The sequence below is a fragment of the Pipistrellus kuhlii genome, unplaced genomic scaffold (genome assembly GCF_014108245.1).
Source record: "Pipistrellus kuhlii isolate mPipKuh1 unplaced genomic scaffold, mPipKuh1.p scaffold_m20_p_13, whole genome shotgun sequence".
NCBI classification, from domain to species: domain Eukaryota; kingdom Metazoa; phylum Chordata; class Mammalia; order Chiroptera; family Vespertilionidae; genus Pipistrellus; species Pipistrellus kuhlii.
The window spans coordinates 20,051,250-20,195,428 of NW_023425438.1; the positions used below are offsets into that span (position 1 = coordinate 20,051,250).

The 144,179-nt window shown below is 46.4% G+C and overlaps 2 protein-coding genes across 8 annotated transcripts in view; both read left to right on the plus strand.

Moving 5' to 3' along the window:
- Positions 1 to 3,455: 3,455 nt before the first annotated feature.
- On the plus strand, positions 3,456 to 80,813 carry EPAS1 (endothelial PAS domain protein 1). 7 transcript variants are annotated; one of them, XM_036435214.2, is made up of 16 exons: positions 3,456 to 4,008; positions 49,720 to 49,910; positions 56,565 to 56,716; positions 57,138 to 57,222; positions 60,294 to 60,412; positions 60,503 to 60,708; positions 67,384 to 67,490; positions 70,949 to 71,096; positions 71,691 to 71,905; positions 72,948 to 73,132; positions 73,648 to 73,758; positions 74,896 to 75,386; positions 76,314 to 76,440; positions 76,690 to 76,807; positions 77,008 to 77,169; positions 78,562 to 80,813. In XM_036435214.2, exons 1-16 carry the CDS (start codon positions 3,983 to 3,985, stop codon positions 78,711 to 78,713), a joined length of 2,595 nt encoding a protein of 864 aa, XP_036291107.1. In that variant the 5' UTR covers positions 3,456 to 3,982; the 3' UTR covers positions 78,714 to 80,813. The 7 variants fall into 7 exon arrangements, 5 of the variants coding, with proteins under 5 accessions (XP_036291107.1, XP_036291106.1, XP_036291109.1 ...); XM_036435213.1 differs by lacking the exon at positions 3,456 to 4,008 and adding an exon at positions 35,608 to 35,651; XM_036435215.1 differs by lacking the exon at positions 3,456 to 4,008 and adding an exon at positions 37,142 to 37,164.
- A 61,170-nt stretch (positions 80,814 to 141,983) lies between these two features.
- Positions 141,984 to 144,179, plus strand: part of TMEM247 (transmembrane protein 247) — a 4,969-nt gene continuing 2,773 nt past the window's right edge. The window contains exons 1-2 of the mRNA XM_036434738.1: positions 141,984 to 142,237; positions 143,188 to 143,520. Coding sequence (XP_036290631.1) covers positions 142,121 to 142,237; positions 143,188 to 143,520 — 450 coding nt within the window. The 5' untranslated portion in view covers positions 141,984 to 142,120. The remainder of the gene's footprint in view (positions 142,238 to 143,187; positions 143,521 to 144,179) is intronic.

The following is a 144,179-nucleotide window of genomic DNA, read 5'->3' on the forward strand; positions in this document are numbered from 1 at the left end:
AATTCTGGAGACAACAAATGTTGTAGGACCAGGACTAGTGCAGGGACAGGCATGAGAGCCCTCTTTTTCACCCCAGGAGCCTTCCTTGCTTCAATGCACTGAAAGTTGTAAAACGCTAAAGAAATAGCCAAGATCTATTCTGCAGTTAGATCCAACCCATCCCAACTTGATTTCCAACCACATCCTGGGCCATCCTGTCTATATGTTAAGCGTAGGGGTGTCGAACTCAATCAGAGAAGGGGCCAAAATCTAAAATCCAGCCTAAATCGCGGGCCGAATGGTTTACTGAATAGTCATAAACTGTCATTGTGATGGAAATGCAGCGGAGTGCAGTGATGACAGCGCGGTGCGGGCCACATTGCAAGGCCTGGCGGGACGGATTTGGCCCGCGGGCCTTGTGTTTGACACATGTGTGTTAAGGGATGACCGATGCCCTCTTTCTCCACCTGCCCACTTCATCCCCATTGCTGGCTCTCTATCCAGCTTGTAAACTAAGTCCTTATCTCTACTCATGCTCCCCTTAAGAGTGTGCTCTACAGAGGAGAGAGGAAGCTAGAGACCAAGTCTCGTCCCCTGTTAAAACAAGTGGGTATTTCCCTGCTACCATGGCCTTTGTTTCCAAGCAGTCCAGACTAGAGTTGGGAGACAGGTGGAGAGATTTGCTGGGAGATTAGCAGTGGGTCCCCATTTTAAGCAGCCTGGGAGCTTTGCTTAGCGGTGCCCTCTGCTGCCCTCTATGGCTAAAACATCAATGTCTCTAGAGACAAGAAGTCCTGGGACCCAGCTTTCCCATCATCTTTTAAAATGTTTCTTCTTTAGTTCTCCATAAGCTTTAAAAGTAAAATGGGACACCCTAGCCACAAGCCTTGGTCTTTATACTCCCAGCTCCTTCCTGCAAAGTTGTTGAACTGGATCCTGGAAGAAATCTTAAGAGGTCATTGGGCCCCTCAGCTATGCTCTAAGCAAGGCTGAGTCCACGACTTCTGGGAATTGTACAGGCTTTTGGTGATTCTCCTGACATTGCCAAAATCCCAGACTTCAAAGTCACTCACTGGGATTTCCACAAAATCTGTCCAAGTGTTTATCATAACTTGGGACCTTTTGCTTAGAGGGCACAATCCCAATTAGAAAGATGGGCAGGCTGGCCATGGGGAAGGAGTGATGTTAATATGGCTGTTATGTTCTTCAGGGACCTTTCACCTTTCTTCTTTCTTTCTTTTTTTTCATCTCTAAAAAGCTAATTTCATAAGCGCTACCCTGCTGAAATGTCCTTTTAGGGTTGGAGGTGTGGCTTTGTGGTTGGCAAGCGCAGCCCAGGGCTCAGTGGTTTCTCCTTGCTCTGGCAGGGAATGGCTTTGGGCACCTGGAAAAGAACCTGCTTCTTCTCCCACTCCAGTCCCAAGTGAGATGAGTAAGCTTATTGCTGGTTAAGGGAGAATCTGGTCTTACAATTTGAATTCCTCATTGAGGTAAATGTGTCCATTAGGATCAGCTGGCTGAGAAGCCCACTATGAAGTTACCCCCTTTTTAAAACCCACCTGCCCCAAGAAATGGCTCCTGAGATAAATTTGCAATTTTTGTTTGAATGCCTGGCATTTGGTTTTAAAGCTGCATGCACAGTTCCCGCTGGTTCTAGGAAAATGAGGAAATGTGCCTTTCCAGGTATTTTCCATCTCTCCTTAATTCTGCTTTTCCAAAAGCTGGCGCAAGATATCCCTTTTTCTGTTACCACGTGCAAGGGGAAAAGATAGGTTTTTATTTTGTATTTTGGTGGTGACACAAAACTAGTCTCCCTAAATTCCATTTAGATTATTTTTATTGACATTTATTTTTGTACTGTAAACATACACAGCCTTAGATTTACTATCTTAACCGTTTTTAAGTGTACAGTAGTTAAATATACTCACACTGTTGTGCAACAGATCTCTAGGACTTTTTTATATCTATGTACCTATTGAACACTTCTTCCAACCCTTCACCTGTTCCCCTTCAGCCCCTGATAATCACCTTTCTACTGTGTTTCAACGAATGGCTACTTCAGCCAGCTACTGCAGTACAAATTGTGGTGGTCAAGCTAAGGGGAAAAGGCGCAGCACAGTTTCCAGTCCCAGGGAGGACCACTTCCCTGGTCCTTGCTTTCTCTGCTCCTCAACTCTGATCTGTGAAGCCTTTGGGCCCTTCAGAGATTAAGAGCTTCCCTGAGCCCCTGCTGGATCCCGGTAGTCTAGGCAGGGAATGGGTGTCTAGCTGAGCGCAGGGCCGGGGCTCAGGCGAAGGGTGAAGGCAGCCGTTAAAGCGCAGCTGAAATATCCCTGCGCTCTAACCACTTCCCCTTCAGAGCGTCCATCTCCCCACACCTGACATGCAGCCTTCCATCGGACTCCGCAGACACATCAGGCAGGCCTGCGGTCTCGTGATTGGAGGACATGGTGTCAACTCCTTTCCCATGATCATCCTGGGTGGGAAGCGGGACTCACTGGTCCAATTCTGAGCTGGCCGGGTGTCCGGGAGTTGTGAGTAGGGTTTGACAGGCCAGAGGGCTCAGAGGCCCTCTTCTCCTCCATCCCGCTCAAAGCCCTATACCTCCTAGCCTAGCACAACCCTGCAAGCAAGCAAAGAAGAGGCGCAGCCGCACCACAGTTTCACTATAGTTTCCCCAGACCAGACAGAAGCAGGAGATCGGTTTCCCCGTCTCTTTTCCCAAAAGGCAAAGTCAGGGCGTTCTGCCCCGGGGGGTGGGGTGGGGGTGGGAAAAGCGCAGCGCTCGGGCCCCCAGCGCGACAGCTAGAGCCCCTGGAATTATCCCCACCTGGGCCTAGGGTAAGGTGCCCAGACGTCCCGCTTTTTAACAATTTGTCCCGCATCCCGCGTCGTTTTTTTTTTTTTTAAAAAAAGTCCCGATTTTTTAAAACGCCGCGGGACAAATTGTTCAAAACCGGGACGTCTGGTCACCTTAGCCTAGGGTCTGTGCAGCGGGGCGGGTGACTGCCGACGGGCTCTGCCAAACGCACCCTCGCGCGGTGCCCTCTCCAGGCGCTCGCGTCCTGCCCTCGTCCCAAGGGCACGGCGGCGGGAGCGGGAGGACACCCGCGCAGAGGCGCGCTCCCGGAGACCGACCTGTTGCGGTCGCTTTGGCCCCCATACACACACCCTGCCCCTAAATGGCACGGAGTCCCACCTTGCTACCTGCCAATCTCATAAACAACCACCGCAGCTGCGGGGGGAGGAGGCGGGGCGGGCGGGCCGCGGCGGAGCCGGCGCTGGGGCGGGGAGGGTTGGGTGGGGGCGGGGAGGGGTAGGAGGACGAGCCGTGGCCCCGGACGGCGGCGCCCTGCCATTGGCCCGGCCCAGTGGGCTGCCCGGGCTCCGCGGGCGGGGCCTGCCCGGGCGCCCGCCCCGCCCCGCCCCCCCCCCGTGCCCGCCCGCCCCCCGCGCCTCCCCCGCGCGCGCCGCCGGAGTTTTTAAAGTGGGCAGGCAGCCCGGGGAGCCAGACCTCCGGGAGCGGCCCGCCGCACTGCTCCGGCGCCCGCTGCGCCCCGCCCCGCGCCCCGAGCCGGCCGTACAATCCTCGGCAGTGTCCTGAGACTGTATGGTCCTCTCGGCCTGCGCCCCGGACTCTCCGAACTTGTGGCCGTCGGGGCGACGTCTCTTCTTAAAAAGGGACGCCTCCTCGGAAAGAGGGAACGTCCGTGCCCTCCTCGCTGCCCTCTTTTTTTTTTTTTTTTTTTTTTTTTTGGCGTTTGACAGCCTCCTCCCACTCCTGGCCCTGACCCCGCCTCCCGGGGCAGGTTCCTCCCTGTCACCTTTCTCCACTCCCGGTCCCCGCACCTCGCCAGCCAGCCGCCCGCAAACGTCCACCTGGCTGCGTGCGGCTCCCGGGCCTGCGAGCGCCTAGGACCTTTCCACCGGCCGGACTCCGCGAAGGCAGCGGCGGCTGCAGCTCCCACCGCACTCGGCGGCGTCTGCACGGGCCACGGCGACAATGACAGCTGACAAGGAGAAGAAAAGGTAAGGGGGCGCCGGGCCGGCCCGGGAGCTCGTCCGAATGGGATGGCGCGCTCCGGGGCGCCGGCGCGGCGGGGGGCAGCTGGGGGAGCCGCGCAGAGAGAGGTCTTTGAGGCCCGAGGATAGATTTGGAAGGTTTTTTTTTGGGGGGGGGAGGGGAGCAGGTGCTCCGTCTGGGGACACGGAGCTGCAGCCTCACAGTGGAGGGTTCTGTGGCCGAAGAAATCGGGCATCCGAGCGCGCACCGAGGCGGCCCTGCGGGGTCGGAGGCGCTCCTCGAGCAGTAACTCCCCCGCCGCTGCGCCCAGCTCCCGCGCCCGCAGGTGGAAATGGTTTTCTAGGTTTTGATTTAACTCAGGTCAACTTTCCACTCTTCGCATGCCGGGCAGTATATCCACGTCGGATCCTTTGGGTCCTTCTAAACGAGTCGCTGTCGGATCCTTTTGGGTCCTTCTAAACGAGTCGCTATGTCCTCTCTGCGCCCCAAACTGGCGAGGGGATCGGGGTCGGAGCGCGGGAGCAGCCAAGGGCCCCCACGCCGGGCCTCCAGATCCCACCAAAGCTTGGAGAAACTCCCTTCCCGATATCCTCCATATCCTCCCGCTTCTTGAATCCGTGGAGAGGCGGGCAGTGAACCCGGCTCCCTCGCCGCCGGGGCAGGTGTCTCGGTGCGCGGCGAGGTGAAGGCTGCACCGGGAGCTCCCGACTGGTCCCAGGGTTTCTCTGCGGAGGACAGAGAAGGGCAGCCGCGATCGGTGTGCTGCCGGCCCTCACAGGCCTCTGGGCACTGGGTGAGAGGCCACTCTGGACAGGCCAACTCTCACTGCCCTCCTGCCCCCTCCCGGCCGCTCCCCGCCCGGCCCGCTCCCAGCGAGGCTCAGCGCGCAGTGCGCGGCCCGAACCGGCCCGGGTACCGCTTTGCGTCCCTAACCGCTCGCCACTGGCTGCCCGACTCTCACTTCTGTCTCTGCTGGTGCTGCCTTGGTGGCTGGAACTGTCGGCCCCGCGCTTGGAGGCGGCGGCTTGGCAGACAGAGCTGGGGTTGGGGGAGCGGAATGGAGTGCACCACCTGTTGAAGGGGCTGAGAGCCTCGGAGAAGGGCTGCTGGGTGGGGATGCGGGGCGCAGCGACAAAGGGAGGGGGTGACTGGCCTCGAGCTGGGGGCCCACAGGGCTCAGCGCCTGTGTTGATTTGCGCCTGTTCTGGCTTCCACTTGGAGATCAGAGCCAAAAACCGTGTGGAAAGCTGCGGTTCCCACTCGGCGCAGCGATAAGGATTTGATAAAAAGGGAGCGAAACGCGCCTGTTCTGGACTGGCGCCCTGACCCTTCCTCCCGCTCCCGGATCGCTGGGGGCAGAGGACTGAGCCCAGCTCCCTCTTCCAGACCGCAGCTCTCCCTCCCACATCTCTGTGGCGCCCCCCCGGCCGCCTGGGATGGGAGAGGGAGCTTTGGCCCAGCCACCCCGAGCCCCCAGACCAAGCAGTGAGGCAAGGAGGAGAGTTTAAGTTTCCAGGACATTTTGTAAAACCAATGTATCCTAATTCAAAATACCAATAATAATGACTGAACAATCAGAAAACAAAATTATAATCAGTTCCCATGGGTACACTCTCCAGGCCCCAGAGCAGTGGAAGGAGCTTATTGGACATTTGCAAAGGTGATGCCTCTTGGTGCATGCCAGGATCTGACTGGTTCTCTCTCAGAAGGTGATCTTGACAGATATCCAAGGTGTCAACTTCCCCCATGTGGCTCAGCATGGGTTCTGTGCATTAATTGTGGCAAGAAACTTGGGTAAATTATTTCAACACTGCTGGCCAGAGTGCTTCCTTCATTAAAGATAGAGGCAACCATAAGTGGGGTAGTCAGACTGAATTATTCGTGAAAACCACTGCCAGGATTGCCTTGCCCTTTGCGACCTCCCTTGATTTTTGTGTCGCAGACTGGCAGGGCAAAGGGCATGCCCCTCACCACCCAGAGTACCTTGAAGGGCTGTCTAATTCTTGTTAGGATAATTGTGTAGAGACATATTTACTTTTCATGTCTGGCTCAGTTGGCTGGTGCAGGCTCCTTGCAGGACAAAGGTGTAATTAAAATATGTGAAAACTGATACACTGAAAGTTAGTGTAACATGTAAGCGGCTCTCCAAGTGCAGCCTGCAGATGCCTCGAGGGCTCTCACATGATGATTCTGCAATGAATTCTCAGCAGTTTTGATTCTTATGGTTCAGCAGAGCCATTTCTCCCCCCCCCAAATTCAAGATGCACGGATACTTGCAATGTCCCTTCTAACAGCCCTTCAAGAGGGGGAAGGATCATGCTGTTCCAAAATGTTCATGTGTTGATAGGTACGTTAATGTTTAATAATAAAGAGTTTGCTTTCTAAGAGTTTGGCTGGCCAGCTGGCCTTGATGGAAGGTATCAAAGTGCACTCTTTGGGTGATAGTGGCATTCCCGTTGATATCAGAGATGGTCGGTTGAAGCTAGGTAAAAGGGTGCTGGCCTCACCTCTCTGCACTGAGAGTCAGGAGTGAAATGGAGGCCTCATTAATCAAGGCTCCTGATTCCACGAAGAGCTGGCAAGCATCTAGGTGACTAATGTTCCGATAAGACAATTTCTAAATAATCCCTTCCCTGGGAGGGAAAAGAGTCTGGAGGTTTTTAGGCGCCTAGAAATTGGAAAGTGGTTCCAGTGAATGTAAATGAGGTCCTTAAAGAGTCAGGGATCAAAGTCCACCCCCAAAGCCAGACCCAGCTCAGAACACCTTCTCCAAGGAATGCTTTAGAGCACTTAGTGGTAGAAGGCATCAGAGACATCGTGATCAGAAGTTTTCAAACTATCTCCTCCTCTCCCTGCCAGCTGGACATAGTTGTTCCTCTGTTAAAATAAAACCCAAGTCCAGTTTTTTTCTAGTTTTTTCCATATACTGAAGGCAGAAATATTGGAGGGTAGGCTTTTCTCAATTTACATACATTTTCTATAAATATCCCTGACCTGTCTCTGTTGCATTTCCAGAATTCAGGGATAAAGAATGGATGCAGGTTAGGGCATTTTAACATTTAATTTGTACAGCTCTCATGAAGTTCAAAAGAATGCTGTGGCTAACAGGTTTTTTCAGTGTCACTAATGGAGCTTAGAATTATTTTATCAGGACTGTGGAAATCAGAGAGCCGTGGTTTTCCGACCTCTGGGATAGGGGCTTAATCAGAAGGAACAACAACAGCCTGTAATTATTGGAATAAAGAGTCTAGGTCAGTGGTCGGCAAACTCATTAGTCAACAGATCAGCAAACCGTTGCTCGCAAGCAGCATGTGGCTCAAGAGCCACAGTTTGCTGACCACTGATCTAGTCAAATGTTTTCCTTTCTGGATAGGACACGAAGGCCTAGAGAGATTAAGTGACCTCCAGTCACAAGGAAAGTTAGCTCTGGTAAGAATTAGAACCCTGGTTTATTACTTTCAACTAAGTATGTATTTTCCTATTGTTGGCAAAATAGTACCTCCAGTGCTAAAGTGCCTCTAGACCAGGCGTCTTCAAACTATGGCCCGCGGACCACATGTGGCCCGCAGAGGAGTCTGATCCGGCCCGCCAGGTTTTTTGGGCAGTGAGCGCAGCCGAAGTGTTACAGTAGGAATTAGTAGTTCATATAGTCCGGCCCTCCAGCTCTCTGAGGGACCGTGATCTGGCCCCCACTTTAAAAAGTTTGAGGACGCCTGCTCTAGACCAAGCATGTCACACTCCCATGCCTCGTTTATTTGGCCTGTGTTAGCCTTTGAGTTTGACATGCTTGCACAGTTCCAGAGGATTGCAGTGCCCATGCTTCTCAAACGCTGATCCTTAGACAGTGGAGACTTGCTTTACTAGATTATAAAAGACTTCAGGCTGCACCAGGAGGGATTCTGTTTGTTTTTTGGTGGGAAAAAGGGTGTGGTGAGTAAAGTTGGTGTTGGTCCCAGTGTCTGTAAACTCTGGGAAGTATGAATTCATTGCTTTAGTGCTCTCCTTGTATTTCACTAGAAAAAACTTTATATGTGGAGCTCCTTAAACAAACCAGTGAAAGGGCTCCTCTGCATCTGAGCAGATTGCTCTGTGAAATGGAGAACTTCCTGTCAGAGGAGACATCCCAGCAGCTATTAGATTGATTCCTATATTGAGTTAGGTGGCATTTTCACTAGGAGTGAAAACCATAAGACTAAAACTGTTTAATTCACTTTGAATGTAAATCAGTCAATAGCTCATCCTCTCTGTCTCTTTGACTCTGTCCTGCCTCTGTCTCTCTCTCAGGTGTGTGTGTGTGTGTGTGTGTGTGTGTGTGTGTGTGTATGTATGTGTAGGGTGATCCTAACTTTCTAGGAATCTTTGTATAAAATGTTTACACATAGAAGGGACCAATCAGATAATTTTAGTGCTCCAGGACTTTTTAGCCCAATACATTTGAAAATATTTTCTGTCATTAATTATCTCAAGATTCAGGCTTTTCTACTTCTCAGAAAATCTATCTAGTAATATTCAATGTTCTTTTTTTTTATATTTTTCCCAGTTCTGTTCCATACCAACTTTTCATTTTAGCCTAATGAATCTTCCCTGTTGCTTTTAGTATTGACCATCACTGCTAGTGCGTAACAGGTCGGGTTTTTCCAATCATGTCAAGCTAGCCAAGTTTGCTCACTGGGCCCCTAGTACCCTCCCCTGCCTGTTCTCATGATGAAAACTAGCTCTGCCGTTCACACCATGATATAAATCAATAACACAACAGATATGTATTAAACGCCTACTCTTACTCTGCATAAAAAGATTGTAGAGGAGACTGAGAAATAGGGGATGTGGTCCTTGTTTTCAAATCGCTTAGTTTGGTCGGGGATGGGGAGAAAGACATACCAGGAAGTTTAAGTAAAACTATAGGTAGCTGGCAGCTTACAAGTAACTTCTGTTAAGATCAAATATTTTGAAGCTAAAGATAAGAAGCTCTCAGTAGCATTTCAGGCCGTTGTAACCATCCACACAAGCATACACGATGATTAAAAAGTATTGTGTGTGTTTGCGGGTGGGAGGGTTGGTTCATAGTTTCCCCTGGAATCATGCAGGGTCAGTGCTGACCACCAGCATAAAGACTGGCTCTGAGGGCGGGTCAGATCCGGCAGTCAGTGTCGGGGATAATGAGAGTAAGGAAAAAGGGGGAGGGTTCAAGAGTATTCCTTATCATGTACTTCAACACCATGGTCAGAGAGGCCCCCAATGATGAATGTTTGCTGTTCTCTACACACTTGCTGTGGGCATGGAGGGAACCATCCAATAGGGATGGCTCCAGGAATGAGAGGGCTCGAGGTTCTGGTCCCACTGTGGAGGCAGCCATGATGCCAGGGAGGCCAAGGAAGAGGGAGCTTCTTGAGTTGGACTTTATAAATGGGCTTCAGAGGACCGTCTGTGAGCCTTTGAAATTCCATGCAAGGTATTATGTGTATAAGCGTGTTTTGTATTTTTTCCCTCCTCTGAGGGAAGTCTGTTCAGCTCTCAATAGCCTTTCAAAGGCTCTATGATCTGGGAAAGGCAAGCCCTGGCTCTCAGACTTGGTGACTGCCTTACATTTCAGTGTCTTTCTGTTTGGGTCCCAAACACTTCTGATGTTTCCCTGCCAGTGTCTCTCAGTGTCTTCGAGATGGAAGTGAGGGTTGGTGTGTGCATCTAGTAAAGGTGCTGGGTGCAACTTCACCTTAGCTGTACCCCACGTCTGCCCTCAGCCATGGGAGGAAGGAGAGCTGAGGGCCCTACACAGTTACTGGGAGGTCATTTTATGTGCTAGGAATGCATATGTGTGTCCTAGGGGAAAATCATATATGTGATAGATGAAACAAAAACAAAAACAAAAAACCCTGAACACTTAGTCTTATTTGTGTTGGCACTGTCCTTAGAACTTATATGGATTAACTTTTAATCCTAATAACAACCTTGTGAGATAAGCCCTGTTATTATTCTCATTTTACTGAAGGAAAAACTGAAATATAGCAAAAAAAAGAGAGAACTCATGAACATGGACAGCAGTGTGGTGATTGTGGAGGGAGGGGGAAAGAAGAGGTAGAAGAGAGTATAGAGGGGCTAAATGGAGATGGAAAAAATTAAATTAAATTTGAGACAAAATACGTAAAAGAAAAAAAGAAAGGAGAATTGCCAAAGGTGAAATAGGTAACATGGGCTGAGCTAGGATTTGAACAGGGCAAAATGTTTCCAGAGTCTATACTCGGGACCAATGATGTAAGCCGCCTCACCTCCTTTAAGATATCTATAGAGTATTTATTACCATTCCTGACTCGTGGTAAGTACTCCATAAATGATAACTGCTTTTGTTGTTGGATTTATAGTTATTATAGTTACTTTCCCTTTTATGACTCATCACTTATATTGAACCTTACACTCAGACAGGGATTGAAGATCTGAAGGGTGGAATTGGCAGTCCTGAAAATTTTGTGGGTTTTATTTTTCGTGGGTTTTACTCAACTCTGGCAGGAGGCAGTTCCCTCTTGCCCTTAAGAAGTTCAAAGCTTTCCACCTTCCGCCCTTAGCTGGTGGCAAGACTTCAATAATTACTTTAGCCTTCGGACTCCATTGTGCAAAAGAACCTGTTAGAAGTCTTCCTCTGTGGCTTCTGAAGAACCATCTCCAAATCAAGATGCACAAGACTTCCTCTGGCTCTTTTGATCTTTTGAAATTGCAAGCACAGGAAGGAAAGAATGGATAGGGGAATAAAGAATAGCTTTGGTTGTTGCAATAATAACGTTGCATTTTTATAGAGCCCTTTCTCTCATGAGCCCCGAGCTTTCACAGCCGTCACCCCATTGGCCTCTGCACTGTGAACCCAGAAGTCATCGTGAGTGTTCGCAGAGCTGTAAAACAATCGCACCGAAACATACAGCACCAAGAGAAGCAAGGCATGGTCGCACAGCACCGTAGGTGTGGTAGTCATGCATGGGTGCCTGCCACTCACGGCTCTGTGATTTTCAAGTGGAGGTTGGGAGTAATGTGGTGCCAGTTGTCTGGTCCTGCAATTGGAAGTCAGACAACTGATCTGCAAGCACGAAGTCAAGAAGCGTGGCGAGGCCCTTGAAGATCTCTGGAGCTGAGGAAACAGGTGTGGAATGGACCGGGATGTTATCCACTCCTAAGTGGCCTGGTTGTTTTGTCTGATCCCTCCAGAAATACTGGTTTGCTTCACTGCCTTAGGCTGTTGCTAGAGGCCACTTGTACATCAGCAAAATTCTTATATGGCATGAGCACCAGAAACATCACGTGTTCCCAGGAGGCACTCCCCCTCCCCACCCCTTAACCTTAAATGGAAAAAGTCTTCTGTTTTAAAGTTACAAGTAACTTCTGTGTAAGATAATGACTCTGGGAAACGGTTCCTTTCCTCAAGTGGAAAGATATTTCAGAAAGGGTAGTTTCTCAGTAAGGAAAATGATCCCATTAAAATACCGTATTTTTCGGACCATAAAACGCACTTTTTCCCCCCCCAGAAGTGTGTGGGGGGGAAAAGTCCCTGTGTCTTATGGTCCAAATATAGCCTACACATATACTTTAAAAAAAAAAGTTTTTTTACTTGCCCGGCTCTGTGTGGTCTCTGTGTGCTTGCCCTGCTCTAAAATGGTTCTAAATGCTGCTGTTTACAGGGTTGATTACATGTGTTTATGACTGTGATGTTGGGTTTTAATGCACATAAAATATTTTAGGACACTATTTGTTTCAGAATCTTTTTTTCTTCATTTCCCTTCTCTAAAAACTGGTGCGTCTTATGGTCCGGAGCATCTTATGGTCCGAAAAATACAGAATATATTTATTTGCCATTCATCCACTTGCCATTTTCCTAATTCTACAAAGCCATGAAAGTAGATTGATATAACTCTCTTCTTATAATCCTCCAGTGCACCTCCTTTCCCTGGCACCCTCCAATAAAAAACAAACAAAAAAAAACCTGAGAGGTTAGTGCTAGGAATCCTAACAGATCAGGAATTGTACTGCTCGAGGCTGTGTGAGAACACACAGGAGGGGAAAATGACTCTGTATGCTTCACTCATGATTGTGACGCTGGAGGCTAACCCCACTGCCCACATTGCCGGGGGGGGGGGGGGGAAGGGGGGGTGCAGACAGCCAATAGTGGGATCTTTTTAGCAATTAATCAACTCTATCATGTCTTTAGTTGACTCTCTTGGAATCATGTCAGTCTAAAGTGCCCTGCTCACCTGTGACCCTGTGGGGTGGGTGGTTTGCTATGAGTAAAAAGACATGGGCTCAATTTGAGACAGTTCAGAAACACTTTATAAATCCTTTAAGATATATCAGTGACAGTACAGGATTCTTTTTCGGTAGTAATCATTTCCGTCGGCTGTGCTATATGCTTAGCCAGATGGTGTTCTCTCTGTGTCTCTTATGTTTATACTAACAGATAGGCATGTTTTACCCTTGATAAAGTAATTTTCATATCGCCACCACTTTGCATAAGATTTGTCTGGACTGCCTCTGGGTGAGGGTCAGAGAGGGAAGGAAAGACATCACGTTTGCCTAGTATTTGGGAAGTTGAGCTGCTGAAAGAAACAAGCCACACCATGTGCAATGAGGTGTAGTATTGGCCCCTGGTGTCCCAGGTGAGGCTAAGCCCCCATGGAGCACCCTGGGCTCCTGGGACAAGGCAATGAAGAGGCCAGAGCACAAAGGGGATGACTTGAATTTCAATGCTAACTATTCTCATTACTAATGAGTAATTACAGCAAATATTTACAGGCCTCCTTCCTACCTCTATGACTTCCTGTTGCTGAAGCACTTTGGAGTATTGAGAAAGACTGTGCTGGAAAAATGTGTCACACACAGTTACAGAGAGAGTGGCTCTCAGCACACGCACAAAATAGGTTGCCTGGCCCTGTTTATGAATTTTATGTGCAAACGACAACAAAAAAGTTATGCTTGGGAAACACGATGTCTCGTGATATTTTTAGAGAGTATTCCAGAAATAATCAGGACTGTGCAAGCTAGTAAAGTAAATTTTTGAATTGAAGCACGGGCCATTCGATGAACACTCTTATGAACACATTTTTTTTTTTTTCTGAATGAAAACAGTCTTGCTTAATGGTATCAAATAAGGTGTCTATAATAAGCTATGTGGGGGGGAATCGGGGAGGTAGAAGAGTAGCACTTACAGAGATTCTAGAATTAATGTTGATAATGCTCATTTCCTTTGTATTTGGCTTGAAAAGCACTTCAGTCAAATTGCTGTCTTCAGTAAGTGTCTGGAAACCCCTGTGTTTCCAAGAGTTGTCCGGTGCTATTTTAGAATGGCAGCATTCACTCCAGCACTGGCCGAGGCTGATGATGCTAATTTTGGTGCCCAGGGTAAAGGGAGAGAGAAGGCCTCGGCAGTGCCAAAAGGACTTTCTGGTGCCTGGGCTGGGAGCAGTGTGGTGTTACCGGACACACCACATTTCACCTTTAGAACCTTTATTTGTGTGCTTGCACAACAGATGTTTACCCAGATATTAAGATAAGAAAAGTATGAAGGTCACATTTCACTGGTGACCAGAGAGGCTTCTATAAATGTAACTATATCACTGTGTGGCAGGAGCCTGTCTTTTATTCTATACCAGTTGCTTAGGGGCGTTAATGGTGAGAGGGGCGTGGGAGCCAGCTGGGGTCCTTCCCAGTTTTTGGCTTTCTTGCCTTCATTCTAGATTCCCTGCCTAACCTGGCATGCCCTTTCCATTTGGCGAGGCCCATTGGGGTGGTCAGGAAGTGAGGGGGAAATCCGAGAGTACTCGGTGGCCTCCCCAGGCACTGGGGTTTTCTGGTGCTCTGTGGACTTTAGTGTCCCCTGCACTTCCCTGCTGTCTGACCAACCAGGCAGCATTCAGGCTGCTAAGATAGCTCTCCTGGCCTCTCAGTGAGGTGTGTATGGTGCCGAGGCCGCCCTGTTTTAGGACTATTAGGGATGTCATGTCCTCAGAGCACTGAGTCTTCAGAGTGGCAAAGGGGTGTCTTTTATGGATTTGAGTGTTTCTCTTAAAGATCTTCAAGGATTAGCTAGACACACTCAGACCCGGATGAAGACATGGATCCTTGGTCCAGTTTTCTACCCAAGGGCAGTCTACAAGGCACTGGGAATCCACCTCACTGACAGTAAGAAACCCCCTTTCCCCCCTCCAGCTCTCACCCCATTCACCATCATCCAACGTGCCTCCTGAGCTCCAAATAGGCAGACCTCCTTCCTCTGCTTCAAAGGCCTGTCTGCCCTCTCTCACAGGACTCGCTTCCACCTCTGTTCTTTCACCCTAGTCCCTCCATCCTGGAGGTTCCTTTCCTTAATTTCTACTCAAATATCTCACACTTCCCTAGTGTGAGCCCAAGTCCCCTAGTTCCTGCAAACCCTTCTGTAGTAATTCCCACGCTGGCACCTCCCCCTCCACTTGTTTCTAACACTTGGTTATGTTTGCCAAACAGCCTGCCTGATTATGTTTCCTTGTTATCTAATGACATTTTATGTGTTCTTGTCTTTCCAACAACATCGCATGTTGCTCAAGGGCAAGGATGTCTAATTTCCTGATGTGTCCTATAATACCTTGCATATTTTGAATCCCTAAAATTCTAATTTAAAAAAAAAATGTATAGAATTGTTTGTTGTTGTCCCTTGGGCTTTTGGAAACCCTGCCTCTTGGGCTCTGCTGTTTTCATTCATGTAGATTTGAGTTCTTTACTCATTTTGCTTTAAAAAGAAAGAAGAAGGAAAAGAAAAATGCAGGGGGACCACAGGCAGGTGTTGGAAAATGATTTTACATCAAAGGCAAACATCAGGCTAGTATTATGCCGATGCTTCAATTCGAGAATGCCCAGTACACCTAGGCAAGAAACAGCCCAGCAAAGCACTACAGCTTATTCTCAAAAATTTAAAAAGCCAGGCAGGACAGTGTGCACGGGAGAGTCCCAGCTCTCTGTAAACAAAGTCCTCTTCCCAGGGGAGCCCTCCCTGATTAGCAGCACTGGTTACCCTTTATCTATATGGTCTTCAGTTGCATTTTATTATTTGTATGATGCTTTTGCAACTTTTGTTGTTGTTATTGAGTGTGTGTGTATGTGTAGTATCTGTCCCTGATTACTAAGAGCAGGGGCCTAGTCATCTTTTTCTGTTTCTTCTTTCCAGAGAGGCCTACATTGAGGAGCCCAGTAACTGCATGCAGACTCAGTAGTTCTATGTCAGAAATATTGGGAACTCAGTGCAGAGGATTAGAGGCACAGGTGGAAACCTTCGCTCAGATCACCTTACCCAGTCTCCTTGGTCACCCAGCATGCATGTAGTGAGTTTGTGGGGAAGCAGGCATCATCACTGTGTGTAAATGTTTGTAGACTACCTACCAAATTCAGGCGCCATGCCATGCAGTGAGGTTATAAAGAGGCATTAGATGGACTCCCTGCCCTCAGGAGGCTTATAGTCTCGTTGGAGGGTCAACAAGTTCATAAGATCCTTTTCTTAAAACATTGCAAGATGGTTTTGCTAACAGATGCTCTAGGCCGGTCTTTAAGATGTTGCTGTCTTGGTAGTCAAAGCTATCTCACATAAAACATTAAGCAAACGGAAGACAATGGCAGTAATTAAGTGAGAGTGAATAGGGGTAAATAGATCTTCAGTATATAGATCAGCATAGATTAGAGGGAGGTGTAATGGAGGAGCATTAAGATCTAGGTCTTGAAGATTAGGTGTAATTCTGATAGGCACATGGGCTTGAGTCAACTGAGGAGGCAGAAATACACAGGGTATGCAGGCAAGGGCTGTTGAGCTGCTCCTTCCAGAGTAATTTTGAGCTCTATTAATGGATGAGAGATAAAGACCAGGCCTGGGCTGGTGCCGGGAAGTTTAGGGACAGTCCTCCCTGAGTCACGTTATGATGAAATCTTTGGGCAGCCTTGGGGCCTTGGGAGCAGTGCATGCCTCTCCTAGGAATTAGTGGAACCAGAGGGAGATATCTGATTTTCCCCTTTCTCACTCCAGATTCCAGGTTTTTGAATCTGATCACTGCAGGGAGATAGGACAATCTCTTCTGCACTCCCCTGTTTGTAGGGAGGAGGCCCAATCCAAACAGACCACCCCTTTTGTTATCTTTACCAGTAACTGTCTGTTGCATGCCCTGTGTGGAGCAATACTGCCAAGCTGTTCCCTGGCCTTCTCCTTTCCTGAGATGTATCATGCCGTTCCCTAAAGCCTGAGCTCTGATGTTTGGCCAGATGCTGCCAGAAAAGAAAGAAAAAGGAGCCATATTTCTGGAGTCACCTGGGTAGGGCAGCTGGGGCTTTTTTCTCTCCCAATAGGTCTAACCTTTCCCCTAGAGGTATTTAGAAGCTCTTAAGGTCATGGCTGGACACTTGCAAGCAGGGCCTTGGCCAGAGATCCTAAATCACTGGAGAAGATCCCACAGCAGTAAAGGCCAAGCAAGTCACTTGAGTGTACCCTGTCCAGTGGTGCTTTGAGGGAGGCTGCAGCTCCTGAATGCTTGACTTGGAATTTAATCTCATCATGACAACTGCGTGTCTCATCTCAATCCTTTTCTATCCCCACCATAATCAGTAAATAATTGTAGAATCGAGAAGCTGCTGCCCAGCCCAGGCAGAACTCCTTTACTCAGTGGCATACTTATAACCATTTAAATACTACTCTGTGCAGGATGCTGCACATTGGACCTGAATCCAAGAGGGACCTCTGGAGCCAGGTGGAAGGAGCTCTCCTCCTCTGGACTTCAGGGGGCAGCCGAGCCCAGACATAGGGCTGTCTGGGGCCTTGGTCATTCCCCCGGGAGCTGCTTCAGGGTCATCCTAAGAAACCCATAGATTATAAACTAGTGTTCACTTGAATCTAGCCAAAGCTAGACATCTGAGTCTAGCATCTACCTTCCTATAGCTGCAGACAGACCTCAGGAAGGCAAAGGAAGATGTCTTAACGAAGCTGATCTGTGACTATGCTGTTAAAGTACAAACACCCATGAACTTACCATTTTTTGTTTTGTTTTGTTTTTCTTTTCTCTTTTCCAAAACTAAGGTTCCTTTTGAAACTTTCAACTTCATTTCTGCTGAACTCCTAGAAAACTGTTTTTCCTACCTGGGTGAGAGAGGTGATGGGACCTGGGCACACTTGGGTGTGATGTGGTCACCACAGTGCTGGCTGGCGTCGGGCCTTGGGAGTCTGAGATGACTGTGAATGTTGATTCCTTCTTTTCTGAGCTATTCATTTGAGCACATTAGAAACATTCTCAATATTCAGATCAACATATGATCCTGAGCTACCCATAGCTCCTTCAATGGATCCAAATGTTATGAGGGTAATGATGACAGCTTACCTCTTCTCGAGTTAGGTCTTCTGGGCCAAGGCAGAGTACATGCTTATTTTGGAAAAAGACAAACTTTCACCCACTTGAATTCCTCCAAAATTAGTGTCAGGGGCTGACCACAAGAGTTCCATATTTCTTAGCCTTTGTTTTACTAAACAGATTATAAATGCTCCTGGGGACGCCTTCTTTTGAGTCCCTGGCAAAGACTGCCTGCATGTGCGGTTCAGAGGCGCTCTCAAGGGGGTCTAGGGATCTGTTTGGTAAAGCAAAAGCTAAGAAATATGGAACTCTTGTGTAACCTAGAACAGGTAATGCAACTTCTCTGCATCTTTCCCACTCCTAATTGGGGGTTAGACACACTAACTGCTTTCTAAGAGGACTATTATGAGGTAGAAATGAGCTAGAGTTTCAATAAAACCATGCATTTAAAAAGTATATTACACTTTTAAAATCTTTTTGCAACCATTATATTACTAGAAAGACCTTTGAAAAGTTTAAAGTGCAGGCCATTAAGGCATCATTAATAAGCACAGCAATATAATCACTTGGCACATCATTAGCTGTTGGAGTGATTTGTCTGCAGTTGGGAGTCTTAGGAGAATCTAAAAGGAGATGCTTGTTCCCAGGCCTTTAAGTCCCAATTCCCTCACCCCCAACCCCCTGGCTGGTTTTTTCAGGAGTCTGGGCTCTTTCCAATAGTGATTTCAGGGTATGAGCTATATTTTTTCCCATACTCTGAGATTCAAGGAAACCTAACAACACCAAGAGACTGAAGAAACCCTCCAGGACTCCTGAAAAATAGTCTGACCTTAGATGTGCCCCTTCCATGCCTGGCTGTTCTCCTTCACCTGTGGAGATAGAGGGTCCACTCCAACAGCTGTCCTGTATGAATGAGAATTTGCCCTTTGACTTAGCACCCCGAAATCTGTATATTGAAAGGCTGTATCTACAGTACATCTGCCCAGGTTCCACTTGTTTCTTTCATCTTATATGTAATCTTATATGCAATCTTATATGCAATCATTCAACATGGTGGGCTCTCTACATGCCTGACCCATGGTCTTTAAAAGGTCAGACAGCTTATTGGTGGATCTATACATGAAGGGCATGCATGTCTAGAAGGCACCTGAGCCTGCAGGAGTTACTGGAAGTGGAATGAGGCTTTGGTTGTGAAGGGCCTGGCTCGGCCACATAGTGATTTGAGACTTGGCAGGTCAACTCTAGTTTCAGATCCATCATCTTTAGCACCCCAGACACCTCGTCCTTGATCTTGTCCTTCCCTCTGCCCTACCCTGCATGAGGCCAGCTGCCTTTGGCCTTAGGTCTCAGTTTGAATATAACCTCCTCAAGGAAGCCTTTCTAGACCTCCCTCCATTAACCTTCATCTCTGTTCTTTTTCTTAATAACACTCCACAAATGCTGTAATGTATTTGTCTGCTTATTGTCTGTCACGCCCCTCTAGTTTGTAAGCTCCTTGAGGTAAGCTCCTTGAGTCCAGGGACTGTGCTGAGTTGCTCAACACCAAATGTTTTGTGTCTGGGGCAGCGCTGAGCACATACAAGATGCTCCTTAAGTATAGGTCAAGTGAACTATCAACCCAGGCTTGCAGGTCTTTGTCTTCAACTCTGTATTATCATTTCTTACCTTTCTTCAGTGTTTGTTTTTGCCAAAGCTCAGGATGTAGATTAAAGCACTTATCATTCTCATCACACAGATGAAACAACTGAGGCACAAACATGGGATCCCCAAACCAGAGAGTGGTATAGCCCATGTGAAGAGATCCCCGGCCCCAGCCTCTCTCCACAGCCCGGTGCCATCTCTCCAGGCACCTTCTTTTTCTGTCGTGGCGATGTTATTGTTTGTCTTATTTGGCAACGTGTTTACGCCGGAGGAGTAGGAGCCATTGTGTGTTTGTGGCGTCTGGAAATGCACAGCAGAGTCCCAGGAGAATGCCACTGTCGGTCCTTACCACAATTAGCAATTGTCAGGCCAGGGGTAGTGACTGGGTGGGTGTCATTCCCTATGTGGCTGATTCTTCCTGTTAAAACGCCACTGCCTGCTCCTAAGACTGGCAAAGGGAGTGGGGGTCCTAGGACCACAGCCCCGCTCTGCCTGGTACCATCTAGTCTACCACATAGGCTTAGGCCCTTTCTGCTTGGGAAATGTCTTGATGTGTCTAGTGGAGTTCCTGTGGCCTGATGGGAAGGAAAGAGGAGTGCTAACCAGGCAAGTGTCTGCTGGGCTTCAGTTTCTCCATCATTAAAATAGGCCAATAGGTGGGAAGCAGGCAAGATAAACTCCAACATCCTTCTGGGGTTCCAGTTCCATTGTGACGTCAAGTCTCAGTGGAACCTTGTTCTGACACTCTGTTTCCAGGTGCATCCTTAGGGAAGGGAGATGGGAGATTAAAGGTGATCGGTGAGGGTTTGGAGGAAGCCTCTCCAACTCCCCTGCGATTCCTCTTCTACAAGAGGAGGTTCTATTATGCTGGAGGGGAGCAGAGCCTTGGAAATCACTACTGAGCAGGGAAAGGGTCTGGACCCACTTCCACAGCAGCAGCCGGAGCACCCGTTAGAAGGAAGTGACAGAACGGGCACTGCCCGGTGGTTTCTACAAAACGGAACAGCTGTGTTATCAGGAGGGACAGCACTTGGTCTCCTAATGCCAGGAAAGAAGGAGGCTGGTTGCTCAGGGGTGAGAGTACCCTTCACTAGGAGCCCTGGTTCCCACCTCCAACACGACACCACGCTGCAGCCTGTCACGGACTCCTTCTCAGCCTCAGCTTCCCGTCTGTCAGATGGCTGCACCAATCGCTGCCTTGCCAATTGGTTTGGGCTTGGAAAACATAAACTGCTACAGAAGCGGGGGGGGGGGGGGGGGGGGGTGTTGGTGCTGCCATTTGCGCATATATGTGTGTGTGTGTGTGTGTGTGTGTGTGTGTGTGTGAGAGAGAGAGAGAGAGAGAGAGAGAGAGAGAGAGAGAGAGAGAGAGAGAGAGAGAGAGAGAGAGAGAGAGAATAAGTGAACATACTGGAGTGCTCAGAGTTGAAACTAACATGAGATGATTGACACGATCTTGACACATACCCAAAGGACCATGTCTTTTGACCTGAGGCAGAAGGGAGGAGGAGGGAGAAAGGACTGAGTCAGAAAGCCTGCAGCCTTGAGAGGAACAGGCTTGAAAATTACTGAATGGAGCTACGCTGTATTGGGGAGGCGGGGGAGCACTCCGTGGGACAGAGGTGAGTCACAGTGCATGACTGTTGGGGAGTCACCTTGAAATTGCGCCAAAAAAGTGGAAATATTGGGACTCGGGTTTATCTGCCTTTCATCAGGTACATCAAGTTCTGGATGGCTTCCCACTGGCCAGGGACCTGAGGTGGACGGCTCTCCCCGGCCGCCTGGGAAGGCTTTCTGCTGGCTTTGGCCCCACTGAGCAAAGTCTGCTTGTTCACTGCAGTTCACACAGACTCTTTGCCAGGCCTGCCCAGAATCCTGTCTCCTCTGACTTCCTGAGCTCTTGCATAATATTTCCTTGCTTCTTGAATGCCTGCCCCCAGTGTGGGGGCAGCTCAATGACGCTGCTGAGCGAGGAGCAGGATGTGGAGGGAGGACAGGGATGTGGGAACGTCACCCAGGGGTGCCCTGGGCCCTGTGGATGGAGGGCAGGAAAACAGGGCTCCCCAAATTACTTGGCAGAAGATTTTAGCAGTAGGGTAGTGAGGGAGACTGTGCAAGTGTACACACACAGACGCCAGTCCTCATAACTTATCTTTCCTATATAACTGTTTTTCAAGTAGCTAAATTTTCTTCTGATTATAAAAAACACAGGAAGGCATCCAGATAAAAATAAAAATCATCAAAATGTCACCACCTAGAAGCAACACCTGTTAACACTTTGATGAACTTCTCCTATATAACAAATATGAATATGTAATTACAGAATCCTATATAATAAAAGCCTAATGTGCAAATTATTGCACCAGGAGTTTGACCGCTCACTATGACGTGCACTTGACACCAGGGGGTGGTGTGGAGCATGGCAGGTGTAGGAGATGCTGAACTGGCAGTGGGCAGCAGTGGAAGTGCTGTCTGCCCTTTTGGGCCCCAAAGAGAGAGGACTGTGGCAACAGGATGGTGGAGCAAGTGAGCTAACAGCACTAGGCCAAGGCAGGTGTGAGCAGGGGGCCCAATCACCCCATAGACAGCACCAGCGGTGGCAGCAGGGAAGGTGGTAAATCAGGTGATGGGATGGCACCAGGCCACAGTGGGAAGCCAGGCAGGGCTGTGGGGCTAGGAGGCTGGGGGCATGAGCTGGGGCCTGATCCCCACACACCACCCAAGGGACCCTACTTGTGCATGAATTCATGCACTGGGCCTCTAGTATTATTATATGCTGTTGTGAAAATGCATTTCCTATACAGCAGTATATAAGAATTATCTCTGGCTGTCAAGGCACATAAATGTAATATAGCTGTATTAAGTTCTATGCATGGAAGTATCATATTAATAATACCACCCCTGTTCATTGACATGTCCAGGCTCAGAAAATAAGCTCTAACCAGCCTAAAGAGTACTCTCAAGCCTGAAAACAGTATCTCTTCTATATGCTGGACCAATATGTTTGTTAGTTCTGGTGTCCCAGAAATAACTATTGTACAAATTAAAAGGTCTTGTACCCATGTAGTCCTTTCTCTAGGCTTAGAATAATTCACCTGATTACAGAGAACGGGTTGCGGCCATGAGGCTGTCAGGGCTGGGCTGGGTCTCCCAGGGTAGCCCATGTGTCTACTTTGAGCAAGAAGCCACTAGCTGAGAGAGCACGTTTTCCTTCAGTGGCATTGCTGTGCCTAGGACTTGAAAGCTCCATTTGAAATTTTAATTGGTGATTGTCCTCCTGAAATTTTGTGACATAATCCATACCTTTTAAGAGGTTCTCTTTCTCCTTTGCACAGTCGTGTATTCACTATACTGAAAACATTAATGCATATTTAGTGTCATTCATATTTGTTAGAGTTAGAAGATCTAAAAAAAAACATTTTAAAGCTGAAATAGATGCTATCAATACAGTGTTTCTGTCCTAGCCCTGAAAGATATATATTATAAATAAATATATATTATTAATTTATCTTTATTGTTGAAAGTATTACAGATATCCCTCCTTTTTCTCCCCTTTTCCCCCACGCCCACCCCCTCCCCAGGCCCTCACTGCACTATGTATTTTTAAGGGTTGTGATGAGCTTTATCTCTCTGCTGATCATGGTTGGGAGTGTGGTCTAAATTTACAGTAAAATTCAACGTAAAAGTGACTCGTGTTCATTTGGGAGCCAGGCATCTATAGCATTTGCCCATTTTCTTTGAATCATTTTTAAGTTGGATTGGTCTTTTTTCTTTAATCGGGAGTTTTAATATGAGGCTGGGGCTTGTTGGAAATGGCTTGTTAGGTTTGCTTTTATTTCCTGGAGCTGTTTCAGACCCTTCTTCTAAACCAAAATCATGATCATGCCAAGTCCATTTAAACGCAATTATTTAAAAGTTCTCAGGCATCATTCGACACAAAAACTTGCAACAGAATTTAGCATCAATAGAATCTTAAGTATTTCCCTCATTTTATTTATCTCCAGGGAAATAACTTATTATGACAATTTACACAATGATAGCTGCTCCTTCAATTTATTCACCCAGGACTCCTTTTCCTAGAATTACTGGCCAGACTGTTATTATTACATGAAATTCTTCACTATACTCCTGAGGAGTTAGGAGAGGATCAGGGTTAGGGAAAGGAAATAAATCGCCGTAGCCTGTTTTACAACCTTGTAGGCATGTTGGCCTTTAGCAAGTTGATGCTACACTTGCTCCCCTTCTTGGTCATCACCTGGTGTTGGTGGGGTCTTTGCCCTGTGTGCACATTCGGGGAGTGGGGAGGGACAACAAGACTGAATTGGCCCTCAGAATTATGAAGCAGGACTTCGTTGAAATTGATACTTCTGCACAGTGAACGTGCAGCAGCTGTTGGCATGGCAACCCCTACGTGGAAAAGCGCAGGCTGCTGGCAGATGACTTTTGCAGTCCTCAGTGTTAATCTGATAAATGGCTTTTTTAGTAGTAGTGTGTGGGCTAATGGAAAGGTCGAAGCAAACCTTCATTAAGGGGAAGAAGGATGGGGATTTTGAAGTCACCGAGTGCACCCAGTGGAAAACCACAGCCAACGTGTCTCGTGGTCACATCAGATATGCTTGGAGCGTGGCAAGCAGAAGTGATTGGGAATACTATTTGTCTTAAAAGGGTGTAGCTGCCATTATCATTTTAGATTTCAAGCCTGGAGAGGCTAGGGAGTCCATTTTATTTAAGGCGTGAGAGTTTAGGTTTCTATTGTGTTTTTTTCTTTGATGGCAGTGGTGGGGTGAAGGTGGTTATTTTTTTTTATTGTGGATATATATATATATATATATATATATATATATATATACATATATACATATATACATATATATATATATATAAAATAAAATTTACCTAATTTTAACCATGTTAAGTGTACAGTTTAGTAGCATTCAGCGCATTCACATTGTTACACAGCCATCACCACCATCCATCTCTAGAACTTTTTCATCCTCTTCCCAAACTGAAATGTCTATATCTATTCAACCACAACTCCCTGTAGTAGCCACCATTCTACATTCTCTATGAACTTAACTACTCCAGATATCTCATAAAGTGGAATTGTACAACATTTGACCTTTTGTGTCTGGGTGATTTCACTTAGTCTAATGTTTCCAAGTTTGATTCATTTAGCATTGCCAGAACTTAATTTCTTTTTTTGTTTATTTATTGTTATTGTTTTTGTTAATCCTCACCTTTTTTGTTGTTTTTTAGAGAGGGAGTGAGGGAGAGAGAGAGGGAGAGAGAGAGAAACATTGATGTGAGAGAGTCACTTCGATTGGTTGCCTCCCAACCAGGGTTGGGGTTGAACCTGCAACCTAGGTATGCAGCCTTGACCAGGAATCTAACCCAAGAGCGTTGTGTGCTCTCCCACTGAGCCACACCAGCCAGAGCAGAATTTCATTCTTTTTTAAAGGCTGAGTAATATTCTATTGTATGGATAGACCACATTTTGTTTTATCTATTCTGTAAATGGACATTTGGGTTGTTTCTTCCTTTGGCTATTGTGAATAATGCTGCTAGGAGCATGGGTATTCAAATATCTGTTCTAGTCTCTGTTTTTGGTTGTTTGGGGTATAGAACAAGAAGTGGAAGTGCTGGATCACATGGTAATTCTGTGTTTAATATATTGTCGACACCAGGCAAGGCAGGGTCCTCGGCCAGGAGCCCTTACCCTTGAAAAGTTTAAAATTAAGAGGACATTAATAAGGAGAGGTTGTTTTTAAGCTGCCATAATTGTCTAATTTATACCTGCTATATTTTATTCAAAAGTGATGAGCCATTATTTGGCTCTAAATGGATAGAAAATAGTGCTCAATACTTGTTAACAGAGATAGATATAAAGGTGGTGCCAGAGACAACTGTGCCCCCTGGATGAGGTCTTGTAACAAATGGACAGGGGGAATAAGTAAGATTGAACAGAGATGACATCTTGCATTTCTGTAGCACTTCTGAGTTTCAGAGGCATCCATTGATTTATATCTTCTTTGCAGTTTCATCAAGTGAGAGACTAGTAGAAGATTAGTCGAATGGAGAGATCAAAGGAATGCTTCTTTTTTTTCCCTCTAAAAAATCATGAATTGTATCAGGCATTGCCATTGTTGTCTCTCAGACCCCTTTCCAATGGGAGTTAAAGGAAGCAAACTTTACAAAGGTCAAGGGCCTTCTAAACTATATCCTGAGTGATTAAAAGAAGCATTGTGTCATGTGTGATTCTACCATTTTCTAAAATAACCCACCACAGTCTTTTGCGTGTTTGAGTCAGCAGCCCACATCATCACCAACAACAAATATTTAGTCTGCTTCAGTTGTGGGTACAGGGAGATGTCTAGTATCATTTGTTGTTTGCAAGCAGCTTAAAAGCAAGGGAAGGCTGAATTATGTTTATATATGTCTCAAGTGCCCACCATCCTTAGCAAGGCCTACGTGTAATAGATTCTCAATAAATATTTATTACCTGAAAGTTCAGATCTTCTTTTAAAACACTGGGGAAAAAAAACACTGTAGTGATCATTAGCATATGTGTAAGATCTGCTTATGTGTATACATCTACTCTGTACGTCTGACATGAGAATGAGTCCATGTCTGTTGGTATTTGTGTGTATTCACTTTTTTAAGTGTTGCGTGACTTTGCCTTTCAGATCTGATTTGGGCACCTAATGGGCTTGAGGGAAAGATTGGAGCTGAGGCCATGTGCCAGCATTGAGAAGAGCATGGACAGGGAAGGTATATGTTGCAGGGGGAAGTAACCCTGAGAACAAATCGGTCCAAGGCTGTCTGGCCAAACCAGAATGTAGTTACAGGGAGCATTCGATTCTGACCTTGAAGAGCCTTCCTTGGTTTTGCTTTGTTGGTTGTTTTGAGAGGAATAACTGTGGTGCTTGATGATCCTAACCTTCGAGACCCCTTTTCTGTAGAAAATTTAACTTTCTCTGTACATTTTTAATGCCCATGTTTTTATACAGCACCCTGATAGTCATGCTCTTTTATTTTTATATTTTTTTAATTTTTTTTGTTATAAATATATCTATATTTATCATGGAAGAATGGGGGCGGCATGCTCTTTTATTTTGTTAAATAGGACCTCCTCAGTAGCCTAATCAGCAAAAGGAGGAAGGAAACTTCATCTAATGATATATCCTGAGACAAGAAATCTTTCCAGAATATACAGCCTGGGCTTTCGATGACGCCATTGATGAGGTTGAACGTCAGTTTCATGCAGACTTACAACGGTGACTCAGTTGGCCATTGAAAGCCATTGACCATAGTGATGCAGGTCAAAGGAAATGGATCAATCAGTACAGATTATTGAATGGTTAAAAACTTGAATATAGGACCTCTAAAGAGAGAAAGAAAGAAAAAAAAAGGGGGGGGGGGTCCTTCATGATGTGCCCTGTCCTGGCTGAATCGTACACACACTTGGACAAATCCCTCTTGGTTTGGGAATAGCTTGACATTGGGAGCCCAAGAAAAGGAAGCACATCCCCTCAGCTGCCCACTTTGGCTGTAATGATGCCCCATAGGGTGGGCAATCCTGGGGTCATCTTTGAGTCAATCCTGGGTGCCAGGGTTTTTCCGCATTAAGTTTTAAGGCTGTGTGTTAAAAGCAGCTACGTAAGTGGGAAATTGGCGGCACCTTATAAAAGGCTTTATAGGGGAGGCAGAGTCCTCCTATTGGAGCCTGTTTTGTTCAATGTGAGGAGAGGGAAAGCCAAAACCGATTCATGTTCCTGCTCTGCACTGCAAACGGTTCTCCTGGAGCCACTCTCACAGCCTGCACCAGCCATCCTGCCTTCCTACCATGGGCGCAGACTTGAGCCAAGGGTTGCATTGGGAAGCTCCCCATGGACAGAGAGGCTGTTCACTATTTAGGTATGTTCTGTAGCTCATTTCACATGGAAAGAGAAGAAAAACTACCCAGTTTATTCTCAGGGTGGATTGGACCTTGCCAGATGGAGCAGAGAAATCCCCTAAGGATAACCCCTGCGAGGAGCATAGGTCTACCTGAAGGCATAAGAAAGCGGCTCCTTGGATGTGGATGACCCATTGCTTTTCAGGGGGCAGTGGTTCTGGGTGCTCTAGGTCAGAGTCTTAGATGATAGTCTCAGGGTAAGAATGTCCAGTAAGCAAGGGAAGAATGACCTGATTCACTCTGGTGGTGACCTCTCGGTGGTTCAGCTGAGGTTCAAGGTGAATCAGATCAATCGGGGGTAATTATACGAGAGATGGTCAGCCCTTCTATTGCTCAATGAGAAATCGGGTCTGCAGGCTGTGGTGTCAAGCAGGCGTTGGAGGAAGAGTTGCATCAATGTTTTCTCTGTTCCTGCTGCAGAAAAACTCCACGGAGATGTGCGTCTTCACTTCCAGGAAGTTTTATGTATGTTTAGCTATAGCTCTGCTACGTGGGAGAAAACTTTGGTGAAAACATCAAAATTCAATTGCAATGATGTTTTCCCCAGAATCCACAGCAGGGCTTTTTGTTTTTTTAAAAATAGGACACAAAATGTAGATGAAACAGAAAACAGCTATCTACAAAGTAAGTGAAAGCCCCTCACCTCCACCCCCTTGAAATCCTGAAGAGAAAAAATAGCTGAGCTGTAGCGATTACTTCCTGCAAAGAAACTGTAATTATGGGGCCCAGTTAGTCTTCATAAGAGGCAGCCTTGGAATAGCATGGATGCTATTTTGAATATTTGAGAAAAGGGTGACATTCAATGCGAAATGGAAATGAGTCTGGCATCGGGGCAGTTCCCTCCCGGCACCAGTTGCCCCTGGGGAGAGCCCAGTTCCCTCTCCTGTGTGGAGTCCAGTAGTTGTTGTGGACTCTCCCACTAGCAGGAAATCTACTTGGGCTCCTGTGAGAAGCTAGGGCACATGTGTCAAACACAAGGCCCGCGGGCCAAATCCGTCCCGCCAGGCCTTGCAATGTGGCCCGCACCGCGCTGTCATCACTGCACTCCGCTGCGTTTCCATCACAATGACAGTTTATGACTGTTCAGTAAACCATTTGGCCCGCAATTTAGGCTGGATGTTAGATTTTGGCCCCTTCTCTGATTGAGTTCGACACCCCTAAGCTAGGGGAACGGTGAATCTGCTTTTCACTCAACTTCCAGTGCCAGCTGCCTAATATTAAGGGAAATAAGATTTTTTTTTTTTTTTTAGTGGTTTTACTAGTTAAGTATGGGGGCCAGGATGGAGTCTTCTATACAGAGCGAAAGAATAAGGACATAAAAGCATCCATAGGCTGCAGGAGACAGTAGCTGGATCACCTGCCTGTGGGATGAAACACCCCTGTGACTTCATGGTTGTACAAGAGTTGGGCAATGTTTGGCCAGGGTAGAGAGGCCTTGGCAAAGGCATTTGTGTTCCTAGTAGATTCCCATCTCCACCCCTTTCCTGCCCCCCCAGGGAAAACAAGTACAGGCAAACCTTGTTGCATTGCATCTCACTTTATTGCACTTCCCAGATGTTGCGTTTTTACAAACCAGCAAAAGATTATTGTGATAATTGTGATACCTGCCTTACTGTGGTAGTTTGGAACCAAACCCACAATGGCTCCAAGGTATGCCCGTGCTAAAAGTTGTGCATGGCATTTTAAGAGGGAGAAATTGGCTGCCTTACCTAGCCTGGCATACTTTATTTGTATCTTCCTAGAGTTTTATCCAGGGGAGGCACTTGGCTAGAGCCCCGGGGATTAAAAGAAAATCAGATATCTTTATCCCTGCCAGTAAGAACTACAGTCTAGTGGAGACTGGATAAGGGAAAGACAAGCATGTAGGTGATCACAGTCAAGGCAGGAGATGGTAAATGCCATGATAAGGAAGTGGGGGGAAGTCATCCCGGGGAGGAGAAATGTGATAGAGTGGTAAGATGGTAAGCCTTGGAACCAGATAGCCTGGGTTCAAGCCCTGCTTCAGTTGCTTATTAGCTGACAAGCATCTTGGAAAAGTTACGTAAACACTCTGTACCTCTATGTTTCCTCAACTGCAAAATGGGGCTCATTGTAGCATCTATGTCAGAGGGTGTGTCTTAAGGTCCATAAAGTTGGCCTCAGCTCCAAGACCAGAAAGGAGGTCCTGTGCAGACCTTGAGTCAGTGACTGACAACCTCTAGGCCCCAGTTTTCTCATCTAGACTTTAAAGGGACTGGGTTGGACTAGATAAATGCTAACATTTTGCTTATTCCAAAATGCTATTATTTTGTGATTCGGTATGTATTTAGTGCCTGATATGTGCCCAGGACTGTGCTGAGCCTGATGAAAAAAAGAGAAAGAATACCTAGTCCCGGCTCTCACGAAGCTTTAATCTAAATAAAGAGAGGCCAGTACTCTTCAGGAGACTATTAGAGAATTAAAGAATATTGGAAGTTCAAACTTGGTGGTATGGTGGTAAGAGACTAGGAACAGAGTTTACAGTGGACCAGAGTCATCGGGAGATTTGACAGCAACTATAAGCCCAACATACAGAACCACAAAGACCACAGACTTGTTTACCAAATGCCAGAATTCTGAAACTTAGAACATTGCATTAATACTTAAGTTAAATTGTGGGAAAATGCCTGTTTTTAGAATTTAGATGGGACAAGATCTATAAAACTCCTTGGCCAAAGCAGTAGTGTAGTCTGAAACTATACAGAGGCTTACACTGTTGTTGTTTTTTCATGGATTCCCAGATGATTATCCCAGTAGAACATAGTGTTGGGCACAACACAGGCACAAAACAATTTACCTGTTGAATGACTGGTGGAAAAACCCACTCAGCTTTGAACTGCCCTGAGCATTCTGGTGATGTTCCCAGCACGCCCCCCTCCCCCCCCCCCCCCCCCACTCCCCGCCACTCCTCCACCCCTTCCACGCACCCCTCTAGAGGGCAGCACACAGAGGCACCCTGTAGAGCCCTCAGCTTTTCTTTCTTCTTTTTTTCTTTTTTTTTTTTTTTGAGAGAGAAAAGAAACCTCACATGTTGCCTCCCACACATGCTCTGAATGGAATCACACCTCAACTTGGATATATGTGTCCTGACCAGGAATCAAACACACGACCTTTTGGTGTACAGGATAACACTCCAACTAACTGAGCCACACCAGCCAGGGCAAGCCCCATCTGTATTAGAGCTCAGTGTTGCTACCTCCCGCCCCCTGAGCCCCCCTTATCAGGATGAATTCCCCTGCTCCCGAAGGTTTCCCCACCGTAGGGAGTGCAGGGCCTCTCTTCCCAGCAGGGTTTGAATTTAGGTGTTGAGGAAACTTGGCAACAGCTTCAAACTTTTCCTGCCACCTGGCCATCCCATCGTTCCTCAAGGTCGCTATACAGATTGAGCCATTAGTGAGGGGACAGGAGACTTAACAATGCTTGGCAGAGACTGCTGCTTGTTCAGAGCGATGCAGACAGTGAGGTCACCCCAGCCGGGCAACTGAGGACACTGTGCAAGGGGTGAGCCGAGGCTTGAATGGTCCTTGAAGAGTGAGGAGAAGCCCACTACTCCTCACTAACGAATCACCAGATAGACCTGGTGCCTTATTCTGGGGGAAAGAAAGGAGATGGAAATGACAAATGGGGCACAAGCATGGAATCCCTGGCCTCAGTCAGTGGCTGAGAATTCCCACTCGGGCCCCCACCAGTCAGCAGTGGCATCCTGACTCCAAATGAGCAGACTCCAAATCCTCACAGAGCTCTCTGCTGCTGCTTCACAGTGAAGAGCCCAGAAACCATGGTTACACCTGTCAGTGCATTTTATTGACGTAGCAGCCTCTGTGCAGGCCAAGCACGTATCATATCTGCCATCAGAACACACCTTCACGTAAGAGGCAGGGAGGCCAGATGGGGTCATGCGGGTTCAGAAGGGTGAGAGGCACAGCAACGTGCCGTTCTAACCCTTCACAGAAAACCAGAGACGGAAAACAAGCAGAACTGGAGTCTGCTTGCCAGGCCCTGTTCTAAGCACCTTTCTTCTCTCTCAAATTCTACTCTTGTCTGACTCCTCCTCCCCTCTCTTTTGCTTTCACAAAAAAAGCCCCACCCCTCAAAAAAAAAAAAAAAGCAAGATGGAATCAAACGTTGAAGCCTCCAAATGTATGAAATAAACATTATTCCTAACGAGTCTCTGGGAAAGGGCTCACCTTTGAACTTGGCCAAGGATTATGGAGGAAAGAAAAAGTCTCAAGAACGTGATAGAGTGTTAGAGCTTCCTGGGTTTTTTAAGTCCAGTTACATATGACATTTCTTTTCCTTAATAAGGCCAGTTCTAGAAATCCTTCCTGGCGGATTAGACCATGTCCAAAAGTGGAGACCCAGGGTTGGCTGCTGACGCTAGACATCTGGGTGCTAGGCAACCACCGGGGAGGAGGTGCCGTTTCTAGAATGCTCCTGCTTTCCTTGAGTTCAGCCCCTCGTCTCTCCAGCCTTGCAAGCCAGGAGAGGTGCAAGTAGGCTCTCCTAGTTTGAGGGAAGGGGTGGGGGACCCAGAAAAGATCAGGAAGATGCTCAAGTGAAGCTGGCAGCTAAAAGGTAATAGGACTGAGGAACTCACCCTCTAGGACTGGTCTTTTTCCTGGAGACCTTGCCTGTTCGTGTGCTCATCTCTATTTCTTTTTCTAAGGAATAATAATAGCAAGTTAAAAAAAAAATAAGGAAGAAGAAGAAGAAGAAGAAAAGAAAACTTTTCTAAAGTTAATATACCAGTGGCTCTCTGTATAGCCTCTGCATGCCCGATATATGAAAGAATACACATTTTCATTTCCCTAATTATCTATGCCTCCCAGCCAGGAAGTTTGCCTATAGGCATCAGGGTGAATCATTTCCAGAATGACTTTAGTACAACTAAGAATGTGTAACTGCTGAACGTATTCTGATCGAGGTCCTACAGCATTTGTGGCTGCCCTGTGTTTGTTTTAACACCCAGAAAAACCAGCGTGATGTTGTTTCCCTTTTCTCAAATCTTTTCCTGCAAGTTTCCATCTTAATGCTTTTAATCAAGGCAGAGTCAGACAGATCTGTGCTTCCCACCCTGTGATGGCATGAACTGCACCAGGCACTCCTGTCCCCACAGAGGTCTCCGGGAAAAGGCTCATGGAATCCAGAAACATGCACGATCCTTTCTGAGCTGTTAACTGCTTCAGTGGCTGCCTTTCTCTTCCTTCCAATCCCTGCACACAGAGCCAGGCACATGGAGATGCTTAGCACATGCCCATGTCCGTGCAACTGATCTTTTAAAATAAGCCATCCTGGCCATGGCCTGCCTGGCTCAGTGGTTGAGTGTCGACCTAGGAACCAAGAGGTCACGGTTTGATTCCTGGTCAGGGCTCATGCCCAGGTTGTGAGCTCGATCCTCAGGGTGGGGTGTGCAAGAGGCAGCTGATCAATGATTCTCTCTCGTCACTGGTGTTTCTTTTTCTCTCCCTCCCTCCTTCTCTTTTCCTCCTTCTCTCCCCCTCTCTTTCCTCTCTGAAATCAATAAATTAAAAACAAATAAAAATAAATAAAAAGAGCAGGTTTCCTAGTGGCCTTGGGGTTTGTCGGGGGTTTTCTAGAATTGGCAACTTAGCTGTGACCTCAGAAACCTTGGCTCTGGCAAAGCAAGGTCTTTGCGCTAAAATAGGCTCCGTGCCCATGGAGATAATCACTTCTTGTAATATCCGCACAATCATCTCATTGTCAAAGCACAAGAAACGCAAAAGCAGAAGAAATGCCACAACTGGGTTGCCCGTGGCTCAGCTAACCCAGGATTCTGCTCCTGGCTGAGGGCACCTTGGGACACCTCGGGAGGGAGGGTCCCAGCCGTTGTTCTGGAGGTCAGCCCCAACTGCTGAGGCCGGCGCCCCTTTAGCAGGCCTCACTTGCCTGATTCGGCTCCATCTTCTTGGACCTTTCACTGCCTCTGTCTTGGCCATTCCTATTGTTCTTCAAATCTTACCAGGAAAGTCCGGCATGAGACTTGCTTTCTCCCATTGAAATGTGTACTCTTTCAATGGCTACACTCTGTGCTCCTCAAGCTCTCGTTCCCGATTTCTGCAGCAATAGCTTCCACATGGCTGAGTGCCAGGCAGGTGCTACACGTATACATCAGTTATTCTTCAGGGGTGCTCTAGGAGGCAGGGACTCATAGAGTAATTGTTTGCAGGACCCAGAGGTTTAGAAAGACTGAAGTAACTTGCCCTGGGTCACAGAGGATGAGTGTGAGCCCCCAGCCCAGGCAGTCCACCTGGCCCCAGGCCCTGGTCTGCTTGTCTGTCTCCAGCACTGGCTTTCAGTCAGCTCATTGAGGGCAGCCTAGGATATGTACATCCTAGTTCTGTATTCCCCAGTACCTGCCACGGAGTAGACACTCAATAAACGTTGAATGAATGAAAGCGAAGGCTCACTGAACACAGACACCAAATGGGGCATTAATTCCAGAGAGCCTCATTTCTTGCAAAAATGTTAACCCTTTGCACTCCGAACCATTCTGGACATTGGCTACCAGCTACTCGACGCTACTTTGCGGCGGACACGTGTGTTGAATTAACTCAATTCCCCGTGATCACTAATAAACTGCAATGTCTCCCCTGAGGGGGACATCCGAGTGATGTGCTAGAATTCCGATGTCCCCTGAGAGGGGACAGCGGAGTGCAAAGGGTTAAATTGCAAAGGAGTACTTGCTCTTTTAGCTCAAGCTCAGTTCTTTAGAACCCTGGTGCCACACAGTTGTGGGAGGTGGCCTGCTGCAAGTGGGTAGAGGGCAAATTGGTCCCAGTCTTTGAGGCCATGGGAAATCACTCCGATGAAATGAAAGCTACATCTAGCATTATATAAATACTTAGGAGGGCCCTAGCTGGTTTGGCTCAGTGGGTAGAGCATCAGCCTGCAGACTGAACGGTCCCAGGTTCGATTCTGTAAAGGGCACACACCTAGGTTTCGGGCTTGATCCCCAGTAGGGGGACGTGCAGGAGGCAGCCAATCAATGATGCTCTTTCATCATTGATGTTTCTCTCTCTCTTTCCCTCTCCCTTCCTCTCTGAGGTCAATAAAGATATATTTTAAAAAATATATTTAGGAGAAAGAACTAAGCAGGGACATGGAAAGTGCATCTCTGAGTTGATTCTGGAGGAGTGAACCTTTTCCTTGCACGCACGAGAGGCAGAACTCGGAGAGTCCCCAGCACAGCTGACAGGCAGCTGAGAGAGCCCCTGGAGTTGCACAACCGCTCCGCTCAGGTCTCCCCACACTCGGGCTAATCTGGTAAATCGTCTCATGGAACTCGGGGCAGTCTCGGAGGCTTCAGGGACTTTGGGGCTTTTTTCCTAGGGCTTAAAGTCTTTCTCTGTTGCTGACTCACATGTTAATTATTGCTTTCCTCAAAGTGGAATTAACACTGCGCCCGCCTGCCTGGCCGTCATACAAGTGTTTTATCTGCCCGGTAGACCTGAGTATGCAGGATGGCCGCTGTGTAGCCTCGGTCCCTTCTTGAGCAGTCAGGCCAGGGAGAGGCACAAGCACAGAAACCAACCTTTCTTTGCTTTGAGTCGCTGGGGCAAAGGCTGCTGGGGTGCTCTGCTCGGCCTGGGAAGCAGAGGGCTAACTGCCCGGGGTTAATTGACCAAAATCTTTTGAAAAGTGTGGCCAAGAGTTTTTCAATTTGCTGTCACCCTCAACATTAATGGACAGAGCTGGCGTTTCAAAGAAAAAAGATCCACTTATTTTCCCTTTGACTGCTGGACTGGATAATGAAGTAAAAATGACATTATCTCTAATAAAAGTGATTTGCAGAAATCATTGATAGAATCTCTGTAGCAGAGATCTGCCATTAGCACGTTAGCCAGATAAGAGGAGCAGCTGGACTCGATTAACCCCCTCCCAGTCTGCTGTGTGTATTGGGAAGTTAGGATTGAGGTTTGGGGACTAGATTTTTAAACACTGAACTTTGGGTGAATGAAGAGTGTTTATTCCAAAGTGGGTCATTCTTGAGCCCCACTTGCTGACCTTTATGGTTGTCATTAGGTTTTTAATTTGGTGTTTTTCCTTAGGATTTTTGTGTTTAGTGGTTTTTGGTTTTGATTTGTGTGTTCTTGTGTGTATGTGGGGTTTTGGGGTGTTTTGTTGTTGTTGTTGTTGTTGTTGTTGTTGTTTTGGCTCATGTTCTCACCTCCATGTTACATCATCCAAAGGTACAGCCCTGGCCAAGCCCTGGCATCCTTCCTGACAGAAATCTTGCTGCAAGAAGAGCATCTACACATGTGATATGAGGGGCTTTGGGCGACGGGTGGTTTTGGGCAACAGATTATTCTGTTGTGTCAGGAGGTGGGATCAGAGGCAGAAACCTCCCTGGTCTCCTCAGGGGATGAGGGAGGGGCTGCCCCGTCCAGGCTTGCTCTCCAGTCTCAGTGAAAGCTGATTGGCATTTGGCTCATGGGACACCCCCTGCAATAGGGCAGCGGGCACAGCCAGCAACTTCTGTATAAAAACATCCTTAGGGGATGGGAATCAGCTTTCTGGGGACAGTGCGGAGTCACCGGATGTTAGGTAACCTAGTGATGAGTGAGCCACTACCACTCCTCTTCATGAACCCACTTTGACTCTGCGATCCTAATCCTGCAGCTGGCGGTCACTCCAGCCCTCCCCACTGTGGCTGTATCTGAATGAACTGGATGAAACTGCCCTTGCTGGGGTAAGGCACAGGGCCAGGCTATGAGATACATAGGAAAGTTGGCATTTTGTGCCCTCAGAGAACACCTCAAGGATAAGGAATAATGAACCCTTGCAATTAGCGGTTTAGATAAATTCTCCAGGCAGGTGTCCAGGGCCTGGGTGGGAGGAGAGATCAGCGTGGGCTGTGTAGGGTGATCAGGAAAACCTCTGTGGAGGTGGTGGGTCTATGTTGGTTCTGAAAGCATAGGGTTTGGGATGTAAGAAAAGAAGGGTCACATTTTGGGGGGCAGGGGTCCCTGGGTGGCAAACGGGAGTGTTGAGTGGTGGGTGTCCGTGCAGAGTGTAGGCTGGCTGGAACAGGTAGGGTGCTGCGGGCTTGTTTGAGCTCTGTTTGGAAAGCAGGTTCAGGACTAACAGACCTCAAGGGGCATCTACCGTGTTTCCCCCGAAAATAAGACATCCTCCGAAAATAAGACCTAGCACATGGAAAGATAAGACATCCCCTGAAAATAAGACCTAGTGCAACTTTAGGAGAAAAAAATTAATATAAGACTCTGTCTTATTTGGGAGGAAATAGGGTAGAGGTTGGACTTCAATGTGAGGGCAGTAGGAAGCCACTCCTGTCTTTAAACCCGGGGTGACATGCCAGAATGGTTTGGGGAAAGGGGGTGTAGACTGGTGAGTTAGTCCTCTCCCTGGATTCTGATTGGAATTGTGTTCTGTTTGATCATCGGTCAAGGAGGCAAGGGGCAAGGGGAAACAGCTGGAGGACTGGGGCTAAAGTCTTTGAAAATAAAACACGACTGGAGCCAGAGGAGGCGTGTGCCCTTGGTGAAGTTTGCTTTCCGTCCCACGGGCCGTGTTGATGAGTTACTGTTCAGCAAGAATGCCTCCCCCAGGTCTCTGTGGGCTGAGCCCAAGCTCCAGCCTGTGGCGGCCCAGGGGTCGCTGCCATATTTAGAGCTCCCGGCAAAGGAACGCGTTTCCCCAGGCTTTGCTGGCGAGTGAGAGGGCTTCTCATTCTTGCTGCCCAGTGTGGCACGTGCTCCCCTGGCAGAAGAGGGACCCAGGCTGGGGTCTGCCCTGCCCGTCACCTGGCACATCAGCCACTAACGAATCCATGGCATAGGCAGCCATGGATCCTCTGCCTTCATTCGCCAGTCCTTTCACTGTTGAAAACCCTCCTCTGCTCTGGGCGCCTTGTGGATACTCGGTGGTGTTTGTTGACTAAATTCTCTCCACTCTGGCTTTTTCTGTCTTGACCCCTGCCTGTCTCCTGACCACTGGCACCCTCGGTCATACCCCAGGAGCATCTCTGTCCTTCTTGTCCCTCCTGCTCTCCTGATGGCCTCCTCGTATCTGCTCCTTCTTCAAACCCCCCTTTCAGCACAGAGCTCTCCCCTCTTCATTCCCTCACCCTCCCATCGCATCACTGACACCAGGCCTGCCACTTAGGACTTCAGTCCCCTCTTCTCTGCAACCTCCCAGCTCCAGGTCTCATTCCATTCCTGACAGCGCCAGCACATGAGGAGGTAAATATTTGTTGGATGAGTGTATAGAGAGAGAGAGAGAAAAGCTATTGCTGGGGGGGAAAACACAGCTCTACATCCCAAATTGCTCCATATTATCATTTGAGGGTGTGATAGTAACTTGGGGAAGACTTGCTGGAATTTCCCTTGGCTTTTGATGACTTCTCTACAAAGGAATGGAATGTAGCTTCCTAAATGCACAGGAACATCTTGCAGCTCGTCGCAGAGTGACGGGGCAAGATTGGGAGAATGCACGGGCTCTCCCTGTGGCCATGAACCAGATCCCACAGCTCTGGACTGTGACCGTGTAAATGGGGTGTAAATAGGCTAGAAATCAGGCTTCTAAAAGAAGCCAGGAGAGAAAAGGTCTCTGACTTTCTCTCCGACTCCTTTCTCTCTCCTTTCCCTCTTCCTTTTTTAAAGAGGGAGACGGGGCTTTGGGGTGGGGGGCGTTGGGGAAGGGAAGAGAATGAGAGCTCCTCTGTGTGCCCCCCACCCCTTCTCTCACATTTGGAAATGCTTTAAATACCAGGCCCCGGAGTTCTGGCGTCAGATGAGGATTAGGAAAGCCAATCCTAGGGTATTTCACTAGTAGCCTATGATGAAGCACCAGACCCAATGAAAAGACGAAACAAACATTACTTCCTTTGAAATCCAAGAGTCTGAAATAAAGAAGAGAGAACTGACCCTTAAAATCATATTCTCTACTTGAAAAGGGCTCTCTCTGACAACTGCCTATTCCAGTTATGGCTTTTTAATATATTTTTTATTTTTTCACCCAGAATGTCTGACGACACAGCCAGGGGAATTTCTGCTCCCTGCTTCCTGAATTGTACCCAGCACTGGCCCCTGAGGCGGCCCGGCTGTGTTTTCTCATGACACGATGATTATTTTTGGCATCTCACATACTTTCTCTAATGTTATTACCCCATCCCAACCCCCGCCCCCCCCCCCACCTTGGTTGCCTTTTGATGAGCAATTGTTTTGGCAGCTCTGCATAAATCAGGGATTAATTTTAGTTCAGTGTGTGTTGGGGGTGGGGGCGGTTTGAGTAGGAGAGAGAAGGACCTCTGCTTCTGCCTCCTCTGCAACATCCAACCTCCTCTCCAGTGTGAGCTCAGAGATTCTCTGTCCCCACTCATGAAAGAGCTTGCTTTCACCAGGCTCTGTGCTCATCATTCATCCCCTTTGCCGGCGGGGATTAAGGGGGTATCTAGAGGTGACGCTGGGGGCTGCACCTCGGGGATGGCATCTCAATGACTTGCCTTGGCGGGCGTTAGAACAGCCCCATTCAGAGCAAGTTCCCTCCCTGTGCAGTTGGCTCGCTCAGCCTCTGTCCATAGATGTTCTCTTGTTCGCGCTGCATGAGGAAATGGAGATTTCCAAGTGGGAAGCAGCCTTCCCAGGGCTTTTAACTCTTCACTGAAGGGAAGAGGTGCGGCAGAGTGCTGAAACCCAAGCTGGCCCAGCTTCGGCTCCCGGGAGAGCAGCGAGACCTCGCCCTGGGGATGGAGGCCAAGCCAGCTGGGATCACTTTTTCTTTCCTCCTGAGAGGGAAAGGAGAAGCAGAAAGGGCACACTTGAATGTCTTTATGATCAATTAGCAAATATTTGCCCAGGTTGCCTGCCATGGCCCGAGTCCCGTGATGGATGCACTGAAGTAGACGCTGTGCCTATGTCCTGTCCCCTGAGGACACTGAGTTTGCCTAGAAAAGCCAGTGAGACAGGGAGGCCCTTAATGAAGGCAAGTGAGTGATGTAGGAAGAAAGCGCCTTGGAGAAGAAAGTGAGGGTGGCCAGGGAAGAATCTGGGGGAAACAGAGCTTGAACTGGCCCTCAGGATGGAGTTTTAAGAAATAAGGGATAAGATGATAGAGGTGGAGAAGATGGGAGGGAGGAGACATCAAAGTAGGGCTTAGTGATCCCTAGCTGGTTTTGCTCAATGGATAGAGCATAGGCCGGTGGACTGAAGGATCCTGGATTCAATTCCAACCCAAGGGCATGTTGCCTAGGTGGTAGGCTCGATCCCTAAGACCAAGTGTGGGAAGCAACCAATCCATGTGTCTCTCTCACATCAATGTTTCTCTCTCTCCCCTGCCCTTCCACTCTCTATTTAAAAAAAAAAAAAAAAAAAAAAAATATATATATATATATATATATATATATATATATATATATATATTATTGATATTTTACAGAGAGGAAGGGAGAGAGATAGAGAGTAAGAAACGTCGATGAGAGAGAAACATCGACCAGCTGCCTCTTGCACACCCCCCATTGGGGATGTGCCCGCAACCAAGGTACATGCCCTTGCCCGGGACCTTTCAGTCCGCAGACCGACGCTCTACCACTGAGCCAAACCGGTTTTGGCTCCACTCTCTTTAAAAATCAAGGAAAAATGTCCTTGGGTGAGGATTAACAATAACAACAAAAAACAAGCATCTCTAAGCAGAGAGAAAGTATTCCACTGGGCTTGGTGAGTCCATTGAGGGCTGACCTAGGGCAAGAGGGTGACCAGATATCGCCTTTGCTGCCTCCCAGATCAAGAGCTCATCCTGGAGTGTCCTTAGAGGGCTCCTCCCACCCACCACCTGCCCCCAAATAAATCCAGCTCAGCCAAACCTTTTGACCCTATGCACATTTTGGGAAAAATTGCCCAATTTGAATTAGGAGCGTTAGATTTAGAGTCAAAGGATGGGTGTGAATGCTGGCTCCATCTGGATGATACTGGACATGTCCCCGACATTCTCAGGTCTATTTCCTCAAGTGCAAAACAGGGATGGGGCCATAGCTTCCTCCTGAGATTGTTTCCGGGTGTAATCAGAGGGGGTGCGTTGAGAGTTCATCAGTCTGCAGGTACTGCATGTGGCTCTTTCCCAGCCGCAGCTGCAGCCTCTCAGCTAGCCGGGGATAAGGGGTCCCTCCACCGGAGTCTGCACAGTGTAGGGGTTGGGCAGTAGCAGGCATCAGAGGCCAGAGAGAGCAATGGAGAGACAGGCACATGCCTGCTGTGGTTACTGGCTATCCTCCCCTTTCTGTGGGTACAGATGCCACTGAGTCTCCTCTGTCAGTACCCTGGGTGTGGGGAGATTATGACAGATGGAAAAAACATGGAACAACCAGAGTGGCCATCTTCGCAGACCTGGATCCCCCAATTTCAGTAGCTGGTCATCCCTGTTCAGATGCTGTAACCTGGACATGGCAGGTGGGAAAGGGGAAGCCTAAGAGGATGGGGGTGGGGGTGGGGTGACTGGACAGAGAAAGCTGCTGAGATGGTGTGCACATCCTGAATGCTTCCTTTCCCCGGTAACTGTCTCTTCATCTCAACCCCTGGGGGCTCCACATTCAGTAACACAGCTGGTTGCGTGTTATCTTTTATTACACAAAACAAATTAAAACGCATCACCTGATAAAGGGTGGACATCACAGTGCTATTTATAACAGCTAGGACTTAGTAACCATATCTGAACAACAGTCAGGTGCATTGTGGTCCACCCACTCAACATGATATTGCTGGCTGTTGTCAATGTGTTTAAAGAATTCTTTGAAATGTAATAAAATGTTAAGTAAAAAGCCATAAATCCAATGGGATTTCCATTTTTTTCCTTTATGCCTTTGTGTATTTTCACAATTGCCTCCTTAGATATACATTACCCCTGTTCCCACCATAGTCTTTTTTTTTTTTTTTAAGGAAATAATCTATTACGATAAACTTAGTTATGAGATGGTAATGCATGATGAAGGCCCATTTCCAATTAGGTGGTAGGTGTAGTGGCTGGTTGGCAAGGAACTCTGTGTGTCCTTAAAAGAGAGCTCAGGGATTTTGCTCCAACTCCACACCTCTCTGAGCCTCAATTTTCCTCACCTCTAAAATGGGAATCATGATAGCTGCTCTTTCTATCCTACTGGGAAGATTTCCGAATCTACTTGTAAAGTGCTTTTATAAGGAATGATACAGACTTAAAGTGATATCACTCATTATATAGGTTGAACAGAGAGAACCCTGCCAATGCTTGGGCTTGGTGAAGCTAAGCATAGGGACAGTTTGTCGCTGTGACTCCTGTACACGCACGGCTTCTCCCAGCTGGGCTGGGGCTGCACGCGTCTGTCCTCCGATTATGGAAGGAGCTGGGTTATCTGGGGCCCAGATGGGCAGTCCCTTTGGGGCTGCTCAGTAATTGCATCTGCTGATTTCTTCCCTGAGGCTGCCTGGAGCGGAGAAGGCCACCAGATAAGCATCTCCAGTGGGCCCCAAGCAGAATTGACCATAGAGGGCCATGCTGGGTGGGCCTCCGACATTACTGTCAGCTCTGAATGCAGTCCAGGCCCTCCCTCTAGGGGCACAAAGTGAGTCAGGGGCCATCATGGTGAGCAGAGAGCTGGGGCTCAGCCCAGGGGAGTGGAGGTTGAGGTATGAGACACTTCTCAGGGTTCTTCATCCAGGAAGGGGTCGGTGAAAGCATCCATTCCTGTTTCAGCCACTCCAGCCCTCACCTCCTCAGTGCATCCCCTCTTTAGGACTTCTGATGTACTGGCCTGTCGTATTACTGTCTCCCAGCAGGCTGTGGTCTCTTTCAGGGCCCAGACCTGGTGGGTTTGATCTGCCCAGTTCCTCCCGAATTAGATTTCTCCCATGTTGACGGGCCTATGTTGATGCCCTTTCCTCCCCTTTATAATAGAGTCCCCTGTTAATCACGACCGCCTTTGGATGACATCAGAATGTCCCCGGAAAGCCGGTCACCAGCACACTCCCTCTTCTAAAGCGTTTTTGCCACGCCTTTCTGATTGCCTGCAAAGCCAAAGGCCATTCTTTTGGAAACCTTCAATTGTGGCAAGGCCTTATCTCGGAGGGCACATTTCATTCTTTTAAACAACCAAACTCCATCCACTGGGGTGGGTGCCTGGGAGAATGTTGTTTGGAATTCAAAACGAAGCATGGTTTATGAAGTATTGTGACTGATTTTCTTGTGGGGGCTCTGTAACTAATTCTTAAAAGGCCCCCCCAAAATGCTTCGCACGTCGACCACTTCGCAGGAGTGAAGCGTGTAGTGTCTCCCGAGGTGGCTGTTGTGAAGGGGCAGCTGCGTTTTCTGTGGCACCCATTCAAGCCGCTGCCTCCTTCCTCTGGCCCCTCTCTGTCAGTTACAGCATCTGGTACAGCGATAGACACAAAAGCTCCCAGATAAATAACGGGCTGTTGACTCCCTATTTGCTGGCCATGGTGAATGTGGACACGGTGCATTTCAGAGGGAAAGAGTGTGGTTAGGTTTACGGAGCAGGCTTGGTGTCAGTCCTCCAAAGATGGGTGACCACAGCACCAGAAACCTGTGGTTTAATAAGCTGTCACCTCAAGTTGCAAACCACTGCTGGGCAAAAACACTGGGTATTTTAAATGAGGGTCAGATGAAGTGCACCTAGCCCACGGTGCTCAATCAGTATCAGTGTCCTTTGCCTGCCTTCCACCAAAAATAAAGGCGGGAGGAGGGGAAAGAGGTATCTTAAAGCAGATTGCTTTGCTACAGCGGTTCCCAGCCCTAGAGAATCACATGGGAAGCTTTAAACCCCTGGTGCTCAGGCTACACCCCAGACCTAGTCCGTGGGAATCCACAAAGGACCCAGGCATCAGTGTTTAAGGCTCCTCTCTGATGGTTCCAGTGAGGAGCCAAGACTGAGACGCACTGGCTTTGGTTCTGCTCTCATTTACTCTGCGAGTCAGTCACCCCCTAGGTGTGTGGGCCACCCACTTATCCTCTTCTCTGGGACCCGAAGCCGGTGTGTTCCTCCCTCTGGCAGCCTCATCTGAGGGTCAGGGGAGCTTCTCCTTATTGCATTTGACCTCATTTCCTCCACAGCTTCTGCACACCAGTACCCGCTTAGAATTTCACCACCAACCAACAGACTCATCGAAGATGGCTTCATTAGCTTCAGCCTCTCTCCCTGACCTCTAACCCATTCTGCTCCTCAGTCATCACACCTTATAGGTCATGGATATAGGGTTTTGAAACCCTGTTGGTCCCCAGGTGTTACGTGGGGCAGTCCTCATCATGCTGAACATCAGGATACTATCGCTAATTAAGCAGCCAGCCCCGTGGGCCCAGCTGGTGACATTCTGAACATCCCACCAGGCTATGTTCACCTGGAAGCCAGAAACCACGATCATCTGGCCCAAGAGCTGACAACAGTTCCATCTTGGAGCCCTGGCCCAGAAGTTAAGGAGACATTTTTAAGATAACGAAGCTCTGGACCAGGAGATGTTTCCTGGTTGAATTGTAGCGGCTACCAGCTGGAGCTTTAGGGCAGTCATGTTGGTTTTGTCTTTTGACTGGCTGCCTGGCCCTCACTGGATACTTTTCTCAGGTGGGACCCGATGTCTCACACTTTGAGCTTCCAACTCGGGGGACTTAAATATAAATTTGTGTATATTAAGATGTAAGAGGGGGGGTGGGGAAATACAGACAGAAATGGCTTGTTCTCCACGGAGAGAGACACACATGCAGATTGACCCCGCAGCTTTTAGGGAGTACTGGGGAGTCCCTCTGACAGCACCACACCACCCCAGCCCAGCCCAGCAAGGATGGAGGCAGCCTCCTGCAAAGCCCACAGCACTGGCTTCTGTCTTCCTACTCACTCCCCATTCAAACTCAGATACGGGTTTTTAGTCCTACTCCTGATGTCTAGATCTTTTCCCCGGGTGAGTGGGTGTTCACTTAAGGACAGAGTCTCCTCTCATCCCCCATGGAATCTTTATGTCACTGTCTCTTTTCAAAGCTTTAACCCTCCTCTTCCTCCTGTCCGGTACATGAACATCCAATATATGGGCAAGTATCTAACATGGCACCGTGCATTTCGAAGGCATATTATAAGCAACCGTTCCTTGCTGCTGGTGGAGAAACCTTTGATCCTGGAGAACTAGGTCTGAGACAATATCTAATTTAACAAGTTCCTTAATCCCTCTGAATCCCCACATCTTGGGGATAACAGTTCCTATCTCTCAGGGCTGTTGTGAGACTCACAGGAGATAACATGTGTAGGAACAAAAAGTGTCCTCTGAGCCGTGCAAACATCACCAAGGTATTGTTATATGTCCTCCTAGGATTAGCCGAAACCCTGCCTCCCTCACCCTGTTTACTCACAGCTTGTTTCTTATCTTAACCACCCATAGTGCTTATTGTTTGTACTTGTTTTGTAGTTAATAGAAATGTTTCAAGTTGCCGGCTCCCTAACTAGAATGCATTCACCTTGAAAACAAGGAATGCACTTCTGATGCACCCTGCAGGTCCACAGGTCCAGCACAGAGCTCCATAAACACCTCCAGGGCCAGGTTTACGCTGTGTGTCCCATACACAGAATATTGTGTAAGACCAGCCTGTGGTCACAGTGAGGCCACCAAGGAAGACAGGCACAGGGACTTTGTTGAAAGAGCAACGTGGAGTAAAAAATACATTTCTGAGGGTTTGGAAAGCTTGTTAAAAAAAAATATATCGTTTTTACAAGAAACCAGAGAATTCTAACATGCCATGTCTAGAATGGTCATAAAAAATAAAAATAAAAATCTGGACTACTGCAATTAATTTTAGAGCCCATCTACTAGGGAGAGAAAATGAAGTTGGAGGATTTTAGGAAACAAAGACTCATTGACCGAAGAAGGTTCAGCAACATGACACAAAGAACCGGTCAAGATCAGCCTGACCCCAAATATGCCTCCAGCCCTGAGACAGTTTGGCGATGAAGACCAGCTGTGATGGCCAAAGTCTGAATGTGACTAATACTCATATTAGCCAGATAACGAAATCGTTATTGTCTGTCATGATGGTTTCCATTTGTGGAGAGCTTTCTGGCACAGGCATACCTCAGAGATATTGCGGGTCCGGTTCAGAACACCGCAATAAAGTAAGGCATAATCTTTGCTTGTGGAGGGTCTTGCTTTCGATTTGTAAAAAAACAAAAAACACACGCAACATCTGTGAAAGCGCAATAAAGCGAAGTGCAATATAGCGAGTCACACCTGTAGTTCCAACTTCTACACTCTTCTCATTTGATCCTTACAAATAAGGCATGAGATGGCTCCCATTTTTACAGATGAGGCTATAAGGCACAAAGAGTACACTTTCTTGTCCAAAGTCAGATAGCTAGATAGTTTGTGGCCAATATATTGGGTCGGCAAGTAAGTAATTGCGGATTTTTTAAAGAAAATCAAAGACAATTTTTTCATGGAACTAAATAACTTTATTCTGTAATGTATTGCCCATTTTGATCAATGACCTTTTGCCATCTTTCAGGCAGCATCATAATCCCACGTTCAAAAAACTTCTGGTTTTTATTAGCAAAAAACTGAATCAGGTACAATTTGACATCATCATCATTATTGAAATTTTTACCATTCAAGGAGTTTTGTAAAGATCGAAACAAAAAGTAATCAGATGGTGCAAGGTCAGGACTATATGGTGGATGTGGCAAAACATCCCAACCAAGCTCCATTAATTTTTGCCGAGTGACCAAAGATGTGTGTGGCCTTGCATTGTCATGATGGAATACAACACCTTTTCGATTTGTCAATTTGGGCCGCTTTTCTTCAACTGCATTGTTTAATTTCATTAGTTGTTCAATGTAGACATCAGAATTGATCGTTCGGTTGGGTGGTAAGAGTTCAAAGTAGACAATTCCTTTGTAATCCCACCAAACTGATAACAAAACCTTCTTTTGATGAATATCAGCTTTTGATGTTGTTTGAGTTGGTTCACCTGGCCTGCTCCACGATCTTTTCCGCTTGATATTGTTGTAAACAACCCATTTTTCATCGCCAGTTATCAGTCGTTTTAAAAATGGATCATTTTCATTACATTTCTTTAGCAAATCGCAGCTGCTAATGTGTTGCGTTAACTGTGATTCTTTCAGTTCGTGAGGAACCCATGTATCGAGTTTTTGAACATAGCCAAGTTGTTTTAAGTGATTTTCAATGCATGTATGTGATACATGAAGCTTCTCTGCAATCTCACGTGTTGTACTGTGACAGTCCGAATTGATTATTGCTTTGATTAGGGCATCATCAACTTCAACTGGACGACCAGAGCGTTTTTCATCTTTGAGTGAAAAATTACCAGAACGAAATTTGGCAAACCAATTTTGACACTGCCGTTCTTTTAAGGCTTCGTCACCATAAACAGCACATAACTTTTTATGAGCTTGCGATGCGTTTTTCCCTTTGTGGAAATAAAAAATCAAAATATGACGAAAATGTTCCTTTTGATTTTCCATTTTTCAACGAACGCCAAACGAAAACTACAAAACAGATCAAAAAACTTTTTTTACTGATTAACAGCTGAATAGCCAACTATCAAATAACAAAATGTGTTTTACATTTTTACTACGTCTGCAAACCTAAAAATTCAACTGAAGCCATATATGTGTGAAACCCGCAATTACTTACTTGCCGACCCAATATTAAAACACCAGTTCTCTTTTCAGTCCCCTGTTGTATTTGCTAAGAGACCTACCCCATGATAAACTGTGAGAGGAAATACATGCAGCAGTTGGGCTTGGGGGGTTGGGGAGGGGGGAGTCTTGCCTTCACACTTGGTGTTAATTATATTTGTTCTTCAGTGTTGCTAATGAAATCATGACAGTGTTACACATGACAGTGTTGACTCTCCCGAGAGTCAACATTAGGCAGATATCTCTGGGCTGTGTCAAGTTGAACTAGATAACTTCATTAAAATCATGTTAGTCCCCAACGTGCAACTGAAAACCAGGTAGCTAAAATGGAGTCGTGACGTTTAAAAACCAAACGGCTGTGTGAGACTCTCAATCTTTCTTTTTCTAAATGTTAAGATGTTGGTGGTTTTTTAGTTCTTGCTAAAGCCATTAAGCAGTGGGAAGTGTATTGACCTAGGAAGAGATGGGTCCTAGCCCTAGCTCTGCCACTAATCAGCTAGATGGCTTTGGTAAATCACTTAACTGGTCTGGGCCTCACTTTCCAGATATGTGAAATGGGGACAGCAGCAATTCCTGTCTTGCCCATCTCACAAGATGGTTGTGAGGATGGAATTAGACAGGAGCACCCATGTGTCTCAGGACTAATAAATGCCTTGCTCACTGACAATCCCCAAGGCTTATGCACACACTTGCTTTGTGATCTTGGGCAAGTTGCTTATTATGTTCAAGCCAGTTTCCACATGTGTAAATTGTGCTCACAAAACCCTACCATATTGTGTTGTTAGGAGGATTATAATGAGGCAATATCTGTAAGGTACTTGGTGCAACGCCAGGCACAAAAGTAGGTGTCAATGAATATTTGCAGGTCCAGGGAACATGGTAGGATCCAAGTGTCAAATGCCATTACCAGACAGAGCACTGACCCCAGACTGCTTTTCCCCTTCCTGGTTCTCTCTGCTTTGTCTGCTCTTCACTCTAAGGAAGGGACATGGCAAAGGGACACTCTGTGCCCACACACAATGGTGTTAATGTCACAGCCTGTTCTGGGGACCTTTCCCACCCCAGGATGGCTTCTCTATGTGCCCCTGGTCACGTGTTAAGGTTGCTTTTGTTGGGATATGCCAGGATTGGTGCTGGAAAATGGAATCAGGATCTTTGAGATGCTGGCTTTCCTGACATACAGGGTAATGTGTACAGTTTCAGAGTCCTGTCCCCTTCCCACCCTTACTTCCTGTGCCAGGATAGCTGCAAACCTTGCACAGCTGCTTTTTCTCCACAATCAGAGGTCAACACTAAAATACGAGTGGGACAGGCGAATATGCAAACTGTCACGAAAGATCTGGTACAAAAGCAACTTGATCATGAGGGCAGATCCGGGAGGGTGGTGATGGGTGGGGTGTAAGGGAGGGAGTTCTGGGAATTGGAAGTCAGGGAGAGACGGGACCAGGGATGAAGTGAAGGAAACAAAAGAGAACTTGGACAAGGGGGGAAAAAGTTTCACCCCTTTCAGAGTTTTTCTGAAGGTTCTTCTTAACCATTCGCAGCTATTGGACATTCCTTCTGCCATCTGGGCAAACGGTGCTTCATCCATCCAGGGAGCTGGATGTCCTGTTTCTTAAAATGAAACATGTCAAGTCAAAGCAGTACCTCTGCCCCAGATCCTGAAGGGTTTGAAAGGCCTGGCCACATTCCACGAATCCCAAAGTATCTACAGATTTTCTGTCCAGATTAAAGGCGGTGAAGCCAGACAAGTGGAGCACAGCCCCGGCCTGAAGTCTCATGGGAGATTCTAGATGGGAGGACAGAGACCATGAGCTGGAGCCGGTCAGATGAGGCCTTGAGGGCCATATTGCATTGGACACTTAAAAATTACCGTATTTTCTGGCATATAAGACGACCCCCTAATTTTACAGTTAAAACATAGGTTTAGGCCTATATTCACTGTATAAGACTACCCCCCACTTCAAAGAAAAGACTTACTTTGCCGTCAAGATCTGCAGGTAATTTTTGTGCAATTTTGGTCTTTTGCCCCCGATTTTCGGTTGACTTTTTTTCGTTTCAAAAGTCGTCTTATATGCGGGAAAATACGGTAACAAACGTGTTTACCAACCGCACAATACATGTTCTTTCTAGAAACATAAGAAATACAGATAAGCACGAGGGGGAAAAACAATCCCTATGTGCTCACCAACTAAAACTGCTCATATGTTTGTCTATAGAGAGACAAGACAATCATCCGTGGTTCTGGGGCCCTCCTGCTGGTGCCGAGCCCCACTTCCCCCCGGGTACCTGCAGAAAAACTGCAGAGAAATTAGCCTGAATGGACCCATTTCCTCCTCTGTACATTAGAGATGATGATAATAACGACTTGCAGGGGTATTTGCAAGAATGAAAGAAGCTAAAGTAGTAGTGTTTAAACCATTGCCTGAAATACAGTAAGCATTGCACATATGATAGCTATAAGAATAATAGTTATTTTAGTCTCTTTCTAGGCTTTTTACAATATATAATAGCATACAAAAACTATTATATATATTTCTACGAAAATGGGGTTGTACTGTAGACTCTGGCAATGCTTTCATTCTCATGATCATCCTTTCACAGATAGATTTGTTATTAACATTAGCTAACATTGATTGCTTCCAGGGGAGATAGGCCTGATGCTAAAGAGTTTTACATAAATTGTCATACTTAATCCTCACAATAACTCTATGGGGTATAAGTACTGTTATGACCATTTTACAGATCAGAAAACTAAGGCTAAGCAATTTAAATTATTTGAGTATATAGAACCACACATTTACCTCAGCCCCAAGATAACCAGGATCAGGGCCAAGACATTGCCAGTGAATGAATTTTAATTGGCAAGTCTTTGCTCAGACCCCACCATGTGAAGCCCTGTCTGGGCAGACAAGGGGAACAAAGCAGGCAGGAAGACAGTACCCATGAGAGCAGAGCTCACAGTGGAAAGCAGGTTGTGTGGTTCAGATAACTGGTGTGAGCATGTATTGGTTCAATGTGAGAGCTTGGTCGTACCATGGGTGGGGACCCCTCGGGATGCCTTGATCAAGGGTATGATAGAATGACAGTGACATTGTAATAACTTACCCCTTCTCTCTCAATCTAGGAGCAGCTCGGAGAGGAGGAAGGAGAAGTCTCGGGATGCAGCAAGGTGCCGAAGGAGCAAGGAGACGGAGGTCTTCTATGAGCTGGCCCACGAGCTGCCCCTGCCTCACAGTGTGAGCTCCCACCTGGACAAGGCCTCCATCATGCGGCTGGCTATCAGCTTCCTACGAACACACAAGCTCCTGTCCTCAGGTGAGGCTGCTAGATGCGCCCAGTAGGCTCCGTGGTGTTAGAGTTAGAAGGCCACTGGGAAGGTCTCCCTACCAGGAACTCCCACTCTGCAAAACTTCCACCCACAGACACACCATCATCAGTGCTTTACTCCTTCATGTTACACCCCTCCCTTCCAGCAATGACCTTTACCCTGAATACAGCCGTGAGATGGGCAAGGATAGGACCAAAGAAATGCATGGGCACCTGGAGGCTAAGAGGAGAGGGGGCTGGGAGAACAAAGCAGCTTGTGCTGGCCTCTCAGCTGCCTTCCCATTGGCTGTATCTCCCAGCTAACTTCTCCAAAAGGACAGAGATGTGCCCAGGCGGTTTTCCCCACTTCGTAGCTAATATGCCAGGTCAATTATTTGGTGCCTCTGCCCTTGGTTTCCTCAACTGTAAAAAGAGGTTAGAAATGCATGTTGCATAGGGTGTCGGTGAGAATTAACCAAGATGCTATCTTTAAGGCACCTGGCCCAGCCACACTTATTCATGCTGGGGTGTTTTGACGGATAACAACCTCATTCTCACCCTCCCTGGTATCTCTGTAAGTCTCAAGTTCACAAAACATTTTCCCCCCCAGAGTTTACATTCTTCATAAAGCCATTTCCTGTTAGTCCTGACCCAAAGAGACGGCCTCAGGAATTTCCCAGTTTCAGATCCTACGCAACAGTCCCCACTTAGTCGTCAATTTTGTAAGGAATCGGGCGGTGGGTAGTGTCGCCTGTTGTGGCACTCCAGGTTGGCAGCATCCAAGGTAGTGAGGGCGCAGGAGGCGGGCAGGGCAGGGAAGGCTCTTTGGTGGTTGGTTTTCGGTTTTCCTGAGTGAGCAGGGTGCCTCTGAGCCGGGTGGATTCCGCCATCCTGTTATGAAGTGGCTATTCTGGGAAAGGAACCCTGAGCAAGGGGAATCCAGCGTGAGGTTGGGAGGCCAGACGGACAAATGCTATTCTGGGCCCGGGAGCACAGGAAGGATGTGAGGAAAAGACTTTCAGAAAATAGGATGACAGCTCAGTGGGACCGAGGGTTGGAGGGCTCAGCCTATACTGTGAGTGCAAAGAGTCTTGGAAAAGTACAGACAGGAGGGGGGGAACCAAGGGCACAGACGGACTCTATAAAATACTTTCAAGGAAACAATGCAGAGCTCAGGGAGCTGCGCGGTCACACATGCTACAGAAAGAGGGAACCATGGGCCGAAGTGTAGGAAGGGTCTGGAGATGCCATCTCAGGGGACACGTGTACCTCTTCCTTCTAAAGAGGCTCATCTCCTGGGACCATTCAGGGCAATATCTGATTCTGCTCTGCAGATACACAGAGCTGGCAGTGGAAAATGTAGTTATTAGGTGAAGACTCTTCCTGTCACCCAGGAACATCTTCTCAACTTCCTAGTGATGGTACTAGAAATTCTGCTCTTAGACATTCATGCCTTTGGGTTAATCATTGCTTCCTTTCACCACCATCCCCCATTCCTCCACCGACAGAGAGCCCGGAAAGGTTAATACGTTAATCCTGGGACACCTCTCGGATTGAATGTGGACCGTCGAGTGTTTCACAGATGATGAAACCCGGAGCACAGAGAAGCCAAGATTGCCCGCAGTCACACATTTGGGACAGGGCGAATACGTGCCTGAAATTCAAGTCGTTCTATGTTCTTGGCCCATCTTGGGGAAAACACCCAGGAGGGCAGGTCCTTTCTGCAACCCAGGCAGGCGCAGATGTTGGCAAGGACCAGGTGTGTGTGGAAGAGGAGGGGACAGAGAGGACCAGAGCTGACATGTTAAATGGAGGTGCTTGGGGCCGACTCTGAGCCATGGGGAGGGGAGGAGGTCTTCACGCATTTGGTGAGCTGTTCCTATCCTTTCTCTCAGTGCGTGGTCTTGTTTTTCATGTTCTCCCACCCATAAGTCTCTCCGTGGTTCAGAAGCTGGCTTAGAGAGGACCCTGCATCAGTGGCTGAGCACGTAATGCACGTATGGAACGGGAACCCCTGTGCGCCAGACACGCCAAGGGAGATAGGAGCAGAGTGGCCACAGCGAGACCTCACACGTCTCCGCTCGGGGAGCCTTTGTTGCAAGTTGTGGACACAAACTGCCTGCCCTTTCCTGGGCTCGGCCCCAGACCAACAAGAGTCCTCAGCATGTCAGCTCAAGTCCTCTCTGTCCCAAAGTAAGAGATGGCAGGAAGGGATACAAAGCCATCTGGTCCTGGTGTCCTTGAAGGAGCAGTTCTCATACAGCAAGCACCGCCCGGGGGAGGAAGAGATGGATGGCTTTCAGTGTCCCTTTTTCTCCCCTCCCTCCTGGGCTCGCTCCCACCACACATTCCCTCAACGTGTTGTTGAAATTGTTTCCAGGAATTGTGTGGGAGACACAGGACCTTTTTCTTTCCGAGTCATAGTTTACTTTTTCAACACACATGGCTCAGTGAGAAGGAGCAAGGGTTTGTGGGCAGATAGACCCCAGTCGGAATCTGAGTCTGGCTGCTTTTTCTCTGCAGCCTTGTGGGAATTTCTTTCCTGTCTTTCAGCTTGACTTTCCTCCTCTGCACAGAGGGGATAACAGGACTTACCAAGTGATGCTGATAAGGATTGAGATCACAGATATAAAAACCCATATCCTCTTGCCTGCCACATATGAGTGATAGCTTAGAAATGGAAATTACTAGGAACAAGTAAATCTATTATATAATCAGTATATATAAATAATATATATAATAACTATACTATCCTCTTGCCTACCTTGTGGCAAATTCTGTCAAAATGCAGAGTTGCCACGCTTTTCCAGGTCAAAATAGACTCATTATTGAAACAATTCTAACAAAGGTGAGGCTGATGTTGGTTCGTTTTGTAATAGGAAATAGCTGGTTGCATACTTCAGAGTTCAAAAGGCAAAAAAAGGCCAGGCTTTTGCTTTAGAAAAGTTTCTTCTTTACTTAGTAACACGTTTCCCTTTGATTCTCACAGTAGGCTGTGCTGTGTGGGAATGTTGGAAAGGAAACCTCAACGCTAAGAAATTCAGGCTAGGAGTCTGGGCTGCCGATTGAGATTTGTATCACAGGAAGCAAACTCAAACAATAGCTTTATGATATTAGCTTCCACGCTGGGCTGAGAACAGAACACACTCTGACAGGAACATCGGTGGAAATACCACTTGATTGTCTTAAATCCTCTTTCAAGATGAGCCCTGCAAACCGTGGCCAGATGAGGGTCACTTCTGCATTTCGCAGGGCACTGAACCACTGTAAATACGCAAAATTGGCTTTTCACCCTAAAACGAATTTTTTTTATATATATACTTCCCCATACTTGTATGGGGTGACATTCTAAATTCATTTTCCACGAGAGCTGGGGTTAATGTCAAGCAAGTTTTCTAAAGAGAATTGTCAGGTTGATTATTGATTCATTGGCATTTGCTTAGTGAAGACATCATTCTTAATAAGGGATTCTGAGTTCCTGATCTTTAGACTATTCTGGGAAAGATATTCAAATATGGGACAAAGACATTTTAATTTCTACCGTGACTTGTTCATGCAGAAAGAGTGGAACCACAGGGCGGGAGTAATGGAGGCAGACGTGGTTTCTGATGCCTTCTTAGGATCACTTTCAGACTTGTTTTCCTAGGTTTTCCCTCCCTATTTTTTTACTGCTCCCCCTGCCCCCTTGCCTCAGTCACCCTCCAAACCAAGGCCTTTTTCTGTCCTGTTTGGAGAGGAGCTGATAAGATGATTCAGGCTAGGACGTTAATGTCCAAGAGTAGCTAATGGATAATCTCTTCTAGAGATACTGACCTTGTGTAGATCATTTCCTTAAGATTTAAACCAAAGAAGGGTCTGGTCAATCAGTAGGTATTCCACTAACCCCAGTCCTGAGCTATGGCTTATGAAGGTCAATTCAGAGAGGTAAGATAGAGTAGTAAGTTAGGTAAAGAACAAAGGAGTGAATCTCTAAGGGTGAACTTTCAAGGCCATCGGAGAGGCCAGAAAATAAAGGTGAAACCAATACCTTCTGCCAAAGAGGAGGGGAGCACAAGCCTGCTACCTGGGGCCGGTGGCTTGTACAGGTGTGGCTAATGATCCAGTAAGGGACCCCAAAATAATTTCCTCACAGCATCGAAGACTACTCTTGCAGACCGTACCCACTAGGAATTGGGGGTGGGGTGGCTGTGGCCCTGGGAGAGCTGGAGGAGAGGAATCGGTCTAGAAGGAATGAGAACTAAGTGGAGACTGTCTGCCAAGCATATCGGAACCAGGAAGATCTCAGCAGAATTGCTTTTACATGAAGAGTCAAAGCAGCGCTGGGACCTCTCAGAGTAGGAAAGACAGAGGGACAGCACCTTGGGGCAGCCTGGTCAGGAGCGTGTGCCCTGCCACCCCGCCACTCACCCCAGACGCCCAGCTCCTGCTGCCCGAGGGCCCGCCCCACACGGGTGGTACTAGCCTGAAGGAAATGAGTGGTGCTCCGGAAAAAGTGCTCCGAAACCTAAGCCCGCGCACATCCTGGCTGCGGGGAGTCATCAAAGCCTGTTTACAGGGGCTATTTTTAGCATTAAAGGATCTTGTTGTGCTCCCTGGGCTGCACGGGCTGCCGCTCAGCAAAGTGCCTCTGATTCTGGTGGCCTGCCCTCCTCTTTGGGGTCAGACTCTGAAGGGGCTTGGGAAGCAAGAGACGGACCGAGAACCTGAGGCCATTGGAAGACGCCCATGGGCAGCGTGTGGAACGCTCCCGTGGGGCTCTTTATTGGGGTCTCTCTCCCCTGCTGGGTAGCCTCACAGCAGTGTGTCTTTGTCTCCACCAGCACCGTCGAGGCCCTTGGAGGAAAGGGTTGCTCTCATACCTCTCCACACCCTGTATTCCCTAAGACAGGACTGAGTACAGAGTGACACTTGGCACCAGATACCTAATTTTCTGCTTTGTGACTAGCCCAGGGCAGACATGTACATACTAGGGGCATAATAAGTGCATAGCTAGTTTCCCATGTGCCTAACACTGAGCCGGAGATTGGCGATGCATTAGGGAACGCACATGCTCGCAGGAAAGAGCGAGAAAAGGCAGCGGAGTCTTCAGCCAAGACTGATGTTCATGACCCCTGGCCTCTTGCATGAAAGTCTGCCTCTATCCCACAGTCTTCACCCTCAGCTCCAGCTGACAGGGAGCCAGCCAGGTTCCTTCAGCGGCCCCCAGAGGATAAGCAGGTGCTGTGGGAGCAAACAGTCCCACAGAGGAGAGAGGCCCCGCTGTCCCAGGGTCCCCAGGGGCCCGGCCTGCTGGCTTCCTGGTCCTCCAGCCATTGTGACTTCAGTTCCAAGACGTTCTGTTTCCATTCATGGCCCCCCGAGTGCTCCTCTCCCTTCCCGCCAGAGGCCAGCTGGCCCGCCGCTGCAGCTACTTTCGCCACCTCGTGGAGGCAAGTGTCCTGGGCATGGATGGAAACCAGTGTAGCTCTGTCAGAACTGTTAAAAACAGGAAATTTTAAGCAGAACTATTTCCTCTGGGCCTAGTTAACTCAAATAAGGTTGTCTTGGGATCACTCCAGATTTTGAAGTCAGTGTTGCCACTGAGATCAAAGAAATTAAAGAGAGAGAGGGAAAAAAAACTCTCCTTCATAGGCCAGAAATCACAGGGCTGGCCTCTGCTGTCTAGAGGAGGGGGTCACCTATCTGGTGTCACTTAAAGGGTGCTGAAAGGCTCTCCTCGCCCACCCCAAAATAGGTCGCCCCTGCCAAAACAGGCTGATTCAGCCAGCATTGGAATCACTCACAGGGCCTTGAGTCAAAGTGGTGATTCTCGATCTGTGGTCCAAGGTCCAGTAGCTCTGACGTCACCTGGGAGCTACCTAGGGAAGCAGATTCTCAGCCCCGACTGGAGGCCTCCTTGAGTCAGAACCCCAGGGACTGGGCCCATTGAGGGCCACCTCATGCAGTAGGACTGTGCAGGCTCCACACTTAGAAAGGTGCTGGGCCACCGGATTTAATTTTGAGCCCTCCAAATTAGTACATGGCAGTCCTGAGCCCAGAAACCCTTGTTTTAGGAAGCCCCGAAGGTGATTCGGGGATGTGCTCAAATTGGAAAGCACCGAGTTCAGTCTTTGTCTTCCTGAAGACTCTGTTCCAGTAGAGACCTTCGCTGAGACCCTAACACTGTCAGGGCAGCACCCTCACCTGGCCTCCAGTTCATTGCCGTCAGTTTAGCTGACTCATTAGTTGGCAGACACCAAGTGAGCAGGGACCAAGTGTGAATATATTTGTGATATAAGTATATTCCCAGATGGTCTCCCTTCCTATCGGCTAGCTTCCTGCACCAGAGTGTGGCGAGGAAAGAATTTCCCTCCTTTTGTTCCATGATTTCAGCAAAACAGAGGGGAAGCCACCAGGATACTACTCTGTAGGGCCCACTCCCGACTCTAGTCTGTCCCCAGACAGGCCTGTTCTAGTCCTCTGTAGAAATAGCATTTGGCACATTCGCTGCCCCAGACCTCCCTGTTTGGGCACATGGCAGGCACTTAGATGGTTGGCTGTGTGCATTTCCAGAAAAGCCCCACTCCATGCCTGTGTGCCATCCCTGGCAGACATTGGTCTGTGCCAGTCACATCTGTGTCAACAGAACATTCATACAAGCCATTCAACCCCCTCTCTTTCCAGTATGCTCTGAAAATGAGTCTGAAGCTGAGGCTGACCAGCAGATGGACAACTTGTACCTGAAGGCCTTGGAGGGTTTCATTGCCGTGGTGACCCAGGATGGTGACATGATCTTTCTGTCGGAAAACATCAGCAAGTTCATGGGACTCACACAGGTGACCACCCACCTCTGGGGACATGTTTCTATTTGGGGGTAGAAATTAGTGGAAGGTTCTGATCACATCCCTCCTGACCTGTCCCTGTACATACCCACCCTCCTCCCTCTCTGATCCCCAACCACAGTCTCAGAACCACACTTTCACCCCCGGGCCTTGGGTTTGGCATTGCTGAAGGCCATCCTGGTGGACAGCTCTGCTGACTAGGCTAATAGGCCAGCTCTCATGAATCAAGTCTCTTGACATCAAGGGCAGCCCTGATACATTGGTCTGCCTGTGGACTTCACACTGAGCTGGGAATTTGAGAAGACCTGATTCGGTCTCTTCTCGGTGTCCCAATCTAGAAGGTGACTCAGCTTCCTCTCAGACCCTTCTACTTCAGTGTTTGGAATACTGAAGTCCAGCCTTGTTTCTGAAACAGGTGGAGCTCACAGGACACAGCATCTTTGACTTTACTCATCCCTGTGACCATGAGGAGATCCGTGAGAACCTGAGTATCAAAGACGGTAAGGCATTCTTCATTGCGTCTCCTTCATTCTTGTGCCACCTGGCAGGGGGTCATGAGTATCATGACCCAGAAAAAACTGACACGCAACACACTCCAAAAGAGCCTGTAAGAGATCGAGGGGCACTTACTAGTAAAGGTCCTGATACTCAGAAGTCTCCGAGGCAGCCAGACTCCTTTCATGGCAGTCCAGGGCTCCCCAAAGTGCAAAAGTGGAAGCTGCCAGAGTGATGCTGAAGTGGGAACAGCATCACTCTTCCCAATCCTGTTGGTTAGAGCAAGTGACAGTCCAGCCCCGAGTTAGAGTGGGAGGGGACTACACAGGCCGAGAATATCAGGAGGCTGGCTCATGGGGGCCTAGCTACCCTGGAGTCAAAGACTAAATCTGGTTCCCTATGGAGACAGGACAGGTAGATTCTGATGAAGAAATTTAAAAGGTTTAGTGTATTGCCCTTTACCTATGGGGCACCCAGGAGGTGCTGGTGGATAGGAGAACCCATACAAGCAGAAAGCACTTTGCAGTGGCAGCTGGTATTACTGCTTCATCTCGTATAAATGGGGACATTCAAGCAAAGATATGAATGGGGATATTATCAAGACTGATGCTTTGGGCAGAAAAGGGAATCAGTGACTTTCGAGGTCCCATCTGAACTTGACATCGATCTCTGCTCTGGGCAGATTCTGCCCATGTCTAAACATCGCCTTTACCATCTCTCACCTGTCACTGCCTTGATGTGTGCTTGTCCAACCTGAATAACAGGTGAGTGGTACTAAGCCTGCAGGGTTTGGCTGCTATTACCATACTCTGCAAAAGCAGACATTTTATTGGCCTACTTCCACCCTTGTTTCAGACAAAGCTTATAGCCTGGGCCTGCAAAATGCAGAATTTCAACCAACCCCGTACCCCTCTCATACAGCCTCGTCCTCTCCACCTGAAGACTTTGGGACACTGAGCTCCTAGAGCACACAGTCTGGACAGCTCTCCATGGGCTATTCCATATCTTTGTCTGGTTCTATGGGGAAGGGGCTACCGGACTCTGAGTCCCTTCCCGAAGCAGGTGTTTGAAGCCTGAGAAAATCAAAGCCTCTTTTATATTCTCTGCTCCAGAAGCCCATTGGTCCTTGGGTTCTCAGTCTCTAGTCTAGTCTCTGCCTGACCATGTGACCTGAACCAAGTCCCTTCATTACTCGGTTCCTTGGAATTTTTCTTTTCACATTGGCTGTATTGAACCAGGCAAAGTCTAGGACCTTCCAGCTCTCCAGTGCCATGATTCACAGCATGATCCTAGTCTATTTATCTAAGTAAACTTTAGGTCTCTTGGTCCACGTATCCAGGACTTGGTATCAAATTCACTAAATCAGCAAGCAGATCCTTATTGAAGGTGCCGGCCTGAATGGACTTATAATCTGGAAGCAAAGGGTTAATGTGAGCACCAAGAGGAAGATAAGACCAGGAGGCAGATTGTGAAAAACTTTGAAGGCCAGGTGGAGGGCCTCGAACTTTATCCTGTAGACAGCGGGGTGCTATTTGAAGGTTTTTGAGCAAGGGTGGAGTAATCTGATTGGAGCTGTGTTTAGAGAGATTAATCAAATGCTAGAATGACAAGAATCCAGAGGCTAACAAGCTAGGACACCACGGGAATAATAACCCAAACTATAGCCACACTCATCTCCAGGCTTGAGCTGGTTTTGGTGGTGGGCCAGGCCCCAAAATACAAGAACATCTCAGAATATGCCAACCCCACCTATGAAAATTAAAATTGTAGGAAACATCATTAAGTATGGAGGGCATGGTTTTATTATCATGATGGAGGAATATTCTGTCTTTTAAAAAAAATCCACCAATTTGGTCCATTACTTAGCGGGCTCTCCTGGGGATATATAAGATAGAATCAAAGTTGACACAATTCACTGGACACGCAGATCTTTGGGGATATGACAGTCAAATAGATCACAGCCCTCTGGAGGTTTAGGTGCAGAGGCTGGTGGCTATGCCTGGAGGGAGGAGTGCAAGTATTTGAAACAAGGCTCTGAAATGTTCTCGGATGCTGGGCAGGGAGCAGGGATGCACCTTGGGAACCCAGGATCAGGATGGTGTGTAAGGCAGAATTTAGAGATGGACAAGGGGACTCAGATGACACTTTCTGCATTTATCAGTTTGTTTTACAAAAAGCCGTGAAAGTTCTGAATGGGCAGGCTACTTGGAAACTATAAGGAAGGAAGCTATATTGTTTGTCTTGGTGATTTATTTAATTCTGGCTGAGAAAGGATATCCATGTTGAGTTAATTCTCAGAGTGGACTTGCTCACCAAATCCCAGGAGATTTCTACCAGATGTCTCTCATGAGCTTGACATAAGTCAGTTGATGGGGAAAGCTGATGGCACATTATCCTGAATGCAGCCATGGTTGGTGGAAAATTGGGCCCAGGAAGGTACAACTTCCTGTGGAACAGGAATAAGGAAAAGACAGGAGTGTGTGAGGGACATTGCTAATCTGAGAGGCATATCCACTTGGAGTCACTGTGGTCTCACCTAGACTATCCTTTGGGATTCCTCCTAGGGAGCCTGCACCAGCGCCGGCAGAGATTTGCTGAGATTGTGGTCAATAGTCACTCATTTCCTTGCTGCTGTGAAGAGAGCACCTCCCACATGTGAGGTGCAATGCAAAGAAAACAGTGTAACACCCCTACTCTTTAGGTTAGGGGTGTTGAACTCAATCAGAGAAGGGGCCAAAATCTAAAATCCAGCCTAAATCGCGGGCCGAATGGTTTACTGAACAGTCATAAACTGTCATTGTGATGGAAACGCAGTGGAGTGCAGTGATGACAGCGTGGTGCGGGCCACATTGCAAGGCCTGGCGGGACGGATTTGGCCCGCGGGCCTTGTGTTTGACACATGTGCTTTAGACTATAGACCCTGATGGTCCTCAGCATTCATGGCAGGCTACGGGTGCTAAGAGAGCAGAGACTTAGGAAATACAAACAATACATTGCACCAACAGCACTGCAACTGGATCCCTCTTCTGTATATAAGTGAAAAGCTCAATGGTTCTGTCCACCCTTCCTCACCCAGGCTCTGGCTTTGGGAAGAAAAGCAAAGACATGTCCACAGAGCGGGACTTCTTCATGAGGATGAAGTGCACTGTCACCAACAGAGGCCGCACCGTCAATCTCAAGTCTGCCACCTGGAAGGTAGGGCAACACCAGGCACGGGCTGAGCCCCAGGTGCGCCCCGCCCCATGCCCTCAGCCCCACATCTGACCCTTCACGGCTGGTCTCCAGGTCTTGCACTGCACCGGCCAGGTGAAGGTCTACAACAACTGCCCCCCACACGGGGGTCTCTGCGGCTACAAGGAGCCCCTGCACTCCTGCCTCATCATCATGTGTGAGCCCATCCAGCACCCATCACACATGGACATCCCCCTGGACAGCAAGACCTTCTTGAGCCGCCATAGCATGGACATGAAGTTCACCTACTGCGATGACAAGTATGGCCCAGGAGCCTGTGTGCAGAGAGTGTCTTACATGCATTGTGTGTGTGTGTGTGTGTGTTTTAGTTGTGCCAGGGATAAAGGCATGGGTCTCAGGGGCATAAGTGTTGTATTGTTGGGGTGCCAGCTTGTGGGTCTGGGTCACCGTTTCACTCCATCCATGCAACTAAGGGATGCCTAGCACCATATTTGGCTGCCCCCCATTGATTAGCGCCAGGGTCTGACTGCAGAGTTGTTCTGGTGTGCAGTTCTGTTGTCATCGTTGATCATTGTGATGTGTACATCCCTCCACATATGTGTGTCAGGCTCCTGAGGACATTTCCAGGTCAGTCTGCTTCCTAAGGAGATGAGGGGCAAGAGGTCTCCATCAGTACCCCCAATTCAGATGCCAGCTGGGAGCCGGGGCTCTGGCCGGAAGACTGTTCTGCATGTATTTTCTTCCGTTACTGAGCTTTCCCCTCAGCCTTCGCTCCTTCTGTGTCACCTCTACCCTGGCCACTGTCCAGCCTAGTTTTAAAGGCTTTTCAATAAAGAGACCTAAACCAGACTCTCATCCCCAAACCAGGCCCAACTGGAAATTCTCTCGTTTACAGGACATCCAGGGGTATCGAGCTTTCTTGATGGGCAGGGCCCGACTTTGCAGGCCAGGCTGTTTCTTTCCCCTGATTCTAGACTAACCTGATGTTGGCTGGCACACCTTCTTAGAATTGGCCAACTCTCTGGGACAATTTAAAAATGTCTGGAACAGCATCCTTGAGTCATTCCTGTCCCCCAGTTCTGACCATCGTGGTGCCTGGACTCACAGATCTTGGAGCTGGTGGGAATTACATAATTAGAAAGAAGCACTCTAACCTCACAGGGAGAAAATGTCCTGTATGAAGACTTTTGCCCTGGTGCTGACACCGCCAGCATTAATTATAGTTGTTAGCACTGTGGTTACTGTAACGATGATGATGATTAGAGGGAATGACTTCTCCAAAGGCAGGCACCAGAGAAATCCACGTGTGTGTGTAAGGTTATTTATCAGATGCAGTCTTTGTACTCATGTGAACACTCTTGGCAGAAGACAGTTTTGTAACATGCTCCCCTCCGTGTGGTCTTCTGAGATGCCGAGGGACATCCTGCTGCAGAGCCCACATCTGGCTTCAGGAGCTGGTGCCCTGAGGAGCAGCTGGAGCACCGAGGACCGGGGCAGCACATCCCCGTCACTCACAAGCCCCGGGAAAACCCTGCTGTCCTAGAAAAGAGCTTGTCGTGCAGGGATAATAGAAGTGATGATTGTTGGGTTTTTTTTAGCTTAAGATTTTGATGGTTGCTACAATGAAGGAAAAACAATCCTCTGGAAAGGGTAATTTGAAGTTATTCTTTATTCATTATCTTGTTTGGAATGTGTTTCGGGTCATTTCCTGAAAGCAAGCAACCTTTGGATAAAAGAGGGGGGTGAGGGGGACATGAGGAATTGGGGGTGAGAGTGATTGAAGAGGAAAAGGACACAGCCCTGAAGTGGGTTCAGGGCTGGCAGGCTGAGGCGGCAGTGGCTGGAAGGGATCTGTGGGTTAGGGCTTTGAGACTCCCGAGTGTGGAGGTGATACTGCAAGAGAGTTCTGTTGGGTCCATTGCACTTGAAGCGAATGAAACCTTGCCTTTCATGAAACCTAATGTCACGGCCCAGGCTCTGAATTCAGTGGTGCCGGAGAGGTGATGCAGAGGTATCTGAAGACCTAGAATGCTGTGCTACACAGAAGTTGTGTTGAACCGATTAGCAGATTAGTTAACAAGGGCACAGACGTGGCTTAGACAATTTATAAAGTGACTATTTTAAGTCCTTAATCCCTAAGTATTATTTCTCGATTGCTTTGATGAGGACTGGTATATTTTAGTTTTGGAAGCTTGTTTTGTTTTCATTGTTTGTATTGGGATGGGGAAAAGCATATTTGTAGTCTCTCTCTCTCTCTCTCTCTCTCTCTCTCTCTCTCTCTCTCTCTCTCATATTTTCCTTATTACCCTTCCAAGATCAGTGTTTCAAAAACTAACACTTGCATATGATAGCTAATGTGGGGGGGGGGGGGGGTCCCATTTTAATCATGGAATGCACTAGTTTAGTGGCATCTCACACACACAAAGGGCTATGATTTCTTACAAAGGGATTTCCCCCCCCCAAAAGGAAAATAATTAGAATCTGATGAAAATGTAAGTGAATCCGAATCCACAAAATCACTTTTGAGAGCATTTGGTATTTCTTAGATGTATTAAGATCACAGACCTAATCAAACAAATGAACAAAGGGTCTTGGAGAAAAAAAGAAGGAAGAACAGAAAGGAAAGGGGGAAGAAAAATTAAAAAAGAGGCAAGAAAATAGGATTCTAATCTTGTGTTTAACTCTCAAGTTTCCAAAATCAATTCACTCTGAAATGGAGTGAAGGAATGCCGATGATTCAAAATGCGTGTGTCCTGCTCCTTTTAATAAAGGGTCAGAGGACTGTATTAACTCTTGTGTTAATTATTTGAAACATAGTAAACATTTTTAAAGTGAATCCTATAATAATTTATATATGTCAAATGCATTTATGGGTATATAGTCCACTGCTCTAGACAGAGTCAGGTTGAGTCACAAGGTTAAGGAAGAGGAATGTCCCAGTCATCAATATAACTGATGATCTCATCTTCATTTATATTCCATTTCCTAAAACACTGAGCAACCAATTAATGAACTCTTATTTATTGAGCATCTACTCTGCATCTAAGCCTGTGCCAGAGACTTTTATATTAAAGAAGTAAAAGAGATGATCCTTGACCTCGAAGAGTTTACAGTTTGATACATGAGCAACTTGATGAAACCACAGTGAATAGTACAAACTAGAGCATTCCATTCACCCAGAAGGAAGACAAAAATGTGTTCTTTTCAGGTAGTTTAAATTGGGTTGCTTCAATTCAGGTGGAGATGCCATCTAGTGGTGAAAGAGAATAACTGGGAGTGACGCCATCACGGAGGGCACAGCAAAATCTGTATTTTGCATGATCCCACTGTGATTTTGTCAGTTTTATGAGTCTTCCCTTACCTGAGAAGTAAATTATAAAAGCAGATTATGTGGAGAGGACCCATATATCTGGGAGTAGAATGGAAGGCATCAAAAGCAAAAATTTGAAAGTGACAAAGAGGGACATGTCATCTTTATAAGCAGAGTTTGAGGGCAGTCCTATTTTGGTATTGAATTAAGGCAGCAAAGGCATAATAATATCAACGTCTTGAAATCAGTTTAACAGAGTCTGAGCATATACATATGAGAAGTGCTCAAGTGTTAACCTGCCTAATCTAGTCTCCTTGAGATACTCCCTGACAGGGCAGTCCTACAAATTCTCTTTGGAATTTATTTCAAAATTTACTAGATCTTGCAATTCAAAAGCTATTTCTCCTACACACTCTGGTTCTTTCTTGCTATAATTCAAGTCAAATTTCCTCTGTGTGTGGGTTCCAAGGCAATAAAAGGCAGCTGTGGCATTTGGTGGCACTCAGAGCAGGGTCAATCCAGGATTGAGCCCTGGCGACCTTCCTAGGAATAAATTCACCTGGCCGGGGACACAGACAGGATGGAAACTGATTACCCACTGACTACAGCTATATAGATTTCACATGATTGTGTCGTATTTGAGGAAAGCACAAGGCTAAAAGTACTGTTGTTTAAAAATCTGCATAAAAAACATACTAAAACAGAAGGCATTTGAAATCTGAGTTAGTGAATAGTCTGAATATGAGGAAATGCAATTTCAAAGCTGCTATGCACATATAAAAACCAAAATGGGGCGAATGGAGTCTAGGAGAGACCATTGTCCAAAGGGTGGGGGGCGGGGAGGAAAACAGGCAGAGACTTTAATAGAAGTGTGGTTTATTAGCAAGTGCATTCTTTGAAAAACAAATGCATTCTTTGAAAAACAAATAAGTGGTTCTAAAGAACTTAGAACGTTTATCCTCTTTAATAGTTTCAATACTCTAAGTCTAACCCATCTTGTTTACATGATTACTTTACTTAGCTAATCCTTTACTTGTGTGAAAAACCATGGCGAAAAATGTAGCCAGACCTCCTTTGACTCCGGGCAGTGGCTGTGGAGTTGGGGCACTTGCTGCTGTGTCCCACGGTGACAGGCCCTTGGCAGTGTCACTGGGAAGAGCAGTCGCCGCCTTATTCTTAGTGGGTCTCTCCTGCCTCCTGAAGCGATGGCATGGACACTGTAGCTGGTTTTCCTCCACTTCTCGGTCACAGGTAATCTGTGTCGAAAAGAGCGTCTGATCATCTTTTAAGGGTAAAGGGCCATTGAAGGGCAATGAATCCCGGTCATTTTCATTGTGAAGGCATGACTATCTGACTCTGAAATCCAGCTCCTGCTGGTTTGAACCTTGGATTTTCCTGGGGCAACGCTAACCTCAGAATTCAACAACCGTTCTTTCCTCTCTATTTTATCTTCTCTTTTTCTTCCTTCTTCCTCTGCCTCCCACGGTTGCCTATATCTGCATCTCCCTCCCAACCTCCCCCCGGATCTGTTTCTTTTTCCATTTTATTATTAGAGGGTGACCTTCTCACTTATGAAATCTGGTAGGTTGATTTTTATATTTCCTTCTTCTCTAAAAACAGAACAGCCCTCCTGAGTCGACTTCTCCCTTAGCGAGCCCCAGGGGCTCTTAATTAGAAAGAAAAGAATAGTTTCCCTGCCCAGGTGGACAGAACAGATGAAACTGTTATCATAGCTCTGGAGGCTTTTCTGGGGGGTTGGGGGGTGGAATTAGCCTGGAAGGCCCTTCTGTGCCTAGTAGCCCGACCCTATAAACAAGCCGGGTTCATTACCCTCCCCGTGGCGTCTGCGTGCCTACAGATGGAAGCGAATGACCATTAGCTTTAAGTTGGGGTTTCCTGGCTTTGTGAAGCCTGACAACCTGAATGTTCGTCAATTGTGTTTGGGGTACATGCGCATTTCCCAGTTTTTATAGTCTGTTTAAAGGAATGGAGAAGGAGACATTAAATATTTGTTTTAGTTGACAAGATAAATGAAGGCTGCTACTGGGAAGATAGCTGGCCATTCTGAAATCTAGGTTTGTTTGTCCACTTCCAAAACATGCCCATTGTGTGCCTTTGAATGGATGGTACATTAATATGATTAGACATAGTTTATTATGAGGCAGATCATAACAAACATCCGCTCTGAACATTTTCATTTAAAGATTCTAATCTTGAAAGAAAATTTAATTTCTTCAGGGACTAGAATCAAATCCTTTCCAGAAGAGCCTCACTTTGGAGAGTCTCTCTAAAATTCTAGACCTTTCCAGGAAACAAAGTGGCTTATCTGACACATCTACTCCTCTGTCAGCAGCCCGACCCACCCCCACCCCTCTGCCCCCAGGGCTGATCCCCAGGCTAAGCTTCAGAAAGGCTCTGACCAGCAGAGAAAAGATATGTGGTTGTAGGAAAGGAGGGGCCAGCACTGTTCTATCGTCTCCTTCCCCCAGTCTCCACCATGGCTAAGGTGCCACGTTGGGTGCCAGCCCTGTGGAAAGGGTGACAAGGAACATGCCCATTGCTGATGAGTTCAGAGATTCTCAGAGTGAACAGATCTTCCTTGTGTGTGACCAGCTGGCTGGTGCAAATGAGCTCCTGGCATCTCCCTGGAGAGACCTCCCCTGGGCTAAAGCAGCTAAGACCCAAGCTTCTCGGGCCTGTTCAGCTGCCCCTGTTGCACACAGGCTTTAATCCCCAGTCTCACCTTGGCAGGGAATTTACCACTTCTCTGCCCACATCAACACTAGACACACAATCCTCTTGGATACAAGCCTGCCTTCCATGGGTTCTTCTACTTGTCCCTCCCAATTTCAAGGAATGGAAGAAGGGCAGGAGGTACAGAGAGGAAGAAATATAAAATCGCAGCCACAGAAACATGCCTCCTCATTACATTCTCCAAGGACCAGGCTTGGCTGTCCTAACTGTACCTCGCTTCCTTTTGTAAGGGGTCTATTTCTGATAGAAAGTAGAGAAAAGGCAAGTTTGAAGAACCATGAAGAACCACTTAACCCTCAGCTCTGTGGAGTCATCAAAATAAACCATTCCTGTCCAAGAACCACCAGATTAGCCACATCCCCACGTCATACCTACATATTATTTTTTATAACCTTTGTTATCTCACACATTTTCACTTATATCCCCCTCTGCTAGAATAAGCTTGACCTAGTAATCAGGAGGCCCTGGTTTTCATTCTTGCCCTGTCCTGGACACAAGTGTGGACATCAGCAAATTGTCTATCCTTCCAGGATCTCTCTACTCCCTCACCTGCAAAAACTGGGAGGGGGATGGGGATGAAAACATAATGGTTGGAGGCTAGACATATGTGTATATTAGGGCTGGGGTAGGAGTCCCCTGAGGAACTGCTTTTCCTTCTTTCCTTCCTCCCTAAACATGACTTCAGGAAGGGCAGGATGGGCAGGAACAGTGGCAGCTGGGCAGACCCACAGCTGAAGGTTGACCACCGTGTGTTTTTTGCATGCATGAATGGTGTGACCAGGAAACTGGTAGTGTTTTCATCTGAATGTGTGTATTTGACTTGCCCTGTGAATTTAGCTCCTTGAGCACCTGCCCTCATTCATATGGTTTCTCTTTCCCACATGGTTTTTGTGTGTTTTTTTTAATTCAGAATCACAGAACTGATTGGTTACCAGCCAGAGGAGCTGCTTGGCCGCTCAGCGTACGAGTTCTACCATGCACTGGACTCGGAGAACATGACCAAAAGTCACCAGAACCGTAAGTTCCTGGAGTGTCCCATATGGTTCCCTTGGCGTCTGTGGAATTTGGCCTTGAGTGGGGTGTGTGAGGCAGGAGAAGACCTGGTCACCTCCCTTACAGAACCACTGTCTTATGCAGCAGGAAGATGTACTCTCAGGATGGTTAGATTAGAATTTGTTTTTACATGCCCTGGACTGGAATCAAACCCCGGACCCTACAGTCCTTGGGGCCGTTGCTCTATCCACTGAGCCAAACCAGCCAGGGTTAGAATAGTTAGAGAACCAAGGCTGCCACCAGCCTGTATGACAACTTCATGCAAATGAGACAAAGGACCTTTCCTCCAGGGGGACACACTCACACCAAACCATGTGGCTTAGAGAGTAGAAGGTGGACTGAACCTCATTTCCATCTCCACTGAGCGTCCTGGCAGATGGAGTCTATAGTCTGCACAGCCTGTGGAACAACCCTGTAACTCGAGACACGTAGTCATCTTGGGTTATGTGCTCTGGACATAAGTACACGCATTCGGAGAAGAGGAGAGCTAGGCAAATGCAGAAAGGAGATGATAGGGCACTAGAAAAGAATGCTTCAACATAAGTGCAGACAGAGGTCCCAAGAGGATTATAGAAGGATTAAAAACGGGTAAGTCTGCGAAGATTCCCCCTGGCTTTGCAGGTCCTGAGCTTCCCGGATTAGCTGTGGCCCGGTGTGGCAAGGAAGAAGAGGGAAGTCCAGCTATTTGCCCTCTGTTCCTAAGTCCATCCATCTGTCCCAAGGTTAGGATCGCTCAAGTTCAGAGTAGCTACCCCATAAGTAGTATCTGACCATCATCATCATCTCTTACAGAGTGAGGTCTTGTCTTTCTATTTGGGTTTCTCTGCTGCTTCCTATGGCTTTTGGGTTTGATCTGACAGTGAACAGGAGCCTTTATGATATCTCAGAGAAGTTTCTCAGAAAACAAACAAACGACCTAGACTCGGCCTTATTAGTAGACCAGGGATGGGGGAGGCAGGCGGAGGTACCCTTGCATGCCCAGCCCACAGGGTTGGGTGTGATCCAGCCCCAGATTTGAAATGCAGGCTGTGGCTCCAGCTTGCACATTGAGGTTCCTCATGCTTTTCTGCTCTGTGACTGTTCCTGACACTGGGATTCAAAGAACTGGGCCCTGGCTCAGCCCCCATGGGTTCCCCAAAGCCAGGTTTCCTGGACTTCCCCTCCTATAGATGTAAAACTGGGGGTAAGACCAGCTTTTCTCATCAGCCAAGGGTGAAGTCTAAGTGAGGACAAACGTAAGTTTCTGGGAACTCTTGGCAGACATACTTTATCTTCCGGGTGGGAAAATAGAGGGAAGAAACTATTTCCAAGGTAACAAAAATGATGGCTTCTCTCTAGGCCTATGAGAAGGATTTTTTTTTTTTTTTAATCTTCTCTTTCTTAGAAAAGCTTTGATTCATATAAAAAGAGGTGGGATAAAAATTTGCCACATCAGTTTTCTGCTGACTCCAGGGAAAATATGGTGCTTTTTATTGAATCTGGTATGTGCAAGCATTAGGCACACTTAAAGGAAATTCACAGCCCAAATGGAAATCACAGGCCCCCTTCCTCCCCTGGTGGGAGCAAGGAAAGCAGCTCTGAGCTCAGAGGCCTGGACCCAGCCAGCAAGCCCAAATCCAGCACAGGGCAATATGCCTCTGCCAGTCTCTCTCTTTCCTCTCTCTCTCTCTCTCTCTCTCTCTCTCTCTCTCTCTCTCTCTCTCTCTCTCTGTCTCTCTCTCTCTCCCTCCCTCCCTCCCTCCCTCGCTGGGTTTGTGCAAATATAATCGCACCTGCAGACCCACACTGATGCTGTGAAATAGCTGGAGGCCAGGTTTGAGGCTGGTTCCCGTTGACAGACCAGCACCCTGACTGTCTGCACCCACGTGTCTTTGCCTGTAAATGCTCGCTTTAGAAATTGCTGGGGAAGCTCAACCCTCAAACCAGATCCAGATAATTGAAAGCCATCGTTTCCAAATGGATTAGTAATTTATACATTGTTAGTCTCCGAGGGGAGGGGCTGGGGGGTTGGTTTCTCTTTGTTGTGTGAGCACATTATGTGCTCTTAGGAAAACAAGATTAAAGGTCATAAAAAGCCTATCTACCAAGGAGCAGGCCCCGCATGGAGGCTGGCACTAATGAGCAGATGATTAGAAGGCGGGCCTAATTATATTCTGACAGAGCAGGCCCTCGCCTGCAATCGCTAGAAATGCAGTTAAAACCTTTGCTCGCTGCACCATTTCATCAAGAATAAGGGCCCTGAGTTTTGTCTGCATTAAGAGCCGTCTAAACAAGTTAACGCCAGCCACTTGAAATTGTGCAAGAATCACCTCACTGCAACAGGGGAGCCTCCGTGGCGCAGATAAATTGAAGTCACGGGAGGACAGTTATTTCTTTAGCTGAAGAGTAAAGAAATAAGGCAGATTTGGCCCTCAGTACAAACAGTTGTGGTAGCTGACAATGATTACATTACTATCATTTTTATCCCATCCCATTTTGCAGGTGAAGAAACCAAAGCCAAGAGAGATTATTCTTTCCCCCAAGTGCCCAGGCTAGCAAGATCTCCTAGTCCTTCCCATATGCCTCTGTCCAATTCTTTGCCATCTGGGGGTGTCTGAAGAATGAATTCCCAAGGACTAAGAGTAACTGGGCAGTTCAGGAAACCACCAGAAATTCTAACGTTCAGTAGACTTTTATTTAAAGGAAGTTACTGATTCCTTTTTAATGGGAGCGGGTTGAGCATTCTGGACTGGGCAGGAGGACGCACAAAACCTAAGTGAACTTTTAGAACACTCTGGAATCGGAAAGAGGTCATAAGCATGCAGCCTCACTGGGCAGCTGGGAGGAGGAGGAGTGGGAAGGTCTTATCATGGTTTTGAAGAGGCTGAGTGTAGGCAATGGGGACTGGGGATCGGGGGCAGCCCTTACCTCTGCCTTTGCTGTGGGTCACAAACCTTCGGTGGCCCCATGGTGGCAGGCCTCACAGATGATCTGGAACAATCAAGGATATCGTTTGAAAATAGCTATTTATTCCCAGGCTTTTAGTATTGGCAGAAGCATGCTCCAAAGAGCTACTCTGATGGGGCTTTCTCCACCCTGCTTGCAAGTATCCACCCCCAACCTGGAGAGCTTGACAGAGGAGGCTCCCCCGGGGTCCTGTGGGGGGGCTCCCCATCCTTGAACCCTGGGAGAAAGTAGGGCAGAGCCAGTGGGTGAGCAGTCAATGGGCCACGTCCTCGCATGGACAGCCTTGGGCAAGTCACGTAAGCCCTGCTGCCCTCCCCTCCCTATATTGAATGGGGTGCAATGATCTCTAAGCTCCAGTCTTCATGGTCTGGTGCCTGTCACGACCATTTCCTCAGAGACTGCCCTCCCGTGGGGTCTTCAGCCCCACCCCTACCCCCCACCTCCCTGACCTCAAGGCTCCTTTTCTTCTCCCGCAGTGTGCACCAAGGGTCAGGTGGTGAGCGGCCAGTACCGCATGCTGGCGAAGCACGGGGGCTACGTGTGGCTGGAGACGCAGGGGACGGTCATCTACAACCCGCGCAACCTGCAGCCCCAGTGCATCATGTGTGTGAACTACGTCCTGAGGTGAATGTGGGAGGGCCCTTGGGGCACAGGCTGCAAGCTCCCCACACCGAGGATGGCAGGCTCTCTGGTGCGGGTCCTCAGGACCCAGAGCACTGCCACGGAGGATGCGGGAACAGCGGGTCATTTGGGACTTCCCCTCCCCGGTGCTTCTCCCCCCTTTCCCTAGTCTCTCACCAATACCATGCCTCTGACCCACGTAGGGAGACAGACAGAAACAAAGTCATTCCTTGATAAGCATTTTGCGAAGTGGGAAAACGGGAGTGTTTTCCCACATTCCCTCTGTAGCCCCTGGGAAGAGAGCTGGATAAAGTCATTGCTGGAGGGAAATATACAAAAGTCTGCAAACCCAGGTACACCATGCAGTGCCTGCTTGTACAGCAGGATCCAAGGCAGACCCACAGTCTGAGGGCGCTCTCCCTGTTGCTGACGCAGCTCCACATCTCCATGGTGTGGCTCTTCAAAGCATGACGACACAGTGTCCCTTCCCACGCGTTTGGCTGAGAGGCTCAGCCGTCGGGGTGTCCCTGGGTCTGCGGGACGGAAGGATGTCGCTAGGAAACGCGGCAGGTCTGAAGCACCCTCTTGTCCCCGCAGTGAGATTGAGAAGAACGACGTGGTGTTCTCCATGGACCAGACGGAATCCCTGTTCAAGCCGCACCTGATGGCCATGAGCGGCATCTTCGAGAACAGCGACGAGGTGGCCGTGTCCGAGCAGAGCCACCTCCTGTTCACGAAGCTGAAGGAGGAGCCTGAGGAGCTGGCCCAGCTGGCCCCCACTGCGGGAGATGCCATCATCTCTCTGGACTTCGGTGGGTGCCCCTCAACCAAGCTTGGGGATGTCGACCTCTCTTGGGGGTGGGGGAGTTCTTACTGTCACAGGCCTCACTGGCTGCAGCTTTTCCTTAACCAGAGGCACCCTGTTCCTTCCCTGAGTCTTGCTAATTACCTGTTAGTGGTCAGATTGGTCTGTACTGGATGCAACAGAGCAACCCATGCACCTGGCACAGAGTAAGACTGCAAAGTGCCGAGCTGGGGGCGAGGAGGGGGGCACAGGGGAAGTTGCAGAGGACTGCCTGGAGGAGTCGTATCTCCACCACAGGGGGAGGAGCCTGCCATGACAGCAAGAGAGCTGCTTGAAGGTCACTGGCACAATTTCACAGCAAGGGCAGACCTGGGCCCTGAGGGACAAATTGCTTTTTGGGAAGCGGGCTGAACTGAAATAATGTTGGGAGAAATAATTCCAGAAAAGGTTCAGGCCCAGATTTAGCCCCCGTAGGCACTACTTTAAAACGTGTGTCCCGCGGGGACTGAGTTCTGGTTACCACAGAAAGCGTTTTCAAGCCTCCCCATCCCACGCTGGAAACACCTTCACATGTACCCAGGGGCCCTTGCTCCCCATGTGGGTGGTACCCACAGCCTGGCTGTGCTGCTGAAGGGACAGGTGCAGCGCCTGGGCTTGCCCCGTTAGCTGTGCCCTGAGAGGCCAGGTGAGAAGCAACAGAGGATTGTAGAGGACAGTCTGGGACGGGAGGGCTCACAGCCCCCGTTCACTGAGGCTGACTGCCCTCTGTCCTCTCCTAACCTCTCACCTACTGCTCTTCCCTTAGTCTCTGACAAGTAGCTGCTCCAGGAGGGTCTCCCCTTGAAAGGGAGCCTGCACATTGAATCAGAGCCCCGGTGAAGGCCCCTTTGTCCCAGTCAAGCTTCCGAGGACTGAGCAGCCCGCCCAGGCATGACTTCCAGAGGCTGTGGGGCTTTCTCGTGCATCCTTTGGGCTTTTCTCTGCCCTCAGCAGTTCTCCATGGACCGATTGGAATCCCTGTTAACCAAGCCAGATGCTTGTCTCCACAGGGAACCAGAGCTTCGAGGAGTCATCAGCCTATGGTGAGACCATGCTGGCTCCCAACCAGTCGTGGGCTGAGGAGCTGAGGAGCCACATTGCCCAGAGCGAGGCCAGCCTGCCCGCCTTCACCATGCCCCAGGCGGCCACGCCAGGGGACACCAGCCCCAGCGCCACCAGCAGCAGCTGCTCCACGGTGAGCCCCCTAGAGTGAGGCCACGGAGAGGGCAGGCTCCTCCTCTGGCCCCTGCCGAATGGCTGGTCAGTCAGGACAGAAATACTGCCCTCCTCCTACTCAAGTTATCCTGGAGTCCTGTAGAGAGGGCACGCATGCCTGCAGGTACACCAGCCGTTTGCGTGCCGTCAGTATCCAGCCCAACCCCCACCTAAATGACAAGTTCCCAGAAGGAAGGGGCTGAGGGGCAGTGTTTTGAGCCCCCAGCTCTGTCCCTGCTCAGGGCACAGAGCTGTACAGTCTCCAGAGTCCTGGCCTTTATCGCACTGGCACCTCAGGACAGGCTCACTGGATGAGGTGACTGAGGTGCAGAGAGGTTGATGAATGGACCTGATTCACACAGCTCACAGTACTAGTACTGGTTGGGTGGAATGGAGTTGGTCTGTGGGCCTAAGAATGTATTTCTCCTTCTACCTTGGACTTTGGGGAGACCAGTGTCATACTCTTGACATAGTCACTCCCCTCCTGGCCCCCAGCCTGGCAGCCCTGAGGACTATTACACATCTCTGAATGACGATCTGAAGATGGAGATGATTGAGAAGCTTTTTGCCATGGATACAGAGGCAAAGGACCAGTGCAGCACCGAGGTAGGTGGCCACGGAGAAGTTGGGCTGGTGTGCCTGCCAGCAGGCGGCAAAGGCTCAGGCCCGGTCTAGCAGCAGCACTCCTTTGTGACAGAGACCAGTGGAGTTGCTGGACCCTGGTCTCTAACTGGATGAGGGTGCAGGTCCCTCCTCCCACTTCACCCTCTGCTTTACCTGTGCCAAACCAGCTCTTCTACCTGTAACTCTCACCTTGTTTATCTCCTACTCACTGAGGGAGCTCCCTTAGTGCACATGAAGGCCAAAACTACAAAATATATTTAACCCTTTGCACTCTGCTGTCCCCTCTCAGGGGACATCGGAATTCTAGCATATCACTCGAATGTCCCCTCTCAGGGGACATTGCAGTTTATATAGTGATTACGGGGAATTGAGTTAATTCAACGCACGTTTCCGCCATTAGCGTCGAGTAGCTGGTAGCCAATGTCCAGAATGGTTCAGAGTGCAAAGGGTTAAAAAAAACAAACAAAAAAAACCTAGCTGGTTTGGCTCAGTGGATAGAGTGTTGGCCTGCGAGTCGAAAGGTCTCAGGTTCGATTCTGGTCAAAGGTACATGCCTGGGTTGTGGGCTCCATCCCCAGTGGGAGACTTGCAAGAGGCAGCCGATCCATGACTCTCTCCCTCTCTGAAATCCAATAAAAATGTTTCTTTAAAGAAGCCAGACATTTAAAAAGTACATCCAGATGTATGAGACATTTATAAGCAAAGGGAACACTTACTCCCTTCACAAAGTGGGGAGTCTTTGAAATACTAGTTTAGTTTAAATGCATTTAAAAATTATATCGGAGCCCTGGCCAATTTGGCTTAGTGGGTAGAGCGTCAACCTGTGGACCAAAGGGTCCTGGGTTCAATTCCAGTCAAGAGCACGTACCTTCCTGGCCCAGGCTCTCGTTGGAGCTTGTGTAGGTGGACACCAATCAATGTTTCTCTCTTATATTGATGTTACTGTCTTCCCTCTCTCTTCCACTCTCCCTAAAAATCAATGGGAAAAATATTGTTGGGTAAGGATTAACAAAAAACAAACAAAAAAAATACCAGAATCATAAATTTTCATTTGCATGTAACTTTACAGGAAAGCATTTGTTACAGAAAGCCGAGTGCTCTTGCTCTGTGTCTCCTCAGCTGGATTTCAATGAGCTGGACCTGGAGACACTGGCACCCTACATCCCCATGGATGGGGAAGACTTCCAGCTGAGCCCCATCTGCCCCGAGGAGAAGCTGGCGCCCGAGAACCCACAGTTCCTCCCACAGCAGTGCGTCAGCACCATGACGAGCATCTTCCAGCCACTGGCCCCCATGCCCGCGTCCGGCCCCTTCCTCCTGGACAAGTACCAGCAGCAGCTGGAGAGCAAGAAGACGGAGCCCGAGCACCGGCCCATGTCCTCCATCTTCTTCGATGGCGGGAGCAAGGTGTCCCTGCCATCGTGCTGTGGCCAGGCCAGCACCCCTCTCTCTTCTTTGGGGGGCAGATTCAACACACAGTGGCCCCCTGATCCGCCCTTACATTTCAGGCCCCCCAAGTGGCCTGGGGGAGATCAGCACTCGGAGGCTTTGGGGATATCGCCGTCGGGGCCCCCGGTCCCCTCCCCGCATCTCTCCATGTTCAAGAAGAGGTGAGTGGCAGTGATCCTTGGCTGCTTCAGCAAAGGCTGTGCTGGAAAGGGGAAGTGGGCGGGGGGGGCAGACGGGTACTCATTGCAGGGGGAGGGGTGTGATCTGGGGCCCAGAGACTCCCTGTCCCACCACCAACTCCTGCTCCACAGTGCTGGTCATCCAGTGAGCTCTGATCCAGAAACTTAGGCTGAGGGGCATCACCCCGAGGTCTGTGAGGCCTCGAGTGCAATGTGTTTATCAGAGCAGAGGGGACCGAACTAGCTGGTCCACCCTGCACACCCCCGTCTCGTTCCCCAGAGCACCCTAAAGCACCTTTCTTACCTAGGGTTCATTACAAAAAGGGACCTGGGCAGTGGTTCTCTGCTTCCTCCTGGAACCCTGGTTAAGAAAAGTAAAAGGATGCCCATGTCTTTTAGAAGGCAATCCAGCATTGCCTTCCCTGTTCTCCTCCTCCTCCTGACTCCTTCAAATCTCCCCGACAAGCTCCATTCCCACCAGCTGGCAGCTCCCAGGGCTGAAGCACAATGGTTAGCATGTGACCCTCCGCTCCCAGGGCACGTTAGTTATGCTACCCGGGGCACGTGCCCTTGAGAGAGCAGCCTCACTCGTCTGAGGGGGACAGTTTAGGCAGAAGAAACCCTCCTAGAGACTGATGTTGCCCCGCTGGGCCACTGCAACTGAGTTCAGGCCTGGAGGCTGCCTGGGTACTGCTGGGCAGTTGGCATATGTGACTTGAACCTTTAGCATCTCAGCAGGTGGGGAGATGGGGGAAGGGCAGCAGAGTGAGCTCGTGCCCCGAGGCCCTCACCCTCCCTCTGAGCCTCTGCCCTTTGGGTCAAACATATTAGGGCTGGAAGGGCCCTCTGAAGGCCCTGAATGGCATGGGCTCCAGCCCCCCTCACGGCCCACTCTCTCGGGCTTGGCAGGTCTGCAAAGGGCTTCAGGCCTCAGGGCCCCGATGCGATGAGCCCGGCCATGGTAGCCCTCTCCAACAAGCTGAAGCTGAAGCGACAGCTGGAGTATGAGGAGCAAGCCTTCCAGGACATGAGTGGGGTGAGCCATCTCCTGTCTGGCGCTGCCTTGGGTTTCCTCCACGGCCCTCGGGGCAGGCTGGGCAGGGAATCGGGGCTGAGAGCCGAGATCCAGGCTGGCAGGCAACTCTCACACTCTGAGGCTCAGCGGCCAGCCAGGGGCAGCAGGGCGGGGTGGGGAGGTGGCCACTCGGAGCCCACCCTCCCCAACGCGGTCTGAGGACGGGTTCTCTGGCCCTCTCTCCTCTACATCTGCCCCTCTCACTCCCAGGGGGACCCTCCAGGAGGCAGCCCTTCACATCTGATGTGGAAAAGGATGAAGAGTCTCAGGGGCTGTGGCAACTGCCCTCCCATACCTGACAAGCGGCTGCGCGCCCATGTCCCCAGTGGTGAGCAGCAGGCAGGGGTGTCTGCAGGTGGAAGGGTTGGGGGCTCATCTCTGTTCTTCCACTCACCATCCCTCCTTCCCCTTTCCACTGTTCTGGCTCAAACTACACTGTCAGAAGCCTGGGCTTCCAGGCCTGGGGGCTCGCTGTCTCTCCCCTCCGCAAGCTAGCACGGTCCTCACCCTCCAACACTGATCTTTCAGATGAGTTCACCCAAAACCCCATGAGGGGCCCGAGCCAGCCTCTGAGACACCTGCCGCCGCCACAGCCACCGTCTGCTGTGAGCCCCGAGGAGAGCGCCAAGAGCAGGTGCTGCGCCTTTCAGTACCAGGACTATGGCCTGCCTCCGGCTCACAAGGCGCCAGGTGGGTACGCCAGGGCCTGCAGCCTCCATGCCAGCGTCTGCTGTGTGTGGGAGGGGCGAGGGCCAGGGGGTGGACATCCCAAGGAGGCAGGTCTCAGCTCAGCTTGACTTCCTGCCCTGAAAGCCCCCTACCCCTCCTGTAAGGGGGACGGGCCCTCCTTCCCAGCAGTTGCAGCAGCGGCTGGAAAGCCATCTGCCTCCAAGGTTTTGGAAGGAACCTTAGGACAATCAGGTGACATCCAGGGCCCTTTGATCCAAAAGGCCCTCAAGCCCGTGTCTTTGATGCTGCGGAATTGCCTCCTGTCCCACTGGCCTCCAGGGCATCCCTCTGCGTGCAGGAGGGAGTCAGGCTGAGGACATGTACGGAAAACATGCCGCCGGGGGCTCTGGGAAAGGTCACCCCGCTGGACTTCCTGGAGGGTTAGTCTCTGTCCTGGGCCTCCTTAGTCAGGTACCGTCTTGGGAAACATAGATGCTGTCACAAAAGGTTGCAGAAACATAGTGGAGGACGAGGTGGAACATACCGGACCCCTGCCCTCGAAGAGGGCAGTTTCCTCAGCTCTATAGCTTGGGGTAAAGTGGGTATTTGGTGCTTCAGCCTCCAGCACCACCAGACAGCCCTGGGCTGTCTCCCCCAGCCACACCTTTCCGTGGGAGGTTTGCGTTCAGTAAATAACTGCATTGGCATGCCTGCTGTGAGCCCACAAGTTTCCCTGAGCCTTAGAAATCAGGGGGAAACTATTCCTGACAGTTCACACAAGAAGGGGGCTTCAGAGGTTTGAGTCCCCACCCCCCCACCCCCGTCCCCAGAGAGGTCCAGGGGACCGAGGGAAGGGGTCCATGAAGGGCTTTCAGGCTGTCCTCCGGTCCCTGGGCCTCCTTCTGGGGAAGTGGGGTTCGAGCGCTGAGCGATTCCACTTTGCTCCTCCTTACAATGTGTGCGCACACGTGTATATTTCCGTGTTTTTGAGTCCATGTGTATGCAGGCAGCAGCCCATTCAGAATTCCCTTTCTACTCAGTCTTTCCTCCCTGTTGCCAGTGCACGGTGACACAGGCTCCTAAAGCCTTCATGGGGGCTCCCTGAACACAACACGTTCCCCTCAAACTTTCTCTAGCTGCTGTCTGCACAACACACTTTCTCCCGTGGGGCTCAGCACCCCGCGTAGCAATATGGGTCCACCCCGAAGAGGCAGTAGGCCACTCGGATAAGATTGCATTGAAGAAACAGTGAAGTTAGGGCTGCCCTATCTGTAACCCTGACTCACAAAACCCGGTAAACGCCTCTTGTTCTCTGCAGCGCCCTTCTCATCCCTGCCTGCCTCTTAGGGAACAGAGCCTTTTCTGGATGTCTGGTTTGATTTTTTTAAAATACGGTACCAACCCTTCTTTCAGGTGTGGCAAGCCGGCTGCTCGGGCCCTCGTTTGAGCCCTACCTGCTGCCCGAATTGACCAGATATGACTGTGAGGTGAACGTTCCTGTGCCAGGAAGCTCCACACTCCTGCAAGGAGGGGACCTTCTCAGAGCCCTGGACCAGGGCACCTGAGCCAGGGCCTCCCGCCAGGGCAGGCGTCCCTGCCTGGCCATCCGCCAGCTTCACTCTCAGTATCTATTTTGCAACTAGGTATCTCTAACACCAACACACTTTCTACAAGGTGTACCTACCTGGCAGACTCGCCCAGGTTACCCAGTAATGGCCTTTTCCTGAAGATGCTCACTTTAGCATCCATATTTTTAAAGCACACGGCTGTTTCGCCTGCTGTGTTTTTACTCTGTCAATGAAAATGTTCTTAAGTTTTATAAGATTTCTCCCCCAACTTCAACTGCTTCTAATTTATATTATCCAGAGGCCTCTCTCTCTCTCTCTCTCTCTCTCTCTCTCTCTCTCTCTCGTGCACACACAATATTCACACTAACAAGTTGGGTGTCTGTAGGAAAAGTTTTGGCTTTGTTGAACTAAAAGATATTTTGTGGTTGCCAAAGAGAAAATAATATTTGCTTTCCAAGCTTGATTTGTGGCCTTGCTCTCTCTCTCTCTCTCTTTCATGGCCCATCTCTTTTAAAACTAATCACTATATTGGTCATTTCAGCCTTTTGTTAAAAGCCCAACTCTCTGCTCTAATTTTGATGACTTTGGGTGAAAAATAAGAAATGTGAAGGGTGAACTCCAGTGTTTGTGCTGATCTGTGAGAGTTGCCCAGGGAGGCTTTTCCTAAACTCATTGGTGTTTTCTTCTCTCCCCACCACCCACCTTCAGTGGATCTTTTTTTTAATTATTATTCAAAACCATAACTGAGTTGTTTTTTAAATTTATATCTGGGTTAAGTGTTTATCATATATATGGGTACTTTGTAATATCTAAAAAACTTAGAAACGGAAGTGGAATCCTGCTCACAAAATCACTTTAGATCTTTGTTAAGCCCTTTCCTGCCGACACCGCAGCGCTGTACAGCACCCGGGGCCGTGCCAACACCGCTCAAGGTTGCTCTGTGGGCTTCTGCTGTTGGGCTCTGCCGTAGCGTGACAAACAATCCAAGGAGTGGAATCATTAAGTGGGAGCATTGCCAGCTTTTCCTCGTGTGTGCTCTGTGTACTATGTATGTATGTATATATTATTATTACTGCCAAGAGGGTCTGATGGCACATCAGGGGTTAAGGGTGTGGGGCTGGGCAAATCCAAGGGAGAGGAAGTGCTTTAGCTTTTCTTAAGGTCTTGTTGCTGGCCCTTCAAGTGCACTGAGCTATGTGACTCTAACGGGCTTTCACGTGGCACACGGGGGTATTTCTAACCCTACCCTGAGATGGTTTCGATGGGAATCCACGAATGAAAGGAAGGCTTCAGAAACGGGGTAGCGACCCAGGCCATGTCTTCCCAGCTGACCACCTCGGAGCACATGGAGCTGGGCTGAGAGAGGGGCTGCCGGTGCTGACCAGCCTGGCCCAGTGCCCTTCCTCAGATCACCCTACAAGGCCGAGGTGCGGGGCCCCGCTGGCGAGCAGCAGGCACACCCAGGGACAGCCCAGCCCCAGGCCCTCCCGAGTGTGTGTGTGTCACTTGAAGTGACATGTATAGGTAGGAAGCACTGGAAATAGTGTTCTCAGAGCACTTTAACTCACTGTGTAAAGAGGGACTACACCTTTGGTTTCCAAACACCAATCGCATAGAACTCATCTGTCCTGGGCACCAAGAAGATGTTTCTAGAAACACACACCCAAAGCACAACAGGCCAAGCATTGGGCCAGCCTGGATGGACTCATTGTCAAAACACATTTAAATTTCACAAGAAATCGGAAGTTATATGAGAAATGGTTATCTGCTCAGTGTGTTGGCCAAATGTACGTAAGCACCGCAGCTTTGCCCCACGTGGCATGGCGACGGAGCCCCGAGGAGGGCCACGGCCAGAGAAACTGGGGTTGGATTCCCGTGTGCACGGCCTCGGCCGTGAGGGTAGCTCACCCTTGCAGTTTTACTAAAACACTCTGAGAAATATTCCGAGCTTCAATATTAACTTTACCTGTCAATGTAACGATTTCATGTACATTATTATTTTGTTGAATTCCTACTGACATTATTACTGTATGGGAGCTTAACTTTATAAGGAAATGTATTTTGACACTGATATCTTATTAAAGTATTCTGATCCTACCCCGGCTGGTGGCTCGCGTTTCCTGTGGATTTGTGGTGGGTCACCCTGACAGGGAGCGGAGTATTAAATAGTTTCCCAAAAATGGACATTGGCACTGACCTTCGGGAGGCAAATGAGGCCAGCCAATAGGAGAATGGGTGAAGGGAGGGAGACTAATATTAATGCTTGGCAACTGCCGAGACTGAAGGCCATGTTACCGCATCCATGTTTCTGTCTGCCACTGGCCCTTTTCGTAGCCAATGGGGAAAAGGCAGGTTCCTGCTTTCAGGAAACTACATGAAGCACTTGGAGAGCCTGGCCAGACTGCGTGTGGACACTCTGGGCTCTTACAGTCAGAAAGTACCTCAGACTGGTAGAATGTGACTAGAAAGGGCAAGAAAAAAAAAAAAGAAAAAAAAAAAACTCAGCCAGAGACAGAGCACATGAAAGCTCCAAATTGGACATGCACTTGATGATGGGTTCCCCAGTTCAAATTTTCCTTTTCCAAATCATGAATGGCTGAGGAACAGCCATCTCCATGGTATGATTGGGGGACTAAGGGGAGACTCGGCAGCTGCCTCTGCTTACAATCACGCATTGCTTTGCATAGCAGACCAGTCCACATAGTGTGGTCTCCCGCTTACCTTATTAGCTCTGTTGATCCTCAAACTGGGAAATCCTGTGAGCACCCACTTCACAGATGAAACCGTCGAGTTGAGTGGTTTCCACAAGTCACACCCTATTAATGGGAGAAATGAAATGTAAGCCCATTTCTCTCCTCTCACACTCAGAAGAAACACCACTTCCCTTATCCCTTTCGTCACCTCCCCTCCATTTCCCTGCTTCCCTTCACAGGAAATTTCCTGAAAGAGTTGGGTATGACTATAGTTTCTAACCCCAACCCCAGCCAGCTCATTTCTCAATCCACTCCCATCAAGCCACTGTCCTTAGCTATCCACGGAAACCTCTGCGGTCAAAGTTGATGGTCATCTCCCTGTGGCCCAACCCCAGAGCCAATTTCTCTCCTTATCTGGCTCCGGCATGACTTCTACCAGCACATACATGGTCCAGAGCTCATTCTTAAGACTCTATTCTTTGCCTAAGCTCTTATCTCAGAGGTATATTTCACAATTGATTTCAGAGAGGAAGGAGAGGGAGAGAAAAATATCAATGACGAAAGAATCGTTGATCATGATTGGGGATCAAGCCCACAACCCAGGCATAAGCTCTGACTGGGAATCAAACAATGATCTCTTGGTTCATAGGCCAACATTCAATCATGGACCCACCTTGGCCTGGCTCAGAGGTATTATTTCATCCAATCTCGTGGACAGGTATAACTTGCCTATTGTTGATGCACAGATTTATACTTTTAGCTTTAACCCTATAATGTAAGGACTATTAGCATGTTTCTTTCACATGAAAGTAGACTACAGGCTCTCAGATATTAAGGGGCTTCCCCAGTATTACACAACTAGAAACTGTAGAGCCAGAATTCGAACCTGGGTCTTACTCTGTTTTCATTGCCAAATAGAACATTTCTGTCTTTATTATTTTAACCTTTAGACCTCCGTCTAGTTCATTTTTTTTATTCTCCTCATCTCTTCCCTTCTCTTAGTGGGGACTGGACCCTCACATTGGCTTCTTTGGGCTCTTCCCAGCTCCTATCTCCTTTGCCTACCATCTCAGACTTTCTGAAAACCTCACTGTTTAGGGTTTTGTTTTGTTTTGTTTCATTTTGTTTTGTTTCTGAAGCTGTTCTGTGACACTTCTCAGCCAGGCCTTTAGCAGCAGAATTGCCTTTGAACATTGACAAGTTCAGGACTCAGACATGGATGGGCACCATTCTGGAACCCAGCAACTTTAGTGGGCTGTGAGTCTACAAAGCATCCTTGGGTAAGGCGTTGGCCTTAACCACCTGAAGGCTGTGATTGATTGTGACCTCCACCTCTGGGCATGGAGGCAGCTCCAAGTTCTTTACTTACAAGTCCAGCAAGAGGGTGGGGGATGGGGAAGGCACCGAAGGCCATTATTTCCAATGGATTACAGGGGCCTGGCCTCTAGAAGCACCCAAGCCCAAAACGAGCTCTCCCTACTTCATGTTTTGTCTCAGGTAATCAGTGAAGATGGACTGAAATGCTTCTGATTTTGTTGTAGGCAATCACAAGCTGAGCAAAGATAGACCAGGTACAGAAAATCACCAGATGGGAAGCCCCTGGTGCCTAATAATGGAAATCAATTATAGGATGGAACCTTGCCACCAGGGTGATTTTTTTCCTTCCCTAACATATCACTGGTCATGAGGTCTGGACCCTTGACCTTTCCTCTCTAGAGATAACATCTATGCCTCAGTTGTATTTCAGCTCCAGGCCCAGATAAGCAACAAAACCAGCCACTGCTGATATCAGATCCAGTTGTATTGAATGACCTTCTGCACTGGCGTTGGCCAATCAATGAATGGAGACCACAACCCTAAAAGAGTACACCTGGAAAGCTACTGAACATTCTGTAAAGTTCTAAAATCTCCACCCTTAAAATCTTTAGGACTGAGGATCCAGTGGGCTCTCCTTCCCCGCATCCTGGCCCCAGGGGCATTACCATTAGCTTCCTCACTTTGTTAAAAGGATAAAAGTTTTTCCTCTTGTTTTCCATAAATAAAGAGACTTATTTTCTTTAAGCAATTTGGTGAATTATATATTTTTCTCCCTACCTTATCCCTTCAGAATTTGGCAATACTTAATGAGTCATAGCAATACATTTTTTATGAATTTAATAAGACCAGTTCCCAATTATGGTTTTATTAACCAAGATTGGAATGTCATGTTTAAGTGAGACATGAAGGAATGAGGCCCATTTTCCCCACAATATGCAAGGTTCAACCATTTGCATCTTGTCTCCTCAGCCCTTGCCCATCCTCAGCTTTCGGTGAAAAAGGACTTTTAGGAGGCCTGCCTAAGAGTGATTAGATTAACTTGGCTCTTCCATACTCGAGCCAGGAGGACAGGACTAGATGTGTTTTCTCAAATTGACTCAGAATGCCGAAAAGGCGTAGATATGAAATTTGAGCACTTAAGACTGTCTTCACTGGATTACCTGAGACAACACCTGAAAGAAGCGGGAATAGGCAGAAATGATGTAACCCAACCCCATCATTTAGTTGTCCAATCTCTACAATCTCCTCAATTTAGAAATGAGATTGAGGCCACTGGAGGCCAAGTAGGCTTGCCTACAGTTACACAGGGAGGGTGACAGGGTTGGGCACAGAACCCAGGCCAGCATCATGGGGTCGGAGGTCAAACTCACTGTCATTGAAAGGGGCCAATGTTCCAGCCCCAATACATGCTCTCTGCCCATGACATCAGTTCTCAATTTCTCAACCACTATATAGACCTACACACACACACACACACACACACACACACACACACACACACACACAGAGTTCTCTCCTTCTGCCCCACCCCTCCACCAACCACCACCTCACAGGTCTCCAGCCTCTTCCTTTGTCTCTTTTCTCAGGGCACTTTCAGTTCCTCAAAAATGATCAAGTTCACAGTGTCAAGCCAATTTCTTCAAAATATTCCTTTGAACTCAGTGGCCTCTGTGTGAACTATTTGGCCTCTCTGTGATCTTGGTGAAGCCTAAATCAGTTCCTTCACTTCTAGATTGAACTTTCCTTGGCTTCCCAGGATCCAGGAGAACAGAGTTTTGAAGTACATTTGACCCTTGAACAACACCGGGGTTAGGGATGATGATACCAGCACAGTTGAAAACCCACATGTTTTCAGGCCCTTTGCATGTGCAGATTCCCAACTGTGGATCAAACTACATACTCCCCTAACCATACAAATAAACACACTTGTTTTCAATGGTACTTATGAATTCATGATCTAACTCAGACCCCTCAAGATGGTTTGTAATAATGGAGGCCTGTGGCCCATACTTTCCCAGATACTGTGTCCCCATCTCAGATATTGTGCCTTAATGTCCCCAAGTGTGCTCTTTACTTGGGCCATGGACCCACATATCTTGGGTTCAGAAATCATGAAACTCATAGATACAAATGAGCCCTTAGTGGCCTTAGGGGGGGAATCTGGGTCCTATAGGAGTTCAGAGGAGGCCAAGAGAGATCAATCTTGGCCTCAGGAATAAAAAACAAAAACAAAAACAAAAAAAACCCACCAGAACTGGGAGGGAAGAGGATTGGAGAGGTAGAGTGGGGAGAGTCAGGGGTAATCATTCCAGAAGTGGACAAGGGGTACAAAGTACAAGGCCAGACTAAGCAGCACATGCAGGAGAGCTTGTGGAGCAAGCAGGACTAGGAGCTGGGATGGAGGGAGAAGGCAGCAGGACATTCAGGTCATTCATGGCACAGGTCTGGAGTCATGCAGACCCAGGTTCAAATCCTGGCTCTGCAGCTTCTAGATGTGTAACATTAGAGAAGCCCTTAAGGTCTAAGAGGCTTAAGGTCTGCTTTCATGTGAAAGGAGCATGATAGGGTTAAGGCTAACAGTATAAATTTAATTATCAACAGTAGGTAAGTTGTACTTAACTCCATGAGATAAAATTACATATACCTCTGAGATAAGAGAAAGAGTAGAGTCTTAAGAATGAGCCCTGGGCCATGTTCATGCTGGTAGAAGTCATGGAGGAACCAAATAAGGAGAAAAATTGGCTCTGGAGTTGGGCAACAGGGAGATTATCATGGACCTTGACCCAAGAATTTCCATTGGAGAGCTAAGGACAGTAGCTTGATGGGAGTAAACTAGCAAATGAGCTGGTTGTGGTTGAGGGGTAGAGACCATAGCCATACACAACTCTTTCAGGAGGTTTCCTGTGAAGGGAAGCAGGGAAATGGAGGAAAACTGAAAAGGGGATAAGGGAAATGCTGTTCCTTTTAAACATTGGATGAACTTTTATTTTAGGATAATTTCAGGCTTACAGAAAAGTTACAAGAATAGGAGAGAGAGTTCCTGCACCCAGTTCTATTGCTAACATTACTGTGGTACATAGTATTGGTTGTTAGAGGAAGCAGGTGCATGTGAAGGAGATCAGAGGTAAAATTTCCAATTGTAAAATCCTTAAGTCAAAGGGATATAATGTACAACATAGGGTATATAGTTGATATAGGATAATAACTTTGTAATGTGACCGATGGTTTCTAGACTTATTAAAATGATCACTTTGTTGAGTATATAAATATTGAATAATTATCTTATATGCCTGATTCTAATATAATAATGTACATTGACTTTGTTTTAACTGTTTTTTTCAAAAAGCAAACTTTGAAGGTTCAGAGGTGGCTTAAATAACATGGAGGGGAAGGTTCGAGAAGTAAGAGCCACAGGATGTGGTCAGGGTTGGTGAACTGGTGTTACAATGACACTTGAGTATATTGACAGAAGAGAGATCTGAGCTGGGAACTGAAATCACTGAAGGAGGAGTGACCGGAGGTTAAGGTTCACATATATAAGGAGAAACAAGAAGTTCAATGACATGAGTGGTAGAGAAAGAGAGAAGACGAGGTTTGGAAGCAGCCTCAAGAAGCTACCGTATTTCCCTGAAAATAAGACATCCTCTGAAAATAAGACCTAGCGCATGGAAAGATAAGACATCCTCTGAAAATAAGACCTAGCACAACTTTGGGAGAAAAAATTAATATAAAACACTGTCTTATTTTCGGGGAAACGGTAGAAGGGCCCTAGCTGGTTTGGCTCAGTGGATAGAGCATCTGTCTGCTGACTGATGGGTCCTGGGTTCAATTCCCATCAAGGGCACATATCTAGGTTGTGGGTTCAATCACCAGTAGGGGACATGCAAGAGGTAGCTGATCAATGATTCTCATCATTGATGTTTCTATCCCTCTCTAAAATCAATAAAAATACATTTTTAAAAAGAAGCTAGAAGGAGCCTCTCCACCCTTGGGCCCTGTCTTATGGTGGGGTCTCTCTTTTCCGAGATCAGCACGAAAAGAGAGTTGATCAGTTCTTCGAATATAGGGGCTGGGGATTGAGAAATATAAGAAAGAGACAAGACACAGAGAAAGAAGGAAAAAGCTGGGGGTGGACCGCTGCCTTATTCTGATGGAGAAATAGTGACCCAGAGCCGATGCAGCATGTTTATTTTATACACCCAAATAGCAGAAAGTTTCACCAAAAGTCAAGACAAAGGAGATTATCTGCATTCTAGAGTGGGCCTGGGTTCTATTCATTCCTAGTGCTTGACTGGATTTACACATCAAAACCCACTTCCCTACATCTGGGCAAAGATAAGAGTCAACGCTGAGAACACATCTGTCTTTTTGGTAAGAGGTGTAACCAAGACTGGGCTTTGCCTGTCACCTTGGGTTCAGCTAACAATTATTAAGGAAGAATGCCCATGTGCCTTCCCAGGAGGCCCTCTACTCTATCTAATACCTGCCTGTGGGAGAGAAATTAGTCTCTTCATGAGGTCAGCAGAGTGGGGTTCTAGTTAAAAAAAGGTGAAGACATATTCAGAAAGGAAGGGGGGAGGGTCTAGAAAGTGGCTGATGAGCGTGCAGTGCAAGGACCTGGAGGGTGTGAAGGGATGGGAGATGGGAGAGAATGAACTGTCCAGGGACAAAGGCCAGGTGGTGGCAGGTGACCTAGAAGCCTTGGTCTGCCACTGGTGACTGATGTAAAGAGAGCAGAAGAGATAAAGTATCATCCTGAGGGTCTCTTGCAGGTTCAAACCAGAAGACTAGGGACATGCAGCAGCTCGTCTACCAAGTCTGCAGGACTTTCCTTATATCGTACAGTACCCGGGGACCATCACACAAGTGCGCTCAGTGAATGTAAGGTGAGGTTGCTTTCTAAGGCAGGTGTCAGGGTGGCCAGGCGGTGGCTTTCCCTCTCTACCTGCTAGAATACTGGTTTTAAACCCTTTGGGTGGGCCCTGGCCAGTGTGGCTGAGTTGGTTGGAGTGTTGTCTCATAAACCAAAGGGTTGAGGGTTTGATTCCCAGTCAGGGAACATATCTAGGTTACAGGTTCAAAATCAGTCTCTCTCTCTCCGTCTCTCTCTCTCTCTCTTTCTCTCTCTCTCTCTCTCTCTCTCCCGAAAAAAATCAATAAACATATCCTTAGCTAAGGATTAAGATTAAAAAAAATGTTTTCCTTTTAATCGTGTGGGTGGGCCCAGCATTTGCAAGAACAAAGAAAGATGGCTGCTGTTGGAGGATCCATTGGCCTGAAATAAAGGGAAGTTTTCCAGTCCTCGTTAGCCTGGTTGAGATAAGGGCAGCTGACCATGAACAATGACATCATTTTGGGGAGCCTTGCTCAAAGGCCAAGGCAGGGCTCCAACTACAGATTCAAATCCAGATGAGAGAGATGACTAGGCTGCTCCTGCTGCTTCTTAAATGTGGAGAGGCTGCTGTGCTGACCAGGCTGGTCCTGCCATGAGGGTTGGTGATGCCCACTACCCTACGTATCGATGATCTGAATGTTAAGCACCAACTCTGAGCCGTACTGAGCTGAGAGACCTGATAGTTCCACAATACCATGGGCTTGGCAGCAACCCCAATATGTTATGTCCCTCTCTGGGCACCATTATTTTACTAGACATATAGATAAATATATTCAAAGAAGGTGACTGAAATGGTGATGAGTCTTGCAATGGTGCCACAATTGACTGGAGAAGTTGAGACAGTTCATCCGGGAAGAAGTAAGGTTGGGGGAGGTCAAAAGCCACAACTAGATATCTAGAAAAGCATCTTGTGGAAAGTTTTCTGGGTGGCCCAGAATAGCACTGGGTCTGTAAGTTCAGAAAAAGAATTCTCCATTCCAGTATGCTCAAGAGGAAACTCACTCCTCCTCCCTGTCAGTGCTTACTTGCCCATTAGATCAGGAAAAGAATAGCTTTCCTCTAATCACCAAAGCTATTTGGAGGATGATATCATCTAAACATACCTAGCAAAGATCAAGAAAAGTTGTAATTTTAAGTCTTTGCTCAGATCTTTGTGGGACATGGAGGACCCATGGAACTCAGATGAGCAGAGAAAAGCTGGCACTACCCCTTCGGTGTTATCTCCTGTACAGGCAGAACAAATTATGTTGAATTTAGACTCAAAAAATGTTTTCCTTAATATGTATTTATACTATAAAGTCACAGAATGACTGCTTCATTTTGGAAAATACTGTGGAGTTATATGTAAAGTCAGTGAGCAAAGCAAAACAGCCTGAGTCAGAATTACCCTTAAGAACCCCTACAGGTGTTACCAGACTGGAAACGGCCATCCCACCTCTCAGTCAGCCCAGCACAGCCAGCTTTTCCTCCAGTGTCAGGACAATTGTGGTTTCTTTGGATGAGCACCAGGTGAAATAATTGGCTGATATCTAGGGACCATGTTATAAAGAAAAGGCAGCCGAAACCAGATTGGCTCAGTGGATAGAGCGTTGGCCTGCGGACTGAAAGGTCCCAGGTTCGATTCCAGTCAAGGGCATGTACCTTGGTTGCAGGCACATCCCCAGTAGGGGGTATGCAAGAGGCAGCTGATCTATGTTTCTCTCTCATCGATGTTTCTAACTCTCTATCCCTCTCTTCCTCTCTGTAAAAAATCAATAAAATACATTAAAAAGGGGGGGGGGGGGGGAGGGGACAGGTCTTTATACACAACTATACCCAGCCCAGCAGGATGCTCACACCTTGCCAGGTGTGGTGTCAGACACCCTGAGGCAACATCTAATCCACAACTCTTTTCTCATCCTATGAAGGACACTTGGTCAATGGGCAGAGTTACTCACAGTCAGGGGTGATCCAGATTTTGAGGGACCTATTACTGGTATGTACCTGTGATGTGATGTGATGTGATGTGATGTGATGTGATGTGATGTGATGTGATGTGATATGATGTGATAAAAAGAACAATGTACCTCTGTGGTTCTTCATCCCCAAAACCTATAACACCAGTCTAATCTCAGGGAAGACATCAGACAAATCCAGATTGAGGGACATTCTATGAAATATCTCACTGATATTGCTCAAAACTGTCTAAGTCATCAAAACAAACTGAACTGTCACAGCCAAGAAGAGCCTAAAGAGACATGATGATTAAGTATAATGAGCTCTTGAATGGGGGAAAAACATTAGGCAAGATAGAGGAAATGTGAATCAATACTGATACATCATTACTAAGCAGCCAAACCGGTCCCTATATTAGACTTTAATAAGTCAAGATAATCAGTAGAATGATCATTAGATAAATAATGTATAAAATAATGTGTAACCAATAAGCTAATAAAGCAGGGAAATGGAATCTTTAAAAAATACATGATTGCCCTAGCTGGTTTGGCTCAATGGATAGAGTGTTGGCCTGTGTACTGAAGGGTCCCAGGTTCAATTCTGGTCAAGGGCACATGCCTGGGTTGTGGGCTTGATCCCAGTAGGGAGCATGCAGGAGGCAGCCAATCAATGATTCTCTCTTATAATTGATATTTCTATCTCTCTCTCCCTCTTCCTTCCTCTCTAAAATCAATAAAATATATTTTTAAAAATACATGATTATTCCAAAGGAAGGCAAAAGAAGAGAGAAAATGAACATAAAATAAGTGGGACAATAGCAAACAAATAATATGATATTAGATTTAAATCTAAATACAGGATGTCCCCTAAAAATGTATACACACTTTATAATATATATATGTGTGTATATATTTTTAAATAAGGCTTTGATTTTTATAGAGAGAAGAGAAGGGAGAGGGATAGAGAGATAGAAACATCATTGATGGGCTGCCTCCTGCACACCCCCTTCTGGGGATTAAGCCTGCAACCCAGGCATGTGTCCTGACTGGGAATTGAACCAGTGACCTCTATGGGTCAATGTTCAACCATTGAGCCACACTGGCCAAGAAATAGGTGCTATATTTTGAAAATTAAATGTGCTTTAATAAACACTGCCTTTATAATTATTCAAATTGTATATAACTAATTGCATAAAATATAAATGGGTTAAACATTTCAATTAAATGAAAAATGTCAGACTGGGTTAAAAAATAAATATAAGCTGTTTACAAGGATATATCCCTTCTAAATATGAACACAAACAGAAGTTAAAAGGATGAAAAAGATACACAAACACTAAATTTAAAAAGCTGTGGAAATGGCTGGAGGGGAGGGTCAATTGGGGAAAAAGAAGACATATGTAAAACTTTAAATAATATTTTTTAAAAGCCCTATAGCCTACTAATATCAGATGGATAGACTGTAGAGAAGAAGTATTACTAAGATAAAGCCAGACATATTTCAATGCAACAGGAAGGAACTATATTTCTATATTCTTATGCACTTAAGCCTCAGAAACTAATACTACTACAAGGAAAAATAGAAAACCCATCTCTCAAAAACTGTTAGAACAAGCAGGAAAAAAGTAAATAATGATCAAGGAAATAAAAAAAAAAGAACCCACAAAATGGGAGAAAATATTTGTAATTCCTATACCTGACCAGGGCCTAAGATCCAGAATATATAAAGGATAGTTACAACTCAACAATTAAAAGGAAAACAACCCAATTAAAAATGGGCAGAATAATTTAGACATGTCGCCAAAGAAGTTATACAAATGGCCAGTAAGCATAAAAAGATGTTCTAGGGAAGTGCAAATAAAAACCACCATAAGATACCATTCAAATACTACTACCATGGCTAAAATCTAAAAGATGAGCAGTAATAAGTGTTAGTGAGGATGTGAAGAAACTGTAACCCTCATACATTTATTTCTAGGAGGAATGTAAAATGGTACTGCACTTTGGAAAGCAATCTGGGAAGCGTTTCTTTTGGGGGTGATGAAATGTTCTCAAATTAGATAGTGATGATGGATGCACAATTTTATTAAATCCAAAAAAAAAAAAAACACCACAAAACACCGAATTGTACAGTTTATAAGAGTCAATATTATGGCATGTGAATTATATCTCAGTAAAAAAATAAAGATATAACACATTGAAGTACTCAGTTAAGAAATAAAATCTAATTGACATATGTAGAACTCTGTGCCCAACAACTACTAAATAGACATTCTTTTAAGTACACCTGGGTAATTTACTAAAATTAGGCATGTACGAGGCCATGGGATTAGTAAGCAAGCCTTAACACATTTCAAATGTCTTAAATGACTCAGAATCTACTCCCTGACCACAGTGAAATTAAACTAGTAGTAACCAAATGCAAGTTTATTATATGGTGTTGAATTTAAGCAATACACTTCTAAATCACCCATGGGTCAAATAATGTCACATTGGAAATTAGAATATATTTTAAGTATTAATATTAATAAAAGCAATGTAATGAAGCTTCTGGGATTCAGTTAAAGTCATTTTTTTTAAATAAATATTTTTATTTATTTCAGAGAGGAATGGAGAGGGAGAGAGAATCGCTAATTGGTTGCCTCCTGCACACCCCACACTGGGGAGAGCCCACGCTCCAGGCATTTGCCCTGACTGTGACTTCCTGGTTCATAGGTTGACGCTCAACCATTGAGCCACACCTGTTGGGCCATTCTTAAAATTTTCCCATTCTTGAAGAGAAATTTATAGCTTTCAATAGATATATTAGAAAAGGAATGAAAACTAGTAATCAAAGCATTTATACCAATAAGTTAGAAAACAAACAGAAAAGGTAAACCTAATAGAAAAAAGAAATAAGGAAATAATATGAAAGGAAATTTTAATGAAATACAAAACATATGCAAAATAAAGAAAAATCAACAAAGCTAAAAGGTAGTTCTTTGAAAGAGTAATAAAATTGATAAATCTTTGCAAGATGGATCAGAAAAAAGTGAGTAGCCACAAATTATTAGTGTCGGAAACTAAAATTAAAGATTATCAAAGAATATTAGAAACAAATTTATGCCATTGAACTAGATGGAATAGACTCTATGAAAAATCAAACTTATTAAGATTGACAACAAGAAGTAGAAAATATGACTTTTAAAAGTTGAATCCTTAAATAAAACTTGCCCACTAAGAAAACTAGTCCCAGATGGCTTCACTATTAAATTCTCCAAAATGTTTGAGGAAAGTCACTTTCTCAAACATATTAAATAAATAGATTAAAAAGGAACATTTTGAACTCATTTATGAGACCAACATACCCTTGATATCAAAGCCTGACAAGCACTTAACAAGAAAAAATTATAGGAGGTCAATCTCCGTCACAGACATCTATTCAAATATCTTTAACAAAATACTACCCCTTCAAATCCAGTAACACATGGAAAAGACAATGTATTGTGAGCAAGCTAGGTTTATTAAAGGAATATAAAGCTAGTTTAACACTGAACAGCTTATCAATGTAATTTGCCACAATAGCAAAATAAAGAAAAAAATCAATAAATGTAGAAAAGATAGTTGATAAAATTAGAAATGCATTATTAAAAAACAATTCTTAGCATACTAATGGTATATAGTAACCTCTTCAATCTGATAAAGGGTATTTATTAAAAAATTGCAATAAATATTATACTTAATGCTTATACTAATATCAATTTCCCTCTGAGAGAAACAGCATAAAGATGCCAACTACTATCACTTGTATTCAACTTTATACTAGAAAACCTAGTCAGTGAAATAAAACTGCCTCCTGCACACTGAGGATTAAGCCTGAAACCTGGGCATATGTCCTGACTGTGAAGAGAAATAAATAAATGGCATGAGGATTACAAAATAAAAAACTGTCATTATTTACAGTGTACATGAATGGGTACCTAAATGGTCTTTTCAACAAGTGTACTGCATCAATAAGAAAATGCAAAAGGATCTTCAGATAAACCATTAAGATCATTAGTGAGTTTAGCAAGACTGTTAAATTCAAAAATAAGATACAAAAATCAACTGTATTTTTATATACTAAAAACACTTTTAAATGATATTATGTATTGATTTCAATAAAAAATAAAATACCTAAGAATCTATTTCAAAGATGTACAAGAGTGCTAAATATAAAACTTCAAAAAATATTGGAAAAAAATACCAAGATAAGGGCTATCCCATATTCATTGATTGGGAAAGTCAATGTGTTTAGGATGTCAATTCTTCTCAAATTTATCTATTAAATGCAATCCCAATCAGAATACTGGAGTTTAGTTTGTGTGTATAAGTGTGTTTGTAGTCTGAAAAATATATTCTGAAATGTGTGTAAAAATTCTAAGAGCCAAGAATATCCAAAACAATATTGAAAAAGAACAACGTTGGAGGGCCTGCATTATTTTAAAATCACAAAGATTATGATAGTATGAAATTCCATAAGGATAGACAAATGGCAAGACCAATAAAACAAAAAACACAGTCCAGAAATTGACCCATTCCTGTAGGATACTCACTCTATGCCAGGGGTAACATTACAGAGCAATGAGGAAAGAATGTTCTTTTCAATAAATGTACCAAGTCAACAGGATCTGGGAAAAATTTATTCTTGGCTCCTACTTCATACCAAACATAAAGTTTCCAGATGAAATAGAGATCTAAATGTGAATGATAAATAAGGCTTCAAGAAGATAACATAGGACAATATCTTTATGGCCTCAAAGTAGACTTCTAGACTTAAACATAAAAAGGCAGTCCATAGCATGGGAGACAATATTTACATCTGACACAAAAGGACAACTCTAGACTGATTCATTTGCCTCTCAGCATAACCATTATTGTTTGTCTTATTTTTGGTTCCTATAAATGTATTTATTTTATCACATGATCTCACTCATCTAGGGAAAATAATGAACAACATAAACTGATGAACAAAAACAGCCCCGGAGACAGGGAAGCATTGATCAGACTGTCAAACCTCAGAGGGAAGGTAGCGAAGGGTGGGGAAAAGGGAGAGAGATCAACCAAAGGACTTGTATGCATGCATATGAGCCTAACCAGTGGTCATGGACAACAGGAGGATGGGGACATGAGTGGGGAGGGCTTTGGGATGGGAATGGGGGGATGAGGACAAATATGTGATACCTTAATCAATAAAGAAATTTTTTTTAAAAAGCTAACAAAAAAACACACAAAATGATAAACATAAAAAATGATTTGCAAAAAATAAAAATAAAAATAAAAATGATTTGCAGAATATGAAAGCTAAAAGAAAAGAGGATAACTCCTCAAATCAATTAAAAAAAAAACAATAGAAAAAATGAACAAAAGACTTGAATAGACACTTCACAAAAGTTTTCATCCCAATAAAAATATAACATGGAGCTCAAATTCAGGAGTCATCACAATGAGAAATCACCCATACACCCACCAAATGGCTCAAGTTGAAAAACTGTTAACCAAGTTCTGGACGGGTCATGAAGCAGGGAGAGCCCGCATACAGTACCAGAAGAGTGTAAATACATACAATCTCTTAGGGAAGTGGGACATAAGCCTACACTCTTGGCCAGCTATTCCACTCAGAGAAATATCCAAGAGAAATGAGTGTATTTGTCCTGAAAGACAGGTATAAGAATATATGCAGGCTGGGGGGAAGTGGGGGGTCAATTGGGGTAAAGAAGATAAATGTACAACTTTAAACAATAAAAAAAAAAAGAAGGAAGGAAGGAAGGAAAGAAGGAAGGAAGGAAGGAGATATGCAGCAGCATTAATTCCAATGGCCTCAGACTAAAAATAACCCAAAGTATATCACCAATGGAATGGAGAAGTCAGTCATGGTATATTAAAGAAATAGAATATACTGCAGCAATGAAAAGGAATGCACTATTGCCACATGAAAAAAATATAGACGAATTTTATAAATGCTAAGCATTAGAAACCGAAGCAATGGATTACAGACTGTATCATTCCTTGGGTAAGTTTAGTGCAGGCAAAGCTAACGATGGTATTAAAAGTCAGATATTGATCATATCTGGGCAGAATGGTGAGTAGTGAGGAAAAAGCACAGGAGGGGGGCTTCTAGGTCACTGCTAGATATTCTCTTTATGACCTAAAAGGTAGTTAGACGGATATGTTTCACTCTGGGGAAATTCATCTAACTATACATTTAAGATTTGTGTGCTTCTCTGCATAAATTCTATCTATAATAATAAAAGTATAACATGCTAATTAGACCAGATATCCTTCCGGATAATTTTCTGGACGAAGCCAGGGCTGCGAGGGAAGCCCAGACACCAGGTGCCAGAGGGAAGCTGGTGCCGGCAGCTGGGGGAAGGAAGGCCTACTCTTGCATGAATTTTGTGCATCCGGGTTCTAGTACCTTAATAAAATTCTATCAACTGAAAAAAACTTGCATAAATATTATAGTGCATTGGTGTGTGTGTGGCAGGGGGGAGAGGCACTCTGTATTGTGGGTAGAAGTTGTAAATATACTTGAAAGGCAATCTGGTAATATTTATGCAAATTGAAATGCCATAGATAGCTTTTGAACTTAGTGGCTTTTTACAAAACACACGCAGCATTATGTTTACACCTAAATGTGGGGGCGAGGAGCTGTCTGAATAAACAAGCAATAGCATCCCAGTGTTTAAAAAAAACAATCAATCAGCTGAAACGTGTTTGGCTCAATGGATAGAGCGTAGGCCTGTGGACTGAAGGGTCCCGGGTTCAATTCCAGTCAAAGGCATATATACCTTGGTTGAGGGCACATCCCCAGTAGGGGGTGTGCAAGAGGCAGCTGATCAATGACTCTCTCATCGATGTTTCTAACTCTCTATCCCTCTCCCTTCCTCTCTGTAAAAAAAAAAAATCAATAAACTATATTAAAAAACAAACAAACAAAAACAAACGAACAAACCAATGTTGACTCAACCTGGCCCAAATCCTAAAGTCTCATTCTAGGTTGACTTACACTGGAATGTCCCTTGATGGGCACACCGGAAACGAGCAGCAATGGCATAACCACAAATACCATCCCTGCAGAGCGTATGGTTTAGCACGCACTGGCCCAGCTGACAAACTGGGACAGTCTATTGATGTGACCACCAGCAAAGCGTGTTTAAAATGTTTTGTTGTCGTTTTAATGAAACGTGAATGTAGCATTAAAGCATGTTTTCGCTCTCTGTGCTCATCTCAAATATATCTTTTCAAATACCTCCCCAAATTTATTGTAATATAATTGAAGTACAATTAATTGCACATAAATTGAAAGTAAGCAAGTGATCAGTTTGCTATATATTTACTAAACCATCATCAAAATAGCAAATGTTTCCATCACCTTTAAAAGTTTCCTCCTTCCTTCTATCCCCATCTCCATGCAACCACTAGAGAACATCTTTTTGGAAATAAGAAAGCCTGCTATTACTTTGCTATGTTCCTCATGGGGCAGGGGGGAGGGAGGTTGGAGAAATGTCAGGAATGAGGGAAAGTGTGGAGATCGCATAGGTCAATAGATTTCTTTTTTTTCTTTTTTCTTTTAAATTTATTTTATTGATTTTTTTACAGAGAGGAGGAGAGAGGGATAGAGAGCTAGAAATGTCGATGAGAGAGAAACATCGACCAGCTGCCTCTTGCACACCCCCTACCGGGGATGTGCCCGCAACCAATGTACATGCCCTTGACCAGAATTGAACCTGGGACCTTTCAGTCCGCAGACCAACGCTCTACCACTGAGCCAAACCGGCTTCGGCAGGTCAATAGATTTCTGAGAAATGAGTGATAGGAATTAGGGGAACCCTCTTGGTATTTCACGCTCAGCAAACTTAAAAGAAAGGTATAATTACCGCCCATCCCCACCCCCCTTATGAATAAAGACATGAGCCTCAGAGCAGTTCAAGAGCGGTCTAAGGTCACCCAGGTATAAGTGGTTCCATAGCCCACACTGCTCAGCCGAGGGCTTCCTCCCCTGGCCCTGTAGCCCCACCAGGACCAGCTGACCTCTCTGAGGGCCCCATCTGAGCCCCAGGATGGCCTGCCCTGTGTGCACTGAGTCCGGCTCTGTATCCTATGGGATTCTCAGCATCCTTCCCTGTGTCAAGAAGGGAGCTAGCATGGCCCAGTGGCTAAGGACACTAATGTCCCAACTAACCTGCGGCCTGGCCAGAGCTGAGGACCTGCGGCTGAGACCAGGAGGCCTCGCTCTGCAGGGACACTTCCCAGGGACATCGCCAACTTCAGCCTCTGGAAGGGCACATTTTACTGTCAACTAAAACCAACACAGCAACACGCACGCACATACGCTAGATGTTTTGCTTTAGAAAAATCACGAAGTAATGTGTAAATGCTTTATTCTCTCCCTGTCCCCACTATCATTTGAGATCTGAGAGTCAGGCAGGGGCTGAGGGATGGTGGAGAAGTCAGAGATGGGGTGTGGGGATCAAGGGAGGGAGAGATGAGGGAGGAATAGCTGGCTGACAAAGGGACATAGGACTTGGTAACTTAAAAAATAGCCACTGAGGTGCCTGTCCAGCATGGTTTAGCGGTTGAGCATCAACCTATGAGCCTGAAGGTCACAGTTTGATTCCTGGTCAGGGAGCATGTCTGGGGTTTCAGGCTCAATCTTCAGTAGGGGGCATGCAGGAGGCAGACATCAGTGATTCTCATCATTGATATTTCTCTCTCTCTTCCTTTCCCTTCCTCACTCTCTAAAATAAATTTTTTTTTTTTTTTTTTTTTTTAAATAACCAAAGATGTTACATTTGGACAGGGCTGTTTTGACACGGCCACACGCCAAACTAGGTGGCTGACAGAATGTTCCGAGCCCTCTCTGAGCTTCAGCTTCCACAGGAAGTGTGGGTAGAGGTTGCAGGGAACATCTGGGAACAGAACATTTAAAGGGCTTCCTGGAGGAAGAGCCCACAATGCCACAGCTCATAGACCTCAACTCCTTCGGGGGTGTGCATCCCACTTGATGGGACAAACTGAAGGGGAGAATTGTGTCCAAAATCTTGAGTGGTTGGTGGTAGAACTAGCAAACATCCTGGGGGACAGACACTGGGGCCTGGCAAACTGATTCCTGACTCGGTTCCATGCTCTGCACAAAGGGCACGGTCCTCAGATCTTGAATCTTGGTGAGGACTGGGTGTGAAGGGCAGCCAGTGCATATAGAAGGAGCTCACTCAGTGCTGGGCCCTGGCTGCCCGCTGCCGCCCTGAAACACAGGCCGTTGCACTGAGGGAAGGGTCTGAAGCTCGGGGAGCTTTGCCTTGGCCTCACTGAGCCCTGCCTGGCCCCTGACTCATAGTTTCGGTTTCAGAATGAATACTTTGTGAGACAGACATTTCCTTTACTCTGAATGTGGATTCCTTGATTACAGTCATGAGGGGGATGCTAGTTTTGCATTTGAAGTCCTTGCTACTCTTTGTGAAATTGGAGGGAGGGCAGTTGCGATGGCAGAGGGACGGTCCTTAGCCCCACACCACCCTTCTTCACTCTGTCCTCCTGCTGGCTGGGCAGGATCTGACCACAAGCCTCCTTCTCCCAAACCAGAGAGAATCAGAAAACCAAAGCTCTTCCCAAGCCGGCTGGCTTCTGCTGGCTCCTTGGAAACTCAACCAAGAGCTGACCATAGTCATGGACAGGGGAGAGGGATGCTTCAAACAGAAGAGAGTGAAGGTCAGCTGGGCTTCTTGGAGGAACTTTCCGTATTTATATGTTTTCATTTTCTTTGTCTCCCAAATATGGGGTGTTTCAGGCCCCCTTTGCAAGTTCTTCAAGCCCCTATCTGCTGGGGCCTTGAGACCTCAACCAAAGGCCTGGCCTGGTGCCAGCGCTGATAACTTCGTCCTGGAAAGGTTTAATGGCCTCTCTGAAGTAAGCAAGCAAGCATTTACAGAAGCCAAATAGCAGGGTTAAAATTTCAAACAGCAGTTTTTACTTCAAGACATGCTAGGGTCCTGGGGAGAGGTCCAGCAGCGGGAAAGCTCCCTGAAGGATCCAGAGGCACCCTCCTTTCCTTCTCTCCAGCCTGTTGGAGGGAATCCAGCCCTAGGACTGGGCCTCTTGCCTATGGGTCCTTGCCACAGCCGGCAGAGAGAACGCAGGCACAACTGGCCCACTCCCTGTGCCACAGCCTGTGCCAGTTACATAACCTCCCTGAGCTGGGAGGCAAGCACAGCATTACCTTCCTCCCCAGAGGCACTGGGAGGGGAGGGCTGAAAGGATTAGGCTCAGCTTTTGAAAACAAAACTAAGTACCTTAAGTGGAAGTAAGACAATGCCAACTTGCTCTGGGCTATTGTGAGGCCCAGTTTGGTCTCCCAGCCCACATGCAATCAGACCTGAGATGCTATTGACAAAAGCTTCTCATGTTTACCTCACTCTCAATACCATTGGCCCAGGTTCCATTTGGGTGTGTCATAGGCTCACGTGAATTCATATTCTCTCTCTCTCTCTCTCTCTCTCTCTCTCTCTCTCTCTCTCTCTCTCTCACACACACACACACACACACACACACACACACACACACACTCAGACACTGCTCCCTCCCCAGGAACCAACTACCAGCTCCCTGTGTCAGCCTAGTCCTGGCCAAATTCACCTGATTTCTCTGGACACCTCAATAGTCCGTCTAGCTAAGAGTTGCCAGTTGAGAAGAGCCTTGCCTACTTCAGTAATTCACTTAATGAACTTCATAAATTACTGGGAGCTGTTCCAAGTTCTGAGATTTCCACAGCACTCTCCTAGAGGATGAAAATGGGGAAGAGTGAGAGCCAAAGGAAGGGGGGACATGGACCCTGCCCTCAACTGACACCCCTCTTTCACACTGTTTCCAACTGCATACATACAGTGTCGATGTTTGGCTCCAAAGTAGTGACAGAAAAGAGTGAGAATATACACAGAGAAGTGGTAATCATGAAACATAAAATGTGTGTCCTCAAAGGACTTACAGATCATTCATTAGTCCACCTTCTCATTTACAGATGAAGAAACTATTTGTCCCATGACCAGTTAGGGATGCAGCACAGAGCCTCCAAAGCCCACTCATCCCCACTTTACACAGACTCCAGACAAGGTCTGCCAAGCTCATATGCCCATGAGCCTAACCCTACATCTGCTTCAGGAGACCCATCACTCACAGCCCACCTCCTCCTCAGGTTCTGTTGGCTACACAGCACTGCCTGAGTCCCTGTTTTCCTAATTTTCAAGTTTTAGGGGTAACTTTGAGCCCCATATGTCACCAACAGCCAGCATCTGTCGCAGAGAACTAGAAAGGTCTGAAGCCCATAGGACCCTAGAAATAATGCTACTGTGGTGTCCAGACAGTCCGTTTACAAACACCCTGGACATCCATGAATGTCCCGGAAGCACCTACTTTGTGTCCAGCCCCAACAGACCAAGAAATCACACATTTGGGCAGCTAATTTCTCCAAGTTCATTTTTCTGCCAGGCCCCAAAATGAACAGCCCAAGGTGGGCAGGAAGAAATAAAGTCAAGTGTTCTCCTGCTCCTGATTTAAAACATAAAAATAAAAGAAATATGCCCATTGTGCAAATAATAAATAGACCAATTCTACTTCTCAGCCAAATATTGATATTTCCTTTAAGTTTTGGGCTAAAATATCCACACTTGGGCAGGGAGAGACTTGTGGTTTTGGCCAAAAGTTTATCTAAGTCATTATACAGCCATTAAAAATATGATTTTTTTCCCCAACAAAAGTTACAGATTTAGAGTGACTTTCTGAGCTCAAAGTTATTTTGACATTTCATAAAACAAATCATGAGACCAACATATCACCACATTATGTTGACAATAGTGTCCAAAATAGTTGTACTACCTTTAGTGTTTTTTATTTTAATGTCTTTATAACCACATAGTTTGTGTATAATTTATAATTAAACAATGTTTAATTACTTATATGTCTGTGTATTTAGCATTTTTAAACAGGCATATAAACAAACGAGAATGGACTAGTTATCATTATGTATATGGCAAACAACATGCAAAGTACCCTTTCCCCAGAATTCCTCTTAACTGAATGTTGATTGTATTTATCTCCCAAGAAGCTGTGGTCTGAATCAGGTGGGCCAAGCTAAATAAAAGGTAGCATAGCACAGGACTCACAGCTTAAAAGTCTTCAGTTAAATAATCCAGATGGCTTCTTTCTTCAATCACAGCCAGCAGCTCGGCTCAATACCATAGCTGATTCCAATCCAGAACCAAATAGCCCCATTTTTAATACTCTTGGCCTGACTCCCCCCAAGGTGTGACAATGCACTGTAAAGTGGAAAAGCTGTGCCTGGTGCCTGCCTGCACTTCTTATAAAACATCGGACCAAGGAGCCCGACTGGAAATTCATTGTACCAAAGCTGACATTTGTTTTAGAAGTAATCCTCAGTCAGCTCACTTGGGTAAGCTGAGGAGGTAGAAAAGTTGCTTTCTTTAAAAGGGACAAGGTGGCACCAGACAGAATTGCCTATAGAGATGATAAATGCGATGAGATATTAAGTCCCAACATTCTGAGCAGGAAGATGAGGCAAGATCGACATGGAAATGGGGGGAGGGAGGTGACGGACACCACGACCCAAATCAAACTCTAAAAACAAGAACTTCAATGTCTGAGATAAAGTGTGAAATAAAATAAAATAACTGGATAGGATTAACAAGAAATTAGACATTGTCAACATTTGTGAACTTCAAAACCATAGAAAGTACCTAAATGAAACAGATAAAAAGAAAGTGCACCAGTGAACTAAATGAACAAAATTTTTGCCCTAAAGAGGTGGAGAGAAGATAGAAATACTCTTTTAAGAAAGTGGCAAAACTTTCCCAGAATGATGCAAACCATTAGTCCAAAGATACAGGATGCTCAACAAACCTGAGCAAAAAATAAACAAACAAACTAGTTAGTCCAATAGAAAAAATATTAAACTCGGGCAGACCAAAAAATAAAAAAAGATATAATATATAAAGAATAACAAACAAGAATTACACCAGAATTTTCATCAGAAACAATACCAACTAGAAATCAATGGAATAAAACCTTTAAAATACTGAAGAGAAAACAAAACAAAACACTGTCAATCTGTCAATCCAGCCATCTAGATTCAATGAAAAAAATTTCAAAAACAAACACAAAATAGTTTTTATATTACAAAAATTGAAAAAAGTCATCAGCAGATCTGCATTACAAAAAATGTTTAAAAATCTTTTATGCAAAAGAGAAATATACCAAATACATAAAGAAATATTGAAAAGATTCATATGCTGGTTCATATTTAAAAGTTTATTATATGTTTAGAGTATCTAAACATATAAATATTTAAAGCAAAAAAAAAATAGCAAAGTGTTCTGAGGTGTTAGTTCTAACATATAGAACTGAAATGTCTGAAAACAACATAACAAAGGTCAGAAGGAAGGAAATGCAACTAATGCTAGTTTCTTATCAGAGTATCGAAAGGCTTTTATTAGAAAAAAGGAAATGTCTGAACTCAGTGATCTCAGCTTAAAAATTGGAAAAAGAAAAAATTAAACTCAAGTAAATAGAATAAAAAAGAAGCTTAAGGGCAGAAATCAGTAAAATATTAAAAAGAAAAGAAAAAAATCAATAAACCCAAAAGCTAGTTCTTAGAGATCAACAGAGTTGATAAACTCTTAGTAAAAAAATCAGAAATAAAAAAGAGAATACATGAATTGCTAATATCAGGAATGAGAGAGGTGACTACAGATGCTACACATACTAAGAGTATAATAAGTGAATATTATGAACAATTTTATGCCAATAAGTTCAAAAACTAATGTGAAATGAGCATATCTCTTGAAAGACATAAATACCTAGAGCTGACTCAAGAATAAATAAATAACCAAAAGAGCTTTATATCTTTTAAGGAAATCTCCAGGCCCTAATGGCTTCATTGATTAATTCTACCAAACATCTAAAATATAAATAATACCAATTCTACACAAACTCCTACTTAAAAACTGAAGAGAAAGAAATACTTCTTAATTAATTTTTAGGATCTAGTATTATTCTTACACCAAAACCAAATAGACACTCAACCAAATCATCAATTAGTATCCCTCATTAACATAGATGCAACATTTTTTCAAAAACTCAGCAAACTGAATCCAATGTTACATATAAAAGATAGTACATTATGACTAACTGGTGTTTATCCCAATAATGCAAAGTTGGTTTAACATTTTAAAATCAATCAACATAATTCATAATTTTAACACACACACTCACAAAAACAAAACAAAAATAAAACAAAAAACAAACATATAATCATATCAATAGACACGGAAAAAGCATTGGATAAAATTAAACATCCATTCTTGATTTTAAAACTCTCAGTAAACTAGTAGTAGAAGAGAACTTCCTCAACTGATAAAGGGTATCCACACAAAACTCACAGCTAACATCTTACTTATTAGCAAAAGATTGAATACTATCACTCCTAAGATTATAAATAATGCTAAGTTTACTGCTCTCACCACTTCTAATCAGCTGTGTATGAGGTCTGAGCCATTGTTATAGGCAACAACAACAAAAATAAATGAAAATCATCAATATTGCAAACTAATATAATACTGTATGTCGACTATAGTTGAAAAATAAATTTTTTAAATAGTTAAAATCCAAAAAAGAAAAAAAATATTAAAAAGGATGACCTGTTTAAGTTTCTAGATAATCCTATATAATAAAATCAAAATATGCAAATTGACTGAACAGTGGTGCATCCATTCGCTATGACACGCACTGACCACCAAGGGGCAGAGGTTCAATGCAGGAGCTGCCTCCAGGCCCCAGGCCAGCCAAGCCAGGTGCCATTGGGCGGGGGAGGGGGGGAGTGGTGATCACTCTGCCCGTTGCCCCACAGATCGGCCCTGATCACTGGCCAGGCCGAGGGACCCTACCTAGGCATGAATTTCATGAACCAGGCCTCTAGTGGAAGTAATAAGAGTAAACAGAGTTCTATCAAGCATGATCAGAAAAAGAATTTGAGAAAAAGACCTTAGAATATCTTTACTTAATAAAGCCTTAATTTTTTTTTTACCAAAACAATAAAAACTAGCAAGAAAATTATTCTTGTGAACTCTACAATTAGAACACATCAGATGAAACTCTTGCATTTCATAATAAAAATTTGATAACTATCATAATCAAGATTTGATAGCTATTCAAAACAATGAATTGAAAAGAATTTATCTAATTCACTATTCAGAAGCAACAAACTAAACTCAGTCTTCCCATTAAAATAAGAAAGAACATATATGCATTACCTATGGACACAGAGAATAGGATGGTGAAGGCCTGGGTCCTGGCCAGGAACCGGGGAATGGGGGGGCAATGAGGGAAAGAGGAGGCATCTTTAATATACTGAACAATAAAGGAAGGGAAGAAAAATCAGAAGCAGAAAGAGGGCTCAAACAAATGTAATAAAGCAACAACCTTAGGAGACTGGTAATTCCATGGGAGTACATGCCTAATAGGAAACCTGTGAAGGTCACCAAACCTTTCTAGAATAGAATGAAATTATGGGAGCTGGTGAGGATGCATCATTGACAAAGTCATCTGCCCTTTCGACCCCTTGGCTATCCAATACAAATTTAATTTGACCCAATTGTAACTTAAAATGTTTTATTAACCACATTATAATAATAAAAAGGTGAAATAAATTTAAATAATGTTTTATTTAACCCAATATACCAAAAAAATCTTATCACTTCAACAGTTTAAAACCATTAGCCCAGTTGGTGTTGTTCAGTGGTTAGAGTGTCAGCCCATCCATTAAAGAGTTACAGTTTTCATTCCCAGTCAAAGGCATGGACCTGGGTTCAATTCCCAGCTCCCATCGGGCAGGTACGTTCAGGAGGCAACCAATATGTGTGTCTCTCTTGCATCAATGTTGCTCTCTCCCCCTCTCTTCCTTCTACTCTCTCTAAAAATCAATGGTAAAAATATCCTTGGGTGAAGATTAAGAATTGTTTTAAACTATTAACGAGGTGTTTTATATTCATTTTTTTTATGCTCTTTAAAATTCAGTGTATATTTTACACTGACAGCACATCTCAATTCAAATGAATCGCAAGTCAAGGGCTCAGTAGCCAAATGGACAGCCCATATCTAAACAATGTAGAATTTGGGGTACATGGGTTCATATTTTAAATGCCCAACACTGTTCTAGACTATAGAGATAAGGTGTGAATAAAGCAAGAAAGGTCCCTTGTCTCATAGAATTGACATTCTGGTAAGAGACAACATATGAACAGATTTATTTTGATTTATTTCAGGTGGTGACAAGTGCTGTGAAGATGGTAAAACAGGGGAACATGGTAGAAAGCCACTAGAGAGGAGGGGAAAGATGGAAACAATTTCAGATAAAAATAGTCAAAAGGACTCTGAGAAGGTAAGATCTGAAGAGCAAGAGGAGCCAGTCCAAGAGAAGACCTGAAGGTGGAGCATTCCAAGCCAAATGAGGAGTCAGTGCAAACGCCCTGAGGTGAGCCCTGAGGTGAGCATGAGCTTGTCTGGGCTTGAGAAGAAAGGAGGTCAGTGTGGCAGGAATGTGGTAATGAAGGAGACAGTGATAAAGGGGAATTCAGAGATGCTGACAGCTAGCAGATCTTGTAGGGCTGCTCTCTACTCTGGCTTCCAGAAAATATTTGTGCCCAGTCCCCCATCTCCACTCCGAGACTCTCACTTGGTCTGTGGAAAGCCCCAGCATCAGTAATTCTCAAAAGTATTCCAGGTGATTTCAAGCACAGGCAGGGCTGAGAGCCTCTGCGACACAGACTTGCAGACCCTAAAAGAGAGTTTGCATTTATTCGACATACAGTGGGAAAGCATTGAAGGGTTTAAGCAAAGGTGTGACATGATCTGATTTAACTTTTAGGGGCCGATGCTTTGTGAGGAGTGAAGTGTGGAGGGATAAGAGCAGAAGCCAGGGCACTAGCAGGAGCCTCCTGGAGAGAGGGTCCAGAAAATCAGGCTGTACATGGTGGTAGGGCTGACCAGACTTGCTGATGGAGGAAGTCTGGGAAATGAAGGAAAGAGGTGAATCCTTGGAGGCCTGGGATCAGCAGCATGTACTGAGGACCTTCTCTCTGCAGGGCTGACTCTGCGGGGTCCCAGCAATAGCAAAAGCACAGCCTACCTACATCAACCTGTGTTGGACTCTCTGGAAGAGAATTATTTGTCATAAAAACTCAGGTGGGGGTGGGGCTGGAGATGGCTGTCCCTCAGAAAGAGGACATTTACTTTGAGCATCTCTATTAAATGTGTGAGGTGGACCTATTTGGCAAGCTCTTTCATTCTCCCTGAAACCTAATCCATATAGGTGAAGGCCCTGAGTGACTTCATCCCAGTATGTCCGTTCCATGTATTCCCCCAGTCCCTGCAGGCTTTAGGACCCTGTCCCTGTATTTGAGCGACCAGGGAGTGGGCAGCTGACCCATGCTGGACCAAAAAGGAACTCTGTCATGGAGACTGAGAGGCTGGAAGGCTGCCATGCTTAGTGCATCTTGGAGCTCTCAGCTGCCACATCTCCCCCATGAAGGTTGATACCCAGAAGCAGGAGAGGAAAGCCACTTACAGGCCTTCAAATCCCACTTCCAGCTGTCTCTGAGGATCAACAATATGCTTACCCTCCCTGAGTCTGGCAGCGCCCCTTAATGAGGTGAAATTAACCAACATAAGACTAACAACCTAAAAATATACTAATTAAGAGTTATTGCCAGAAATAAGTGGTATGACCTACTCGTATGGCAGGGCAAACATCTGATTACTGAACATCTTCTATTGTTCTGTGAATTACCCTCCTCCCCTCTGAAACCACAAGCCCCTATCCTATTCTTTGGCTCAAGACAGTATATGCATGGTATATAAACTTCATGTTACTTTTCATCTTGGAACCTGTCATGTATGTGGGGTTCCCATATGTACAAAGTTAAATCTGATTTTCTGTTTAATATAAAAATATTAATGTGTACTATTTAGCCCAACTGGTGTGGCTTGGTGGTTGAGCCTCTACCCATGAACCAGGAGGCCACAGTTGAATTCCCCGGCAGGGGCAGATGCCCAAGTTGCAGACTCGATCCCCAGTAGAGGGTGTGAAGAAGGCAGTCGATCAATGATTCTCATCATTGATGTTTCTATTTCTCTCTCCCTTCTACCTCTCTGAAATCAATAAAAAAAAATCTATTAAAAAATAAAGTGCACTATGTAGTGGCAGTTAGCACATTTCACCGTGTTGCACAACTACCACCTCTATCTAATTCCAAAACACATTTGTCATCTCGAAAGAAAACGTCATGCCCAGGAAGCAGTCACACCAACCACTCTCCACCACCACTAGTAACCACTAACCTACTTTCTGTCTCTCCTGATTTACCTGTAAATGGAATCATACAACATGTGACTTTTGCCCCCAGCTTCTTTAACTTAGCATAAAGTCTTCAACGTTCATCCATGTTGTAGCATGTAACAGAATTTTTTTCCTCCTTGCTAAACAATATTCTATTATTTGAATATACCACATTGTGTTTAGCCATTCATCCATTGATGGACATTTGTTTCCACCGTTCAGCTCTTGTGCGTAGTGCTGCTATGAACATGCACATAAGTTTTTGTGTGAGCCTCTGTTTTCAATTTTGGGGATAATATACCTAGGAGTGGGATTGCTGGGTCATAGGGAATTTCTTTCAACTTTGTGAGGAATCACCAAAAGTAGTATTTTCTTTTTGCTTAAAGTTGTTTATATTGTATTTCCGTCACTTTAACAAAGAAGAGTCCTGTTGTTAGGAGCTCAAATTAACTTTCTGGTCTACTCAGCAACCCAACAATTCCCTTGAAATACCTGGTCTGAAACACTCCAACAACAACAGCAGGACAGGATGCTGGGCTAGTCCTGTCACCTTGTCCTTACTCTACCTTGTCCTGACTCTACCTGAGCCCCACCTACCTGTCCTCCTTTATTCCCCACTGCTTCTCCTGGCACACTCCTGCTCCCTTCAGGGCTAGCTCGGGCTCCTCCTTCTCTCCCCACTAAATGACACACCCTGCAACCACCACCCCCTCATCTGCTCTACCTCCATTGTGCTTACCTGCAGCCCACCCAAAGTCCTCAAAAGCCTTCTCCCCCTGATGCCTCAGCCCCCAGAACTCCCATCTCCTGAGTACACCCACAGTCCTCATTACAGGTTCCACCTAGGCCAGCCCTCAGTTTTGTCATTTCTACTATTGCTCCGGTAATTTCAAGTGTCAGCAATCTCTGCCTCCTCTTGCTCTGATGGCTCCCATAGCCTCCAGCAAGGCAAGCAAGGGCCCGGTGCAGTATACAGGCAGCTGGTATGAAGCAACAACCTCTCTGATGCAATAAACCTCCACCTGTGTGGGGAACACAGATCTCCTATTGTGATTGAGGTCAATTTCTTCCCCTCTCCAGGCTTTGAAAAACACAAATGTATTATTTCAGAGCTGGCTTCGCAGGCAGAGGCATTTAGGACATCCAAAGCAGAAAAGATCAATGTCAGTTACTAGTTTTGAGCTAATCAACCCTTCTAGGGATTATTGGGCCAATTTTACAAATGATGCCATGGCATTGAGAGATTAAGAAAGGACCTGAGGTCAACCTATCAGTATTAATGTTGGGTTTTAATCCAGACCTGTCTGACTCCACATTCTAGATTCCTTTCACCACATGTACCTGAAATTGCAACACAGACTATCTATGGGCAAGATGGCAGGAAACAAGTAATTAAAATTGTACCTGATGCTGGAGACTGATGGAATTCTTTAGAAAGCAACTTGGCAGTAAATATCACTCCTACCACTTGACCTTGATGAATTTATTCTTAGGATATCAATTCCATAATATAAACAAGTACAATACTTGCATAGAGTATTCATTTCTGCATTATTTGTAATAGCAATAATTAGAGAGTAACCTCAAAATCCAAATTGAGGGGGCTGGTTAAGAAAATTATGGTGTTAAATCTCTGGCAGAGATAATAGATCAACCGAAGGACTTTTATACATGCATATAAGTACAACCAATGGACACAAAACTCTGGGGAGGGAGGGGATTTGTGGGAGGGAAGGAGGGGGGGAAAATCAATAAAATATATTTAAAAAATAAATAAATAAAATAAAAATCAAGAAAAAAAAATTATGGTGTTAAATCAAAGCAGTATTAGTCAGCAGTGGTTCTCAACCAAGTACAATTTTGCCTCACTTCCCACCCCTAATGGACATCTGGCAGAGTCTGAAGACATTTTCTGTTGTCCCAGTGGAGGAATTGGCATCTAATGGGGAAAGATCAGAGATTCTGCCAAACATTCTATAATGTATAGGACAGACTGCAAAATGCCAATGATGCTGAAGTTGAGTAACCCTGTTATATAAATTAAGTATAATTAATATGAAGACTTTATTATTTGATGTTAATTTTAAAAAAGTAGAATTCTAAATTTGAGACACACTGTGCTCTTACCCAAGGAAAACTATCTTGCACATGAGGGAACACTAGATGAAAATATGGAAAACCAAAAATACATTGGTGGAATGAGATAAATCTCATTCTTTGAAAAGTTTTCTTTAATGATGTTATTTTTTACACCAAACAAAACTTGGAAAAATGTAAAGCAAAATTTTTTACAGGTGTAATTTGCAACTATTGTCTAGCTCAAGCATTGTGTGTAGCACATTTTTTTATGATCAATAAATACTTTTGGGAAGAAGATGTGTAATTTTTTAAACAAAGGGTATGTAAACAAAACTAAAACTATTGTAGTTTACACAAGAAAAGAAGGTATTGGTGCGTGTGACTTGGAAAAGCAGGAGTAGATAGGATCTCAGGTCAGATGGATCCAAGAGTTCAAACCACAGTATCTTCAAACTTCAGGTATGTTCTGCTGTTTCCTTTTCACTCTGAAACTACCGCCACACACCCATTCTCTGAGTGTGGCCCTCATCCCCTACTGTCCTTAGCCTCCTCAGGCAGATGAGGGGCAAAAAGGCTCCAGGTTTAACATCATTTTGAGTCCAGAGAAAAAGAAAATTATCTCAGCTTCCTTAGAGAAAAATCTCAAAGAAGGTTTTGTTGTTATGAAATAGAACTAAAATTTTTAGATGCCATAGAACTACTATACATAGATATGAGCAGGCATTATCTTACTTATGTGATGCTCCCAACAGGGCCAAGCACCTATTGTGATAAAATATTTAATTGTTCCCATTCCTATAAAGATGGTCATACATCCCATCATCCCCATGTGACTTAAGTGCTTTCCTATAGGTTGGGTTCACATTCCCGCCTATAACAGAGAAAAGGCCTTAGGGAGAGCAAAAGTTTCCTTCAGCCATGACTCATCATTCCCCTTCAACGGGAATCCCACATAAGAAGAGATATAAGCAGAGCCACAGCTGACCCAGCATGTTCATGACACAAATCTAGGTTTTATAAGCCACTAAAGTTTAGGGGTTACTTGTGACAGCAGCAAAACTGATTAGTAGGGTCCCATAAACAGAAAAAGCAGGAGGAATAGAAAGAGGGCAATGTAGAGCGAGAGGAGGAGACATTTTGACCACCTATTGGTGCCTTCAATCATGTTGATGTCTGTGAAAAATATAAGACCAAGGTTACGGTATATGTGCTGTCTGTAGAAGTTAAAACTCTAGCTGGAGTAGAGCCATGGACAAATAAAATTACCTAGCCACAAGGACAGCAGAATTTAAGGGCTAAGCATGCTCCAGACCTCAAGCTGCAGTAATTACAGGTATGAAGGGCTACCTCTTAGTGGGGTGGAGAGAATTAAAGGACCTGCATGAACCTTGAAGGATGCATAGCACCCAAGAGTTAAGGGCATGGAGCACAGTGTGAGGACATCTCAAGGGGAGAGGCCATGGCTGAGGAATCCATGACTTCTCCAAGGATGTCATGGCAAGTAACTGCTACCTCTTCATCAGAATTGTATAGACCTCACCAGCCTGCCTGCCTCTTCACTGGGTGAAATAAAGACAATTAATCAGAGACCTACAGATGTGAGCAGAGCCACAGAAATGCATGAATACTGGAGGCTCTGCCATGTGGGGGTGAGGGCATGTTCTGAGCAGCTGCTAGTCCTCTCAAAGGTGAGCAGACTGAGCTGTGGAGTCTTGACAAAAGGGTGTGTTTGGTTTGGGTTATGGCATTTCTGGTCAATGGGCCCAGACTTTCATTTCTGGAACATCTCCATGGTTTTCTGAGAAAGCTGAATCTTGCGGCCTGGGTATATTGCCTGTGAGAGTTAGAAGAGTGTTTTTGCAGAACTGAGATGTAAACAGAGGCTGGCCTGTGTTCTTCAAAGATAATGCTGCCCCCTTTGCTCTTTTCTCTGGAATTTTCCACATACCATGCTGACCTTCATCAGGGGAGAGGCGGCTTTTACAAATTCAGATTTGCCCTGGCCGGCTCAGAAAGGAATTTGTGCCAATTACCAATACCCATTCAGTACAATTAGAGTTTTGTTTTGTTTTGATGAGAATATTGTGCTGAAGGAAAAATAAGGTAGGCAAAAGCAATAAGGCAAGGAGTGAGATACAATGCTAGATAGAGAGAAGACCACAAATTTGACAGTATTCTTCCCACGGCAAATGCACAGAGAGTAATATTGGTTATAAGATGTTTGGTTTCTAAAAGGTGTTTTTTAAGTGCTCAGTTGTACTAATACTGAAAGTAGAGAGAATTTCCTCCTACCTGCAATGGAGTATGTTGAATTCCACCTTCAATAATGACCCAAAATGAATACAACAGCAGGTTCCAAGGGACTATTCTTCAATACAGACTAATGGCACAAGTCAAAGTTCAATTCATCAGAATGATTTATTTTAAAAAAAAAAAAAAAAAAAAAAAAAAAAAGACAATGTAGTCCAAGTCTGCAACCATCTGATGGTTCCCTTTTACCCAAGGATGACGTTTAGAATATAAAGAAGTAAATGAATGGCTTCTCTTTCACGTTATCCTTCATTAACATTATTATTTTTTTTAATATATTTTATTGATTTTTTACAGAGAGAATGAGAGAGGGATAGAGAGTTAGAAACATCAACGAGAGAGAAACATCAATCAGCTGCCTCTTGCACACCCCCTACTGGGGATGTGCCCACAACCAAGATACAGGCCCTTGACTGGAATTGAACCTGGGATCTTTCAGTCTGCAGGCCAATGCTCTATTCACTGAGCCAAACCGGTTTCTGCTAACATTATTATTTTTAAATGAGCTTCTGATCCAGGCTAGAGGTATCAGAATTTGAAGTTATACTATCAAGCAAAAGCTTGAGGTTCAGATCACCTATGGATCCTATTAAAGGAAGACTGGATATGCTTTGGCCACAAACCAAGTGTAGGGTAGGGCTAATGTCCTCTTTTGCCAAGGCAAGGAGCCTAATCAGGATTGGAGCCACATGAAAATCTACTGAACCTCCACAAAGAAGGGTGCCAAGAGCAGCAACAAAGTTTCCCACAAGAATTTATTCTGCATCTATTCCAACCTATGGCAAAATCCCAAAAGCTCTATGTCATAGAGACCAATCACTGCATGTTAACCTAGAAAATGTACAAGACAACCATTACCAATTTCCCACTAAGACCACAAAACTTTTAATAAAGTGCCCAGGACATCTAGAATCTTAATGCCAGTTCATGGATAAAAACACTGCCTTGCTTAACCAAAACCAGCTATACACAGTTATCTTTACAAGTCATAGAATGAATGTGCTCGTATGAGAAAGAAGGAGGAAGAGTATACCAATGTTTGGTGGGGGGGTGAGGGGAGGTTTGGCTATCGCTATGAATTATTGTCTTAAAATAGATATTTGAGGGGGTTTTATTTGATTTTCAGCTTGGAGGAGACTTAAGTGCAACTTTCTTTGGTGGTCCCAAATTCAGGTTCATCAACACCAACTGCTCCACCATGCCACTGAAGCTTGACCCCACCAAGATCAAAGTCATATAACTGAGATGTACCAGTGAGGAAGTCGGAGCCACATCTGTCCTGGCCCCCAAGATCTGTCCCCTGGGCCTGTCTCCAAAAAAAGGTTGGTGATTGGAAGGGTCTGAAGATTACAGTAAAACTGACTATTCAGAACATGCAGGCTCAGATTGAGATAGTACCTTCTACCTCTGCCCTGATTAGCAAAGCCCTCAAAGTACTGCCAAGAGACCGAAAAAAGGAAAAAGAAGAAGAAGAAGAAGAAAAAAAAAAACAACAACAACAACAACAAAACACACTAAGAACAGTGGAAATATCACTTTTGATGAGATTGTCAACATTTTCTTGCAGAAGTGGCACCGATCTTTAGCTAGAGAACTCTCTGGAACCATAAAGAGATCCTGAGATTGCCCAGTCTGTGGGCTGTAGTATCGAAAGCCACCACCCTCATGACATCATAGATGATATCTGCAGTGGAAATGCTCAGCTAGCTGAGAACTACAAAAAAAGATATTTCAATTAAAGATGGTTTGGCAATCAGAAGAAAAAAAAAATGATACTTGTCCCCACAATGACTTCTGATGATGTGAAAAGAAAGTTCTAAGGAATTCTCACTTGTGTTTCCCCTCAGCTTCCCTGTCTACAGCTCACCCCATGCACCTTGAAAGTCTGCTTCCCACGCAAGCATTATACTGTCAGTCTGGCCTTTCCAAACCACTACTGGCCACTTCCACTGAAGTGATTGGTCATATATAATAACATGTAGAAGTTTAGGCCAGTCCTGACCCCAGAAAACCATGACATTGTCCCCATCAGAAATCATAACCCTCATCTGACAAACTGGACTCATCGCACAGGTGAGTGAAGGAACAGTTTCTCCTGTTATTTATCTGAAACAATGAATTTGGAACACAATTCAAATTAGCCTTAAGTGCCTTAAGAGAGAAGGATTTGTTTATACACATTGATTCCCTTTAGCACCTAGTGAAGTATTGTGTACACTGTAGGAGTTCACTGATGGCTATCATTTGGTGCTTACCTTAGTACAGGTGCTACACTTGAAGCTTTACATAATTTATTTCATGCATATCCTTTGTCATTCATTCTAACAATTCTCCTAAAAAGGTATTATTATTTCCATTTTAAAGGCTCCGGTAAATTCATTGACTCACCCAAGAAAGTACAGTTACTAGTAGCAGACTGAACTTTTATCCCAAGAATAAAAGTGGTAAAGCCTAGGCTCTTTCTACTACTCCATGCTGTCTCCCTAAAAACACTTCATGAAAGCTATAAGCTTCTCCAGTCACTGTTGAACCAATGATGGTATCCCAAGAATAAAAGTGGTAAAGCCTAGGCTCTTTCTACTACTCCATGCTGTCTCCCTAAAAACACTTCATGAAAGCTATAAGCTTCTCCAGTCACTGTTGAACCAATGATGGAAGTCATAGGTGGACAAATCTTCTGCAGTTACAAAGTCCAGCAACAAAACAAACCCTGAGGTAGTAAATAATTAGCACAGAAACAATATTCTGTCTGAAATAGTACAGATGGAATTACTTCTCAGCATGAAAAGCTGGGCTAGATAGTCTCAATATAACAAAGACAAAGTCAGATCCTGACAAGTGAAGCCAAAGCTGAATTCCAGGCTCTTCCTTATGTACATGAGACTCTGTGCTTCAGGAGACACAGAGATGAAAAAGACACAATTCCCAAAATGGGAAAAGTTTCTTTTCCCATTTTGGAAGCTTTTCCCATTTTGGGAATTTGAGCTTGGTAGTAAAACTAGGCTTTCAGAAAGTGGGAGTAGAAAGAAGTTGGCTATTATTCCTAGTTCCCAATGAAGGGAACAGGGTATTTAAAATAAATAAAATAAAAACAGAATGGTGACAAATTATAGAAAATATTTAGGGAAGTAGAGGGTACTTCATAGAAAGGAGTGGGAGATAAGCATAGAAGGGTAAATTGAGGCCAGATTATAGAGAGCTTTGAATCACTAAGGGATCTGGATTTTAGTTGCTTACACTTGGGAGCCACTGAGGCTTTTGAACAAATGAACAATTTATCCATGGCTGTGGCTTACATAGTCATATGAATCCTCAATAAAATATTAACAAACAGAATCCAATAATGAATAAAAAGAATTATATACCAAGACCAAGTGACATTTTCCATGTATGCAAAGCTAGTTCAGCATTCAGAAATTAATCAATGTAATCTACAACATCAACAGGCTAATGACAAAAAAAATTTATAAGATCATATTAATTGACTCAAAAAAGCATTAACATTCATTCACAGTGGAAAAAAAATAACCACCTTAGCAAACTAGGAATAAAGAAGAACTTTATCAACTTGATAAAGAACATCTACCAAAAAATAGACAGCTAACATCATATTTAATGTTGAGAAGTGGGTAACTTTCCCCTAAGATAAGGTACAAGGCAAAGATATTAACTCTCACCATTCCTTCTCACAATCGTACTGTAAGTCCTAGCTGTTAACATAGGACAATAAAAGAGGGGTGAGGCAGAGAAAAGTATACAGATGGAAAGGAAGGAATGAAACTGTCTTCACTCAGAGATGACATGATTGCCTATGTAAATAAATCAGCAGGGCACCCAGTATTAGAGGAACCCTTACTAATGTTTGAGCAGAAGTTTGAGTCAAGAGAGTGAAACTAATTTCTTAAGTTCATGCTAGAGTCAAGAATTGCCAGAGACCACATTTAAAAAAAAAAAAAAAAAAAAAAAAAAAGAATATCCAAACCAACAAGCAAACAAAGCCAATTTAAATAGCAAACCTGAGCTGAGTTGATATGGATGCTAAGACACCTAGGAGAAAAGTGAGGAATTTCACTAAATGTCAGATATCAAGTCATCTTTTCTGTCCAGGCCAACATGAGAATTAAATGTAAACATACACATAACTCAGTAGCACTCTCCCTCTCCTCCTCCACATCAGAAATCAAGTTCTGTTCTGGAAGGTGGGGCATGGTGTGATAGCTGAGTACTATCGATAATAAGCTGCTTTATAATGGCAATATACTTATTTCATCTTTATCTTCATTTTCTTCCAGGCTCAACCCAAGAAATTAGGATAACACTAGAAACAAAACTGGCCACAATCCAATCCAGTATTTCCATTTTTCTGTGATGGTTTCCAAAGTGAATGTGTGCCTCTATTAACATCAAACTGGAGCAGAAATCTTTAGAACAATTCAATCGATGAAACGTAGTTGAGTGCTGAGAATATCTAAGACTCAGAAAATGGGTGGAAGACAAAAAAGTAGAAGTTTTTGAGTCAGATGGATCAACCTAAGTTCTGAAGTCTTGCACTGTTACCCCCAAGCATGTGACAATAAGTTTCTTAATCTTCCTGAGCCTTCAGCATTCTCACCTTTGCCATGAGAATAATGACACCTAATGTCATGAGAATTAAATGTAAACATACACATAAACTTGGTTGGTGGCAAATGGCTAAACAATGTTAGGTTCATCTATCCAATTGGTAAGGCAGAGCCTTCACATGAGAGCATTATGTGTTCAAAGCAGATGAAAGGTATAGATAGTATAAACAACAAAGGAGGATTCTCTGGGCTGCAGTCCACAACAAATGAATCTTAAAGGGTCGGGGTAGAATTCAGATAAAGAAAGGAAAGCTGTTGGCATAAAGGAAGCACTAAGAATAATCACTGAATGAGTGGATGGATGCATAAAAAGCAGAGAGAAACAAATGAACACATTGGAATATCCAAGATATATTCTAGAAGCAGTGAGTAGACCTGAGATTAAAATTAAAGATGGCCCTTGACTCTACAGAAATTTTGTTTTAAATGCGTTTTCTCCTATGGGTGCCCATGTGAGCATTCAGGTGTTTTCTAGAGATAGGCAGTTCTGTTCCCCTGGCCCTGGAGAGGACTCATGTCTATAGAAACCACACTGTGGCTTGTGTGACTCCCTGGTACAGCGCTCTCTCTCTGACCTACCTGTGACCTGCATGTTTAGGTGAAAACATTTCCTGTAGCCCCAGTGGGACAAGGCAGCTTTATACCTGCTGACCTATGTAGACCCATACACTGTCTCAACGGCCACTGTTCTCTTTTGATAACCACCACAGCACTAATTGCTCCAGTCAGCTTCCTCCACAAACCACAGTGTAAAAGATTCTCATGGGAAAGATAATAATTTAAAAAAAGGTCTGCCAAGGCATCTTCCGACTTTGATGCTTGTATTTTGAAAAATGAAGCTTTCAGGAAAAAATAAAGGTCAGAGGGGTTGGAAGCAGATACAAAGGTAAAGTCTGAGAACAGGTTAGGGAGAGAAGAAAAGGAAGCAGAAATTGATGGAAACAATCCTAGAGATTTGGGCTTTGCGTTAGGGCTTATCATTAGTTCTCTGTGATCTTGGGCTTCTCGCTTCTCTGGGCATTGCTTTTGTCATGTGAGCAGTGGGAAGTTGATGGAAGTGACCTCTGAGACTCTTGCAGTGCTTCCTTTCTAGGACTGCAGATAACAGAGATCCTGTGTTCTATGCCGGGTGAGGCGAGTCAAGCCAACTCTTCTTTTCTGATGCTCTTTTATCCATTCCCACCCCATGACCCTTAATGACTCAGGAAAGTAACTGTCCCACCACTGGAGAGCCAATGATGAACTCAAGTTGGGTGCAATTGCCAGGCTTGTTTTTTTTTTTGTTTTTTTGTTTTTCATTTGTTACCCTCACTGTCCCACAGAGAAGAAAAAGTCACTGCAGGAAAGTTACCTCTGCCCACCCAGGCTTACGCGAGTCTGATCACCAAGTCATTATGGGTACCACACTATTAGATGTTAACACACTGGCCTTTGCCTGGAAGAGGCACATGGGAATGGCAATGTCTGAAGAGGAATGAGGAGGAATGAGGGCATTTAGGCTGGAAAGGAGCACACCTGAGAGATGCATGATGACAGCCACAACCACCTGAGAGGTGGACAAAGAAGCTGGGTTTGCTTGTCATTGCTCCAAAGGGCGGAACACAGGGCCACCCGAGAAAGCTCCGGGGGAGGCGGATGACATCACCACTGGAAGAAGAGCTTACCCACAAGCCACACATCTAAGGGTATTTCATCGGGGTAGGGACTTCCCACACCAGGAAGTGTTCTAGGCCCAAAACTCCATGCCCATCTTCCAGATCTCAGAGAGTATACACTCAGCAGGCGAGGGGGTAAGGGGGCGAGGGTCCTTCCCAAGGCTATGATTCTATGATTCCACCCCAAGCTTGACGGAATTGAAACAAATGTTCAATTTACTTTGTAGCTGGTTTGATTTTTAACTGGCCTGAATTTTTGCAAACTGAATCCTGTGCTGTGTGCCTGAACTGATTATTTTTCCATCAATATTCAAGGGGGCAGGGAACCCCAGCCTTTTAGTTTGAAGTCCCCTAATTTCCATCTCCTCTCCCAATCAGAAGTCCTATCAATGTGATTAGGAATAAGACAATTTAAATAAAATAGAACTCATTATTTAAAGGTTTTGTAAAGCCACTTACCCTTTGCAGAGTGGAAAATGCTGTAAGTTTGGATTTTTCTGTTTAGACTGTTATAGAGAGGGCCCCAGCATGCTCGTGCTGGATAGAGAAGAATAAAATGCCATTACTGACACAGCATCTGGGTCAGCTTAACACAGGGCAGTGGAGGGGATTCAGAACAAACTCCACAGCATCCCAGAAAACATGCCACCTCAACTGTCACCCTGAGACACAGAAGGACAACTATTACTACTTGTGCTGGTTTTAAGTTTCTTTGCCCACTTCTGGGAGCCTTGATTTAGCTATCCTTTCTTCATCTTTCTTTTTTCCTTTATGTTTTTGCTGATTTTTAGAGAGGAAAGGAGAAGGATGGAGATATAGAAACAATGATGAAAGAGATGCACATCAATCAACTGCCTCCTGCACACAACCCCATCAGGGATCGAGTCAACAAACCCTTGACACTGTGGAAAAACACAAGCGTTCACGGAAGAGGTCTGCCTGGGGGAGCACGGACACCCATAGCAAAATCCACCCCAAAATACTGGCCCTCCACCTCTCAGGGATCTATCTGAGCTTAGTCTTCCTTTGGGGGTAGCTGGTGCTCAGTTGCTTAATACCCCACAGACCCTGGGGCTGAGGCATGGACCCCAGAATGAGACTCATGACTGCCAGGGGCTTAGCTCTCCTGCTGGAGAGTCAGTTCCCTAGACAACACCCTCGTGTTCTCAGTTTTTACAAATGAACCCACGTCCTTAGAAGCACTGGAACAGGACCCTCCCCGCACAGTGTTCCTGAGTTTTTGCCACGCTAACATTCCCCACAACCTGACCGTTGGGGAGGGACCCGCTTCTGAGGAAAGCTAAATGCCCTTGACCGGAATTGAACCCAGGACTCTTCAGACTGCAGGCCAATACTCTATCCACTGAGCCAAATTGGCTAGGGCCTAAAGAACATTGATGGGTAACTGCAATGTTGTAAGGCCAGGCCATCAGAGGGATGCCCACACCACTGGAGAAAACAGTCCCAGGGGCCCTGGGTTGCTCACATCCTCCAGTGTTCCCTCTGTACAGTGATCCCAAAGAATCTTTCCACGTGGAGATACACAGATTCTTCTAGTCCAGTGGTTGGCAAACTCATTAGTCAACGGAGCCAAATATCAACACTACAACGATTGAAATTTCTTTTGAGAGCAAAGTTTTTTCAACTTAAACTTCTAATGCCACTTCAAAATAGACTCGCCCAGGCCGTGGTATTTTGTGGAAGAGCCACACTCAAGGGGCCAAAGAGCCAGCCGCATGTGGCTCGTGAGTCGCAGTTTGCCAACCACGGTTCTGGTCCCTCGGGTCCTAACTGTGGACACTAGATTTCAGTCACCAGGTTTATAAATCATATCAATTGTATTAGAGTGATTGAACTTTCCATAGCATGGGAAAAGCCACCACGTGTCAGCTGAATAGAGCCCCCAGCCCAACACTGGCCTCTGGTATCTGTTCTAACTCCATTGCGTTTAAGATGGGTCCTTTCCCAAACTCCAGCCTCATCGCCCTGCCTCTGGGGACCATACTTTGAAGGTGAGCTTGTCTCCGTCTGATGCTCCTCCGGTTAGCCCTGTCTCCTCCTCCTCTGGACGGGGAACTCCTGCTGGGGTGTCTGGAAGCAAGCCCAGGAAATCAGTGCTGGATAGGGGCACGCAGCGTGTGCTCGGTGGGGACTTAGGGAATTAAATCTGAAACAGAGGTGTTCCAGAACACTGGAGTAACCCTTAATAATCCAATAATGCCATCCGTGAGCTTATCTGGAACACTTGAATCAAATGCTTAGTCCGACAAATCCTCCCAGGTATTTGCTTCTGGAATGTGGATGGCAGGCATATGCCCCTTTGCCACGGCATTTAAAATACGGAACAAGTCCTCTAACCACAGAGGAAGGCTAAAAGTTTAAGTGACAGAAAATGTCACAGCGCACTTGTGTTGGACCGCAGCCAGGCATGGCTGGCCCTGCCTCTTCCTCCTGCTCCTGAGCACTGACTGCAGGGCGGACCACCACATACAGAGGAGCCCCTCCTGAAGCCCAGTCTCCTGTCTCCCATTCACCCCAGTGTCTCCCTCCCCCTGTTTCTCTCAGGGCCAGGGTCCTGTGGAGCCTTCCTCTGGGCTCCTCCTCCAGTCATGGCCCTTCTCTCCTCAGGGGGCAGAGGTGAGAGCTCTTCCCAGGCTCCCTCCAGCTGCCAGCCAGCCACCCCCTAGACAGGAGGATGTCCAGATGCTTATTCCCCACTGAATAAGCGGGACTAAGGGTCCTAAATTCTCATCGCTCACAATTCCAGGGGAAACTACCCCTCATGCTTGGCATGAGAGCCTTGTCCTTACTCTGAAACCCTTCCCGGGCGGAAGCAGCGATCCAGGGTTTCGAAGTTGCTGTGCCAACTCGGCCCCTCTCGTGAGCCTGGGAGGGTCCCTCACAGTGTGAACCTTGGTGTTTTTCCCCAGCTGAGGGCCAGTGACAGTGCACACCCTTAACCCCTCCCAACACCTGAAAAGCATATAGAATCTTGTGATTTTGTTTTTAACATCTCCCGATAGTCAAGACCTTGGACATCTTCCATCTACATCTCCGCTCAGAGGACAGACCTTTCCCCTCAAGCATTTGCCAATCACAGAAAGGAGGTTTCCTTTTATGAAATTTTAAAATTATTACTTTTTTAAAATATCTTTATTAATGAGAGAGAGAAACATCAATGATGAGAGTAAATCACTGATGTCCTGCCTCCTGCATATCCCCCACTGGGGATTGAGTCTGCAACCCCTGCATATGCCCTGACCGAGAATAGAACTGTGACTTCCTGGTCCATGATCAACCACTGAACCACACCATCCACGTTAAAATGTGTTACTTTTAGACTTATATGCTTTTTTAAGTTTATAAAAAATAATGGCGCTACTGTATTTATATTTTAACTTAATATATTTTTGGAAAATGTTTCAAGTATATAAATCAGAAGATAATATTGATTAATCAGACATTTGGAACACTTAAAAATAAAAATAGAATATATTGAGCTATAAAGGGGTTTAAATATTTTATAAGAAATTATAATCTTCCCCTTTCAATGTGATTCTAAATATTCGCTGATTGACAAAGAGAATTATGAAACTGGCAGGTTCCACTTAAAAGCTCCAAGGAAAACAAGAGCATTTCCTACCTAAAGTGTTAATATAAATTTTGAAACAAAAGTAAATCCTAAATAATCTTTGATGTGCCCAGGCCCTTTCCTCCTCCACCCACCCCCACTACCAAAAAGCTTACATTGAAAGCACACTCTGGCCTTCCTAAAGAACAGGGTGAAACCCATTGCTGGAAGCTGTGGTCGGTCACTGATGGGTTTTCATGAGCCTAAGGATATCTGATTGAAATGTGTCCATCAATTATCATTGGTGCCAATTCAATGCCAACGGGCCACACTCCTGTCCACTAACCAGCTCTGGTTCCAGGTGGGCTGCTTTGCTCTTGGCACTGTGCCAGCTTGCTCTGCTCTGGGATGGTCTGCTGCACCCCACATCAGTGAATGGTTCAACTCCGCCAAGGGCACTCAGTCTTCATTCTTCTGTGGGAAGAGAAAGTTCACTCACCAAACCAGAGGTGGGCTGCTGGATTATATGAACAGCTGGCCTCATCCCTGGTCCCTGACTGGTCCATCTTCATGCAAATGAGGGCTCTGAATCTTCACAGTTTGATTGGCCCAAAAAGCACTGTCTTGACTGGTCTGAATAGAGGCGCTCTGATTGAATGGAGAAAGCCTCAACCCTATTGGTTGAAATAGAATTTCAGGAAACATTTATGAGCTGGCAGAAACACACTGCAGTCAGGCTGTTCAGCACAGAGACTTTCTTAAGAAGTGTAATTTGCATGAGCAGCCCGGGGTATAATGTTTGCTAGGCTCTGCCTTTTTTCTTCTTCTTCTTTTTCTCCAAGCCTCACTAGCCACCAGGAGCCCTTCTTAGGTGTCCTTTTCTTCCCTCTCGGGATTCACAACAGCTAACTCTGTACCAGGCATGGTGCTTTACAGATTCACTCATTGAATTGTCACGATATCCCTCTAAAGCAGAGATTACTTTTAGCCCTGATTTTACCAGCAAGGCCACCAACGTTCACAGTCGGAAAGTGTGGAGCTGGGGCTCAAACCCGGGCCTCTTAATCCAGAGTCAGTGCCTTCAACCACTGTGCCATGTGCACCGTGATCCCTGCGTGGTTTTTGTTATTTGTTTTGTTTGCCTTGGCTTTTCAAGTGCTAGTATATTCCAGCAACAACATGGAGGAGGGTCTGCGAGAAGGCACAGTCAGGCAGGCCAGCTGGGAAAGGGCTGTTCCCATCCAAGTCATGGGCACCAGGGACATGAGCCAGGACTGTGCTCATGGATGGAGTTTGAGAAAAAGAGGACAGATTTTAGAGGAAAGTTGGGAAAGGGAAGTACCCATTGGACTAGATGAGAGAGAAAGATGACCCTAAGTAACTGTGAGGGGCTGAGTAGGAGCACTGGGGAGAATCGCTGGAAGCAAAGTGGAGAGAAGGGAAGGGTCATATGTGGAGTGCCTATGAAACAGTCAGTAAACAGCTGGGCATGTGGTCTGAAGCTTAGGACAAGGAGAGAGGTTAAAAACTGGGGAGGCAAGACATTTACTATCACTTATAATTATATGAAAAGAATATTGTTAATATTATTATTATTGTTAATCCCAATAAAAAACTAGTGTAGCTAGTTTTTGGCTAAAGCTATAGTTTAGTGGGTTTTTTAAAATATATTTTATTTATTTATTTTTTTTACAGAGAGGAAGGGAGAGGGATAGTTAGAAACATCAATTGGAGAGAAACATCGATCAGCTGCCTCCTGCACACCTACCACTAGGGATGTGCCTGCAACCAAGGTACATGCCCTTGACGGAATCAAGCCTGGGACCCTTCAGTCCACAGGCCGACACTCTATCCACAGAGCCAAACTGGTTAGGGCTTGGTTTGGTTTTCATTTGCTAATTTTTACAGATCTAAGTCTCTGAGGGCTAACATGGAATCAAAATGTGAACTAGAACTGCCTTTTACAATCACCCTCAAAGAGAAAACTTTGTAGCCAACTATATCAGGAAAACCAGCAAGTCCTCCTTATTCAGGAGAGCAAAACTGAGCATTCCCAAACCAACTGTGGCCAATGCCTGGGTACCCAAGAGTTTCAAACATGGTACCTGCCTTGAGGAGGCAACCAACATCCCTCTGTCCCTCTATCAAATCTGCTAACCAGCAGCAGGTTACCAAGTAAAGGGCTTGGTCTGATATGTACTAATGAGTCCTGACATAGCTTTCATAATTTAGGATCTGGTCTTGCCTTGAAGTTGCCAGGTTCTAGAAACTTCGTTATTTCTTCTTTTATTCACCTGCATCATCAAAGGGATAACACATATAATCATTTTTCCATTGTTTGAGCAGAGCCCATTACAGTTGCTGAGAAGTGGTAATTGAGTTTATCAAATATAATTACCTCCACTCAACCCACCTTCTCCCCAGTTTGCCTCGCTCAATCAGAAAGAACCAACGCCACCTTTCCACAAAGAACACTTGCCTATTTGAATGGCTTCCCAGGAGTCTTTGAGTGGCATATAATTACACTTAACTTAATTTTTCTGACATTAGTCCCCAAGGCTTTGATTCAAAGTCTGTATTATCCTGATATAAGGAAAATAAAGCTCCACCTCAAATTAAACATTTGCTTTTGCGTCCAGTTTGCTGTTCACTGCACAGCTGATCTTCTGGTTTCCAGCAGCCTCTTCTGGACTTTGCATCTTTTCCAGTTTCCTGTGTTTCCTCGTCCACAGTCAGGTCCCCAGGAGCCTGAGTGTCCCCAGGTTTCAGGGATACTTTCAGACCCCAAGGCCCCAGGGGATGGGAATCTAACATCTCTCTTATTTTCCATGTGAGAGGCAAACCATCCTGACATTGCGTGTAGGGGGTGGGGTGTTTATGTTGAAATACATATTTTTGAGGGGACATAAAGCTGTCAAAAATTTTGTTTCAGGTAATGTTCTCCAAAAAATCACAATCCGGCCAACTTTGCCAATCTTTATTAAGTACTTGCAACATGAGAGTACACTATACCTGTCCCAAGGACCTAACAATATTGTGAAAGAGACTGAAAAGGTTAGTAATAGCAGGAGGACAGATGCAATACAGGCTGTCCTAGAGATACAAAAAATTATGCTGAGGAACTTCGGAAAGAAGAACTTATCAGGCTATTCCTCTTTAGCTTTGGGGTAAAACCCCTTCCCTCGTTGGTGGGAAACCAACCCCCGCATTGTCCTGACCCACCATTATCACTGTTCTTCAAGGACTGCCTGGATCTCCCTGACTTAGATTGAGGAGACCTACTGACTTCCTTTTCACCCAGTTCCCAGAATCATCTTGGGAGAACTTTGCATTCATGTTAAATGATATCTAATGCCCCAGCCTCTAGGTCCTTAACACCTTCAGCTCTAGCGACCTTCACCTCTTCTCCACTTTGAAGTCTCACCCTCAATACTCCACTCCCAGGTCACAGCCTCCGATTCCTCCAGCTCCCACTCAATCTCACCTTGATCTCTCTGAGCTCTTGCCTCTACCTGGTTCTTCATAGCCACCAGCACCTACTTAATTTCCTTCCTATCTAGCCAAGATCAGGCAGTTTCGGTTCAGTTCAGTTCTCTTGAAAACCACCTCAGCGTTATCTGCTTGTCTTTCTATCATAACAATAGTTCATCCACCTCCAAACTCCTAAATCTGAACCTATCTAAAGATCCACCTCCTATACCAAAGTTGCTTCTAGGACTGTCATGCAGGGGGGGGGGGGGGGGGGGGGGGGGACGGAAATCTCATCTCAATGGAGAATTTCCAGCATCAGTTACACCTCCATCACTCTCAGCAACTCCACGATTTCCCCCACTCCCCTCAGGGTCTCTTCTGACCTTTATGTTTTTCCACCTTCCCAGCTCAACTACCGTATTCTCCGGCATATAAGACGACATTTGAAACGAAAAAAAGTCAACCGAAAATCAGGGGCAAAAGACCAAAATTGCACAAAAATTACCTGCAGATCTTGACAGCAAAGAAAGTCTTTTCTTTGAAGTGGGGGGTAGTCTTATACAGTGAATATAGGCCTAAACCTATGTTTTAACTGTAAAATTAGGGGGTCGTCTTATATGCCGGAAAATACGGTACCTTCTCTCTTAAGTGACCAGGGTTCTTATTTTACAGAAATATGAAGTCTCTCAACTTCCTGCCCTTTCATCACCACTGCACCTGCTCTTCACATTGCCCCTCCTCAGAGGAAAAGACAAGCTAGATAGGCAGATGTATCCAATATCATCGACTCCCTCAAGGCTCTGGCTCCACCAGGACCAATTTCTCTCCGGTGATGGTCAACCTATGAATTCCCACTGCATTCTTCACTTCTTCCTGTAAACAAGCTCCTGCCTCTTCGTTTAAAAAATAGTCCCCTTGAACTCATCCTCCCGCCTTCCCCCACATGGTAAGAATACCCTCCTTCTATTAGCCAGGCTCATCATGTACAGTTTCTACCTCCACCGTCTCACCTCCAATCCACTCCCCAACACAGATAATCTGGTTTCCGCAACTCCCATGCCACTGAAAATGCCTACTCCACATCTATATTTAGGTGTCTAATGGACAGCTCAGACTCAACATGTCCAAAACTAAATTTCTGGTTTCTGAACCCGAACCTTCTTCACCCATAATTCTTGCCAACTCACTGGAGGGCAATGCCCTCTTTCCGTTGCTCATGCTAAGAAATTCAAAGTAATCCTTTTCTTCTTTCCTTCAGACCTCATAGCCCAATCCAATCAGGAATTCTGTTGGATCTACCATCAGAATGTATCCAGAATTTGACATTTCTGACCATGTCCAGTGCTATCATCCTGACTTAAGATACACCATCTCTTGCCGAAGCCGGTTTGGCTCAATGGATAGAGCGTCGGCTTGGGGACTGAAGGGTCCCGGGTTTGATTCCGGTGGAGGGCATGTACCTTGGTTGCGGGCATATCCCCAGTGGGGGGTGTGCAAGAGGCAGCTGATCGATGGCTCTCTCTCATCGATGTTTCTAACTCTATCTCTCTCCCTTTCTGTCTGTACAAAATGAATAAAATATATTTAAAAAAAAAAAAAAAGATACTCCATCTCTTGCCTGGATGGACAGCAGGTCTCCCTGGCCTTCCTATATTCTCTTAGCAATGCAGTAGCCAGAATACCCCTTTTATTTTATTTTTTAAATATATTTTATTGATTTTTTTACAGAGAGGAAGATAGAGGGATAGAGAGAAACATCGATGAGAGAGAAACATCGATCAGCTGCCTCCTGTACACCCCCTACTGGGGATGTGCCCACAATCAAGGTACATGTGTCCTTGATCAGAATCAAACCTGGGACATTTCAGTCTGCAGGCTGATGCTCTATCCACTGAGCCTAAGTTATACAATGTTGTTCCTCGGCTAGATCACTCCCCCCTCTCACCCTCCACACCTGATCTATCACCTTGTGATCAACCCCACTGCCATCTCCTAGTCACCTCTCACGTGCTGCCATCACAGGCTGCTCACAGTCTTTGTGCCTCTAACCTCCCCACTCCAGCCCACCTCTGCATGGTCTCCGTGTGTTCACTCAGCCAGGCGGAAACCCCTTCCCCGCACTGAGCAGGAATGCTGGGCCCCTCCTATAGGTCCCACTCCCCAATCTGGCAATCCTGAGCACATGCTTCAGGCTGCCCTGACAGTGCCAGGCCTGCTCAGGTCTCTGAGGCTTCTTGCGTGCTTTTCTCTCTCTGCCGGTAAAGTCCTACCCCTGCCTATCTGCCTTTAGCTGTCTTGTTTTTTAAAGCTCAGGCAAACATAACATCTTCCTTGTCTGATTCCCTCCAGGGAACCCACAGCATTCCCCTCATTCTCCGGCCCTGTTTTGTACATACCTCCACCATGGCAATTATGTTGTAGTCTTGTAATTATAATAACCATCCCTATTCACCCTCCATGATGGCTCTGCGGATCAAATGATAATGGGGGGAGGGCCTGATAAACTGTAAAGCCTCAAATAGATGTTAGCCACCCAGGGAGGAAGGAGCCAATAGTGAGAAATGCAAGAAAACTAAGAATTACAATACAATACAATGAGATGATCACTATCATGCAGCTCTAGATGTGGAAATTAAGGCTCAGAGAATTTCAAGCTTCAACAGGGAGCAAAAGGCCTCGATCTAAGCATCTGGTATATCAGGAGTTATCAGTCAGGGTTCAAGTTCAGGAAACAGAATCTACTCTTATTTGTTAAACAAAAATTCTGGAATGGTGACTTCTGCATAGTTGCCAGGAAATGCACTTCTCGTTCTTACCATCGAATTAGCCCAGATTCCTGGGAAGTGATATCTAGAAGAGAGATTATGTCTTCTCTCAGTCAATACATAGCCATGTTTGATTGTCATCTAAGATACAAAGCAAACAGTCAACATAGGAAGGCGCGGGTCAGGCTGGAAAACAGTTCTGTAACTTCGGTGCTTATAGAACGGACCACAGAAAGAGCAGGAGAAGAGGACGGAGGCTGGGCCATCAGCAATGCCCATCAGCAATGCCGATCAGAACCCTGATGCCCAACTTGCCCACCAGGGGCCCTGCCACCTCTGCCCAATCAGCATGGCAGAGAATCAAAGTCCAACACACAGAATCATGGAAATCAAGAGCACGCTGCCCAAACTCCAGTTCCAGGACCGGGGAGGCACTGCCCATGTGCAGTGACCCCCACGCAGCTAATGCTGCACGCTGCTGGCTGCCAGCGAGAGCCAGTGCAGCATGCCAACCCCCTTCATGTCCGCCGCCAGATGTTTCATGAGTGCAACTAGTGGTGGAAACTAATCCTAGAACCCTAGGGACTGGGGGAGCTGGGAAATGCCATGTTTAGCTGTCCAGCCTCTCAGGCATAGGAAGACACAAAGAAGGAGTTTGAAATGAATCCCAAGGGCCAGCCCAGGGCACCTAGCCCACAGCACAGAGAGAGAATCGCATGAAGGTCCTCTCGAGGGACATGGAATCGGGGGCCTCACCTGTCCCCATATCTGCCGTCAGAGTCTGGTCCTGGGTCAGCCGCTTTCAAACTGTGCTCCCCAGAGCCTGCGGGTGCCCTGTGTCCCTCTTACACCTCAGCCAGAGTCTTCCCTGTGCTGCCTTCCACAAGAAATCCCCTTTGGGACAGGGTTGAATTGCTTTTAAAATATTTGAAATGTAGTCTTTGACTACCTCTCATACAACTTACTACTTGTGACAGCCAGCTGTGGGGAAGAGCCAGGCTCTGAACCACGTGAGGTTTGACACTGGCCCCTGAGAACAGAATTCTGTTCCCCTGGTCAAGGCTGATTCACAGCTTTTGAGGTGCCCAAGAGAGTGGACTGTGGCAGTGGCTTTTTCCAGATGACAAAGTGTGTGCATCTTTCCCTGCCATTGCCCACAGAACCCAGGTAGGTCCAGGCTGGGATGGGGACACAGAATAAGCTGTAGAACAGGGTACAAAAGGAGCTAGATGGCCCTCCAGCTGGGACTCTTGTTTTTCAGGTGAGAACGCTGAGGTCTGGAGGAAGAAGGGGCTGGTTAACCACAGAGCTGGGCCCTCCCTCCCCACCCAGCTCCTTGTGGGCACTTGCGCCTCTTCTCCTGCTGGTTCTACGCTTACGCCATGTCTTGCCCGCACCGGCAACTCCCTTAGAATTACAATGCACACCTCACAATGCCGGCAGAGTTCCCCTGTGGGCTGCTGAGCAGAGAGTCGTGAGTCCATAAGCTACAGCAAATATGTGTCTCCATCAAGCATGCAGGCAGCTGCCTGCGAGGACCTGAATGGAGGAATCAAAGGCTTCCTGTTACCCTGTGCTTTTCCCAGAAAATGGCCTGCCACCTTTGTTGTTCCTCTCCCTGTTCTTAGACAGAACTCTGGGTCTTGACTCCTCAGACACAGGCTGCCCAATGTGGTTAAGCTTTATCCCCGTCCAACAAGAGCAGCTGAGGCCTGGCCTTGCAGGGAGAGGATCGCCAGCCGCTGCTGAGGTGAAGCCCAGACAGAGCCAGGCATCATTCGGCCTCTGTCAAGGTCAAATCTCATCAACACTCTTAAGAAATAAGGTTAGAGTGTGAAGAGCATCTGTGCAGGAGTCCTATCACTTGTGGGCTTCCGCTCTCCTCCTCACCTGTTCCTGCTTGTATTTGGCCAAATGAACCCAGTCACCTCACGTGGAATCCCCTTCAAGCTGAACCTTCTGCCTTCAACGACCTTGCCTGTTCCTCCCACGGTAGCACCATCCTCCTAGTCTCTGAGGCCTGCCCTCAATCCAGACCTGTGGATTCTTCTGCATAATGGCATGGATCTCTGTCCCCAGGCCGCCATCTGGGTCTCCCACACCTGTGTCTCTGACCCAGAACTTCCAACGTCTCCTAAGTGGGCCTCCTCCCCTTGGTCTCTCCAGCCCTCTCCCACACACAAACGGTCGCACTAGTCTTCCCCCACTGCTCTGTACGTGGTCCTGCTCATAAACGTGCAACGTTCCCCAAAGGAATGAGCCGGCCTTGAAGACACCCCATAGTTGGACCTCACACCAATTTCCAGATTCATATCCCGATTATGTACACACTTGCACATGTACACGTATACATACACACACACACACACACACACACACACAGCTTTTGACTAAGCCAGAATGATGTACCCACTATTCCTAGCAAATGTCCCAAGGATTCCTGTCATTGTGCCATCATCCCCACCTGGCACCCCTCCCCATAATGTACACCTGTCTAAACCCCTCTCATCCTCTTGACCTTCCCTTCCTCCTTCACCTCCCAGGCCCACGGAGAGCCCTATCATCTTGGACACATACCTTGTTTGTCAACTCAACCATCTATCCCAGTGGTAGGCAAACTCACTAGTCAATAGAGCCAAATGTCAACAGTGCAACGATTGAAATTCCTTTTGAGAGCCAAACGTTTTAAACTTCAACTTCTTCTAACGCCACTTCTTCAAAACAGACTCGCCCAGGCCGCGGTATTTTGTGGAAGAGCCACACTCAAGGGGCCAAAGAGCCTCATGTGGCTCGCGAGCCGCAGTTTGCCGACCACTGATCTATATGAATGTGGCCTCCAGACAACTGGCAAGTTAGACTGCACAAAGGTTATTATCCCAGTTTGCAGGATCGGAAACTGTGCCTAAAGAGCTAAAAAAACAAAAACCAAACAAACAAAAAAAAAACCACCTCCATCTCCCAGTTTGCAGTGTCAGCAGAACTAGTCCTGGGCTCCAGCCCAGCCAGCCTGCTCTCACTCCCCAGGCCAGAGGTCCCAGGGTGCTGGAAGGGGGAGGGAATAAGGGCAATGCGATGTCACTCACGCTCCAAAGACCCTGAGGAGAAGCAGTGAGTAATGGGCAGCTCCCCAGTCAACCAGAAAAAATAGGCCAAGCTCCTGGTTAAGGAAGCATCCAGCCCAGCCTCTACCATGGGATCAGCCAGACCTGGGCAGAGGTGGCCGCTTCATGTAAACAGCCCCTCTGCTACCTGGTAAAAACACCAGGGGGCAGTGTTTCCGGCTCCCTGGGAGGGCGGAGGAAGCCAGCTGCCATCTTTGCATACTTCCATGTTATCACATTGACTTTGGGGTGTTCGACGCCCTCTGTCAGCCTGAGTAGGAAAACACAGCAGCTAGACCTTCCAAACAGGGGCGCCTTTGTCCGCAGCTGACGCCCTGGCCCGGAGCCCGGCGCGGCTTCAGGGGAGGATTTAGGTCAGAGAGGAGATGGGGGTGGCAGTGGCTGCAGCTTTCAAAACTCTTAGCACAGGGTTCGGGAGATGTTTCCCGCTCTCCACTCACACTTGTGCCCCTGGGGCAGGGGGCAAGGGGCAGGGGGCAGCTGAGCTGGCCTTGCCTTCGTAACACAGCTGACCTTCTGGAGAAAGAAGAAAAACACCTCTTTGGCAACTTCCCATCATCCTGGAAAGTCCCCAGGCCATTTTGTTAGGCCATCACCTCCTTCCAGACGGCGCAAGCCAGCAAAGTCTTCACTTACCTCTTCGGAGTGTGCAGACTTGTGCAAAGCGGGGCGGTGCGGGAGAAGTTTCCGACCGGAGAGGCGGCCACAGGACTGGGGCTGATTTTCAAGGCAAATGCTCTTCAAGAGACAAAAAAGGATGTCGACCCGAATCACTTAGAGTCTGAGGGCTGTGTCAGCTCTGTTCTAAGTTCATTCCCACACGTTTCAAAAACAGGAAAGCGGGGTCATAAGGAGCAACCTCTTCCCGGCCTGCCAGAGAACCGACCGAAGGCCAGTTCTTAACATCCACGTGCCTTTATAGGGTTAGCTAATAGGTTTCAGGTTTGTGCATTTCTTAGGAGAAGGGTCACCTGCACGGGCCTGGCTGCAGCGCGATGCTTACCTATTGGCCTCGCGCGCCATCTTGTGGAAAAATGCGGTACTGCGTCCAAAGAGAGGCTTCTCTTTCAGAGACTTCTAGAGCAAACTTGAAAAAAAATTGGGGCGAGGGGGGAGGGGAGCGGATTACTCTTAAATGCCAAGAAACCAGAACAAGCACACCTCAGAGATAATGCAGGTTCCGTTCCAGAGCACAGCAATAAAGAGAGTCTCACCATCAAGTGAGTCTTTTTGCTGGTGGAGGGTCGGTCTTGCCTTCAATTTGTAAAACACGCCACATCTGTGAAGCTCAATAGAGCCAAGCTCAATAAACGTGCTATACCTGTAATAAGGTTCCTTTCCTACAGCAAAGATGTATGCTATGTCGTTTTTTAATCATTTCCAGTGTGTCTTGCATCACTCTTCACTCGAAAAAAGCATGTACTTGAGTACCTACTATGTGCCAGATATCCTGCTGAGTCCTGGAGTAGCAGTGAATCAAGCAGGACTGCCCCACCCTCCGTGTTCCCCAAAAGCTAAATTTATAAAAAAAAAAAAAAAAAAAAAAAAAAAAAGAAGCCTGAAGGCCAGAGGTCCAGAAACACATAAGCCAACGGTACATTTTTTAAAAATATTTTATTGATTTTTTTTTTACAAAGAGGGAGAGGGATAGAGAGTTAGAAACATCCATGAGAGAGAAACATCGATCAGCTGCCTCTTGCACACCCCCAGTGCCTGCAACCAAGGCACATGCCCTTGACCGGAATAAAACCTGGAACCTTTCAGTCCGCAGGCCGATGCTCTATCCACTGAGCCAAACCGGTTTTGGCGCCAATAGTACATTTCTATGTGTAGTGCTCGGAAGGATGTGCCACGTACTCTGAAGCTCCAAAGAGGAAGTCTGCTTGGGGAAGGAAGGAGAAATGGTCCCTGGGCATAAAGAAGGTGGCCTTTGGCTGGTGGTAATCAGCCACAACAGGAGGGCAGAGAAGCTTCGATTAAGTCTTGTTGAATAGAAAACTCTTACCACTTCCCTCTCACTCCATAGTGGTCAGCAACACTGTCAGTAAAACTCTCATCACTGGGGACCTGAAGGGCATCCTGGGAAGGGGAAGAGGTCAGAGGTTATGGGATCTTCTGGAAGATGATGTGGGGGCTGCCTGAAGGCCATTGGCTCAGTCTGTGGCTACGGGACAGTAAGTGCTGGGGCCAAGAGAAGGTAAGATGCTAGACTCTGGAGTTAAAGAAACCTGGATCTCCGTTTGCTATGTCATAGCTGTGTGGCTGGGACAAATCACGTAACCTCTCTGAGCTGCAGCTTTTTCACCATAGATCAAGGTGATGGTCACAACCACTCCTGGGGGGGGGGGGGAAGGCAGGGGAGGCAGGAAAGGAAGCAATGTATGCAGAGCCCTGCCCGAGGCCTCACAGAGCCGCCCCATACGTGACTGGCTGTGGTGGTATCAGGGTGTGAGGCCAGGGTCCCAGTGTGGCTCTTCTGTGGAGCTGTGTATTCATTCACTGTTCCCAGAGGCTCCCCACACCCCACACATGTCTTCAAAATGGGGTTATCACACCCTGCATGGAACACACTTACACTAAAACATTAGTTGTTTATCTGAACTCAACAGCAGCTGGTCCCCCTGTAATTTTAGCCGCTACCCCTGGCATCCCTAATTACAATCCCAGGTTGGAGGCGTAGCCCAAGGAGCTGATGATTTGGGGCTGCCGTAGAAGCCCCTCGAAGACACAGGGAACTTGGGAACTTCTGCAAGTCAGAGCTTCCTTTTCATTCGCCCTCCCTCTGATAATGGTCCCAGCACCACTCCGGCAGGGGCCCTGGGAGTTCCGTAGGAAACCAGTTTCAGGGCAGCAAGTACCGAGCACGCAGGGGGAAATAATTCTGATCAAGTAAAGCTGGGAAACTGCACTAAACTAAGGTGACCAGGTCGTCCCGGTGTTGGCGGGACAGTCCTGATTTCTAACAATTTTTCCCGAGTCTCAAGGCATTTTAACAAAGTCCTGATTTTTGGATAGAATCTTTCCAATGTTCCCAATCTTTCCAAAAATCGGGACTTTTTTTTAAAAACGCTGCGGAACACAGGAAAAATTGTTAGAAATCAGGACTGTCCCGCCAACACCTGGACGATCTGGTCACCTTATACTAAACTCAAGTGCAGGGTTCCTTCGCTGCCAGACTTCGCAGGCCTTTAACCTGCTGGTGTGACTTGGGGGTTCCAGCAGTGGGGACAGGTGCATGGAGCTTCCCAAACTGGCCTGGAAACTTGAGCTTCATGTGCATCCCCTAGGGCTGGCTTTGGAGAAATGACACCTGGAAACAAAGCCACATCTGAAATGCCATAAACTGCAGGCAGGACACAGGTGCTCACCCAGTCCCCGTCAGAGTGAGCCATTCTTGACCGGATGATTAGCCTCTTGGCCAAGTAATGACAGCACGGCCATGGCTCATCTGTGGGTTTTGTTTTGTTTTTGTTTTTTAATATATTTTATTGATTTTTTTACAGAGAGGAAGGGAGAGGGATAGAGAGTTAGAAACATCGATGAGAGAGAAACATTGATCAGCTGCCTCTTGCACACCTCCTACCAGGGATGTGTCTGCAACCAAGGTACATGCTCTTGACTGGAATCGAACCCGGAACCCTTGAGTCCACAGGCCAACACTCTATCCACTGAGCCAAACCGGTTAGGGCCATCGTGGGTTTTTAAGGAAGGTCCCACTCTCAGTGCCTGGGTATTTATTGTCTTGTGGAGCAATGAGGGGTTTGAAGAAGCTTTCCCCAAACTCCCACCCTCTCTCCCATCATTCTGCTTCTGCACCTAAAATGCCATCATTTGGGTGAAGAGGCCTTCACAGCAGCCCCAGTGCCAATACGCTGGGAGGAGTGGCTTGTTGAGGCACGTGGTGGGACTCAGTAGGTGGGATCTCTCTCGGGTATCAGCTCCAGCGGCAGCCTTGTGTTCCTGGCGGGAAGTTACTCAGAGACCCAGCGCAGGTGCACACGCTGTGGGAAGGAGCAGGCCTGGCCACCGGAGAGGAGCAGGGCCCTGCGGGGCAGGCAGAGAAGACAAGCTCAGCTCTCTCAGACTTTACCAAGCTCAGGTCTTACATGGAATATTATACAAAGCTAAACCCAAGCCTGAATGACAGCCCCCTGAAAGATGAAATAGAGAAGGGCCAGGGACTGGGATGCCAGGACAGAGGCTTTATTGAAGAGAAGAGTACCACTGCCTGCTGCTTCCAGAGAGAGGGGCGAAAGAGAACGAGGGCTGGGGTACAAGCCCTTTTTAAGGGGAGGGGAGGGGGCGGGGCTTAGGGCACTCAGCACACGCTGATTGGTGGTTTCATGTAAGGCCTATGATAAGGGACTTAGGGACTTAGGAATGGGGGCTTAGGGTATTTGGCAGGTGCTGATTGGTGGTTCAGTGCTCAGGAATCTCTGGCTGCAGGTGGAGTTTACATCTGTCCAACTGGAGGAAGAGAGGATCCATCACCCCCCACATACAGCTAGAGGCCTAATCCTTTCCCATAGGTTCGGCCGCCCCCTGGCTCCTCCATCTGTCCGGGGCCTCTACTGTAGTTCCCTGTGTGACTGCATAGCAATTGCAGGCCCAGGTCAGACTCGGGGCCAGGCCTGCTCTAACCTGGCCCCCAATTCTAGTAACGGAACCCACCTGCTACCCCAGTTCCAAGACCTGAGTGCTTACTCTTGTCCCCTCACCTGATTTCCAACCCCCCCCCCCCAATTTTTTAAATCCTCTCTCAAGGATATGTTTATTGATTTTTAGAGAGGGAGATGAGAGAGAGAGAGAGAGAGAGAGAGAGAGAGAGAGAGAGAGAGAGAGAGAGAGGAGAGATAAACAGGTTGAGAACCGTCGCCTAAGGCCATCGGAAAACACAGATATTTACATTACGATTCATTAAAAGTAGCAAAGTTGCAGTTATGAAGTAGCAACGAAAATAATTTTATGGCTGGGGGTCACCACAACACGAGGAGCTGTATTAAAGGGCCGCGGCCTTAGAAAGGCTGAGAACCCCTGCTTTAAATAGTGAAGCTCCCACATCCATCACCCGACTTCCCAAAGTTGAGTTGAACTTACGAGACTGATTGACACCCAGCTTTATGGGAATTCGTCTCCTGCCAAGTCACCCATGTTGAAGCAGAGGGATCAAACGAGGAGCGTGCTTAGGAAGCGGGGTCTCCGGTTCTGCTTGGGATAAAGACAGAGGTGTAGCTCCTTCACTCTCTGGTCTGCCTATGTCTCACTCACTGGCCAGAAAGGAGGCACAGCCTGGCCAGGGCCACTGGCTAAGCCAGCCCTTTGCTGGCACCTGCTGGGAGCAAGGCAGTGTGCTCCGGGCTCACCCAGCCTGTGCTCCAGGGGGAGTGATGCGACAAGCGTCATAGCGTTTCAATAACAAGCAGCCTGAGACACAAAGCACTCGGTTTCACAGGGAGCGGTAACTGGATGGGTCCTGAAGACTGGGGAGTGGGGGGGTAGGGGGACGGTTCCTCAGGTGGAGATCAAGGAGAGAGTATTTGTAGGTTGAGGAAACTGCCAGTAAAAAGCCAGCAAGGCAGGCAACCTGAGGTGCAATCAGGGAACATCGGAAAGTAGTCCTTCTTGCTCCAGGTAGGCTATGTGGTCCACAAAGGTAAGAACGGCATATATTGATCCTTGGTTTTCCCTCGGTGCCTAGCACAGGGTCATGAACTTGGAAAGGGCTTGTGAAATATTGCTTTGGATGAATTCTCAAAAAGCAGGACAGTCTCCCAGGGCAACGGGGCAGGTGCAGGGCAGGTGCGGTGAAAGAAAATAGAATTCCTGGCGTGCACCTACTGTGGTACCCAGGCATTGCCTCTCTGCTGCAAACCCACCCTTCCTTGCCCTGCTCCTGATACTCCAGTGGAACACTATCAACATTTCTTTGCCAGTCCGCGATGCTAAACTTGGTCAATAGAGGGCGGTGGAGAGACACTGCAGAAGGAAGGGCCTCGTTCTGGCTCTGGCCCACCTGCCGGTCTCCCACTCCATCCATGGCATTGCAATGCCTGACCAGCACACCTTGTGGCACTCACCTCCCATGAGTCGCAGCACACCTTAGGGGCAGCTTTTCGAGTTCCCCACCAGAGGTTCTCGCCAGTGACTTTTTGGCAAGCTAGTGATGGATGTTACTTTGAAGAAAGCACTTTTGATGTTTCTCTTGAAAATATTCTATTTTCTTTGATTACAAAATCCGCTTTATTAACCGGTAAAGCTCAATCCACATTTTTAACCCAGTTAATAATTCAGATACCGGTTTATAATGCCAATCGAACATTTATTGGTTAATAATGCGGATTTTGTAATCAAAGAAAACATGATGATTTCAAGAGAAACATCAAAATTGCTTTATTCAAAGTAATGTCCATCACTAGCTACACATTTTTTCCATCTTTCAGCTAATTTGTGGATACCGACACAATAGAACTTTCCTTGTTTTGAGGCAGACCATTCAGAGACCCAATTTTCCACTTCTTCCATAGATTTTTGAAGTGCTGCTCAGAAAGTGTGTGTGCCATCGATAGGGAAAAGTGGTAATCTGAAGGAACAAGGTCTGATGAATACAGTGGGTGGGTTAATACTTCCCAGGCAAGATCTTTTAACGTGTCTTTACCTGGTTTTGAAGTGTGTGATGGTGCATCATCATGAAGCAAACTTACTTTGCTGTGTCTTCTGGACCAATCTGGTCCTGCTACAATTAAATCGTGGTTCAAATGGATTATTTCTTGTCGGTATCAATCAGTATTAATGGTTTCACCTGGTTTTAGAAGTTCATAATGTACTACACCTTCCTGATGCCACCAAATGCAGAGCATTGTCTTCTTTCTGAAGCGATTTGGCCTTGCAGTCCATGTTGGTGGTTGACCTGGGTCAACCCATGATTTTGTGCCTTTGGGATTCTCAAAATCAATCAACAAAATAGCATATACATATCAACATATGTGTAACTCCATCATTGAAAAAAAAATCCGCATTATTAACTGGTACACCTAGTAGTAGCCAATTCTTATTAGCAGTTAATCATTCTTTAGAGTGTACCTTCCCAGTTGGAATTACTGTGTAATTACTTCAAATTGCCCTATCCCCACCACTCCCTAACCCCCACTGATTCACATACTTGCCTTCACACACATCCCTGAGCTGCTGGGGGAAGAAGGTGTGTCCCCAAACAACTCATCCCTCCCTCCTTGGGGGGATTTCCCCAACTAGTCCTCTGAGCATCTTGAGTCTCCTCCTCCTGTATCAGCCAGCGTTCAGCCAACAAAACAGAAACCACTCTCAGTATTCAGGCAGGCAGGAACTGAATACGCGGACTTGGGTGCTTCAGTCTCTTCCTGTACCAGGTGCTTTTGTCTCTCTGAGACTCACTCCCCACCCCTGTAATGGCAGAGATAATACTGGTACTTACTAGTCACTCATAGGGTTCCTCAAAAATTATGTAAAATAACCTATGAAAAGTTCCCGGTGCCTGGTACATGGTGAGTGCCCAATGAAGGTAAGCTAGTATTAGTGTACCTATTATAATCTCCTAATTGTTCCAGCACATCTGACCTGAAGTGCCCCAAAATCACAGCAGTCTGAGGCCTGAGCAGCCGGGAAGAGAAGAGGACATTTTATCCCTGAAAAAAAACTACCCTAGGCTGGTAGGGGGCCATGGGAGGGGAGATAATCTGTAGGTTGGATGTGGCTCAGTGGCTCCAAGATGCCCCTCCTGTCCTCAACCAGAACAAGTTCTGCATCCTAAACGTCCGTCATTCACACTGAGCAGAGCTCTCACTTCCAGACGCCTTTGTAAAAGTCTAATTAAAAATGTAACATATGCACATTAAAAAAAAACAAAACCCAAAGGGTACAAAATGCTATAGTTAATAATGGCCCCCACTCCAAACCCCCAACACCTCAGCTCTCTCACTGCCAGACAGCCATGAACCACTCTTATGTAGGCACATACACACATATGACATGTTTGTACATCCCAATACATATGGGAGCACTGGTTTTGCTTTTCCACTAAGTAGTCTGTTTTGGAGAGCACTCCTCCTTTGAACTGATGCCTCTACCTATTTGGATTTTTTCTTTAAGCTTATTCTTTTTAAAATCTGCATACTATTCTTGCTATGGGCACAGTACTAATTAACCAGATCCTTCCTGGCAGAAAGTCCAATTTCCCCCAGTCTTTTGCTGTTATAAATAGTGCTGTACATACCACTTGCTTTCATTTTTTTGAGGTAAAAAATCATCACACCTCTTAGAGTTGGAGCCCCTAAAAAAAAAAACCATCTTCATGGTTTGGTATTTAAAAATAAAAATAAAAACAGGAAGGGGGGTGGAAAACCTACATTCCAGTCCTGGTTCGGCCGATAATATCCTTTGCGCTCAGACACCAATCACTTCCTCCCTCTTATGACTCAGGTTCCCTGCTTGCCAGGCAGCAATAATTGTACCTGCTTCAAATTACCTCACAAGGGCATTCTGAGAATCAATGAGATCATGTACATGAAAGCTTGTGAGCTCTGTGTGAATATGCAGGTCTCCCTCTGGGTATTTGCCAAAGCTGTGATTGACATGTGGCTCTTTGAATGTGCCCATAATCATCAACATGGTGCCCGCTGCACCCAATGCCCCTTCTAAGGGAAACTGACCCCTCCCCCCCACACACACACACACCTCTGGCTCACAGACAACCTCAGGCTGCTGCGCCCCGCACTGTATGCCCCTGTCTGCCCATCTTTCCACCTCTCCGTGGCTGAGTGACTGGGCTAGGCACTTGCCCATTCAACTGCCCAGTGGCCAGAAGGAAATACTTTGCCCAAATAGAGACCAACTACATCGTTCTTGCCCTTGGAAAAGTCCACCAGGAACCAGAGAGTTAGGACAAACAACACAGAGAGTGGCCACGAGGCACTGTGAAAAGCTGAAGTTACAAATATGCTGAAATCAGGAGGAGGCAGAGGTCCCAGGCACCCTGAGACTAGGAGGTAGGAAAATTTCAGGAAGGGTGACAGTGAGAGGTGAGAGGATACGCTGCAGCAGCAACACCAGAACCAGCCATGCCATAACCATGACAGGGCATATGAAGGTGCACCAGCCCTGGCTGCTGAACCCAGCACAGCCCCAAGCCACCTGAGTCCCTGCCCTGACTCCACTGTTCTCTCATGTGGCCTTACTTCCCATCCCTTCCTCTGGGCTCCATGGAGGAAGGGGGGACCCTTTCCATGCTGCCAGGAGCGCCATATCACCCAAGGCTTATGAGACCACGGCCAGCGGGCCGCATATCTACACAGTGTAGGTGGCCATCCTCTAATTCTTTGAGGGCCTCCAAAGAAAAAAAGAAGGTGAGGGCGGGGGAGAGCTATATTGGTGTTATCTGCCTGACTGCTTGAGCTGAATATTGGTCTGCTCCTGGCCCTGGACTGGGACTTATCCCAGCAGCATTCTTAGTCACTAGGCCTTTGCACTCAGACTGGCTTTCCTGGACCTCCCACTTGCAGATAGCAGCTCATGCCACTTCTCAGCCTCCAGAATTACATAAGCCAATTCCTTATAATAAAGCACATGTATAACACACACACACACACACACACACACACACACACACACACCTATCCATCCTACTGGTTGTTTCTCTGGAAAATCCTGACTCACACAAAGGCCCTCTTCTTGGTTTATAGATGGCATCTTCTCCCTTATTTTCATGTCCTCTGCTTCTGTGTATGTCTGGGCCCACGTTTCCTCTTCCTATAAGGGCATCAGTCATAGTGGATTAGAGCCTACCCTATGACCTTATTAAACTTAATCACATCTCTAACGACCCTAACTCCAAATAAGATCACATTATCAGCTACTGGGGGTGAAGACTTCCATATATGAATTGAGAGGTGGGGGGGGGGGGGGGGCATAATTCAGCCCACAACAGGGTTTGTGGTGCTAACTGTGACTCGCCACGTACAGCCTACATTTAAAAAAGAGCCCCATAGAGGGCCCCATGGGAGAAGATTTCAAATGATGGAATTCTGAATTTCAAGGGGTGGAACACTAGTTTTCAAAGCAGCTCCTAAGAGTGGCCAAGGCCCACCCTGCAGCTCTTTTATTTTTTTTTTATTTTTTTTTTTTATTGATTTTTCATAGAGAGGAAGGGAGAGGATAGATAGTTAGAAACATCGATGAGAGAGAATCATTGACCAGCTGCCTCTTCCATACCCCCTGCTGGGGATGTGCCTGCAACCAATGTACATGCCCTTGATCGGAATCAAACCTGGGACCTTTCAGTCTGCAGACCGATGCTCTATCCACTGAGCCAAACCGGTTTCGGCCCTGCAGTTCTTAATAATGGCACCTCGAAGGTGTGACACCCTCTACCAAAGGGGCCCTAGCAACTGGTAGAATGCGGGTTATTATGAGGGCAGGGGATTGTGATGGCGGCCAGGCTGTAGAATCTGGTGAGGCCAAATGTGAGCCCCTCAAAAAGATGTCCTTTGGTCCAAAGTGGCAATATTGTGGATTTCAGGATGACAACGGACGCCAGGGAGCTGATGGAAGCCCGGGGGGCTGGAGAAAGCTGCCCAACCTTCCCCAAGGCGGTGCCTGATGACCCCATGTTTGAAGGGAAGTTCAGGGCTGCTTTGGTAAGGAGGGTGCCTCCTCTCCCTGCTCTGCCCAGACCCCCGGAGGGAGGGACAGGACTGTGGGGAGATGTGATAGGAGCTGAGTGCTATGAGATTCCAGAGAGCTGCTAAGAAGAGCAGGGGGTGGGCATCCCATCCCCACAACTGGCATCCAGATATAACCGGGGGCCAGAGAGCCCTTCACAAAACTGTGAAGCCACTTGAAGTTGACAGGTCTTTCCCATATACCTCCCCATTTGGGGCCCTTTCTTCCCTCCGTGTATGGGGTCCAGCTAGCTCCTTCATGGCCCTTTGGTTGGTCCCCATATATTTAGGTCCTCTCAACACAGACCCTGGGTTTCTTCCTCCCACTGTAGCCCCAGAGGACTGGGTGTCTAGATCTTCTCAAGGATAAGTGGAGTAGGAGGTGGGGAAGTTACCTCCAAAGTGACGTAACTAAGAAATTACCAGCCGAAACCGGTTTGGCTCAGTGGATAGAGCATCGGTCTGCAGACTGAGAGGTCCCAGGTTTGATTCCGGTCAGGGGCATGTACATTGGTTGCGGGCACATCCCCAGTGGGGGGTGTGCAGGAGGCAGCTGGTCCATGTTTCTAGCTCTCTCTCCCTCTCCCTTCCTCTCAGTAAAAAATCAATAAAATATATTTTTTAAAAAATTACCAGGGAGAGAGAGAGAGCCTTTTGCCTCAGCTCCCCAACATTCCTTTCAATTCTAGGATTTCATTCCTTTGTGTCAGCGTGCCCTCTTCCTCTTAGCTCAGGTCCTGATAACCCCATGTGAGTGCATGTCTACTAAGAACTCAGTCTAGATCTTTACAACTCCCAGCAAGCTCTCTTCCAAACCCTGCAGTCCACAGTGGCCGGGGGCTCTGGGAGTGCCCTGGGGTGGGAGAAGGGGGCAGCTCCCTACTGACGCCTCACCATCCCTCTACTTCCCCCCTTCCCCACCTCAGGAGGCAGAGTGCCCTAAGCCAGACTCCTCCTCTGACTACTTGGAGGAGATGGAAACTTGTGAAGACAAAGGCTGCTCAGGGTCACCCATCTCGCTGTCCTCCAAGACTGGCTCCACCACCAAAGGCCAGGCGGGCGACGGGCCTGAATTCTTCTCAGAGCAGCCCATGACCCTGGGGAACCCAGGGGTTGAGCTCAGTGCTGAGATGGAGCTGGAGAAGGTGCGCATGGAGTTTGAGCTCACTCGGCTCAAGTACCTGCACCAGGAGAACGAGCGGCAGCGGCAGCACGAGGAGGTGATGGAGCAGCTGCAGCAGCAGGCACGGCCCCGCCTGGTAAGCAACAGGAACGTGGAGGGAGCTTTGCAGGTCTCGCCAGACGGCCAGGGGCTGACTCCAGGGGTGAGGGAGCCTCCATCCCTGAAGCCCACCCTACCTGCTTCAGAGCTGCACCCTGCCCTGGGTCCAGAGCTGGGAGCTCACTGCTTCAGACTTTCCATGTTCAACTGAGAGTTGACCCTGGAAGTTGAACCTGCCGATGGTTTTCCTTCTCAGGAAAAAGTCTTCAACATTTCCTCCTGGGCTGGAATTCCACCACTCTTTGTTTCTCCCTGCATCTTTCTCCTTTTTTTTTTTTTTTTTTTTTTTTAATATATTTTATTGATTTTTTACAGAAAGGAAGAGAGAGGGATAGAGAGTTATAAAAATCAATGAGAGAGAATCATAGATCAACTGCCTCTTGCACACCCCTACTGAGGGTGTGCCCGCAACCAAGGTACATGCCCTTGACCGGAATCAAACCTAGGACCTCTCAGTCTGCAGGCTGATGCTCTATCCACTGAGCCAAACCGGTTTCGGCCCTGCATCTCTTTTAAGAGACGCAGTGCTTAAGCTAGGCCCAGAACCCCCGCTGAGTCTGGCCAATGGAGTTTGATAAAATCACCACCTCCCCATGATCAGGGCTGCATTCGTTCTGTTGGATCACTCTGCCTTGT

What these genes read in the sequence shown, in the direction of transcription:
- EPAS1 (XM_036435213.1), top strand. Translation starts at nt 35,623, where the DNA reads ATGAACTGGATGAAACTGCCCTTGCTGGG. An exon ending in CATCATCTCTCTGGACTTCG is followed by an intron (nt 71,906 to 72,947) that starts GTGGGTGCCCCT and finishes TTGTCTCCACAG; the next exon opens with GGAACCAGAGCTTCGAGGAG. An exon ending in GCGCGCCCATGTCCCCAGTG is followed by an intron (nt 76,808 to 77,007) that starts GTGAGCAGCAGG and finishes CTGATCTTTCAG; the next exon opens with ATGAGTTCACCCAAAACCCC.